Raw genomic sequence first — 144,179 nt, forward strand, 5'->3', positions numbered from 1 at the left:
CCCCTGTGGTACAGTGACCCTGGGGTTCAGGGATGGGTGGGATCTCGAACTAGATCCAGCCAGTGGAGAGTCTTAGAAAATATTGCTGGTGATATAGCCAGTGACTTGTGCTGGAGCTGTTACTATCTTTCTTCTGTGGTTGCTGACCAGGTGAGAGCAAGCCTTATGCTGCCGACACTATCCTGTTGCTGAAGGCGGGCGGGGGGAGTCTGTCTGAGAATCAAACCCATGCAGAGGAAAGCAGGGCCAAAGGACGAGGAAGACACCTGATGACATCATCTCAGCACCTGGATCCAGCTGAGCCTGAAGTGGGACCTGTTTCTGAGCTCTCCGGTTACATTCAGCCAGTTTCATTTAGGTTCCTGCCACTTGGAACCAAAGGAGTCCTGATTAATGGGATGGCTCAGAGTGGGAGGAGATGAGTCAGCGTGGCCACCCCAGCAAGTGTGGCAGGAATTCAAATGTGAGGTGCTGAGGGTCTGAACCTCTGGGGGCTGAGAGGAAAGGATGTGAGTCCAAGCACTGAGAAGGAAGCATCTAGACTTTCCCCTCTCTTCAAAAGTTGTGCGATCAGTGTCTAATGACTCTTTATCACCTCTTCCTTCAGGAAACCTCTGTACTTCTCTCTTTCATTTGGTTTTGACAACTTAGTGAAGCAGATATTCTCATCCTCACTTTATAGCATGGAGAAGTTAAAGAACTTGCCTAACGTCCTATGGGAACTCTGGGGCCTAGTTCTGCTCCTCTAGCTCATGCTAGATGGGCTCTGTGGATACAGTACGAAGTCACCAGGCACCGTCTTTGTGTCACCTTAGCATGGAGATACACCCCCACCCCAGGGCAGGGAGAAACAGTAGGAGTTCTTACTGAGGAAAGGCCTGGGAGCCCATGACCCTTTTCATTAAAAATAAATTCTGCCTGAGTCTCCTGGTTCTAAATAGAAGAAAATGTAGATTTGGGGCAGAACCGAAGGGAAAGGGATTTCCCTTGGCAAATTATTTGCAATTTGTGGATTGGAGCTGACCCAGCTCCGATTCCCACGTGATTGTGAGTGCTGCCTACAATGTGACCAGCTTATTAAAGAGCCAGAGCTGAAGGCAATCCTCTCACGGGGGCTCAACAAAACAGGAACAGAGTTAAAACCCACCAGCTTCCTCCCCACGGTGTCTCATGCCTAGGATCTGCCTAGATTCTCACCCACAGGTTATATGTCGACTCCTGGACAGCCACGTCCTTTGGCTGTAGGAGTAAGAGTGAGCATAGATTTGGTTGGTTTACGCCTTTCCTTAGGCATTATGCAAAGCTCGTTGTCGGTAAGTCCTGAAGTCATGGTCCTCGGACTATGCCATGTAGGTGAGTACGTGTACTTAAGTACCACTGCCAGAAATTCTTAGTTGGGGCCTACTGTCTGCCTTCTTATCATCCCAGGTGATTCTGAAGCAGGTGGTCCAGGGACCACTGTCTGAGAAACAGTGATGTAGGTGGACAAGTACGTTCACTCCAAGCGGCCCCTTTATCAGTTTTAAAGATGCTACTGTCGCTGGCACAAGTCCTGAGACATATAGCACCTCCTTCGTTACTGACAGGGCCTACTACTCACTGGCATAATTTGAGGGACATACAGAAGGTTTTGTTGACTAAGAATATCTCTGAGGAGCTACTGAATCTAGAGAGTGAGAGCGTGAGCCACTGAGAGAGGCACAGTGCAGTGTGTTCAGTGCAGAGCCCAACGTGGGGCTCCATCCCATGACCTTGGGATCATGACCTGAGGTGAAATTCAGAGTCGGACACTTAACCGGCTGAGCCACCCAGGCGGCCTCCAGTACCCCATTTAAGTAGTGAACAACTTATGGAGACCAGACTCTATGTGTTCATTTGTGCGTGTGTGTGCACATGCGTGCGTGTGCACGTATGAAGGAAAAATCCCAGTGCGGCACACTCACAGCACAGTAGAGCGTAATCGCAGTTTGTTTGTCCTCATGGTCCAGCCTGCCGGAGCCCTGGGCTCTCCTCTGTCACCTTTCTCTGTCCCCACGCATTGTACCAAAGATGTAGAGACCCAGGGAGAAAGGCTTTTAAAGAGTCTCATGTGAGTCTTTCTTTCCTTAGGGCACCTCTGTTAACAAAATCCTAAAGAAAGCTAATGGATTTCTGTTTCCCCATCCATCCTGTTACATGTCACCATCCTTCTCAAATTAACCATGAAATCGATGGGCCAGGTGGCCCACGGGCCCTCAAATAAAATTGACTGCATGTGAAATGAATTTGAAAATTCCATTTATTAAAACAAATACATTGTCCATGTGGGATGAAAATGTGCACATCACATTCAGGTTTTCCTTCTTTAACATTTCTGTATTTTCCTCTCTTTGAAAGACACACTCCATAGATCTTATATAGGAAAAATGTGAACCATTCTTGGGTTGGGAATATATTAATGTATATGTAACAATTCACCTTTGCCAGGAGCAGCTTAAAGCAAATATTAAAAAAAAAATACAAAACTCTAAGACAGCATGCTTGATTTCCTCAATTCCCATTTGTGAATAGGAGTATATGGATAAATTGATTTAATTTCTCCTTGGTAAGCAATCTCTTTCAAATATTATTATTAAAATTACCCTCAGATCAAAGTACTTTTTTGCAACCTCTAATTAAAATTAAATAGTACTTGGTTTAAAACCAAAAAAAAAAAAAAAAAAAGAAATTGGAATATTGAGGATGATACAAGATATTTTTTCCCCTAAATATGAGGGTTCTTGTTACTGTTTAACTGCATGGCAGATTCTCATTACTATCCAATACATTATATGCAGATATTAGGGCCTTGAATAATTAAGTGTTCCTATTGGTTATTCCTTAAGATAAAGTCATGCTGGTGGAAATGATCGGTGAACTTCTAACAGAATTAAAGCTCTTTAGAGGTATAAGTCATCAAAAGATTTCTTTTCCCCTTAACAAGTAAAAATACCAATAAGCAAAAACGCATATAAAGACTCTGGTAGTATAATTCCATACGATAGGACATGAAGGTACGACAAAGCCAAAACATTTTCCTTAAACGTAATTTCAGATGGGCTGTGTGTTCTCTGCCTTCTCTCTTCTTTTGTAAACAAGGTCGCACGCACTTTGGAACTGCCTTAACTTTTCTAATTACCAGAGCCGTATTATGGTGCATCCTTCAAGTTTTAGTTCCATCTTAACTGCTCCAAAGATCTAGATTCACATAAAAACATAAAGAGCCCCTCTAAGAAACATAAATGATGTGGATTATGAAAGTTCTTGGGGTCTCACAATGACACCTTAATCACCACCAAAAGGTGCTTCATTTACAGTTGTTTTTGTGTGACTACATGGCCAATGCATGTTTTGACTAATTTTAAAAATGTGATACGGTTTTAGTTGATTCCACAGTAATACTAAGCTAATGGTACAATATGGTATGTGGTTTAAAAACTACTCTGCCAAGGTCTTCCCACTGTATCTGCATTAGTGTCTCACTGATTGTAACAACACCCCAAGGTTTGAACAGCAGTATCTGGTTACAGAAGTACATTTATACCTTTTGCAAATGTTTCAGCAGTCCCTTTTCCTGGCCCCAGGCGTGAGCTTTAATTGGATGTACTTATTCCTTTACCATCATGCCCATAAAAGGAGCTAAGGAAAATATTTACTCTTTCAAAACCTGTCCTTGGCATATTAAGCTTTTACATCTTTTTTCCTTCCTTTCCTTTTTTTTTTTTTTTAACAGAAGGAAGAGAATGGAAAGAGAATAGAATGAATTTGGAAATGGTTTTCGTGACATCAAAGTAAACAGTGAGATGTAAGAGAGGTCCTCTTTTGCCTGGGAATGGCACAGAAAAAAAGTGATGCAGGCTTCCAGGACCTTCCATTACTGATGAAGGCTAGAGCTGTAAGGAAAAATCACTTTCAAGATCATCTCTTGGGAAAAGAGGGCTCTAGCTGCCAGGAAGTTGTAAATAAAGACTGAGAGACTCTAACAAACAAGATGGAAAACAAAACCAGAAAAGTTTCTCCTGAAAAATCTGCTGAGTGAAAAGCAAAGACCATCTCAGTGGCAAAAAAGAGCCAGAACTTTTCTGATGTTGCTGGCTGAGGGGGCTGCACCTGCCCCCTTCTCCCTGGCAGTGAACAGCCAGGATGCTGAGAATGGGTCTTCTCTGGAGCCATCCAGGTTTATTTCTCCTGGTACTTGAACAAACAGAAAGTGTTCTTGAATCTAGAATTTCCACAATTCAGGGAAAGATGAAATTTGCCCTTACTCTAACAAAAGCACCTCCCAACTGATGCTGAATCCTTCCCTGTCCTGTTCAGTGGTTCCTGTGCTGTCCTGGATCCTGGACACAACCAAACTGCTTTGGATTCTGGAAAATACGTCGAAGAGGCGTATACGCCACTGTGAACTCAGAGGTATTTTAGGCATGGCTAAGGCGCTGAAGTGATCTCAGTTTTCAAGAGACTGAGATTTTTCTTCTCCAGCTTTTCTCCTCTCGCGTTCCTGTTCCAAACTTCAGAGTGAAACAACAAACCTTCTGAATGGATGTAACATAGGGACATTTTCATGCAGTATCACTCAAAAATTGTCACAAATATATGAAAGCACCAGTCACAACACATGATTTACTTTTACTTGCAGAATCAAAGCTATCATGTACAAATGTTAGGAATTGTGATAAGTGAACACAGACAACCGGCGTTTTTTTGTTGTTATTACCATGAGGATAAACCACGGGGAACATCTCCTTACATGTTTGGGTTCTCATCCTTGGAGTTCAGTCTTACGGACAAGTCCAGTCTTATCTTTGTACTACTCTAATGGGAAGGGGTGGAAGGAGAGGTACGGGGGAAGGAGAAAAGAAAAAGGCACAAAGACTAAACATCAATGCCATAAAACCAAACTGCGGCTACACTGGACAATTCAGCTTATCAAAGGGTATGCTAAAGGCAATATTCATTCCAAGAAGGTCATACACATCTTAGCTCAGTACGGCTGTCTGTTTTGATTTTTTTTTTTTTTAAATATGAAGCAGAAACATAAGGTGTGGGGAGGGATAGCAGAAAAGAAATGACGCGGATTTTATCTTTACAGATTCCCCTCCTCCAGGCAGTTCTGCAGATATCAGATCTCTTAACTTGGGATGTGGTTTGGCGATCATTCTCATAAAGGGGACCAGTTCTTTAAACATGCATAGCCTGGAGTTTCCAGGATGGTTCTCCTCCCTCTCTTTAAATGCTGTGGACTAGAAAGGCGCCCACTTTGCTAAGAACTCTACATCAGTGTCCCAGGAGCCCGGCGGCTCTTCAGGCTCCTCACGAAGGCTTAAAGGATGGCGCAGAAAAACTTCTTCTCCCTAAATGGGTTTTCTGAAGCCGGGACGGGGGTCAGCAGGGGGTCTTCCTTGGCATGGGCCTCACAGTAGGCCATCAAGTCTGCAGCCGCCTTGGATACCTGGAAAGGAGGACAAAAAACAACCGGATGTTTAGACGCGGCATCGGCAGAAGCATTCATGGCTTCCATCAGTCAAGGCCCAGACTTCAGAGTCCAGCTGCCCGGAAGGATTTGGGCTCAACTCCACGCTGCACTGCTCACCAGCTCGTGTGAAAGACAGGCAGGCGCTCAACCTCCATAGGCTCCGTTTCCCGGTCTGCAAAGAAGGGAGTTGGTGATCATGACCTCTCAGGACTGTCTCCAGCAGTCCCGGGAGTAGGCCCAGGCGAGTGAGGCCCTTAGGGCACAAACGGAATGGGGTGCTCACTGCTCAGGTCACGTGAGGATCAACCCTGCATGCGCACAGCCCTGACAGTGGAGGTCTCCTGAGATTTGTGCCTCAGGTACCTTACTAGGTGCCTCATCATAGTCCCAGCCCTGGCTGCAAGGATTAAGTGAGTTAATCCACACAATTTACGTAGTGCCTGGCACATGTAGGCTTTCCATCCAGGCTAGCCATTATTACCATTTCATAGTTGTGCCTTCTTGCTTTGGGAACTGTGTTAGGATGCAGAAAGGCTTGTTCATTTCCTTTTTAAACAAACACAGCAGGATGGGCACAAACACAAAAAATGCACATAACTTTATGTATTCTTATATTTTTACATATTCTATATTATATGTTCTTATACATATATAATTATGTATATATCTGATAAATATATATTATTCCTTCAATCGAGCACTGTATCCTTGAGGGAGTCCCATTACAAGGCTGGTCATTGATTTCAGCGATACTGTTATTTCTCACATTTCTGTAGCTTCTTCTTGGGAATTGTCTGGACTACCTTCCTTCGACCAGTCTCGACAATGGCAAATTTTCACTACTTGAGGGTGGACTTAATTTGGTAAAATAAACTAAAGGTCATTTATAACCACATCTGGGGACTAGGTGGATGATCCACCTGAGGAATGGTATTTGGGCTCAAAAACCATAAAGTTAAGAATTGGTTTCTTACAGGACATAATATACTTGCTCTAGAGATCACTCCAAAAGATTTTTCGATACCGCTGCACTACTAGAATAGCCTTTCAAAGTGACTACTGAAAGGATAATCCTCTGTAAGAGTGGGATGGAGTCTATTATTGCTAAACAAATTCACTGGCCCACCTTACAGGTAGATTACACACACCCACCCAATGACAGCAGACTTGCTCTAGCCAATGAGATGTGAGAGAAGTGATGTGGGTCACTTTAGGGCCGAAGCATCAAGAACCAGTGCGTAGTCTGCCATATGCTTTCTCTCTGCCAGTTTGTCCAAATGAAGCAATTTACTGCGAACCACCTGAATTGATTCAGAGGTTTTAACGAAAGGCATAGTGGCCATACCCTGGATTTGTTCCTTGCCTTATGGCCAAGTTGATTACAGCTTTGCCACTTAAAGGCCTTTCAATTTTATGGTTTGCTGGTTTCGTCATCTAACTCCACAAAGCTTTGAATTTTTGGACTCTCTGTTCCTTTCATCACACACCAGACAGAGGCAATATTCTGGATAGAGGATGCTGTGACTGCCAGGATCCCTGATGAAAGTGACATGGTGTGGAGTGGCAGCTGATCCGTAAAGGATATGTGGTGGGAATATCCACCAACATAACCCCCAAGAATGTTTGTTGTAACCCCCTTTGTTGTTGTAACCCCCAAGAATGGGAGGAGAGGACCTTTTGCTATTGCAACAAAATCTGGTCTATACGGACTGATATAAAGAGGTATAGGAATTGGTATGTGCGTTAGTTTCTTCAGTCTGCCTTAATAAATTGCCACAAACTAGGTGACTTAAAACAATGGAAATTTATTCTCTGGCACTTAGTGTTAGAGACTGGAAGTTCAAAATCAAGGTGCCAGCAGGGTTGGTGGTTCCCAATGGAGGCCCAAGGAGAATCTGTTCCATGCTTCTTAGCTAGTGCTGGTGGTTTCTGTCCTCAGTGTCTCTTGACTTGTAAATGCATCGCTCCAAACTCTATCTGCATCTCTCTGTGGCCTTCTCTCTTGTGTGTCTCTGTCTTCCCACGGTATTCTCCTCTTCGTCTATGCCCTAATTTCCTACTTACCAATCACTGGATTAGGGTCGACCCTAATGTAGCTTGAACTCATCTTTCCTTGATTACGTCTTCAAATATCCTACTTCCCAATAAGACCACATTCTAAGGTTCCAGATAGGTTTAGGGGACAATATTCAATGCAGTAGAGTTTATTTGTGTCAGAGTCAGTCTCACCTTTTTTAAAAATTTTAAATAATCTCTTATTTACCCTTTTCCCAGCTTTATCGAGATATAATTTATATACAATGTATAACTTTAAAGTGTACATTGTAATTGTTTGATACACTACTATACTGTGAAATTATAACTACAGAAGGATAATTACTACCTCTGTCACCTCACGTAATTACCTTTTTTTTGTATGTGTGTGGTGAGAGCATTTAAGATCTACTCTTTTAGCAACTTTCAAGTATCCAATATACTATTGTTAACTGTGTCACCCTGCTGTACATTCAATCACCAGAACTTATTCATCTTATAACTGGAAGTTTATAGCCTTTGACCAACATCTTCCCATTTCCCTCACCATCCAGCCCCTGGCAACCACCATTCCATTCTGTTTCTGTGACTTAGATTTTTTTAGTTTTCACATGTAAGTGATATACAGTGTTTGTCTTTCTCTGACTTATCTCACTTAACGTAGTTCCCTTAAGGTCCATCATATTATCACAAATGGCCAGATTTCCTTTTTTCTCATAGCTGAATAATTCTCCATTGTATGTACATAACACATCTTCTTGATCCATTTATCCACAGATGAACACTTAGGTTGTTTCCATCACTTGACTATTGTAATGAAGTGCAGATCACTCTTTGAAATCCTGATTTCATTTCCTGTGGATATATATACTTTTAATTTTTTGAGGGCCCTCCATACTGTTTTCTGTAATGGCTGCACCATTATACATTCCCACCAAAAGCAAATAAGGGTTCCCCTTTCTCCACTTCTTAACCAACACATATTATCACTTGTCTTTTTGATAATAGCCGCTCTAACAGGTGTGAAGTGATATCTCATTGTGCTTTTGATTCCCATTCCCCTGATTAGTGATGTTGAACATCTTTTCACATACCTGTTGGCCATTCATATGTCTTCTCTGGAAAAATGTCTACTCAGTTCCTCTGCCCATTTTTTAATCAGATTTTCCCCCTTCTTTGAGTTCTTTATATACTTTGGATATCAACCCCTTCCCATGTGTATGGTTTGCAAATATTTTCTCCTATTCCATAGGTTGCCTTTTCATTTTGTTGATGGTTTCTTTTGCTGGGCAGAACCTTTTTAGTTTCATGTAGACCTTCTTATTTATTTTTGCTTTTGTGGCATGTATTTTTGGTGTTGTATTTAAGAAATCATTGTCAAGACCAATGTCAACGAGCTTAGTCCCTATGAAATATTGTTTTCAGGAGTAGAATTTAGTGATTCATTACTTGCATATAACACTCAGTGCTCAACACAATAGTTTCATTCTTTTGCATGCGATTATTCAATCTTCCCAACACCATTTATTGAAAAGATGATCTTTTCCCTATTAAGTATTCTTAGCTCCCTTGTCAAATGTTAGTTGATGGTATATAGTAGGGTTTATTTCTTGGCTCTTTATTTGGTTCCATTGGTCTATGTGTCTATTTTTATGCCATACTGTTTTGATTACTATAGCTTTGTAACAGAGTTTGAAATCAGGAAGCATGATGCCTCCAGCTTTATTCTTCTTAGGATTGCTTTGGCTGTTCAGGGTCTTTTGTGCTTCATTATGAATTTTATGATTTTTTTATATTTCTATGAAAAATGACATTGGAATTTTGATAGGGATTGCACTGAATCTTCAGATGGTTTGGGGTAGTATGGACATTTCAACAATATTAATTCTTCTGATCTATGCACATAGACTATCTTTCCATTTATTTGTGTCTTCAGTTTCTTTCATTGAAGTCTTAGTTTTCAGTGTACAGCTCCTTCACATTCTTGGGTAAATTTATTCCTAAATATCTTACTGTTTTTGATGCTCTTGTGAATAATTTTCTTTATTTTTTTTCTGCTATTTCAATGTTTTGTATAAAAACACAATGGATATCTGTATGCTGATTTTGTATCTTGCTACTTTACTGCTTAGCAAGTTGATTAGTTCTAACAGTTTTCTGTGTGTGAGATCTTTAGAAATTTTCTTTATCTGAGATCATATCATCTTCCAATGGAGACAATTTTACTTCTTCCTTTCTGATTTGGATACCTTTCATTTCTATTTCCTGCCTGACTGCTCTGGCTAGGACTTCAGTACCATGTTGAATAGGAGTGGTGAGAGTGAACACCCTTGTTTTGTTCCTGACCTTAGAAGAAAAGCTGTCAGCCTTTCATCACTGACGATGATGTTAGCCTTGGTCTTGTCATATATGACCTTTATCATGTTGAGGTACATTCCTTCTATACCCAATCTGTTGAGTTTTAATCCTGAAAGGATGTTGTATTTTGTTAAATGCTTTTTCTGCCTCTATTGAGATGATCATATGATTTTCATCTCTCATTCTACTAATGTGATGTGTCACATATATTGATTTGTTGCACCATCCTTGCATTCCGGGATAAATCTTTTTTTTTTTTAATTTTTTTTTAACGCTTATTTATTTTTGAGACAGAGAGAGACAGAGCATGAACGGGGGAGGGTCAGAGAGAGGGAGACACAGAATCTGAAACAGGCTCCAGGCTCTGAGCTGTCAGCACAGAGCCTGATGTGGGGCTTGAACCCACGGACCATGAAATCATGACCTGAGCCAAAGTTGGCTACTTAACCGACTGAGCCACCCAGGCACCCCATTGTGTGTGATCCTTTTAATATGCTGTTGAATTTGGTTTGCTAATATTTGGTACAGAAGTTTTGCATCTATTCACCAGGGATACTGGCCTGTAATTTTCTTATCTTGTAGTATTTTATCTAGCTTTGGTAGCAGGGTAATGGTGGCCTTTTCAAATGAGTTTGGGAGTATTCCCTCCCAATTTTCAATTTTGGAAGAGTTTGGGAAGGATCAGCATAAATTCTTTAAATGTCTGGTAGGATTCATCAGGGAAAGCATCTGGTCTTGGGCTTTTCCTTGTTGGGAGGTTTTTGGTTACTGATTCAATCTCCTTACTTTTTATTGGTCTGTTCAGATTTTCTATTTCTTTATGATTTAGTCTTGGAAGGTGGTATGTTTCCAGTAATTTATCCAGTTCTTCTAGGTTATCCAATTTGTTGGCATATAATTTTTTCATAGTAGTCTCTTATGATCCTTTGTGTTTCTGTGGTATGAGTTGCAATGTCTTCTTTCATTTCTAATTTTATTTGAGCCTTCTCTTTCTTTTCTTAATCTAGTGAAGGGTTTGTCAGCTTTAGTCATATTTTAAAAACCAGCTGTTAGTTTCACTGATCTTTCCTATTGTTTCTCTGGTCTCTATTTCATTTATTTCTTGCTCTTATCTTTGTTATTTCCTTCCTTCTGCTAACTTTAGGCTTAATTTGTTCTTTTTAAAAAATTCCTTGAAGTTTAAGGTTAGGTTATTTAGGATCTTTTTTTTGTTGTTGTTGTTTTGTTTGTTTTACATGTTGCTATAAACTTCCCTCTTGGAACTGCTTTTGCTGTATCTCGTAAGTTTAGGGATATTGTATTTCCTTTTTTTTTTCATTTCAAGATGTTTTTTATTAACCTTCTGATTTCTTCTTTGATACATCGGTTTGCTGTTCGGGAGTGTGTTAATTTCCACATATGTGCGAATTACCCAGTTTTCCTCCTGTTATTGATTTGTAGTTTCATACCATTGTGGTTGGAAAAGATTCTTTTTATAATTCCAGTCTTCTTAAATTGGCTAAGACTTATTTTGTGACCTATTATTTGTCCTGTCTTAGAGATTGTAACATGTACACTTAAGAAGAACATGTATCCTGCTGCTGTTGGATGGAATGTTCTGTATATGTCTATTAGATCCATTTAGTCTAAAGTATAGTTCAAGTCCAACATTTCCTTATGAATTTTTTGTCTGGGTGAGTTATGCATTTTTGAAAGTGGGCTGCTAAAGCCTGCTACTATTATTTTATTGTTGTTTATTTCTCTCATCAGGTCTGGTAATATTTGCTCAATATATTTAGGTGCTCTAATGTTGTATAGGTTTATGATGGTTATATCCTCTTAATGATTGACCCCCTTCATCATTATATAATGACCGTTGTCTCTTGTTACAGGTTTTGGCTTAAAGCGTTGCTCTTTAATTGATATTACATTGCTTATAAAAAGATTTTTATTATGCTCCTACTATGTTTTAGACATTGCGTTTTCCCTGTTGATCTATGCAATTATCCCGAGGTAAGAAGTGTTATTGTCCTTTCATAAGTGAAAAATTAAGGCTCAGCAGATTGCTTGAGTTTTCCAATGTCATATAGCAAAGCACATGGCAGAAAAAGAACTGAACCTGATGCTTTGCCATTAAGCCACAGCTATCCACATAGAAGCTACTCAAATGCAAGGCTAGTTCCAAAGGTTGAAATTGAAATTCTTTGTGCATCTTCATGAAATGCTATTATGATAGAATGAAAGGAAACAACTTGTTCTTCTCTTAGCTCCTCTAAATGAAAGCAAAGGACAGACTTTCAGACTGAATCTCAATCACTGTGTGTGTGTGCCTTTTACTTGTTTGAGCCATGGTCATTATTACCCCAAACAGGAGCTCAGCTGTAGGCAGCAATGACTAGGCAACAGGCATATCTAAAACTCACTTGTTAAGAAGAGATCCGGCACCATCCCTATTCTGCAATGTTCACATACAAACACAGGCATACCTCAGAGATATTGCAGGTTTCATACCAGACCACTGCAATAAAGTGGATACCACAATAAAGCGAGTCAAATGAATATTCTGGTTTCCCAGGGCGTATAAAAGTTATGTTTACACTATCCTGTAGTCTATAAGTGTGTAGTGGCTTTATGCCTAAGAAAACAGCGAACATACTTTAAGTAAAAAATACTTCATGCTAAAAAATGCTAACCGTCATCTGAGCTTGTAGCAAGTCATAGTCACTGATCACAGATCACCACAGCAAATACAATAATGATGGAAAAGCTTGGAATATTGCAAGAATTACCCAAATGTGACACAGAGACGTGAAGTGAGCAAACGCTGTTGGAAAAATGACACAAATAGACTTGCTCAAGGCAGGGTTGCCAGAAACCTTCAGTTTGTAAAAAAACACAAAAAAATAACAAAAAACGGCAGTATCTGAGAAATGCAATAAAAATGCACGATCAAACAAGGTATGCCTGTGTGAAGCAGAGGTTTTCAAAATCTTTTTATTAAACAAAAAGTGCTACATTGAGAAAAATTAATAGCTTACGCGTTGCATATATCTTATATTTGACCACTTGATTCTGAATGGTTTCTTTTTAAAAATATTTTATGGGTTTTATCTGGTTTCCTTAACCAGATTGCAATTTCCTGTGGGTGATAGTCCCACACATTGTCAGAATCCTAGCAGGAATGAGAATAATTGCTATTATTTATCTGCTCTTGCTATGTGTTAGAAATGTGCTAACCGCTTTACATACAGTATCTTATTTAATACTTACAACAATATTATGAGTCACAAGCTATTATTATCCCCATCTTAAATATGTGAATTTGAGGCTTCATTAGGTAGTTGTTTGTCTTAGGTCTCACAGCTCATGGGTGACTGAGTAGTGAGTCTCAGTGCTCCTGACTTAATCCTATGAATACTCTTCTTTTAGAATGCATAGTGTCATCCTTATCCCTTACTTAAAATGAGTCACAGCAAAAATAGTCTGCCTGGAAAGTCTTCTTGCTTTCTGACTATCCCTGCCAAGATTTTGCCTACCCTGTCTTTTCCATTAAATACCTTTAGGCCTACTTCCATGAAAACTTTCCCAGTAACCACAGGCAATCTCTCTCTTTTCTGTCTTGTTGATTATTCCTCTGAAAATATCTCAGATTTGTTTCCTTATTGCTATTGTGACTGCCCTAATTCAAGCCTCCATCTTCTTTCTCCATGTTTCCAGAAATAACCTCTTAAACAAAAAGTGATTAATTTGGGTTTCCCAAAGGGTCTACTATAAACTGAATGTTTGTGTCCTCCAAGATGTATATGTTGAAACTTAATTCCCAATGTCACGGAATCTGGAGTTCTCATGCATGGAGTTAGTGCGCACATGAGAGAGATTCCAGAGTTCCCTCACCCCTTCTGCCATGTGAGAACCTAGTGCAAAGTCTGCCATCTATGAATCAGGAAGCAGGCTCTCATCAGACATGGAATCTGCCAGTGCTTTGATGTTGGACTTCCCAGTCTCCAGAACCATGAGAAAAAGATTCTGTTGTTTATAAGCCACCCAGTCTATGGTATTCCATTACAGCAGCTCAAACAGACGAATACAGGCTCAACAGATAGAATTCAGGGGGTGGTCTGTGAACTTTAATAATAAAAATTACATCTTTATCTTCACCAACCTCAAATGGAAATTTGGCATTTCTTTCCATTTCATTTAGCATTTCTTTTCATTACATTTCCAGAGGTAAACACAAAACAGTAGCATTAACCCTCTGACTTGGTTCCCTATAGAAATCAGATATTTTCCATCACATTACAAGCTATTGCAAACATCTGAACATTTCATTTATGTTCATCTACTTTATAATTATAGACCCACTATGAGATCTTATATAATCCGTTAATAAAGGAGTACATATATAACTTTATCACAAATGTTTTTTTCTAAAAAATATTCTGATAAACTGTATTTCAATAGGATTACTTTCCTTTGTAATTTGAACACATTCTGAAGAGGAGACCATATGCTTCAGGAAGCTACCTAACAGGTCTAAGGCAGAAAAGTTGAAGAATCTCAGTTCTAAATGAATTCCCTGCTTTGACTACTGTGCCAAGAGTAGCATTTTCCATACTACGGCTAGGAAGTTAATTTAAAAATATAAATGGGCTCATATCACGCTCTTAGTCAAAACCTCTCATAGTCTGTCATTCTACTTTGTAGAGAACAAAAACATCTTAAAACAGCCTGTGAAGCTTGCGTGCTTTGGGCCTGCCCATCTTTCCAATTTTGTGTGTGGCCTTCTTCCCTTCCCCACACAAGCCTTCCCTAATTTTGTGGAAGCTCCAAGTTCTCTTATGCCTTAGAGCTTCATTTATACAACTCCCTGGAGTATTTTTTCCCCCATTTTCTCCATAGGCTGGTTTCTTCTCTTCCTTTAGGAGTCAGCTGAAATATTGCCTCTTTGAAGAGTCTTTACTGACCGCTTCATCCAATAATGACTTCCCTCATCATGTTCTTTCAGAGCACCCTGTTCTTTCCATTTGCAGAAAAACGCTTCTCACAATTTATAATGACAAGCGTCGTTTATTTATTTGCTGTTTGATATATGTCTTTCCTTTTAGGCACTATGCTCTATGAAGGCAGAAACTGTATCCGCTTTATCCACTGTATGATCAGTGGCAGACACAAAGTAGACACTCAGATAACTGCTGAAGGAGTTCTCAAACAATCTTACTCAATAAATATTCTATTCAGCTAATATTTATTTACTGAGTACCTAATTTGCCGGGCATAGGTCTGGATATTTGGGATAATAAGGGAACAAAATATACAAAGATTCCTGTCCCTGTGGAATTATGTAATATTCTAGGCTTCTAATTCAGACTCAGATGAAAAAACACACACCAATTAAACTGGAAAAAATACATGAACAAGTAGTTTTTAAATGTCAGACAACAGGACAGTGACCTGTGAGAAAAGGGAGATAAGATAAGCCCCGTGATTGTCCCAGTTGACTGTTTAAAACAGGGGTCCCTGGGTGGTTCAGTTGGTTAAGCATCTGACTTTGGCTCAGGTCATGATCTCACAAGTCATGAGTTTGAACCCCACATCAGGCTCTCTGCTGTTAGCACAGAGTCTGCTTCAGAGCCTCTGTCCACTCCCCCTCTTCCCCCTTCCCCACTTGCTCTCTTTCTCTCTCTCAAAAGTCAATGTTTAAAAAAAAAAAAAGGGAAAAATGTTTTTAGGCCATGGCACAGGGAGGGGCTACCCAAACAGAGTTCAGGGATCTCCCTGAGTTGAAGAGAGAGTAACAGAGAATAAAGTGCTACACAGACACAGAATGAGAGGGAGACAGAAAGTGTGAGCTCTGGAGGTTTCCAGAGGATTCCTTTTGAGTCATTAGCTGAATACTGATCAGCACATATGTGGGAGAAAACTGCTTGAAGCTGTACAAAAAAATTCAGAAAGGATCAACTGAAATAATCCCTGGTGATCACGCAGGGCCAGAAAAGTTTGTGCTTCCATGATCTCATAACAGATGGGGGACTGACCAGAGTCCTAAAAAGGGTATTGCTTCAGAAGGGGTACCAAATCGGCCTAGGTTAAAGGCTGTTGTGGACCCACCTGCCAGTGTTCAAAAGTAAGGCTTGAATAGATCAAATGCTTCTAAGTAACTTAATTGCACTACAGAACAAAACCCCCAAATATTAAAGGGAATACAAAAAAATTCCAGTATGCCACAATGTTTAGAATCCAATAAAAAAAAAATCAGGCATGTAATTAAGTGTGAAAAAAAAATCTCTCCCTTATAAGGAGAAAAATTAATCCAAAGAAAAAGACCCAGAATTGACACAGATGATAAAATTAATAGATAAGGAGGTTTGTTGTTAAAATAGCTATTTTAAATATTGTCCATACAATCAAGAAGATAGAAGAAAGCAAAACATAATAGAAAGAGACATGGAAGATGTTTAAAAGACCCAAATCACATCTCTGGAGATAAAAAAAAAAAATACATTGGATGGAATTAACAGTAGATTTAGACGCCGCAGAAGAAAAGATGAGTGAATTTGAAAACGACAATAGGAACTCCTCAAAATTAAGTACACAGAGAAAATAGGCTGATAAAATACGAACACAGAATATTAAGCTAGAAGACAACTTGAAGGGCCTGAATACACATGTAATGGGGGTCTCGAAAGGAGAGGAGATAAGTTGTGGGTGGAGAAGAAGGAAGAAACAATATCTGAAGCCATAGTGGCTGAAAGAGACATAATGACTGATGAAAACAACAAGTCCACAGGTTCAAGTAACCCAGCAAACCTCAAATGAAGCAACATGAATCAAGCTATACCAAAATACAGCATAAAGAAATTGCTTATATAGTATTTGAGTGGGAGAATTCTATATATAATTGCGTATATAGAATTTGAGTGAGAGAACAGAAAAGAAAGCATTGTAGTTATAGAGAATGTTAGAAGGTAGTAAATTTTATAAGGAAATGGAAAGTAAAGCAGGGTAAAAGAGATTATGAATGTGTGTGTGTGCAGTGGGGGTGGGGAACAGATTACAATAATTGGGCTTAATTGAGAAGGTAATTAATCTTTGGGTAAAAACTTACAGAAAGAAAGGGAGGCACTGACTTGCACTGGAAAGGAGCACTCAGAATGCTGGTGTGGAGAACACGGAGTACTTTTGGGGAGTCAAGGGAGGAAGCAGAGATTGCCCTGGAGTCTACCGCTGTAATCTAAGAGAGAGGTGGCAGTGGTTCAGAAGTGGTGTGAAGTAATATAATTCTAGATAAACGGTATTTGAATGTAGACTCACCAGGAATTTATGACAGACTGGAGATAGGGTATGAATGCAAAAGAACTTGTAAGGATAATTCTTAAAGTTATGGGACTGAACAAGTAGAAAGACGAAGCTGTTCTCATTTCAGCTGGTGAAAGCTGCAAGGAGAGAAGTTTTGGGGGTGAGATCAAGAATACAGGTTCGGTTTGAAATTAAAATGCTACCAGTGGGATATACAGTGCTGGAGTTTGAGAGAGATGTAGATGAGAGCTATAAATTTGGGAGTCAGGGCCCTACAGATGGTGGATAAAGCCTTGGGAAGGAATAAGATCATCAAGAGAGCATGTTTAGGTAGAAAAGAGAGGGACAAGGACTGAACCCCAGGACACTTCAATGTAAGAAGCTGGGGAGCTCAAGCAGAGCCAGAAAAGGGAATTTAGATGGAGTAGCCTGTGAAAGTGGGGGCTGCTGAGAGCCAAATGCCGAAGAAAATGCTTCAAGGCATGAGGAATCATTAACCATGTCAAATGCTACCAGTAGGCCACATCCGATGAAACTGAGAATTGACTTAGTTAGATTTACCCAACTGCAGCCCTCAGCAACCTTGGTGAGAGAAGGTTTGAGAGAATGGTGGGAGTGAAAGTCTCACTGGAACAGGTTGAAGAGCAAATTGGGGGGCACGTGGGTGGCTCAGTCAGTTGAGCACCTGACTCTTGATTTTGGCTCAGGTCATGATCCCAGGGTTGTGGGATCGAGCCCCATGTTATGTTGGGCTCTGCACTGAGTGTGGAGCCTGCTTAAGATTCTCTTCTCTCCTTCCATCCCTCCCACCACTCGTGCTCTTTCTCTCTAAAACAATAATGAAAAAAAAAAGAGCAAATGGGGACTCCTCCTCCTTCATGAACAGTTCAGTCTTAAAGAGATTGGTGGGACTAAGCACGGGGGGCCCCACACTAGGTCAGAGGCCCACGGTGGGATGTCAGAGCTTAAGCACGGTGAGGAGAGCATCTGTACAGGGGACAGGAGCGTAGGAGCCCAAGTGGGAGGCGAATGCATGCATGTTGGGAGGAGAGGCCATGGAATATGGGACCTTGGTTCCCTACAGGAGAGTTGACCAAATAAGGACAAGGGGAGCCAGGACCCTCTCTGTCAGTGCAGGAAGTTACAAATACAGGAAGTGGAAAAGCTAGAATGTACTGTGGTGTAGGACAGGACCTGGTGGTGTCGGTGTGAACTCATGCTTACATATACATGGATACACAAAGAAAGAAAGAAATGCAGATGTAAAAGTGTGTGTGTGTGTGTGTGTGTGTGTGTGTGTGTGTAGTATTCTCTAACTCCGTCCACTGAGAGGAACTAAGAGTAGCAACACCTCAAACGCTTCAGCAATGACAACACCTGGCATCCAGAGTTTCATTTCTAAACACCATTCTCATAGGAATGAGTGCTCTTGGAGAAAGGATGATTCTAGGGCTGGGGCAGGAAAATAACAAGAGGCCCCTACACCATCATCTTTTTGTACCAAACACTAAGGAGGCACTCAAACAATGATGGAGTCATGTCACAAGGACACGGTAGCTAGCTTCTCAGTCTGTGCCAATTAAAACATCAAAATAATTGATGGCAGTAGCAGATTATAAACCACCGAATAAAAGAGGAAACCATGAGTCCATACTAATATAATTAAATACGTTTTTAAAAATAGAATGTTTGTGGGGCGCCTGGGTGGCTCAGTCGGTTAAGCATCCGACCTCGGCTCTGGTCACGATTTTGTGGTTTATGGGTTCGAGCCCCACACTGGGCTCTGTGCTGACAGGTCAGAGCCTGGAACCTGCTTCAGATTCTATGTATCGCTCTCTGTGCCCCTCCCCTGCTCACACTTTGTCTCTTTCTCCCTTAAAAATAAATGAACATTGAAAAATTTTTTTAATAAAAGAATAAAATGTTTGTTGAGGGGTAGGATAGTTATAGATCTCAAGGTCCCTCCCCCCAAATACAAATGTTTCTGAACTACAAAAGACAAAAGAACTTTACGTGAAGAAACTTGAAAATAACACCTTAATTAAGTAATCAAAGTTAACATCACAGTGACAATTTGAAATCACATGTCACTGATAGGATGCAATGAGACAAATATCCCCATCAATTCTATATTAATGCCCCAGTTTTGTTAACTGAATTTAATCATGAAGAAATACTAGACACCCAAATTGAGTGGTATTCCACAAAACAGACGGCCCATAATCTTCAAAAGTGCCAAGGTCATGAAAGTCAAGGAAGTCTATGGACAGGACAACTAGATGCAACACATGATTCTGAACTAGGTTCTTTTGCTAAAAGGGATATTATTATTATTAGGGTGATTTGCAATACTTAAGTGAGGTCTGAGGATTAGAAAGTAGCAACACATCAATGTTAACTTTCTAATTCTGATGACTGTACTTTATGATTATGTAGAAGAAATGTTTTTACTTACAGAAAGTACACACTAAAGTATTTGGAAGTGATGGGGCAGCTGTTGACAACTTATTTTCAAATGGTTCAGGGGAAAACAAAATTCTTTGTACTATATTCGCAACCCTGTTGTACCTTTGAGATTACTTCCAGAGGAAAAATAATGTTTCAAAAGAAAGGGAAAATCAGAGGTAGTGAATACAGACAACTTTTTCAAGAAGCTCTGCAAAGCAGAATAAACAAATGAGGCAGCTGCTGGGAGAGGAAGTGGGCAAATCGAGAGAAAAAAATTAAAAATTTTATTTAAGGGGGCGCCTGGGTGGCTCAGTCAGTTAAGCATCTGATTTTGGCTCAGGTCATGATCTCACGGTTCGTGAGTTCAAGCCCTGTGCTGGGCTCTGTGCTGACAGCTCATAACCTGGAGCCTGCTTCAGATTCTGTGTCTCCCTCCCTCTCTCTCTCTGCCCCTCCCATGCCCATGCTCTCTCTCTCAAAAATAAACATTAAAAAATTTTTTCTTCAAGATGGAGAAATAACACTGTGTCTGTACATTGTTGGAGCTGACGAAACAGAGAACCAAGACTGATGATTTAGGATGGGCAGATGGTGGAGCGTGTCCTCAGGCAGGGAGATGACATCTGTTGCACAGGTAAAGGAATTACATTTGATAAGCGTGTGCATGTCCCCAGACTGACCACTGCTGACGCCCAGCTATCCAGCAATCTCTCCAAATGAGACAGGGGCTGAGAACATCAGAGGAAAGAGAGGGTCACTCCACACAGTCCCAACAAAGGCTGCCACACTATGATTTTAGCCTCTGAAAACATAGGGAGCCACCCTAGGCAGATACCATGACAGCTCTTGAGAAGCAGGTGTTAGGGTAAAAGTCAGACCCAAGAATTTAAACAGTATGTAAGGATATACATCTGTCTTCATTACATTCTGAAATCGAGACGCATTTTATTTTTTTTTTAAATTTTTTTTTTTCAACGTTTATTTATTTTTGGGACAGAGAGAGACAGAGCATGAACGGGGGAGGGGCAGAGAGAGAGGGAGACACAGAATCGGAAACAGGCTCCAGGCTCTGAGCCATCAGCCCAGAGCCCGACGCGGGGCTCGAACTCACGGACCGCGAGATCGTGACCTGGCTGAAGTCGGACGCTTAACCGACTGCGCCACCCAGGCGCCCCTCGAGACGCATTTTAAAATTGATGTCGCAAAATGCTTGCAAGCCATCGGGCAAAGAAGTAAAGCACTGACAGGTGGTTACTGCCTATGTATGCGGGAAGTCTCATGTGTGAGATGGCAATCAACTCTCTCAGTTGAGTTGCCTGCACTAAAGGCACCACCCAAAGTTGACTTAACTTTAACTTGTTGCTTTAAAGGACCTCAAAGATTGTGCTGGGATGGAGGCTTGAAATAGGAAGTTATTATGAACATTGAACATCGCCCGTCATATGCCTGGTGATGTGCCTGAAGGCAAAGAAACTGCCAACCTCTGGAAGAGACAGAATTTCCAAAGTAGGAGAGATTGGTGTGACATTTGTCTAGAAAGGTCTTTTGCTCAGGTCAAAAGCAACTGGCTACTTTTAAGCCTTCATTTTTCTTTGAACCTTTAATATGTAATTCATGTAAGAAAAAATGCAAATGTTCAGTTTAATACTAGTGAATGTAGAAGAAACCTCAGTATTCTTTGACATGCTTCTCAACATCATGGTGTCTGCATCACTGTGGGTGGCCATAATTGAGTAGAAAGGATCTTTCCTGGGTGTGAGGAGTACCCAGGGTCAAACTTTGATTGCAATACTACAGAAAGTAAAATTGTATGGATAAATATCTACTATTTTTTATTTATAAAATAATGAGAGAATATTCTAAGTCCTCTTCCCCTCTCCTCTCCTCCAAGGGTGGTATTAAACTAATGTTGTATCTACAGGATTTTTTTAAAAAGGAAATAGAATGATATTTTTGAAATTAATAACTTCAAAATAGTCACCAAAAAAGTACATTTATTTAATAAAAAAGAAAGACACTGAAAAGCGTCACCCAAAATAGTTACATTTTTAAAAAGGGAGACTTCATCTGGCCTGAAAACTGGGCTATCCAGAGAAATTCATTTTCTAGGGATTTCAAATCATCAAGGTTTAACAGTACTTCTGTAGCCCCTAGGTACAATGAGTAAGGCTAAGCATGTGTGTGGTGCTTAACAAATACCTACTGAATTTTTAAAAGTTATATCAACTGTCATAAAAATGAAGTGCCAAGCTCCATTATTAACGTATGTGTGAATTCAATTTAAAATTTTTGCTTCATTATCCGCAAATTGAAAGAATTAGGACTGGCCAATGCTGAGCACAACCCTTTTCTCTTTAAGTCCTTTGACACACTGTACTGATTTTATAGTCCCTGAAAATTCTCTCAATTGGCCTATGAGGAGGACAGTATCTTATTCTCCCTAATAAATCAAATGCAAGCATTTTGGGGAAGAGATGTTAAAACTTTCATTTCAAATGCTGGAGAAAAACTTCAAAAGCCCCAAACTTAGGATGTATGTCCCCTCTCTAGTACCAAGTGTGATGTCTAACTGGTCTTTTTTCAGTACCTTTTTTTTTTCATGATTGGTACAATTCTAATCTTTTATGAATCAATCATCAGAAAGATGATTTCTTCCTCTCTCTCTCTCTCTCTCTCCCTTTGCCCCTCCCCCAGCCTCTAAGAAAAAGGAACCTTTGTCTTTAATTCAATAATTTACACATATTTGTCAGTTATGAAAATCGGGTCTATTTTTATGTTGAACTGTTTTAAAAAGAAGGTGTACTATAAACGCTGGCTACTTATAATCATACGTATGACATGAAACTATTCGTCCGTCCTCTCTTCATTTTTGCATTTCAGTGAAACTTCTCCTGTGATCACAGTTTTATTTAGCCAGTTATATTCAGGCTTGCAATTTCCCAAACCATAAATGTCACTGGAAATGTCACATGGAGTATAGCTCCTGATGTCCTGTTATATGACATTCTTAGCACATGAACTTAAAGTTATCCACTCAAAAAGAGTTTCTGGAATGCCTGAGTACTCCACTGCCCTGACGGATGCAGACAGGTGAATGACATGGTCTTTGACTTTGAGGACTGTAGTCTAGTTGGAAAAATTTGTTTGATGAAAATGGTCAGAATGGCAAGAGATTCACAGACAAATGGGGATTGGAGCTGACCCTTAAAAGGGGAGTAAGATTTGGACAGGGTCTTAGTCAATTCAGGTTCTGTAACAAAATATCGTAGAATGGGTGGATTATAAACAACAGAAATTTATTCCTCACAGTTCTGGAGAGTGGAAAGTCTAAGAACAGAGTGCTGGCAGATTCGGCACCTGGCAGGAGTCCACTTCCTGGTTCAAAGATGTTTTCTTACTATTACCTCCCACGATGGAAGGGATGAGGGACCTCCCTGGGGTCTCTCTCTCTTTTTTTTTTTTTTATTTTTTAAAATATTTATTTATTTATTTATTTATTTATTTATTTATTTATTTATTTATGAATGAGGCAGAGAGAGACAGAGCACGAGCAGGGGAGGGGCAGAGAGAGAGGGAGACACAGAATCTGAAGCAGGCTCCAGGCTCTGAGCTGTCAGCACAGAGCCCGACGCAGGACTCGAGCCCACGGACTGCAAGATCATGACCTGAGCTGAAGTTGGACGCTCAATCGACTGAGCCACCCAGGCACCCCGTGGGGTCTCTTTTTAAAAGGGCGCTAATCCTATTCATGAAGGCTCACCCCTCCTGACCTAATCATCCTCCAAAGGCCCACCTCCAAATACCATCATATTGGGGGTTAGGATTTCAACATATGAACTTTTTTTTTGAGGAGTCGGGGATACAAACATTGAGTCTGTAGTAGATATGAAAAGAATAAGGAGAAAGGCATTCTCAGTGAGGGGCCCAGAATAACCAGAGAGGTGGGAATTGACAGAGCATATTCTTGGGGGAGCAAGGGGGAGTAAGGGGAGCAAGTTGGAAAGGTCTATTTGGGATAAATGAGAAATAAATTTGACGTTTTTATGTGGGGTCAATTTATGGAGCATCCAATTAGTTAAGAAGCACTCATTTCACCCACGCCCCTGGCCTTGGCTTTTTTTCTTACATCTACATTATTCTTCATTATGCTAACCATGCCCTCCGTCAGAAAGCATCTTTCCAGCCTACAATGATTCTCACTCCTCCTTAAGTATCCATTCCTTTCCCATTCATGTGGGTGTGTTAATTCCTAGGAGCAATGTTTGTGCAATGTGGTTCTATTCTAATGTCCATTGATTAGAGCTGTAGATGGCTCACTCTTGCTAGAACAGAAATGCCACTCTAGGAATATGCACTTGAAAAGGAATTAAGTCAATCTATCACCTCTTCATGGAGGTGGAAGTGACATGGGATCCTGGGAGCTGTGGGCAGCCATCATATCTGCCACACGGAACAGGCAGCTGAGAAATCTATTCTTGGGAAAAGAAAGAGACACACAAAGGGAGGCAGAGACATGTAACAGAGCTCTCCTGGTTTCCAATGGGCTTCCAGCTCTTATTTCTATTGCTTACCCAGCTACATTTCTGCTCTTGGAATCTGAGACACACTGTATCTTTTATAATCAATCCCCTCTTCCTGCTTAAGTGAGCTTGGGTTAGGCTCCTATTATTAGAAAACCAAGGAGCCCTAATATAGTGGTGAATAAATAGATTTACTGAAGTCCTGCTGTCCTTTACTTTTGGACATGCTCTCTCAACTTGTGCTCGAAGGACAAGCTTCCTTTTATTTGTCTCTGCTCAACATCAGTGTGAGTATATTGCTGTTTCATACATCTGAGTGTCACAGTTCTACGCCCCTCTCCGTTCCTGTCGCCAGATCCCTTCCCAGCTTCCTTAAGTTTTGTCTTTACTTTCTGTCCTTGAATTAAATGCTAACAAAGAAACACAGAAAGGCTGGGAGTATAATTTATATATGCCTGAGGCTTATGAACAGATAATGGATTCATTAGCCCAATTCTCCCAGGATCTGTGATGCAAAGGGATAGGACACAAGAAGGTTTAAAAATGAATATGCTATTCAGATCCTCTTACTGTACAGCTTCTCTCTGCAGCCCAAGTTATTCTGGAGGCCACAGGAGGGATATGGCCGTGCCTGCTGATGGGACTCTGGAAGCTTCAGGGCCACTGTGTTCCCTGTTGCCTGTTTCTTGTGGCTTCAGCCACAGTGGGTTCTGTCACATGTACATACCACCACCACTGCCCTTTATAGCTTAAAGAGGTCGCTACTCTGACTGCAAAATCACAAACATGGGATCTTCAGAGAGAAGCCCTCTCTTGCTGATGGGATCATGCATGCACAGCAGGTGGAGAAGCCTGAGTGCCCAGAAGCCTTTGAAGGGACTCCTGAAGGCACATACTCCAGCCCTAAACCATCTAGCTGTCAACTCTGTCAACACAGTCGCAGTTTAGCCAACAGCTGAACTAAAAATAATCTGACACTTCACCACAGCGTGCCTGCCTGGCTCTGATGTGCAGAACAAATACAGAAATACAAGCTGCTGCTGTATTTCCAACAATGTGAGGTCTAATGACATAGTGAGGGTCCAGAGATTTGGATATGAAGATTGCCTAGGAAGATCACCACCCAGGGCCCGCTTTATTAGATGAACGCTTCGTCTCTCTTGCCGTGGTGATTCCTTTGGTGTCTTCGGAAGAAGTATACAAAGGGAACTGGGGTGTGGTGCTGGCTTCTTTCTGATGATATTTGGAGATTATGCTTCTTGGCTATCTTATTTATGTCAGTGATAGGTCGTGTTCATATTTTCTGTAACCGCTTCCTAGACTAGGAAGGGGGATCAAGGAGATCCTTGAGGGCAAGAGCCATGTTTTCATCTTTATCTGTCTCTGTCTCTCTAGGACCTAGCAAAGGTCTGGCAATTCAAAAAGCTGTCAGTAAAATATTTGTTAGATAAAAGAAAAGATGAACAACTGACAATCGGTAAAAATCCAACCGTATGATGAGGGTCTGGGAAAGCTTCTCAAAGGATGTAATGATTGGTCTGATCCTTCAAGGAGTCGCCAGAGTTAGTAAAGCAGAGAGACAGAAAGAAGGTGAGTGAATGTTCCAGGCATTTGAAATTTCCATCAAGAGCATCAGAAGTGGCTCAGTATGGCAGGTTGGCAAAAAGAAGGGGATGAAGCTGAAAAGAGGGGCAGAGGCCAGAAGCACCTTGCATACTCTGCTAACGGTTTGGATTTTATTTTATAGGTGATGGGAAGCATGAAAAGATTTTCTGTAGGAAAGGAACATAATGAGATTTTCTTATAGAAAATTTTCATTGGCAGCAATGTGGAGGATAGTTGATGGCACGGATGGAGACAGGGTTGAGATGGGATTTCAGGGATCAACTAAGAGCCCCTTGTAGTCAGTCACTCAGGTGAGGGAGGATGGAGATCTGACTTATGGCTGAACAGGCCTATTTCTGTCTTCTCTCTCCCACTGCCAGTTTTTCATCACCTCCAGTACCATCACATCCTCCTTCGGGAGCAGATCTGAGAATGCTGAAGAGTAACAGAAAATGCCAACCACAACAGTGCCTCACAAACACTTTTATCTTAGTTGGGGTGCCCTGAAAGGCAAAGTGACATTTTCCAGAAGGTCCATGGGCAGAACCTTCCTCTGTCCCCGTCCCTCCCAAAGAAGAACTAAATGTCTCATTTTGATGTGACAATCCTTGAATAACCTCACTTCTCTCAGCAGTCACTGTGCTACTTTTTCAGCAAGGGGGTAAGAAAGAAGAGGCAAAAGGAAAAGACGAGATGAAGAAGGTGGTAAAGGAGCAAGGCAGATGGTGAGGACCCTTTATTTATCTCATTCATGAATAAAGAAGAAGAGTTAAAGCTGTTGAAAGAAGAGAAGCTGTTTACATCTTATAGCCCCATTATCAGAACTCAAAAAAGAAGATTAATATAGATAGATGTCCATGGATATTTGCTTAGCTTACTTATGAGGGAATACCATCTCCCCCTTCACTCTCTAGCATGTATCTGATAGGAGTTAGAAGGAACAAACCCTGAGTACCAGGCTGCCTCAGTCGGGTGAGCATTCAACTCTTGATCTCAGGGTCATGAGTTCAAGCCCCATGGTGGGTGTAAATTTTTACTTAAATAAAAAAAAAAAAGGAGCAAATCCCTTTCCCTAGGTTCTTAACCTTGGCTTTACATTGAAACTAAGTGATAATTAAAAACAAAACACACACACACACACATACACACACACAAACCTGATGCCTGAATCATAACTCAAGAGATTCTGACTTAGTTGGTCTAGAGTGTCATCTTGGAATTGATCTTTTCACAGAGTTCCCTGAGTAATCTGAGTATACAGGTGGGTGGAGAACTATTGTTCTAGACCAGGGGGTCAGTCAAGTTTTCAGTAAAAGGCCAGAGAGTAAACATTTTATGTTTTGAGGGCCACGTGGTCTCTGTTGTAACTACTCTGCTCTGCTGTTGTAGTGGGAAAGTAGCTACAGACAATATGTAAATTAATGGCTGTGTTATAATAAACCCTTATTTATAAAAATAAATGTTCTGGCTCATGAGCTTTAATTTACTGACCCTTGATCTACAAGCATACTCCAAAGGTTGGGTAGATAGTTTAGGCTGCTAACTCAGGTATGGAGAAAATAGTAAAAATATTCTAGTTTTAAAAAGAATTTGGCACTTGGAAGAATGTTCTAGTGTTATTTTAATAAAATGAGATACATTTCTGAGTTTCACTTGATAAAATATTTTCATTTACCCACTATGCTGTTTGACTTCTCCTTAGGGAGACCATGTGTGATTTCAGTGTTTTGAAGAAAAGAAATCCAATGAGGTATAAAAGAGTGAAGAATTATAACCTGCAGTGGTGAATAGAAGGATTAATCATGACAGGATTAATCAAGAGAGACACTTAAACTTAGAGCCTAAACCAAGACAGAAAAGTTAAAACCCAAATAAGAAGACAGTCTCTACAAAGTTGGGGAGGTCAACTGGTGACCTGATACGTTTTGTGTGTTCTCCAATCTCCTTGGCTAGATCTCAGCCATGAGCCAAAGTTTTTCATTTGTTTGTTTTGCTGTTACTGTTTTGTTTTTAAGTCTACATGGAGAACCAGTTTTAATCTATGCTGTCATTTCATTTGAGAGAAATCTGGAGAAAGCAAAGACACATTAGAAAAATGAACGTTTGCCCAATCATTAAGTTTCTCTCTTGCCCTCACTGCTTTCATCACTCTCTGTAGAAGGGAAGTCAAGTGACAGGTGCTGCAAGCCACGCTCCTCATAATCGAGGCTGGAGGAGTGGTGTGGGTTACGTGGTCCTCACCTTTATCCTATCGATGTTGGCCTCCATCTTCAGCTGTTCTACCAGCTTCCTGGCTTGTGCTATGCTGGCGGTGTTGTTGCTGGCCATTGGAATGCTGGGTAGGCTTTTCAGATACACTGAAAGAAAACAGGAAGGAAGAATGCATCAGGGAATTCATGGGCTGCCAAATGCACAGGCTCATCATATCCGGGGGTGTCGAAAGAGTGGCTGTGGTCAGGTCTGGCTCTCCCAGCCCTCTACATCCCCAGTCCAGCACTGAGTCTGACTGCAGGCAGACCAGAAGATGAGGTGTGTTTTTCCAAATACCTGCCCCCCCCACCTCACTGCTCTGCCCCTGCCCCCCCCCCACATCCATCTGCACTTCTTCCCCTTCTTCAGAGAAGCACAATGAAGCACAATGAAACACAATGTTTACGAAATCACTTAGAATAAGATGTACTGCTGAATCAAGAAAGCAAGTCATTAAAGTTATCTTATGAAATGAGTTCAAAATAGTAAGGGCGACAATATACATTATTACTGCTGTTATTTTTCAGGTGCTATTGTCAGATACTCTGTTAAGTGCCCTCAGAGGGTAAACAATGGAAGGCAAGCAGAGAGAGGAATGGTACATTATATAATCCTTTAGGACTAAAGACACCAGGTTTGCAATGTTCTCCTGATGGGCTCAAACACCAGCTTTATAGTTAACTGTAATCACCTCAGCCTATTATACTGCAAGGACTCTATACAGGATGTGTGGCTTTTCAGTGTTGTTTATCCAGCATTTTAAAAAATAGTCATTTCTCTCTACTCTATTTGAAATATGGCTAGATTCACAACCATGCACTTGATTCACAACTTTTCATTTATAACAACAAGGGGGAAGGATTGCCATGTCTGAATTGTTAATTACATCAATGAGTTCACAGAATTCTGGTGAATTCTTTATTAAGTATAATGGGCTTATTACTTTTCTAAATATGGAAATGGAACACAAATGTTCAGAGAGTGGAATTCTGCACGTATGTAAATTGTGAGATGGTTTCTTTGCCTCTGGCTTTGCCAGATTTCCTCCCCATCTTTGCTCCCATCCCCTTCAGGTCCTATCCCAATTTCATTTTCTCTTCTAATTCTTTCTTGACCCACCATCTCATTTGATTTTTGTCATTCATCTCGGAAAGTACCCTATTTTATTTTTGGTACCCATTTCCCCCACATTCTGATCACGTCTCACTCTATGTTAAGGTGCCATATGCTATTTCAGGACTGTCTGTATAGATGTGCCCCTCATGGTCACTGACACCCAATAGTGAAGCAATGTCTGAGAGCAGCAATTTAACTAGAGTGCATGACACAAGAAATGAGAGGCATTAAAGCCTTGCTTCAGTCAACAGTTGAATCTTGCTCTGAAGACATTGTATTAAAAACTGTGACTTCTGCTAGCTTTGGGCAGTATTTTAATTCAGGGATAAAGTATAATCAGGCTACCATCACCATCACAAAAAGGAAAGAGAACACATAGAAAACCGGGGAAGGAAGAATGACCCATAGTAAGTTCAATGTAAGACTGTCTCTTATTCAGTAAAAATCAAGAAACAATTTTTAATGACCAAAAAAGCATAAGTATGCAAATTATTTCCTTTGGTTCTTATATCTTGGCATCTTCTTCTTCAAGACAAAAGAAGAAATTATGTATAACTCTCTGTAAACAAAGAGGTCCCTTCATAGTGTTATTTTATAAAGAATACTGCAAAATCAGCCACCCCAACGGCATTTACAGTATAAACTGGAAGATAATTAACTGTTCTCTCAACTTATTTTCAAAGGCGTCAGAGACAATAAAGTGGGAAGGAAGACTGAAGGGATTTTGAAGCCACAAAGATCTCTGAGCACTACTTTCATATGCTTGAAGATCAAGGGAGGGATCTTTATGTAAAAACAAAAAAAAAATAAGAAGAGGCTTTGACAATTACGATTTCATCAGCATAAATAGGGGCCCAATCATCTCCCCCACAGGGAAATTACATATCCCCAAATGGAATAAAAATCTAACACCCTTGCAAAATGTCACAAGACCAAGATGGAATTTTGAATTACCGAGTTAGGGTAGTCTAACTCTTTCATTCATTCAAAGTCGGAAGTAGTTATGATCTACAAGACCCTGGACACTGTTCTGTGAAGTTAACATTTCTTCTGAATTAGAATTTATCACACTAGAATACAAATTATCACAGAATTATCAAATACTCATTGGCCCTGAGGGAGCTTTGGGAGTCTGGCCAGCTATTCTTCTGCCCTTGAATTTAAACCAGATTACGTAGCAACTTGTGTCAGAGACCACAGCTTGCCTCCAAATAGTCAAATACTGCTTCTCCTCTTCATTAGTAATGACATTTTTTTTTTCCTTTTTAACAGAGACCACAAGAACCCTGAATTTTAGCTGGGCAGACTTTACTGAAATATATATTCTCCGGTCTCCCTTGCAGGCCGTTATAGCTCTATGACCAAGTTTTGGCCAATAAGATATAGGCAGAAGTGCCCTTGAAGGGAGCGGGGTGTGTTCTTTGCCTCCCTTTCCTCCTGCTACTGGCCTAGAAGACAGTCTTGTTGGCTATAGTGCTCCATCTTGAACTGTTAGGTTTCACACCAGGGTGAGAAGGAAAGATCCGGGTGCTTACTGACACTGTAGAGCCACAATACCAGTTGTGACCTGGTTATGTAAAGAGAAATAAGTACTATTTTGTTTACACCACCATTATTAAGAGTTTTTCAGCTCTTGGACAACAGATCTGCCACTGAGTAAATGACCCATTATTTTCATGTGAATATCTAGGAAAGTCTGTGTCCTAATGCCTTTTCATGTTCCTTGGGAAAGCTATGGCTGTCCCAAGGAGACTGAGACAGAAAATGTCTGAGTTTTCTATTGCTCCTGTATCACATTACTACAAATATAGGAGCTTAAATCATAGGAATTTATTATCTTACAGCTCTAGAGGTCAGAAGTCTGAAATAGGTCTCACTGGACTAAAATCCAGGTGTCAGCAGGGCTGTATTCCTTCTGGAGGCCCTAGGGGAAAATTTGTTTTCTTGCCTCTTCCTAGCTTCTAGGGGCTACTACTGGTGTTCCTTGGCCCTATCCTTCATTTTCAAAGCTAGCAAAGGTGAGTTGAGTTGTTCTCATATCATATCACTCTGACCTCTTCCGTTGTCATATCTCCCTCTGACTCTCCTCTGCTCCCTTCTTCAAGAACTAATTTACGCCTGGCCCACCTAGATAATCCAGGACAATCTCCCCATCTTCAGGTCAGCTGACTAGCAACCTTAATTCCAGCTGCAACTTTAATTCCCCTTTGCCATATAACGTAGCATATTCACACATACCAGGAATGGAGACATGGGCATTTTGGGGGGCCTTCATTCTACTTACCATGGAAGAAGACCCCTGTACAAACAGAAAAGAGAAGTGGGGAGGTGAGGAATGAGATGGAAAAAGAAGAGGGATGGGGCAGGAGGCAAGTCTGAAAATGTTGGGAAGAAAACACATTTGAAACCTAAATGGACTTAAGAGTAAAAGTAAACACAGGTTTTCGTTTTCGTTTGAGGAAGATACAGCATCAATGTTCTTGGTTTACCATATGACCCAACAGAGTCTAGTATCACTTTTGGAATCGCTCTGTGCATTTTCTTCTTTTGTGTATCCAGTTGCTTTCCCATAACATCCCCCTCCTGGAGATAGAAAGCACTACACAGTCCTAGACCAGTGTTCCAAAGAAGGATGTTTTCCTAAAAAGTGGCTATGGTAAGAAAAGTTAGCCTGTCTTCCAAGCTTGATGTATTTGGACAATGCGTCACGTGTGCGTAGGTGCACATGCACACACACACTCAGAACCCTTCTCTTCTTATAAAACTGAAACTCTGTACCCAGTAAACAGTAACTCCCATTATTTCCTCCCCTTAGCCCTAGAAACCACTATTCTACCTTCTGTTTCTATGATTTTGGCTACTCTAGGTGCCTCGTAGAAGTGGGATCATAGAGTATCTTTTTATGACTGGCTTATATCACTTAGCATAATGTCCTCAAGTTTCATCTACATTATAGCATGAATCAGAATCACCTTCCTTTTTGAGGCTGAATAATATTCCACTACATGTACATACCACATTTTGTTTTCCCATTCATCTATTGATGGACACGTCCATTGCTTCCATGTTTTAGCTACCATGAATAATGCTGCTATAAACATAGGTGTACAACTATCTCAATTCTTTCGAGTATACACCTCAAAGTAGAGTTGCTGGATCATATGGCCAATCTATTTTTAGCTTTGTGAGGAAGAGCCATATTATTTCTCCTAGCAGCTATACCATTTTACATTCTCACCAAAAGTGCACAAGGGATCCAAATTGTCAACTTTCCCAATACTCATTATTTTCCATTGTTTTTGTTTTTGGCAGTAGTTATCTTAATGGGTGTGAGGTGGTATTTCAGTGTGTTTTTGATTGGCCTTCCCTAATGATTAGTGATGATGAGCATCTTTTCATGTACTTATTGACCATCTGTAGATCTCCTGTGTTGAAATGTCTATTCAAGTCCTGTGCCTCTTTTTGTTTTTAATGTTTTATTATTTTTAGGTAATCTCCATACCCAGCATGAGCCTCAAACCCATAAACCCGAGTTCAAGAGTCACATGCTCCACTGACTGTGCCAGCCTGGTGCCCCTCTTTGCACATCTTTTTTCAAGTTTATTTATTTTGAGAGAGAGAAAACAAGAGGGGGGAGAGTGGCAGAGAGAGAGGGAGAGAGAATCCCAAGCAGGCTCCACTCTGTCAGCGCAGAGCCTGATGCGGGGCTCAGTCCAACAAACTGTGAGATCACGACCCAAGCTGAAATCAGGAGTCAGATGCTTAACCAACTGCCAACTAGATGCCCCTGCCCATTTTTGAATCAGGTTTTTTGCTGTTGAGTTTTAGGAGTTCTATATATATTTTGGATATTAATCTTGTACCAGATAATACGGGGTTTGTAAACATTTTCTCTCATTTAACAGATTGTCTTTTTACTCTGTTAATAGTGTGCTTTGATGCACAAGAGTTTTTAATTTTCATAAAGTCCAATTTTCTTTTGTTGCCTGTCCCTCTGGCATCATATTCAAGATGTTGAATGTTGAAAATTCAATGTTGTTAAGTTTCTGCCCTATGTTTTCTTTTGAGAACTTTATAGTTTTAGCTCTTACGTTTATGTCTTTGATGCATTTTGAGTTAATTTTTGTATGGGGTGTTGGGTAAGGGTCCAACTTCATTCTTTTGCACGTGGATAGCCAGTTTTCTCAGCACCATTTGCTGAAAAGATTGTCTTTTTCAAGTTGAACGGTCTTGCACCCTTGTTGAAAATCATTTAACCATATATGTGAGGGTTATTTCTGGGCTCTCTATTCCTAAGTTAATTCTATTCTAAGTGAGTCCCTAAATATTTTATTATTTTAAAAAAATTTTTTGGAATGTTTATTTATTTTTGAGAGAGACAGAGCATGAGCGGGGGAGGGGGAGAGAGAGGGAGACACAGAATCCAAAGCAGGCTCCAGGCTCCGAGCTGTCAGCACAGAGCCTGACACGGGGCTTGAACTCACGAACTGTGAGATCATGACCTGAGCCGAAGTCGGACCCTCAACCGACTGAGCCACCCAGGCACCCCAATATTTTACTATTTTTTAATGTTTATTTATTTCTGAGGGAAAGAGAGACAGAGTGTGAGTGGGGGAGGGGCAGAGAGAGAGGGAGACACAGAATCCAAAGCAGGCTCCAGGCTGCAAGCTGTCAGCATAGAGCCCAATGTGGGGCTCGAGCCTGAGCCAAAGTCAGTTGCTTAGCTGACTGGGCCACCCAGGTGTTCCAATATTTTACTCCTTTTGACATTCTTGTCAAATGGAGTTTTTTACTTAATATCCTTTTAAGACTATTCATTGTTAGTGTATGTAAACGTTACACCACAGATTCCTAATGGGGAAGACAAAAGCTTTTGTCTTTCATCTCTACCTGAGCTGACAGGGACTGCATGCCATGAGAAGTGTTGTTGAGAAAAAGGTGTTGCACATTGTGAGCATATCGGGCCAAGAAAAGTGTTGACAAAGTGCTTAGGCAGAAGCATAGATGCATATCAGATATCCTTTGCTAATGTTCCTGTTTCATTTTACATCTTACTGAAGTTGGGCAGAAATTATTTTAAGAGGGAAGGAAATGGTTTGAGTATACCAACCACTAAAATAGCCAAAAGGAAAAGTAAAATTCTGCTGAAAAGATCATGTAGACAAAGCTTTAAGACACACACCTCTTAAAAACAAACAAAAAACTGTTAGTTAAAAAGAGAGGGTGATTAACTTCTATACACTGCTCCTCCCTCACCCCATCAGCTCAGTCTTTGGGCTGCCTTGTGATGTACCATAGTTTACCCTTGCAGGGGCGCAGCCTGTCCCTGGAACCATCAGAAGCCCACCTCCACGATGCAACCAGCTGTGGACTCTAACTCTTCTAGAAATCAGTGAGGCAGAGGGAAACAGAGCCAGAGTCTGGTTCTCAGGGGGAAACTCTGGATTCCTGGGGTCACTTCTGGAATCTCAAAAGATCTCTGGGAATCAGCTGGGGTGATGATCCAAGGTTGGGTAGTGCTGGAGTGACACTCTTTGGTCCAGCCAGCTGTCTTCAGCCCAGCAATTGGTAGCACCTGTAAAGTGCTGCATCATCTGGCAACCAAGTTATGGCCTAAAATATGGGTGGTTACACATCTCTGAATTTGAATCAGAGAACAATAATACTGCAGATTAATTCTTTCAGAATTCCACAGCCAAGATCTCTTTTCAAAATTCCAACAGTCTTCCCTCTGGAAATTCCGAATGGGATTCAATCTATTCTCCAAGTCTCGCTGGCAAAGGTTCTCAACCAGGGAAAGTGCCACCCCTTAGGAAGCATTTGGAAATGTGTGAGGGTGGCCTGAGTTATGACAGTAATTAGGGGTGCCAGTGGCATTTAGTGAGCAGAGGCAGAAACTCTAATGCCCTGCAGAGTGCCAGGCAACAATGAATTGTGCTGTTCCTCGTCTCTCAATGAGAAAGGACACACACACACACACACACACACACACACACACACACACACACAAGCCATAGATCCATGCATGAAAAATCTGCTCAAAGAAAGTAATCCACAAGGAAAGTTTCAACCAACTTGGCTTTTATATTATGTCTTAGGATCCTGATTACCTTCAAAGGGATGAATAAGTGTTAAGTGCTCATAATTCTTGTTAGCATTATTATGCTTTATGGATATTTGGTCCCTGCTGATTTGAAAGAGGGCACAATCTCTTGCAATGTGCGGGTGGAATGAGATTATGCTGGGTCATATTTGCCAGTGAGGAAAAAGAAAACAAACAACCAAAGCCCCTAGAACAATTCTAGAGTTTGTGTGAGAGACTGGTAGCACTCTGCAAGAATGTCCTAATTATCCCACCTGAATTCCAAGCCTGAGACTAATACAGAAGGCATTTTATGCTTTTTACTGATGAGAGGAGCGTCCCTGCCCCTGAACATGAGAGATAGGCTTGTTATAGAATAATAACCATTAGATGAGTTTTCTTTTTCTAAAAATACATCCAGCATTTTCATTTCTTTCAGGAGGAACTCTTCTGTTAAGAAACCATACATTTTCTTGTCATTTAGTCTTGGGAGTAGAAACACAACTCCTTATTTCTGTGGCACAAAGATAAATAAATGTTTGGATAATGAGATCTTTGCCTTAGAGAGTAGAGGTTAATTGTGGTGGATTCCATTTTTCTCATGCTCTACTTGGTGTTTTTTAAGCACGGCATGCAGGCGGCTTCCCTGCATGGTCTTTCATTTTCATTACAACTGTGTGTTTCTCAGAACTATGTTTTGATAGTTGCAATTGGTGATAAGGGGGCTTGATTTACTTGTTTTGTATATTCGAGGGTTAGGATTACACGGCAATAAAACAAACAATTCTAGGTCTAGAAAACAAATCAGAGGCTTGCAGTCTCCTGTCACTTGATGACATCTTTTATTATTCTCATTTGTCAGGTAGCTGGTATCATCGATGAGTGGTTGTTCGTTGCTTTTGAATTAGAGGCCCAATTTCTAACAATTTCAATTTGGAATTCTCCAGAGCTGCCACAGTTAGTCACCTCGATCAATGTCTACTTTGTTTGTTCCACAACACAAATTTAGCTTGGTCATTTTGCCAAACTTATTTTTTTGGGTTTTTTGCTTTTTTGGATCCCTACTCTAATTAATTCTGTAACGAGTCACAAAACGCATCACCAAATTGATTAGAGTAGGTATACAAAGAGTCCAGGGATGGGCCTTCACAGTCAGATCATGAGTGAATTTCTGAGTTGTGGCTGTAGTGAGAATCAAATAATAACGTAAAACAGCCCGCCAGGTTTCAGGAAACTTTTTGGTCACATATCTCTATTACCAGTTGGCCACTTTGACCTGAAAATACCAAAATAGCACATTACGATCTCCACTAATCAGCAAACACTAATTTCTTTTCAGTTCGCCCACCACTAGGGATAGTTTAAATCAATAGAGGATTTCTTTGTGAAGGTTGTTGCTTCTCCCTCCACAAGTTCAAGCCCTAGGGTCTCAGGATTGGAATCCACCTCACATGCTCACTCTTTCCCAATCATGTGTTTCAACAATTGGAGAGGGCACAAAGATATCTTTGGGATGTCACAACGTCCTGGTTTCCTCACTGGCCTTTCCTTTGTTCATTTTTAAGCAGCGGTGTGGAGGTGGGGGGTGGGTAGCAAATGAAAAGAAGGTGAGAATGGGGAGGGAGGTGTCAGGAAAGGGGGAGGGCAAGGTAGGTCCACACAGACCTCAGCATGGAAGCGCTTGGGGAGGGAAGATGTGAAGTGATATTGGACCCTGGGGCACTGGTTAGCATTTGAATAGGGGAAGGGAGAGAAGGAGAGCCAGTGAGGGGAGGGGGGCGAAGGGAGAGGAGGCACAAGAAGATAGCCTCCCCTGTGGAGACCCAGGGAGTTTATGGGAAGCCAGAATGCAGAGAGCTGGACCCCACAATGCTGGCTAAGTATGGATTTGTAAATAAAACAAAACAGGAGTCTCCCAAGCACCTTCCCCTTCCTCCTCTCTCTTTCAGTACTTCTCATTTCCAGGAATTTGATCTTCGAGGCCAAAAGCTCTGTTCTTTTATCAGAGGACCAGAAACGCATACTAAAAATGAGTATTAGCTTATAAACCAAGGGCTTGCCATGTGCCAGGCCCTGGGCCAGCTTCCTGTTTAATCCTCACAACTCCAGGGAAGTAAGCACTGCCTCCCTAGCTGAAGGAAATCAAGGCTGGGATTAAGTCAGAACATTGGAGAAAGGGGTATTTCTGAAGCAAGCCCCAACCCCCCACCCCGCCCCAGGGAAAGATGTTCTTCCAGCCCTTCTCAATTCACATTTTTAGATACAGCAGACTGATCCTAATCTGGGGACTGTGGTTTATGTTCGGCCATTTTCACAAACACAACAGCAATTTTTACAATCTGTGTAGCTACAGGGAGAGCTAATGCGAACGAGATCTGGTATGGAAGCTATGGGCCAATAGGGAAGAACATGAACCGAGGGAACAACACATCCACTTAAAATCCACCCTGGACTATTTCCATGTGGTTCTGCTGTGACGTTGCCACTTACCAAACGGGAGAAAGACAGGATTGCGTCTGATTTCCTTCAAATCTGCATGGGGGCCGTCTATGCCTTGTAGGTGGAGAGTTAAGACACAACACAGCTTCCCCGCCTTAGTCGGGTGCCAGAAACCATTATCTGAAATGACCGCCCTCTGCTTTCCAGTAAACTGCTGTTTTTGAAACATCTCTGTGAGATGCAGTCTTCTGCTTGGAAAGAGCATCATTGGTCAGCTGCTTTTAACGACGTTGACAAAAACATAGCCCTTTGAAAAATGTTGACTGAAAGTCATAGATTTCACAGGTTTTGTAAAATGCAACAGAAATGAATAGGCCATGTTGCAACTTAAAAACAACATGGAAGTTTTAGTTTTTCTCTGAGCCTTGGATGATGAAATGGCTGTATCCACAAATGGGAGCGGGCATTCTCAGATGTTAGATGGGCTTTGTTTGCTCCCAGGAAAAAAGATTTGTATTTCGTATGGTACATGTTGGGTTTTCTTAAAGAAAGAAAGAAAAGAAAAGAAAAGAAAAGAAAAGAAAAGAAAAGAAAAGAAAAGAAAAGAAAAAAAAAAAAAAAGAAAGAAAGAAGAAAGAAAGAAAGAAAGAAAGAAAGAAAGAAAGAAAGAAAGAAAGAAAGAAGAGAAAAAAAAAGGAAGCCTAGACCGTGAACCAGTAGGGTTCCAACAAAAGAGGAATAATGAGCTTGTTTCCATAGAAATGGCTCTGTTACCCTACTGATGTCTAATGCTCCAGAACAGCAGGCAAGGGGGATCTGACAGGCAGGCAGTGGCCTTCTGCCTCCTTGTAGGAAATTATTTATTGGTTAATTAATTTCTCTTTAAAAAAAACAACAACACTGCTTTAATTCTAAATCCTCAGTGGATCTCAAGCCTTAGGCAACCCCTGGAACCCAGGGAGACTTGCCTGCCTGCGCCTCCTTGCCTCTGCTCAAATGGACTCTTAGGCTTATAAAACGGTGATACCAGAGGTCCTTAGGCTGAGCTCCTCAATGCAGTTTCCCCAAGGAAGAACTGGACCCCCTCCACCGAAGTTTGTTATCACTGTATTGTCTAGGGATACCTCCTGAGATGTAATTGACAGGTGGTACAAGAGTAGAAAAACAGGTACTAGGAGACAGTAGGCCTGAATTCTAATCCATTATGGCACTCCTAGCTGTTTTTTGGTGGGAAAGTCACTTAGTCTTTCTGGGACTCAGTGGCTCAACTGGACTGCAGGATTGCACAAGTGTGCCTAATGTTTGTGACAGCATGTTATAAATTATGGAGGGCTATACAAGGAAAAGGCATGAATAAAGAATGATCACCACCATTTACTGAGCAACTACTAAGCTCTGTAACCTAGAAACATTACATGCAGAATCTGCAATCCTCACAAGGAACATGAAAAAGGAATCAGAGACTAAGAAAGGCAAAAGGAAAAATCTATGATTATGACCAACGGTGACTCTATTAATTAAGAACTCAATAATAAGCAAGAACTCAACAAACAGTCCAAAGCAGAGGGGATCTCTTTTGGGAGGGAAGGGTGGGTAAAACTACATCCAATTCTGAAATTTCTAATTTGCATTGCCAACTTATTAAAGAGATGACGATTCTTTGAAGATCAATTGTGATTTCAAATCAGTAAACGGGGGTTTATTGTCTCATGTGTGTGGCTCCAAAGTACATGCACATGTTATACATAGTAAGTTTCTATGGCAACCGGTCACTGAGTGCATGTGTGAGAACCCTGTGGGCTACCTCAATAATTCTAAGAAGGTGCTATCTTTCACCGGTATCTTCTGGAGGGAAAGGCTCACATCCACCTACAGCATTTGTAAAGGTTTTCTGTGGGCACAGAATAAACCTGCAAGCTAAGCACCCGAGGCTCATTGTCTTCTGCTTCCTCCTCAGGCCTATTTCCTGTATGTAAAGGCCAGCAGAGCATCTGTGCATACATAGCAGATTTTGCACTAAAACCTACAGTGCATGCTGCTACCCCACATCACCAGCCCTAAACTTCGGCTCTTTTCTCCCAACACAGCACATGCCCCTGGCAGCCATGATTTCGCCATGTCTCTCATTCCCTCACGCACACCTTATCTTTCAGACTCTAGCCCCTCTTCCTCTGAGAAACCTTTCTCAGCAACTACCTACTACGTCGACTACATCCTCAGTCCCTCAAACTCATACCAACCCAGAAGCCTGTGTTAATATAAACCAAGCCATTTCTTGGGCCTTTTAAATAAATGGCATGGTGACTGGCATTATTAATTACTAGCTTCATTAATTACTACCAGGCGTCCTCCCATAAACATTTATTAAACCCACTCTTCTATCTCCAAAGTTTGTCTGTCTTTACGGGCCGAACAGGCCAAGACAGGTTTCACCCCAGGGCCCTTGCACTTGCTGTTTCCCCTGTCTGCCAAGCTGCATTGCCCTGCGTGGTACTGCCCATGACTGCCGCTTTCTCCTTCGAGTTGACGTTCAACTGCCGAGTCTCCTGATGATCACATTATCTAAAGTGCTTCATTTAGCCCGTCGTTCTCGGAGCACATCACCCTGTTTATTTTCCTAAACGCATTATAACCATCTGAAGTTACTGAATTAATCAGTAGATCATCCATCTTTCTCTTCCCCTAAATGCAAACTAAGAGTAAAGACCTTATTGTGTTCACAGTAGGTGCTCAATAAATACTCATTAAATGAATGCAAGTCCCCCATATAGCATCCCCAGCACCCAGCTTGTAAATATTAGATGCTTCAGTAAATGTTGCTACTTATGAGGGTGAGTCCCTGGAGGAGAGTATCACCCATGCAGCCCCACCAAAGAGTTGCTCCTCAGTACAAATTGCTAACGGCGGCTTTTGTTTGGGAGCAGATGGGCTCCTGGAGCACAGTCCCTAAAAGGGCACCTCCCAGGCTCTTCATCTCATCTGATCTTTAAGCATCCCCACACAACTGGCGCAAAAGATAAGCTTGTGACTTGAACCTCCTTCTCACCGTTGCCTGGCTGCTGCCAAGAAAGAGACAGATCCTGAGGTAAACCACGCGCAATCTGGGTTGTTCTTGGCAACACGTAAATCACCAACAACTCTTCACAGTTGCAAAGTTACGCAAACACACCGTTTGAGAGCGTAAACATCGGTCTGATGCTGAAAAAGCTCCTTTGTCATAGTGGCCTCACATCCCCTCCCCCACCCGGCGGCCACCACTGGCTCAGGCAGAAACCCAGTGTGAGGCCACAGTCCTGAAAATGTGGCACAGAAGACCTTGGCTCCCTTTTGTTAGTTTATTTAAAAAAAAAATTTTTTTTTTACATTTATTTATTTTTGAGAGACAGGGTATGAGCGGGGGGTTGGGGGGCAGAGAGAGAGGGAGACACAGAATCCGAAGCAGGCTCCAGGCTCTGAGCCGTCAGCACAGAGCCCAACGCGGGGCTCAAACCCACAAACGGTGAGATCATGACCTGAGCTGAAGTCAGACACTTAACTGACTGAGCCACCCAGGAGCCCCTCCCTTTTGTTAGTTTAGAGTCAGAGACAGTAAGGAGCACAGGTTCTCAAACTTGCTTTTTAAACTATTTTTTAAATATTAAAAAAAGTAAAGACTAAAATTCTTTTACTTTAAAAATATTTCAATGTTGAAAAGAAATATACAGCCATCATTAGAAACTCGAAAAACACAGAGCTTCAGAAAGCACAGATCCCCTGTGATGTACCATCAAGAGACAACCAAATGAACCCTCACAGTCATTTTTCAAGTGCGTCTCTTCAACTTCTTTTAAATTTTTAAAAAATGTTTTATTTTATATTTGAGAGAGAAAGAGAGAGACAGAGTGCGAGTGGGGGAGGGGCAGAGGGAGAGGGAGACACAGAATCGGAAGCAGGCTCCAGGCTCTGAGCCATCAGCCCAGAGCCCGACGCGGGGCTCGAACTCACGGACCGCGAGATCGTGACCTGGCTGAAGTCGGACGCTTAACCGACTGCGCCACCCAGGCGCCCCCATAGATACTGTTTTTATGCAATGTTTTTTTAATTCAATTTTTTTTATTTTTAAATGTTTTTATTTATTTTTGAGAGAAAGAAAGGCAGAGCGTGAGCTGGGGAGGGGCAGAGAGAGAGGGAGACACAGAATCCGAAGCAGGCTCCGAGCTCTGAGCTGTCAGCACAGAGCCTGACGTGGGGCTCGAACCCACGAACCGTGAGATCATGATCCGAGCCGAAGTCGGACACTTAACCAACTGAACCCCTCAGGTGCCCCTCAGGTTTTTTTTTAAATTAAAGTCAAGTTTATTACGATATAATTCATACACATTAAAGTTCACTCTTTCTTAATGTGCCAATGAAAGAGTTTGACAATTGTGTATGTATAATCCCCAAACCACTTCAATTGCAGATACTATTTTTGGGAGCTTATTTAACCACAGTGTCTGCTCACTTTCTTCCTTTTCTAGCCTGGTCTCACAGAATAAACACCTCTGAGATCAGTCCCCAGGTACCGAGAACAGTTCTAGGAAAGCAAAGGCTGAGAACTTGACTCACCTTCCTTAATACGGAGTTCATGGAGTTATGAAATCTCAGAAGTTAGCAGGACCCAGAAGTTATCTTGCAGGACCATCTACCCAAAACAAATCTTTTTTATAATCACTGATTTAATACACTTTAATCACTTGTGACACAGGCTTTGGAAATACCGCTGAGTGTCCGGAGCCCCAGGTAGCACGGTGTTTTGCTTGACAAGTTTGGTTCAGTTTTGGCAGCCCCTGTGGGCTCATGACAGGAAGGCCTATCCAGGATGAGGGGTGAGGATTTTTCTAGGAATGAGCAAGTTAAAAAACATGGCTCCAATATGGCTCCTCTGCAAATGTATGCCACTAACCCTTAAAGAGGGGTTAAATATGAGGCATTTGAAACCCACTGAACAAGATCTTATTTCACAGATAAAAACAAAACAAAACTTGAGGGCCTGAGCAAAGAAATGTATTGCCTTAGAAAATACCACTAACATCTAGTGTCAGAACCAAGGACTTAAACCTGTTTCCTGAGTATTTCTAATATCAGAAGCATTATTAAGCTTCAAATTTCTTCAGAGGCACCTGGGTGGCTCAGTCGGTTAAACATCCAACTCTGGTTTGGGCTCAGGTCATGCTCTCACGGTTCATGAGTTCAAGCCCTGAACTGGGCTCTGTGCTGACAACACAGAGCCTGCTTGGGATTCTCTCTCTCCCTCTCTCTCTGCCCCTCCCCTGCTCCCTTGCTCTCTCTCTCTCTTTCTCTCAAAATAAATAAAGTTTAAAAAAATTTTTTAAGTGTTCAAATTTCTTCAGATTTCTCACTAAATTCCACATCTACCCCCATGCCTGGTCACTACTAGAAAAACCCTATCGGGGAATGGGGTGGGAGATGGGGTGTCGGTGACATAAAAACACTATCATGCTCCCTCTGCCGATCCCTCACCAGGCCATGGTGATCAGTACCCAACAGTGAAACAGTCTGATCTATTTAGGCTAGAGGAACTGGGCTTAATTTTCTCACTTTAGTATTTATTTATTTATTTATTTATTTATTTATTTATTTATTTATTTTTTTACTATTTTTGTAAAGAATGTAAATACCTGGCAAATTTGACTACAAGGTGCCCTGATTAGTGAGTGAATAGTATTTGCTGAGCACATCTCTGCACTGGAATAAAATAGGTTTAATGTTGTATGGTAGGAGAAACTTGAGTCGATCTCCAAGGAATTTTCTGGAGGCCATCTCTTTCTAGTACATGTGGCATCTGTGGATGGAAATGTGAAGGGAAAGGCAGAGGGCCATGGAAGCAGGGGAGCTGTGAGGATACTTTCTGAGCTGACATCCAGGGCACCCCAAGGTACTGAACCAAGTTTCACAAAGGAAATGTGGGAATCAGCATGGGGGAATAGAGTGCTGAATTCTGAGGCTGGAGGTCTGGATGTAGGGTTTCAACTTTACCAAGTGATCATAGATGAGTCATTTAAACCCCTCTGGGGCTCAGTTTCACCTTCTGTAAAGTAAGAATCTGGAGGTGAATGATTGGTTCCTGCTAGTGATTGTAGAGATACTAACAGTTTCATTCCTGTCAGTGTATCACTGAACCCCGCACCTCTGGGATTTTCTCAACACAGTTAAGTGTCAGTTCAGATTCCAAAATTCACTGGAAATTTGTCCAAGGAAAGTGGCCAAATATGTGGAAAAGCCTTAACACCAAGAGGTCCCCAGTTGGTTGAAAGGAAGATTTCAAGCCTTCTATTGTCTCATGTCCATTTCCTGTCTTCCCAGATCAGTCCAGCTGTACTCTGATGATAAAAATTCAGAACACCCATCTATTGAGCCTGCCTCCTTTTCCCTGTTCCTCAAAACCTTCATGTTCTCACGTGTCACCATACCGGGTTTATATCCCACGGTCTATTGTGTGGTCACTCCCTTCAAACTCACAGCAATCCTGCCACTTTCTCCCTCAGTCATACCAGCTGACAAAATCCCCACCCCTGATTGAATCCAACTCTCAATCTTAGCCTTGAGCAGCTAAAGAGTGTTGAGTAAACACACAACCACAAATTCACAGATATTAACTTTAAGGAGGTCCTTAGTGCTGTCTAGTTTTTCTTCCACATTTCCTTAGTCAACTTCCAATGACGTTTCCCATACCTTCTCCTCTCTCCTCAAACCTCTAATAACTCCTTCTGTCCCCATCCTCATCCCCAGCTGATGACCTTGCTTCTTATCTCAGTGAAAAACTAGCAGCACCCAGAAGAGAACAGCCATGTTCTCCCATGACCAACCCCACCCACTCACCTGCACATGCACTTCTCCACTCATAACTACTGCCTTCTCTTCTCGTGAGGATGAACAGCTCATGCCCTGGTTTGGTTTTGTTTAGTTTTAATATCTTGGTGAGCAGACCCTTCACTTCAGCACTGGCCCCTGTCTTATCTACTAAAGAACTTGACCCTTGTCCTTTTTCTCTCATTTTCTCCTGCATCATCAGTTTTCCTCTCCTCTGTACTGGCGCAATCCCATCAGCATACAAACATGCCAAAGCATCTCTCATATTTAGAAAAACAACAATAAAGCCTGTCCCTTGACCTTGCATGCCCTCCCAGCAAGAACCCCATTTTCCTGTTTCTTACAGATGACTTGGAAGACTTGTCTAGCCTCACTGTATCCATTTCCCTTCCTCCATGTTTTTCCTGTGGCCACTCCAAATGGCTTCTCTTCCACTTACTCTACAGAAACGACGTTTGTCTAGGTCGGCAGCAGGCCCAACTTCCAGTTTTCCAAATCCAGTGAACACTTCTTAGTCCTCATCTTACTTGACCTCTGTTTCAGTCTGCTGTGGCTGCTGTAACCAACAATCACAAACTCGACAGCTTAAGACAACAGAAATGTATTGTTTCACAGTTCTGGAGGATAGCAATTCAAAATCACTCCTCCACTGAAGGAGATCAAAGTGCCACCAGGACCATGATTCCCCCCAAGACTCTTGAGGGAGGAATCCATTTCTAGCCTTTTCCAGCTTCCGGTGGCTGCTGGCAAACCCTGACTTGTGGCCCTGTCACTCCAGCCTTTGCCTCTGTGGTCACATTGCCTCCCTCTCTTCTGTGTGGCACCTCCCTCTGGGTCTCTCTTGTAAGGATACTTATCATTGGATTTGGAGCTCACCAAGATAATTTAGGATAATGATTCCATGTCAAGAACTTAATCACATCTGCAAAGATTCTTTACGCTTACAAGGTAACATTTACAGATTCTAGGGATTAAGACCTGCTATCTTTGGGGGCCATTATTCAGCTACTACCACCTTCTGGCAGCATTTAACGCAGTGGATTGCTTCCTTCTCCTTATATACATTCTTCACTTGACTCCAGGGATGCTGCTTTTCCTTGACTAACTGACTGACTCATTCATTCATTCATTCATTCATTCATAATTGTGGTAAAAGGCAGGATTTATCATCGTAACCATCTTTTAAGTACATAGTACAGTAGTGTTAAGTATATTCACATTGCTGTGCCAATCTCCAGCAAGGTGAACTTTTCACCTTGCAAAACTGAAACTCTATGCCCATTAAACAACTCATGTCCCCATCTCCCCTGCCTCTGGCAACCCCAATTCTACTTTCTGTTTCCATGAGTTTGACTACTTCAGACACCTCATCTAAGTGTTTCTCAATAATTTCTCAATAAGAAATTGCACAGTATTTGACTTTTTGTGACTGGCTTATTTCACCCACAATGTAGCATGTGACAGGATTTCTGTCTTTTTTTTAGGGCTAATATTCCATCATATGCATATATCACATTTTATGTATCTCTTCATCCATCGATGGACACTTGGATTGTTTCCACCTCTTGTCTACTGTGAATAGTGCTACTATAAACACGGATACACAAGATCCTACTTTCAATTCTGTTGGATAGATACGTGGAAGTGGGATTGCTCGATCGTATGGTAGTTCTATTTTTAATTTTTTAAAGAACCCCCACACTGTTTTTCAAAGTGGTTGAATAATTTTACACTCCTACCAACAGCTTCGATTTCTCCACTTCTTTGCAACACTTGTTATTTTCTGTCTTTCTTGATTCTCGTCTTGCTTTACTGTCAGTTTCTTCTCAGTCTCGCTTCTTGGTTTTATTCACCTCTTTGGTCCCCAGGTCTCAGTGTGTTTGCATTTTTCTATGTTTACACTCAAGCCAGATGATCTCATTCAGACCCACGGCTGAATTACTATCCATTGGCTTACATCTCTCAAACTTATATTTTCATTACCAGTCTTGCCTTTGAACTCTAGACCCAACTACCTAGTCAACCTTTCCACAGGAATAGGCATTTCAGACTTGATATGTCCTAAACCAAATTTTCAGTTTTCTCCCCCAAGCCTGCTCTTCCTACAATCTTCCTCATGGCAGTCAATGGCAGCCCCATTCTTCTGGTTGCTCAGATTAAAAACGTTGAGGACATTCTTGCTTCTTTGTCTCACAGCTCACCTCCAATCGCCCAACAAATCCCTGACTACTTCCTTCCAGATATATCCAGAATCCAACCCCCTTCTTCTCCCTTCCACTGCTACCAGTCTGGCCTAACCACCTTTGTTTCTTGCTTGAACATTTCAATATCACCTATCTTCCCTGATTTTGCCCCTGCCCCTTTCAGTCTGTTCCTCATATAGCAACTGGAGTGTATGTTAATAAAATGTATGTCAGAATGATGCCAGATCTCTGCTTATAACTCTCCAATGGCTTCCCACCTCACTCAGAGTAAAAGCTCAGGCCTTTTCATGGTCTATAAGAGCTGAATGATAGAGTCCATTGGCAGCTTTCTAATTTCACCTTCCACTAATCTCCTCTTGTTCATTCCAATACAGCGATAGTGTCTCCTTGCTGCTGTTTGAACATAGGAAGCATATTCCTTCCCCAGAGCCCTTGCACCTCCCAAAGCCTCTGTGTGGAATATTCTTCTCATAATTCACCCCCTCATTTTATTTGGGTGTCTGTTCAAGCATCAACTTATCACAAGCCTTCCCTGGCCTCCTCTGACCTGAAAACAATACCTTGCTTCTAACACTTCTCATGCTCTTTACCCAGCTTTATGTTCTTCTTTGGTACTTATAACCACCTGACATATTTTATTTATTTTTATTTTTATGGCGTGCATTGCCTGCATTATTTAGTGTAGCTCACTAAAATACAAGCTCCATGAACGCAGGAAATTAGTCTGTTTTGATCACTGCTGAATCACTAGTGCCTGAATCACTAGTGGCTTCCAGTAACTATTTATAGAATAAGTGAATGAGGCACCTATAGTGCCTTTGCCAAAAGAGTCATTTCCCAGAAGGGGTTTTGCTTCTATTGATTATTTGTAGATGGGCCTTGAGAACTTGGGTAGTTTGGAACGTTAAAAAAAAAAAAAAAAAAAAAAAAAAAAAAAAAGGCCTTACAGGAAGTTAACTTTAAAACAGGTTTCCTGTTGGAACCTCTAAACATTGCCCTTACCTGGGGGGTAGGGGATTTGATGCTAACTTGTCAGAGATACTCCTGAGGCTCATTTGTTCCATTTAATTTTAGGCCATTAATATAGAATGATAAGTATAATAGTGGAAGGTTACCTTCAAGAACTCATATTGTATTTTCCACTGTTTGGGGGAAACGCCTCTGAGACAAACCAGAAACAGACTTGCAGATGAAGAAACAATAGAGAGATCAGGTGACCTTGCCAAGGTCATAGGTCGTGACTATAAGGCAATTCTTATGTCTCTGACAACTAGTACTTTCACTAGAAAACCCCCCAAAATAGAATCCCATTTCTTACTAGGTCTTTCCTGTGAAAATGAGTAACTTCTTCCATAAAGTAGGGCAAGGACAGAGCTGACATCCAGAATCACTTTGCTAATGGTAGTGATGGATTAGTCAGGTTCACGATTACTATGTCCCCTATCACCAAGGGACATGGAAGGGCAGGACTTAACATGCACGTCTGTGGTCTTGCAACAAAACAAAGCTGACCCTGCTGAAGAGAAATGAGAGTGGTCTAACCATATTTGTACAGTGTGCTAACCAAATATACCAAAGGAAGGACACACAAGGCAGAAGGGCAGGGGTGTCTGGGTGGCTCAGACTGTTAAGCACCTGATTCTTGGTTTCGTCTCAGGTCATGATCTCATGCTTTGAGAGATGGAGCCCCACATTGAGCCTGTGCTGACAGTGCAGAGCCTGCTTGGGGTTTTCTCTCTCCCTCTGTCTCTGCTCCTACCCTACTCATGCGCTCTCTCTCTCTCACAAAATAAACTTAAAAAATTAAAAAAAAAAGTCAGAAGGGCAACTCGTGCCTGGTTGTATCATTATGTGCTTGGCTGAGGGTTCTTCACAGTCTACAGGCTGAGGCTAGGATGAGTGGGACACTTCACAGACAGGGGTGGTGATTAGTCATCCATATAGAAACATATTCTGGAATTTCCAGAGATAGATGCTTTTTTACTGGTGAGTTTAAAATAGGATGCTACTTTTTCTTCTGCCTGATGAGAACAGAGAATACCATCCTAGCAAATAGTTTTCCAGAGGCATTAAATTGCCCATAAGAATGTTCATTTACCTGTCAAACTGGCATCAGAGCAACCTACGTCAATTACTACTGCCAGCCTCTTCTCTCAATGCCAGTCTCCCATCTTCCTTATGTTTTCTGCCCTACCAAGCACACAATTATCAAGGAAGTCCCTGTGGCCAGTGGATTCTGTCTTCTCTCATCCTAGGTAGTATCTCCATGAAAATCAAACCAATAATGAGTAGGAAAAAGATGTGGACATACTTTTAGTTTCAACACTTGGATATTCATTAACCCATCCCACACCCAATTACTTGTGGCTCTAGGACATAAAGCTTACATTCATGACTAATGCCTTGATTCTTTCTTTATGTTTTCCCTTGCTTGGAGAAGCAAATTTTGCTGGAGCTGCTAGAAAATTCGGTGAGTTATGGATACTCATTTGCAGAAACCCTGTGTGTTTTGAAAGGCCGCTTCACGAGTGACTGGATTCCCAGCATCCCTTCTTCAGCAAATGTTTGATGGGTCACACAGATACGAACTGCACCCTCCATTGGGGGTAGATAGGAATGGGATGAACGGAAACAGCCAGTGGCACCATTACAGCAGCTATTTAAAATAGCTGGAAGAGAAACAACACACAACCCTGTATCTAAGCCAGCTTACTTGCTGGGCATGTCATTCAGGCAACTTCTGATTAAGTAAGCGAGCCCGATTCATTTTACAGAAATCTAATTAATACTCTGACATTACTGAGTCATTTGAAATTCCTAGGATTTGGTCCTAAAAACTCTAATGTTAGTAACCCCACGTGTTTGTGAAATGTCTCTTATTCCTAAGAGTTCCACATATGCACAAATGACAGAACAGAATCTTTAATAGTAGTCTTTCAAGATTACTGAAGCTATGGTTTGATGAGAACAAAGAATACATGATTTATATGAGACAATCGTTCAGTTCACGCCACTTACTATGATGGTACAAAGACTGAAAAAAGGCAAACACCCAACAGGGACTCCAGAGAAGACTTGGTGTTACCATGAAGCGTTTTGGTGTCATGACAAACCCTTAGGATTCTAATGACACAAGGGGATCAGTTCATCTTTCTTACCATCAGTTGCAAAGAACGCCAGAATATTGGTTTCAAAAACGTTCACTCTTCCTTTACATAACAGATCATTTTTTCCTAACATCTGGGTGGCCTTATTTAATCTAACTGGACAATTAAACAGAAACCTTGCCAGCCCTCCGGCACTACTCTTCTATCAAATATCAGCACAATCTAGAGATTTATGTGCCAGGCAGTGCTGGGAGCCAGGGAATCAGATATAAGCTCAATTTTCAAGGAGCCTATACACTCTAAAGGTAAGACAGACCCATAAAAAAGCAATTTCAACGTGGTGCCCAGTGTGCTCAGGAAGGAGAAAGCCCAGTGTATGATGGAAGCACCTAGGAGGGGCATTGAAACCATTTTTTTTCCAGAAAAAGAAAGAAAAAACTAGTTTATACAACTAGTGTGAAATGTAGTGATCTGTTAGGTTAAATAAGAGTTTCTCTACAAGTAGAATGGTGGTTGTGGGGCTGGGGTCAGGGAAGGGGGGAAATGTTGGTCCAAGGGTACAAACATTCAGTTATAAGATGAATAAGTTCTGGGGAATATAATGTACAGCATGGTAACTATGGTTACCAATACCGTATTACACACTGGAAAATTGCTGAGAGAGTAGATCTTAAATGCTGTCACCACACACATGCACACACAGACACACACACAAGGGTAATTATGTAAGGTGATGGATGTGTTAACTAGCCTTCTTGTGGTAATTATTTTGCAATTTATACATGACTCAAACCTTCATATCGTACAACTTACACTTATGCAATGTCATGTGCTAATTATAGCTCAATAAAGCTCAAGGTAAAAAAGGAGACTCTGGTCAAGCACAACTATGAACTTGCCTTGCAATACCTGTGTAAGGGACACTGTGGAATCACAATTTGAGCCAATGACAGAAAGAATCACACGTGACTAACTTCGGAGGTCTGACTCTTCATGTAATGGCAGCTGGGTCTTAAAAGAACTGGAGATGCTAAATTATAAAAGAAAATCTTAGGGGTGCCTGGGTGGCTCAGTCAGTTGAGCATCTGACTTCGGCTCAGGTCACAATCTCACGGTTCATAGGTTCGAGCCCAATGTCGGGCTCTGTGCTGACAGCTCAGAGCCTGGAGCCTGCTTCAGATTCTGTGTCTCTTCTCTCTCTGCCCCTCTCCTGGTCACACTGTCTCTGTCTCTCTCTCAAAAATAAATAAACGTTGAAAAAAATTTACTTACAAAAGAAAATCTGATTTTTGAAGAATTTTAATGCCATTAAACTGGGAAAGGGGAACAGAGAAAAGAAGTGTAGGGATTGTAATTCAAAATGACATCAGTTCCAGAGAAACGGTAGACAGTCGATCCCAGACAAAATTGTTTACCATGTTGCTGGACTGCATATGCACTCAGATGGAATTATCTGACCAAGTAGAACTGCTAATGGTCAGGGGAGACAAACAATGAGAAGGCCAGCACAGCCCAGGAGTGGGGAAAGACCTTTCTAATTAATAGCCCAAGGAAAGGAACCAGTTGAGGTGGGTTTGGCAACTTGCTTCGATTTACGGTCCCATCTGCCTCCAAGAACCTTCTGTTTGATGAAGAGCTTATGAAAGGTATCCACACACACTCCAGTGATTATTGATCAGGCCTTTAGTAAAAAGATACTGAACACGAATGAGCCTGAAGACAAAGAAATGCAAATATCTGGCACCTATCTCTGAGTATCTTCTCAACAAGATTATTGCCTTTTGATGACTTTAATACCTAGACTCTAAATGTTAGTCTATTTTTATTGACTTAAAAAAAGTCGGTAAAGGATAACAAAAACAGTAATCACGTGCAGCATGGGGCATAGAGTCAATGATATTCTAAGGGCAGTGTGTGGTGACAGTTACAGGGCTGTGCTTGTGAGGTAGTACAGCATGACACATGGACTCGGTCAATCACTGAGTGGCACACCTGAACCTAATGTAACATCGTGCGTCAAGTCGACTCCAATAAAGAAAGAGAGAAATCTACGACAGGGACAGTGTTGGAAACACCATTCCATGTCAGTGGTCTTTTGGGGTCTGTCCTGGGGTGCCGAAACATCAAACTTTGGCCCACATTTCTGCCCGCCATACCCCTCTGTGCCTGAAAAGACGAGTCCAGAACTCATTCTAGAGTCAGACGTAAAACTTCTGCCATTTCCCTTACCTATGAATCTACTTTTGCCTGTAATTTCTGTGACTTGTTTCGAAGGGAAGAGAGGATATTTTTTAAAGTTAAGGCCAAAAGTCCACTACTTGGCTTTGTTCTTCGTGACTTGTCTCTAAGTAAATTGAGACGCACCTTGGTGAAGCCTGGAGGGAGAAGCAAACAGCACGTCAAACTGGTGATTTCGGAAGATTTGCAAGATGGAAAAACAACTCAGTGTGACTTATCACGGCTAACAGCAGCTTTGAGAGTTCACTTCTCAAAAAGAAATGGGCGCTTCTTTACAAAAATGGACACTTGACATTCTCAGTGTCCCTGGACCTCTGTTCTTCTCAAACCCTTATTTCGCTTAAAAAAAACAAAAAGACAACTGATCACTTCCTTGGAGCCCTTTCCTTTTTGGCCCTACTCCATCCTTACCGCTGCAAGTATATTTAAGGCTTCAATGTCAAGTCTCGTATAGGAGAATTTGAGCACCAGGTCCCAAAGAAGGGAGTGTCCTCTGATGATCACAGAAGCAGATTCTGTGCACTTCTTGTCTTCTGCACATTTTACTTCCTTCACCTCCAGTGGCTATGCCAACGGTCGGGAGGAAGGAGACACAGTATCTGTCTGGTTCTATGGTCACACTACCTGGTTTCAGTTGGATCTTCTACGCCAACTGCTCAAATTCCTAAATACTCAGCCTCGGTTCTGTCAACTGTGAAGTGGGAGTATTAGACTATGTAGTTCTTAGTGCTAGAATAGTGCCCCATTCATCGTATGTGCTTAGTGCTTAGTACATAGTACATGCATAGTACATGGTACGTGCATAGAATACAGGACATGGTTACTGCTCTTATTAGATGACATACACTGAAAAAGAGACAACAGGCAGGATCATCAGAAGTAGACAAGATCATTACATATTTTAAAAGTTAAGCAGAACCAGTATTTACTTTAAATTCTGTATGCTTTTGGAAGATCCTTGTTTTGAAAAATATTATACTCGGAACTCCATAGTCTGTGTCTTGGGCGTTGCCTAACAATTTCAGATGAACCTCTTCTATTGACTTTTTCCTTGATAGTAACTGGAGCCATCAGGGTGTTTCTACCTCGAGGTTCCCATGCCTAACTGCAGAACAGAACTGTGTTCCGACATTTCCTCACCTCTTTCCTCTCCCTTCCCTCCTCTGATTTGTAAAACTTTCAAATGCCGAAGTCCCTCACTGAGATAATGCTGTGGGCCTGATCTTCCCAAATGTCTTATCATTCGAAATTCCCTCTCCCCGTGACATCCCTGTTCATCTGTTAACTAATCTCAACTTAAAATGTATTAATAACCAGGATGATGTACCACTGATCTCAGTTAAAAGTATTCAGTGATGACTGATATTTAAATAGTACTTCATAATTTAATAGAGGTCTTCCATGTGAATTACATCATTTTGACTTCATAGCTGTCCTGTGATGGCAGAGCGGATGGTAGCCTTCCTATATTCAGGTTAGGAAACTGGGACTCAAATGAATGAACCGCCTTGCTCTAATCCACAAAACAGTTAAGTGACCCTAGGTTAGGAACTCATAGTTTCTGATTTGGTCTTCGAGCCACTCAAGACAGGAAGCTAGTTAGGTAATTAATTAGATAAAGCTAATAAGCTAATTCATATTAAGATATGAGTGACCAACACCTTAAACCTATCAAGAGGCATATGCTTTTAAAAAGAGAAACCTGAAAGGCTAATAAATTTATTATTATAGAATAAAAGTGAGAGTGGAGACTTTATGTATCTTTGGGCAGAGAATTTTTCTTTTCTTTTCTTTTCCCTTTTGTTTTTTTAGAGAGAGAAAAAGAGAGAGGAAGAGAGAGGGGCAAAGAGGATCCCAAGCAGGCTCTGCACTGCCAGTGATGTGGGGCTCGAATTCACAGGCCATGAGATCACGACCTGAGCTGAAGTCAGACATTCGACTGATTGAGCCACCCAGGTGACCCTCGGCAGAGAATCTTTCTGATTTTTGTTGCCCATTCCTGCTGACCTGCATGGCCATCTATAAGCTGAGATATCTCAGAGTATTCGGTAAGGCTGAGAGAGGAGAGTAAACCTACGCCCTTCGGGGATCTGTGGGCCTTTCTGGTCACAAGCAAGGGCTGCATCGCATTTTTATCTTACATTCTTATCCATTTTGCATTCTATGTTTACTTTAATGTAAAGTAATTTTTAAATAAAATAAAGTGGAACTTTTACCATATTAATCCCGGCACATGGTTGCATTCTTGCAGTTTAAGAAGGCAATATGAAATCCATTTCAAGTCCCACAAATAAATATCCTCTCACTTAAATCTAAACCACATACACGCACACACACACACACACACACACACACACACACACACATTTACCAGTACAGAATGCAAATGAGTTTACATATATAATCATGTACGTATGGAGAGAAGTGAAATTAACCATTCGATTTCACAGCTGTCAAAAATGTTGAGTCAGTAAACCGACCCTCTCTTTACTTCTACGGTTCAGTTTTTCTCCAGGTTTGATGACCTCTACACGAGTCTAACTTAAGACCTAAGACCAGGAGGCAACTCCTTCAGAAGAGCTCTGCCTGGCTCTGGGCACCATCGTGATGGCCTCCACAGGAAAGGCAACACACTGGCTTCCCCTGGCAGCACTTTGCTGGCCTGCCGCAGAAAAAAACCCCACAGGTTCCAACAGTTTCCTACTTCGTGCCTCACATTTTCTCTGCTCAGTTTTATTTTTTTTATTTTTTTTTATTTTGTGAAAAAGAAAACCACTCTGCACACGGGAAAGCATAAAGAAGGCTATTTGGCAGAGAGAGACGCTCTGCTAACAAAATGCATGTTGGCCCGTTTAAGGCCGAGCTCCTGGGGCCCCTCTGAGTAACTCTTGTGGGAAGTACCTACATGGCCACATGCACAGCACTTCCCCTTCTCCTCCACCCCAGTCGCAGCCCCCATCGCAGCCTTGGAAATTGGCAGTTGCAATCTTTGACTGGACTCCATTGAGCCGTCCCACCCGCGGCTGCTCAGGAAGCACATATCAGCAAACAGAATGAAAGGGGCCTTTATAAACAGGAGTCGGTTATTTCTTAAACAGACTCCCACATAAAGACTTTTTTGTTTCTTACTCTTTAGGAAAAACTGAGCTCCTTCTGAGAGGACTCTGGAGAGGGAGGAGAAAGTGAAGATGGGGAGGAGGCTCACTGGGGGGATGCTACTTGGCGGGGGACGAAGAGGGGCACTGCGAAGGGTCAGACTTCTGAGGTCAAACCTCCAGTGTCTCTGGCTGACAGAGAGCGGGGTCAGGGCTAAGCGGCGCTGGCTGGTCACAACCACTTGGGCTCTTCTTCCCCAGAAAGAGATCCATCCACACAAGGAACATTCAGGATAGATTCTAGGGCTCTGGCATTTTTCTGGCTCCAGAAAATGCCAGGGAGCTAGGCTTTTTTCTGAGAAGACTCAAATTCTTGTCGATTTCTTCTCCTTTTCTTTAGAAAAAAAAAAGCTGCATGTTATATTTCACGAGATTTGCAAGCAATTTCCTTCCTGTCATACTATCCTGGCTTATTTCTCTTTTGTTACAGAAGTATGATCTCCTAAACTATTTCAGACATCCCCAAATCTGAGGAGTATGTAGGAAAAGGACTGAGGCTTACCAGTTGACATTGTTTGTCACGTGATTATGCACACATGGACACACACATACACACAAAAAAGGAGGATATATAGTAAAGTCTCATTAATTTATTATTTGTTAATTAAACATTTCATAAAAATGCATCATAACGTAACTGAATCCAGGTGGTACTAATGAGGGAAATGCTAAGGAAAACAATACGAAGAAGAAAAGGATCGGGTTTTAGAGACTCGTATGCATTAAGCAAGGAAGAGAAACTGATGCTGTTTACTGCAATTCTGCATTAGCTTTGTTAAAAGAGAATATCTATGTAGAAGTCAGCTAAAGTGAATGCTTATATTTTTTAAATACATTTTTCATGATTTGCAAAATCCTTCCCAGGCTTAATTTCCAGGGTCTCATTATGTGGCTTAAAAAGAACAACTCACTGCCCTAAGAGATTCCGCATCTCAGCACTTCTGGTAAAACGGCATTTATCTCTGTGGCTCTGTCATCCTGGCGGCAGGTATGACAGCATTATGAAATTAGCACTAGTTTAATATCCTGTACACAACCTCATACCCAGGGGCTTGATTACCTGCCTGTGTCCTAAGGAAAGACAGCGCCTGTGGGTATCAAATAAAGCATTCTATGGTTATGGCCCCTTTTCCAAAAATTGCCCCTTTAAAACACGCCTGAAACAAGGCGAGGTGTGGTAGGAATTGTGGACATGTAAATCTTGGTTCCCACCCACTGTTCTGTTTGTATGTTCCCTCCAGTGTCTTGAGCGTTCTGCCTCTATTGGAGTCCCACCTCCAAGGAGGTGACCTCCTTTCAGTAACAGCAGTGACACTATTAGTAACACTAGTAATAATAGTAACACTTCTTAAAAGTCTGCCACGAGGTAGGAGGCACTAAACTGATTCATTGAATTCTCACAACATTATGTGGTAGGCACTAATATCATCCCCCCACCCCCCATTTTTGGAAATGGATGCACAGATGCACAGAGAGGTTAAGAACCTTCTTTCCTCTTCTCTTCCCTCCTCTCCATCCCCAGAAGAATTCAGGTCTTCCTAAGGAACCCAGCACCTCTTTCACTGCTTCACATTGCCTCCCATTTCCATGGCCTCAACGACTGCAACCATTAGGGCTATACAAGCTCATGATGCCTGGGTTTAGAAAGATACATATTGGCAGTAACACAGCTAAAATTCATGGTTGGGGCATTCCTGCCATCCTCCATTGTTTACAAAGGATGAAAGGGAAGGAGGGACTTAGAACCATTCAAAGGACACTTCTAAGCTCAAAATCTTGGATGCTCCCTGGGACGTTTCCATTTGTTAAGTTCTATCCAAAGTAAGTCTTCCCTACTATATCTCATGGCACCCTGTTCCCATCCTTCAGAGTACTTCTATAGCACAAGTTATAGGTTATGTGTATATATGGGTTATGTATATGTTTACTTCCTGTTTCCCCAGCTGGATTATAAACTCCATGAGGACAGGGCAGGGGCCATATCTCTTTTATTTGCCTAGAAATACCCAGAACCTGGTATACAGTAGTTACTCAATGAGTATGTGTTCAACAAACTTACTCCAAAGACTAAGCAACACAGTGATAAAAGATGAGCTCAGGCTGTGTCACATTTTGCCTAATAAAATGTCTACTCTTCAGTGCTCATGGCCTTTACCCAGTCACTGGAGCATATCCACTACTAGGGCAGAACACACTCAAACAGACAAAGTCACCAGCAGCAGCAGCTGACTACAAATCTACCTTTAAATTTTTTTTAAAAATATTTATTTATATTTGAGAGAGAGAGAGAGAGAGAGCATAAGTAGAGGAAGGGCAGAGAGAGAGGGGGACCAAGGATCCAAATCTGGCTCTGCACTGACAGCAGAGAGCCCGACGTAGTGCTCGAACCCATGAACCATGAGATCATGACCTGAGCCAAAGTCGGACGTTCAACCAACTGAGCCACCCAAGCGCCCCTACAAATCTACCTTTTATTTAGGGCCCGGGAACCCCCTTGGTGGGGCTGACTATATTGTTAAACCTCAGTCATCACACTAAATAGCAGGGAAGACCAGTCTAAAACGTCTAAATAATGGAATATATCGGGGTAAATGTATTACTTTTAAGTTCTGAGGGTAACTCCAAAGTATACGAGCAAAGCTGGCTACATATTTCATCAGTGACTTGCTTGAAAGACTAGAAAAAACAACTCGTGTTTGGCAGGTTCACTGTTTACATGCAAAGAGTTATTTCTAAAGACATCAAGGATGTTCAAAAACAAATCATTCCTTTAACATTTTAAATATTACTCTTACAATCTTGTTGACAAATTACTGCATTTTAATCACTTACATCATTATTCACAAAGAATAGGTTTTTTGAGTAAAAATTAAATGTCAACCCAGTTACTACCAGAAACAAAACACACTGTGAATTAATAGAATTTAAATTAACAAAGCTTTTACTTTGGCTGAATTAGAGTTTTCTACATTCTATTTCCTTGATGACAACGTACAAGAATGTCTCCAAAACAGTTAACGCTTTGCCTTTTAACTCTTTCACAATGAGGAAAATAGATTCAAGTTAGCAGTGTTAATTTTGTGTCTAAGTAACCAATATGCTTTAGTTTCTATTCCATAGCAAGCTCCAAGTAAAAGCTGTCTTATTTTTGTGCTATATATGCTAGTCTATTTATTTATTTACTTACTGATTTTGAGAAGAGCCTGCAAAACCCAAGGTAAACAAGCACTCTCCTGGGGGCCATGTCGGAGATGAACAACAGCTCTTTTATTTTCAGAAAATACTTTTGTGTCAGTTGGGATGGATAGATCTGTTTCAAATTTGAGTTCAACCTTGGCCTCCTCTTATAAGGATGACACCACAAAACCTGCTCTCCTTTTGAAATGAAGGAGATAAAAGTCAACTGCATGTTTTATAAAGTGCTCTCCGCAGGGGACTTACATCTATGGAAGAACAATCAAGAGAAGCAGAGTAAGAGGAAAGCTGGGTGGAGACAGGGCAGCTCTTCACCAACACGCATGATTCCATTTCGGTGATAGGGCCAAATCTTAGGAGGGCACAACCTCACAGCTGTCTTTGACACTATTAAATAAAAATGCTTCAGGATCACTTCTATGCCACCGTGTCCTCTCGCTTTTCCCCTGACACTCAGGCTCTTTACCCTGTAGCTCTGATCTCTCCCTTCTTCCGGAGAGGGTAGTGGGGCTTGTTAGTCAGTCTTAAAAATAATACAGGTATTTCTGATGATTGGTAAGAAAATGATAAAAAAAATTAGAATTGCTTTTATGATTGAAATAACCATGGCAAAATAACTCAATGGTATGGTTTAAAAAAAAAAAAAAAGCCTGATTTTTACTTTTAAGGAACAAAAAGCTCCCTTGATTAATCTTAAATACTTTTTTTTAAATGTGTGTGTTTTTTTTAATTTATTTTTGAGAGAGAGAGAGGGACAGAGTGCAAGTGGGGGAAGGGTAGGGAGAGAGGGAGACACAGAATCCGAAGCAGGCTCCAGGCTCTGAGCCATCAGCACAGAGCCCGATGTGGGTCTCAAACCCACGAAATGCAAGATCATGACCTGAGCCAAAGCTGGAGGCTTAACCGACTGAGCCACCCAGGCGCCCCAGTCTTAAATATCTTTAATCAGAGGAAATTCAGTGTGTGCACGACTTCTACCACTTTCTGGATGTTAAGTAACAAAAAACAAACAAACAAACAAAAAAACATGATGCTAATAAACTCAGCACTGGGCTAAGGTTCTGGCTCTAATCCCCTAGACGATGTTGCATCTCACAGAAGATTCCAAAGGAGATTGCAATATGAAGGAAACCAATCATGTCATTGCTGTCGGACAAATGGGATGCAATTTTCCTGTGTTTTCCTCTAAGGGCTGTGTGAGCGCATCTATGGAAAAATTGCTCCTTCTCCATCCCTTTTCCCAGCATCAGGTGGGTTTCACTAGGAAATGTGGTGACTGGGTATTTTTGACTGGAGAGCATTTGGGGACTGCTTCTGCTTTGATGAAAGTAATTTCAGAAAGGAGGTATCATTTTGAAGGGGCGAGGGATGAGCTGGAGATGTGCTTACATACCTAAGGGCTACCAGAAGTTTAGGTCAAGTCCATTAGGCAGGTCTTACCTAGCCACTTTCTCCTCCTTTCCAGTGACAGCGTTATTTTCAGCAGGCTCTGCTCACCAGGTACCAAAGCCAGCCCTGAACAAGATCGAATCTCCAGCAATGGGTGAGGTTTGAAATAGACTTTGCTTGTTAAGCCTCATAGCCAGAGAACTGAAGACACCCAGGCAATGTTTCCTGCATTCTGCCCTTTTGGCCAGGCCTTCTGCCAGGCATCAACCTCCAATGGCCAGGACTTCCTCTTTGAACTTTAATAAACACCATTTTTAAAAATTTAAAAAAAAATTTTTTTGTAATATTTTTTGAGAGAGAGAGAGACAGAGTGTGAGCAGGGGAGGGGCAGAGAGAGAGAGAGAGAGAGAGAGAGACAGACAGAGAGAGAGAGAGAGGGAGACACAGAATCCAAAGCAGGCTCCAGGCTCTGAGCTGCTAGTACAGAGCCTGGCGCAGGGCTCGAACCCATGAACGAACCGCAAGATCGTGACCTGAGCCGAAGTCGAACGTTTAACCGACTGAGCCACCCAGGTGCCCAATAAACACTATCAAATGGGAGGCAGCTTTGCAGCTGGCAGATGGCCCTGGAACCTTGACACTATTCTCTACCTGACATCCCCTGTCCATCACACCACACACCTGGGATACCTACACCAAACTGGATGTGGTCCAAGGTGACCCTGTGCTGTCCCCACCACACTGCACGTAGCTAGGACTTCTGCTCCTGGCTTCCTTCTCTCTCCTTGGCCATTGACAAAGATGCACTAGCTACAGATCCTGTTCTTGCAGGAGAGTGCGTTTAATTTGATTAATCTCCGTTTCTTTTCTTCAGAATTATTTCGGTGGTGAAACGCGAACACTTTAAGATGTTATAACACCGGCATCGTTGCGACCAAAATATGAAATAACAGCACAGAGCAGGTCCTTGTGGGACGCCCATGTGAAAAATTTCCCACCATGATCTGCCAACAGTACACTGTTCTCAACTACTCCATTTATCTCCAGGGGGCAAATAATGGATATGTGCCAGCACCCACTCAATTTCTGTGTTTTCCTCTGGAGAAAATAATAATAGATCTAAAATATGGCTTTCCATCTAAAATTAGCCTTTGGTTAGACACTATCAGCTACCACTCAACACAAGGAAATTTCATACAGAAATAAAATGATTATGTAGATAGAATGATGCATAATTTCATCCACTAAATCAACTGTTCTGTACTCATTTGATGTCTCCTCTATGTAGTATGTTGCACAATAGGCGATAAAGACATAAACGGATAGAGGTTCCTGTTCTCAAGGAATTTATCTTTGAGGTTGACATTTATATTCTTTTATAGTCCCACTGTATCCTTTGAATTTCTAATGCCTCCCTCTCTAAAAATGACAGTAATAATAGGTTTATCTTACAGCAAATATTGTCGTCACCTTTCACCTGCTGCCACAGGCAGGGGAACGCTCCCAGGAAAACAAAAAAAGCCTGAACATGGTGCTCTTTGGTGTGTTTCTGCCTGAGAAGAGAGTTAACAGCTATTTCCAAAGTTCTCAGCACATATCTTTAATTTACATCTGTAGGCAAAAAAAGGATTATTTCATGCTAAGTGCTTTCTTCAAAGAACTAATTTAAAGAAATGCCACTTTTTTCATTCATTAATTTTTTTAACATTTATTCATTTTTGAGAGAGAGAGAGGGAGACAAAGTGCGAGTGGGGGAGGGGCAGAGAGAGAGAAAGACACAGAATCCGAAGTAGGCTCCAGGCTCCCAGCTGTTAGCACAGAGCCCGAAGGGGGCGGGGGGGGGGGGGGTGGCGTCTCCAACTCACAAACCATGAGATCATGACCTGAGCCAAAGTTAGACGCTTCACCAAGTGAGGCATATAGGTGCCCCAATGCCACCTTCTTTCAAATAGGATCTTGTCACAAAACATTTTAGAAAAATATCGATTTTCTGTTGCAGAGAAAAAATTTTAAGGACGTAATATTTATAGAGGAAGATTCCTTTTTTTTTTTTTTAATGAAAAAGTCACTTTAGCTCTGACTAGAGCGGAAGGCATCAGTGAGCATTGGGGTTGGCTTGATAGGCTGGGTGAGCCAGATCCCATACTGACAAGTCTACTGCAAAAGAGAATGGTGGCTTCTAATGGATTATATTTACCCATTCCCCCCCGCCCCCCCTAATTTTCCCTTTATCCCAAGTTCAACTTGTTTTCCTGCTCCCTCTCTAAATCCACCCCCTATCCTGAGAGCAGCTTAGGTATCATTTGTGAATTCATTTATGTTCTTTGTTCTATTCATTTTATTTGAGGCAGTAACAATTTATAGACAAGACACATTGTATTATGAGTCAGTCATAATTATTATGCTCAAATGTGTCTTTTTCCATCATAACAGAGCAGAGGTACAATAACGATTAAATCTAAATTTTTCAACTCAAAACTGCATTCTTATCCATGAGCTAGTTAACTGCCTTTACAAGGCTCTTTTTCTTTAAGGACAATGCCCTTATTCTAAGAAAAGAACAAAGAAGATGAAAGGGAGCATAGGGAACAGATAATTGAACTGATTAATATACTTGAGATCTAAACATGGCTAACGTTTCTTAACAGCTGAGGCACAATGGTGAACACTTTGGGTCACATAGTTTTCTGCAGGGTAAAAGGCAAAGCAAACTTACGAGTGGAAAGAAATGCCCCTGAAGTTAAACCCAAGGAAGAAGTCATGAAGTGACAGGCTCTTTGGCCCTTCCTGACACCATGCACGCATGATACTAAGGCGTGACACTGGGTCATGCATATCTTTTGTCCATTTCCCTTGCTTTATCACGAGATCTCAACCACATGATTTTCAAGTTTCTTCCAAAGCTAGGAATTTGTGAGTGATGCTGGTCAATATTAAATACCAGTTCAAACCTATATTATACTTAAAACACAGACACACACACACACACACACACACACACACACAAAACACTCTTCAAATAAAATCTGATGAAGATAACTAGCCTGTGGGACCCTGTCCAACAAGTTTCACCAACTAAAATCTCTCTCTGTTACTGGACCCACCACATCAGGGCCGCAAAGGAGCTCCCTTAGACTGCTTTAATTAGGTATTTCACTTACAAATGAATTAATTAATTAGTGATAAGCACCTGAAACACATTACTCATGTGGTCTGTTTAAAGCTTTAAATAGATAAAGACTACTGACATTTCATTACTATCAGATAATGTCACATAGGGGCTTAGCATACAAGATAATTTACCAAACCTTTTCCTAAAACTGTTAGCATGTATTTTAACTCCTCCTCCACCCTGGGCACCCTGAGCAGGGAGAATCCTTCAGAAAGACTCAGGAAAAAAAGGACTAAAGCAGGAGCTACGGCTACTGTGGTCAGCTCTACTTCACCAGTAGTTCGTTAGACATAACAAAACAGCCCAAGATGATGGTCTTCCTCCGTTTCACCTTGGTCTGATGTCCATATCACGTTGCCTAACGAACCCTGCACAATGGCACTGCTGTGTATGGCAGCCCGTCACTGGAATAAAAGTGGTGACAGACCTACACAAGAGCCAAGATGGAACCACTACATTCTCCAGAAAATGGCTGCAAAGTGTTGAAGTACGTCCTGCAAAACTAAATAAAAAAGCAAGCAAGCAAACAAAACACCTTCAACTTTGTACAGTGACTCCCAGTATTAAGCACACATAGGGAAATTCTTACCCAAACCCAGCTCAAGTAGGCCTACGAAATATGGCAAATTGAGTAAAACTCTCAAATTAGGCCAGAAGGAACTTTGTGTATCCTTTATAAGACTCATTCACGCAAATTTAAAAAAAAAAATCACATGGTTATTTGTGGACATAATATGGGCCTAGGGATGAAAATACGTTTGTCAAGAAACTAAATGAATTATTGGCATTGATCTTTACTAAGGAAGCCCCGGGGGAGATTCCCATTGAAAATAATCTTGAGAAAGAGACACTGATTTTGCACAAACGTTCTTGACCAGACTAACTGACTGACTACATCTAGATAAATTACCAGACCAGGATGGTTATATTCGGGTGTTTCAAAAAAAGGGTGGGGTTCTGGAAGGACTGGCCAAAAGCACTATTAAAAATGGGTAAATGTGCAAAATTCCTCAAAAGGTGGTCAAAATTCATAAAATCAGAAGTATGAATAAAAGTCATCAAAGGTTTTGCAATTATCTCCTGTTGAGACACAGCACATAGTCTCTGAAAATCTCTAATTTTAATGTCTAGATTAAAGGAGTATATTTCCATTTGATGCTATGGTTAATAGTGCTAAATGTAGAAAACAAGTTACATAGAGATACAACATATATAACATTGAATTTTTGTATAATAATGACTTTTTCCACGGGGTGCCTGGGTGGCTCAGTCAGTTAGTTAAACGTCTGACTTCGGCTCAGGTCATGATCTTGCTGTTCCCAAGTTCGAGCCCCGCATCAGGCTCTGTGCTGACAGCTAGGAGCCTGGAGCCTGTTTCGGATTCTGTGTCACCCTCTCTCTCTCTGCCCCTACCCTGCTCATGTTCTCATTCTCTCTCTCTCTCTCTCTCAAAAACAAATAAATATCAAAAAAATTTTTTTAAGAATCATGACTTTTTCCTGATTATCAAATGATTTGTCACTTGAAAAAAAATCTATATGATTCAGACAGGTAATGTGGAAAATGTAAAAATCATTTGTAATCTTACTACCTAAAGATAAATTTTTAGTGGGGGCGCTTGAATGGCTCAGTCAGTCAAGCATCTGACTCTTGATGTCGGCTCAGGTCATGATCTCATGGTTGCTGAGTTCAAGCCCCATGTGGGGCTCCATGCTGACAGAGCAGAACCTGCTTGGGATTCACCCTCCCCAAGAGGAGCCCCTCCCCTGCTCACACTCTCTCTCTCCCAAAAATAAACATTTAAAAACATATTTTCAGTGATACTCTTTCCATTAGTTTTCATATATACGGAATGAAATACATACGTAAAAAAAATATTCATACGTTATGTGCAACGTTTCTGTTGTTATTATCGGATCAGTTTCAAGGGAATACATGGAATACCCTGAGCCTCGTTATTAGACTTGGGAATGTAATTTAAAGGTTGTAATCGTCACTCCCACAGTAACTTCGGGTTCTCTGACAGTACAAACAGCCATGACGTCTATTTATCTGGAGCATCCCTCTTCCATCCCCCTCTCTACAACCTCTCCATGTCTCTGCTGCTCTGCCTGGTGCTATGGATGACCATGTGCAGGAAAGCACCGCTAATCCTGTACCGCCCTCCCACAGTAGCAACTGTATTTTCTCAGTTCTTCCCCACAAAACTTATTTTTTAATGCTTTTATTCTGCCTAATTTATTTTTTAAAATTGTAAATGCACAGAAAAGTTAAAAGAATAAAACAATGAACACCCGATGCCATCGACCTAGATGTGACAATCATCACTTCCACCTTCTGTCTCCCCACCCACCCTTTGAAACGAGGTAGCAGACACGATTAGACTCTATCCCTGAACGTTTTAGCAACAGCATCCCTCTGAAAGCAAAATTAGAAGATAACAGGTTACAGTAACTCCCAGAGGTTAGTGAACTTCAGCAGTTTTACCTAAATACTTATTTTAGCTTTTTCTGGGTAATCGCCCACCTCAAGGAAACAAAACAAAACCAAGCCAGGCAACTGAAATGTGGACCGCCGTATTTGAGATATGGATTACATCCTGCCTGGTGTGAGGCGTTTGTGAAGGACTGCCCACATAATGTTGTTCCCCAGTATGGTGACTTTGGCCTCATATTAGAATCGTTGACATATTAGGAGAAATAATCTAGGCTGGTAACTCTGCTGGGAATAATTCTTCTCTAGAATGTCAGATCTGGTCAATCAGGCAATTCTGTTTTGAGAATTTCACCTAGACCATTCTGGTGTGTCTGAAGAAGCCCAGAAATAATGAAAGTAGACAGGACTCAATCCATAAGAGGGGATCTCCCCTGGCCATGGTGCCAGGTACCCCTAGACAAACCCCTGGCCAGTCTTCAGTAACCAGGACGGCTGTTGCAACAGCAGAAAGTGACAGTCTCTCCCTCACTTAAGTGGGATCAAGGGGTTTCAGTATGGGCGTAACACTCAGGACATACTCGGTATTTAGTCTGAGCCACTGGAATTTGGGATTTGCGAGGGGGTGGGTAAAGGGTGGAGGATAGAGGGCACAGAGGCTCCAGTCCTCTCCAAGGTCCAAAGGAATCTTAGTGCTCTCATCCCCCCCTTTCTGGCCCTTTTCTACTGTATTTCTTCCATTCTTTATTCCCTCCCAAGAATAACATAAGCTAACGTTTGTTTATGGCTGGGAGGCAGTGCAGCAACGCAGTTAAGAGCTTGGGACTCTGAGCCCAACTGTCCACGTTTGCGTCTCAGTTCTGCCATCTCCTAGCTAGGCGATCTCGGGCATCTGGAAAGTGGGGATGATGAGAATAATCGCACATACCTCCCGGGATCTTGGAAGATTAAGTACGTTAACATATTCAAGGCCCTTCGAACAGTGCCTGGCATTGTTAGCTGTATTTTCAGTCTACTAAATAATCATGTTAAACAGAGGCCTTTTCATGCCTCAACTCTTTTAATCCTCACAAAAAGCCCATGAGAGAAGGCTGTCGTTATTCCCATTTTACAGATGAGGAAAATGAAACTCAGTTATGTTCATTAAATCCCCAAGGTTTCCTAAATAGTAACTGTGGGGTGGGGCAGGATTTGAGTTCAGACGGTGGGTCTCTAAATCCACAGACCTGGCCACTTTTCTCTCTGGCTTTCCAAATCAGGACACAGGAACACCAAGCTATGCTCACTGACTGTGTCATTCTCACAGGCTGGGTGAGCATTCTTTTCACATGTGCACACACACACACACGCACACACACAGAGTTTTTATAAAGCTTGACATTAAAAGCATGACATCAAGCCACGTTATACTTTTCATTTCACAATTGCAAAAGCTGAAGCTAACCAGCTTGGTGAGCAGCACTGACAGATCCCCGGCCTGGTTCCCGAGGCCCTGACCACTTTCCCGCTCACCCCCAATGGCACTGCTGGACAAATGCTGATGTTGGAGGCACAGCTCTCCACTCTAGCCCTCGTTATTAAATAATGGCTCAACACTGACTTGAGCAGCAGTGACGCATTTCAGAAGTTCAAAAACTAAAGGCAAAAGGGAGGAAAAGTAGGTTGTTCTGGAAGCTCTGCCAGCTAATTCCGTGTAGACAGGTGACCCATATTATGTCAATTAAGTGCCGTTTTAGAGGCATGCTGCAGTGGGCTTTTTAAAACATTGAACATTGTAAGGCAATGGATTAAGGTTTGCTGAATGCACTAGGGCCTTTGCTCTGTAATTCAATTAATAGAATCAGGCATGGACTTTGGTTGCAATCCTCCCAGGCAGCTGAAAGGCAAAGTGGGGCACAGACTTTCAAGTCTATGAGGGGAGAAAGGCAGGTCCCGGCCAGGCCGCTCAGTCCCTGAGCGTGTGCCATGTGTGACGATGGGTCCGAGCCCAGCGGCACCGTGCCCAAGAAGACCAGGTGGACGCTGAGGTACAGGAGGTACATGGCTAATGGAGCGGATAAGCTTCTTATCCAGCTGGCACTTCTCCCTTCCAACCCAGTGTCCATCACTCTCCCTCCTCTCCTCCATATCTGCCTTTTTGAATATTTCCAGATCCCGAATTCCTTTTTCAAACTGCTTCTTCTAACAAAATGTGCAGGGCTGGCATGATCTGGCTCTGGGCCCTCGTCTCTTGCTATGACTCCCTCTGGCCACACTGGCCTTTTTCCTTTTCTCAAACAGCTCAGCTCCTTCCCGCCTCAAGGCCTTTGCAAGCATGTTGTTACTTTGTGTTCTGCCCAGTGTGATTCTCCCAGGGTCTCTCCTACTGAATATATTTGAATACTGTCCACTTTCTCCACTACCTGGCAGTTTCATGTTGGTACTTGTTTTGGCTCATGATTATATACCCAGTGTCGCATAGCTTCTGGCCTACAGTGGGTACTATAGTTATTATTTGATGAATGAACTCATGAATGAATGAATTCCATTCTTTCAGAGTCTCAGTCTCTTCAACTAATGTGAAATACTAACTTTGCTTGCGCATTAGTGGCTGATGTCAAGATTACTTTCCTCAGACGATGTGTGTGCTGTTTAAAGGATCTTGAGGGGCACCTGGGTGGCTCAGTGGGTTAAGCGTCCGACCCTTGATTTCGGCTCAGGTCATGATCTCACGGTTCATGGGATTGAGCCCCGCTGACAGCACGGAGTCTGCTTGGGATTCACTCTCTCCCTCTCTCTCTACTCCTCCCCATGCTCACGCATGCTCTCTCTCAAAGTAAATAAACATTTTTAAAAAAAGGATCTTGAGTCTAAGGTGTCAGGTAAAGCAATAGTGAGATTTTCAGGAAGGAATGTTGGGGGGCTCTTGGGAAGAAGCTGGATTTTTCTGATCCACTTATCTTCTGGTCTATTCCATCACTTTGTTCACTGATGCACAGACACCTGAAGGCATTAGTGTTATCTTATTAACAGATGAGGTGGGCAAACATCGCTAATGTTCACACTCAAGGCAGAGTAGCCTAACTGTGGGTCTAGTGCTGTGTGAGCTTGGGAGCGGCTACTGCTGCCAGGGAATCAACCACTCACAGGATCCCCTCCACTCTCTCTGACTGTCTCCTCACATCACAGTCCTCCCCACCACCCTTCTTTTTCTCTGCCAAGTACACGACAATCACCTTCCTCAAAATTACAGCAAGGTGTATCACAGCAAAGTTATGCTGACGTTAGAAGGCAGGTGTTTTGGGCACTTTTGTCACTAAAATATTGTAAGTACCTTATTTTTAATAATTTTTTAATGCTTAATTATATTAGAGAGAGAGAGAGAGAGAGAGAGAGAGAGAGTGGGGGGGGGAGGGGCAGAGAGAGAGAGAGGAAGACACAGAATCTGAAGCACAGAACCCGACGCAGGGCTCGAACTCATGGACTGTGAGATCATGACCTGAGCCGAAGTCTGATGCTTAACTGACTGAGCCACCCAGGTGCGCCGTAAGTACAATATTTTTAACAGACAATTCAGCAACAGCTGATAAGTTTTTGATGCACATACTTTTTCACTCAAGAATGTACTTTGAAAATTTGCTCTAAAGTATTGTCATACAGCATGCAAAGATATATGTACAAAAATGATTCTTATTTTGTCAAAAACCGGGAGGGGGCGAAATTCAACTGCCCAACAGCCGGGACTGGGTAGACAATTCTGGTGCATTTAGTCCACTTGCTACAGTTATTTAATAGAATACTATGCAGCTTATAAAGATGAATGAATGTATATTCTGACTTTGAAAGATATACGCAATACATTGTTTAATGAAAAATAAGATTCAGAATAGTGTATCACTTTTTTTAAGTTTATTTTTTTGAGAGTGAGAGAAAGTGTGTGTGTGTGTGTGTGTGTGTGTGTGTGCGTGCGTGCAGGGGAGGGGCAGAGAGAGAGGGAGAAAGAGAATCCTAAGCAGGCTCCTCACTGAGCCCGACGCAGGCCAGGTTCCCATGAACTGTGAGATCATGACCTGAGCTGAAATGAAGAGTTGGATGCTTAACTGACTCAGTCACCCCTGTGATTTTTAAAAATAAATATATTTTATAGTGATATATAAATATATGCCAAAAACTGTGTGTATAAGGAGTTCACGTAAAATTTTAAATTTCTATGTTGTACACGAGTCTCTGTTATTTAGTCTTTATAATTGCATTTTACTTAAAAATAATAATCAATTTTGTTTTTAAGCAAAGACATAAAAATGATTTTCAAAGTATGATAGATCATTATTATTCACTTGATCAAGAGGCTGTCCCTAGAAAGGGAGCTACCTAATCCATGGTTTCTAGAGAAGCGAGTCATGTGAACCTGTGGTAGGCAGCCTCCAGGAAGACCCGCGATCATTCCTGCCCCCTGGTACTCACATCCTGTGTGATCAGTAGAATGTGGCAGAACTGATGGTATGTTACTGCTAAAATTAGGATACAAAAGACTGTGGCTTTGCTCTTGGGTTCTCTCTCGCCTGGATCACGGGCTCTGGGGGAAACCATGCCACGAGCAGCTGCACAGAGAGGCCCCTGCGGTGATGAACTGAGGCTTCCTGCCAACAGCCATATGAATCAGCTTGGAACCAATTCTCCAGACCCAGTCAAGTCTCAGATGACTGCAGTGCGGGCTGTCACCTCAGCGGCAGCCTCACAAGAGCACCTGAGCCAGACTCCGCAGCTAAGTCAATCTAGGATTCCTGACCCACAGAAACCGTTAGATAATAAATGTTTGTTGTTTGAAGATACCATGTTTGCATTAATTTCTTAGGTAGTCATAGATCACTAATACAGGACTCGATCAACTATATAATTTTTAGTGCCTGTTTCCTCATCTACACAAATAGCCTTTTCAAGTTAACCATCTTTTTTTTTTTAATTTATTTATTTTTAATGTTTGTTAGTTTTGAACGAGAGAGATACACAGCGTGAGCAGGGAGGGGCAGAGAGAGACAGGGAGACACAGAATCTGAAGCAGGCTCCAGGCTCTGAGCTGTCAGCACAGAGCCCAACACGGGGCTCGAACCCACAAACCATGAGTTCATGACCTGAGCTGAAGTCAGACACTTAACCGACTGAGTCACCCAGGCGCCCCTAAAGTTAATCATCTGAAAAAATAAATAAATAAAAAATAAAGTTACTATCTGTGAGCTCTAAAGTTAGTTTCCCCTTGGTTCCTGCTTCGCACCAGCCTCAAACTGGAGAAGACCAGTAACTAAAGTTAGTATAGGGCATTTTGTCCTGTTCCTCAGGAGGGTACCACTGATCATGACGGGTGGGGACTGACTCCAAAAGAGGTCACCAGAGACACAGGAGCCTGGAACTGATTTGATCTCAAATCTTCAAATTAAAATCCTGTGCTTTAAAAAAAGACTTCTGCCATTTTAATCTGATCCAATCAATCCATTACTTTATTGACTCAGACAATGGTCCACATTAAATGTCACAAGAGAACACCCATAATTAAGAGAAAAGGACAGAGCAGCTGAAAAAGCTGCCCATTATTTCCTTGCAAAGTGGGTTTCTGACAAAAGAAATGGATTCCTTTCATATGTAGGTTTAATTCTGCTCAATGCCAAGTGCAGAGAAGGAAATGAACTTTCATTGTCATAGAAGACTTTTCTGCTACACTGTTGGTGAGTTTCCACCCAAGACCCCTGGTTTTTAATCCAGCCATAAGCATTGGTTCAAATAACTCTAGGAATGGCTTTTATTTTGTTTTAAAATGGCTTGCACATGTATTGTGTAACTGAAAAAAAAATATGTGTCTGAAAGACCACTTCAAAAACCAATGAGAGGTCAGGGAAGCATAGCTAGCATGTCCAAGGAGAACCAATCTCTCCCGAGGCACCACTGACTCCCCGCCCGCTTGGTCTAAGGAGACTTGGAGGTGGCCGCCAACCTGAATAAAATCTAGAGTCGGTGTGCCTGTTTCTCCAGAGTGGCTTAGTAATAAAGTCATGGAGTCCATACAGGGAGTCCTCAGACAGGCTGCATGTAAAATATATTCTACACATCTGTGTTCTTCTATTTTCACAGGTATAAGTAGATGCCAGTGTGATAAATCAAATGGAAATTCACTTAAAAGCATTCTTCAATGAACAGCTTTCTTAACCAACGGATATTAAAAGTACATCTGATATACTGAGATTTGTAAAATTTTACTTAAAAAAAAAAGACTTTTCCAATTGACATGTTGAGAATCATTGTTCTAGAGATGCTACAGGGAGATCGGGGACATAAAAAACATTTCTTATTCTCCACTGAAATGTACCTGCATTTGAATTTCATTTCACCCACTCCCTGAATGGGAAGATTCCATACACTGAGCAAAACAAATCACGTTTTATGTATAGATTTACAGTTACGGAATACACATTTTAAACAAGAAGGAAAGTGGTCTCCTTACACAGTTAGGTATGACATATAAAATATACTATAATATCATCATTTCCAGTAGGCCCAAAACTTTGATACGAAATAGTAAAATATGGAGGCGGAAAAAAGCAACTGAGCATGGCCCTTGAGGGCTAAGTGGTAGAATGGCAAGGACTGGAAACTTTTGCCTCATGTGGAAGATTCTAGAAACTTCAGTGAACCAGTGACAGCCATAGTCCCCTCTGAGTTTACTGCCTTGGAAGGGTGAAGGGGAATGCTGTCTGCCATAGGTCTTTGTCCTTTTTAATAGCACTGCCAAAGCATACCTTCTCTGCCAGTATGAGTGACCCTTTTCTATGGCATATTTGGCCTCTAACCTTCCTGACTTTATCTATAGTTCAAAGTGAAAAAGTAAAGGTAGTCAGAACAAATTCAATTTCCCTAAATTTATTTTTAGTTTTTCACTTATACTCTAGACGTGTGTTCAGAAAAACTCAGCTAAACCACGCAGGGGAGGTATGTAGGTGAAAATGTCATTGCAATTTTAACCTAAGTCACGATCATTTTTATTTTCAGGCTATCTATCCAATATCACTGTCGATTTTGTGGTAAATAGTCAAAAATGACAACCCCGCCCAAATACCAAAAACCCTAGCCGTCTCACAGAGCTGTCCCCAAATTTAAAATAGTTAAAAAATGTTTTACAAATACAACTTTTCAAAAGAAATATTATTGGATCCCAAATCTCTGGGGAAAACAACAGCAAAGTGTTCTGAAAATTGGGAGCACAGCAAAAGGTAACTAATTATTTTGGACTAACTACTTCCATGATGGATGATAGGAGTGACTGAGGAGCATGGCAATGAACCCTGCCAGAAACTGCAGAGAGAACCCTGTTCCCCGCTCTCCTTCCCACTCACATAACAAGGAATTTACAGTGAGAGTAAGAAGTAAGATAGTAAGAGAGAAGCATTTGCAACTGCAAATTCCTTCCCGGTCAAGTTCCCTCAAAACCCATCATGACCAAACCATTGTGCTGTGTGTGTCCCCAGTCAGCTGGGCATTTGGGCAGTTCTAGAAACTGTCTGAATATGTCTTATATTGTCAATGGGCATAAAGTGTTTTCTGAAGAATACGTTTTTTAAGACATGTAGCCGATCAAAAGTTTTCTAACACAAAAATATGGCTCTGAAAATCAGATTTGACTCTCACAATTGATGTGGAGGCAGAAGCCCCCGAGAGCCTAGGTCTGGGGCATGTTTGGGGAACATGCATAAGTCAAGAGGCTTTGAAGTCTGTTTGGCATTTCTTGAAAAGTGGTTTTGCATTACTGTATTACTATAGCTTGTCTCTCTCTCCTAACGGTAGAGTAAAAGGAGTTGCACACTGAGTAGCTATGGCAGTGGGGGCAGCCCAGGCTCCCATATGGATCATGCTCCAGCTGCCGGGACAGGACAGTCAGTCGTCCCAACAACATACTCCTGTAGCGGCCTGAGTCATAAGTGAACCCCCTTCACGTTGGCTGTGTAGGTAAGGCACTTTTATCTTTCTTTTTCCCTCCTTTTTCTACCTCTCTTCCTACGTTTGAAGGCAAGGCTAAAATTCATTTCCCTGGCTTTCTTGCAACAAAAGTACAGGCACATCACCCAAGTTGCTGCCCAGACTCCAAAATGGAAGCCTGAGATGTGGAGAACTGGGGATGGCGGACGTGGGGGTGGTGGCAGCTACTCCGAGCTTTCAGAGACAGCTGTGGTAGCAGCCCCAGCAGTGGCATCCCAGTGCCCAGGGTCTGGGGTCAGTTGCATGAGCTACAACAGCGTAGCACGCAGCCAAGTGACATCTTCTCTGGACCGGCTCTGTGGTAGGATCTGGGTGTTCTTTCTGACTAACCATCCTCCACCTTTATAAAGAGCCTCCATCTTTCCAAGAGATTCCATGAATGCTGTGTAGCCTTCAGATACATTCCTTCTATGGTAAAATTCTCCCAAGTTAGTTACGACTGCTTGTAATTAAGAATGCCCATGGAGGGAAGAGCTGGGAACAGAACACAGCTCTCTGAGGTTTAAGTCTTTTTATGTTCAGCATGGGCTATCTGGTTAGGATTTAGGCCACAGGCGCCGTCACCACCTGAGCTCTTCCCAAATCAAACTGGTAGTCAGTTTCTGATCTTGTGGAGACTAAGGAAATATAACTGGAAACATTTACTAAGGTTCCTGCCATTTTCTTAGGATTTATCACGCAGGCCTATGCTACTCGAATAACAATATTCTTGTTGATCTTCGAGGAAAAAAGGGACTGAAAGTCATGGAGGTCTAGAACTACATGTGTTTACTACCATATGAGAGTAAAAAAATTTACCACAACCTAACAACAGATGTCTTTTTCTGCCTCGCTCAAGACTTTGTCTGATGATATTGGACCTGATATTGAACACCTAAGTTTATGCCTCCACTAAAACCACAGTCGGTTCTCATTATTCATGGTAGCTATGTTCTAAAGAGTTACCACAAACACTGAATTAACAAATGCTAATTAGCACTGCATCTAAGGGAAATGTAGGGCTAGGCTCCTGGGACCCTTTTTCAGAATATTTGGTCAACGGAGCAATATATAATCTGGTTTTATGTGTATTTCTGTTTAAAGACACCTTACTTAAGACACTTTATGTATTACTGTTTTTTAAGACTATTTATTATTGATTGGGTAACACTGAACACTGGGCCAACAGCCCTATAGCTCATGGCTAAACAAAGCTTATCTAGCATACATGTTTTTCCCAAAAGGCAACTCACAGCCTTCTTGCAGTTGGGAATGCTACACAGCACTTTAACACTATGCTTTGGGGGCTATTTTAAATGGTAAAATCACCATCAACCACAAAAAGGCATGATAATATGAACAACATGGCACTAAACAGACCGTGAAAAGAACACTTATTTACAGGATGAGAGCTAAAACAAAAAGGCAGAATGCCGCTTTGGTTTGACTTCAGCTGCGTATATGTGTGTTGAGCAACTCGATATTCTCATTCTGTTTACGTCTGCAAATTATCATGAAAGCGTCACGAGTATTGTCTTGGGGGTTACAAATAAATTTCAGCGAGTAGGCAAATTCACAAATATGGAATCCGTGAATAATAAGGATCGACTTTTCTTGGTTCACAGAAATCTTTCTGGATACCATGAACTGCTTTTGAACATTGTTACTACATGCTATCACGTTTAATGTAGGGATAATAAATCTTGGAGGAGCAATGCAAATTGAAGGGAGACAATAATCTTCAGAAAATAAATTTGGGGTTAAATATAAATGTGCTAATGATCTTTAGTGACATCCTACATTGGCCATCTGTAAGGGAGGTAAATTTGTCTTTAACATTTCTTGCTCATCCATAAGCAAAAGCAGCTTAATAAAAATTACATCCTGGTGGCTTTTCACCTAGATACTCTCCATTGCCCCTTATGTTTCCATTCCACAGATGGATACTGTGTGGTTTTCAAACATGGCTGGAAGCCGAATGTGCATATCTGTTAATATTTCTTCTAAACTTCTCCATGTAATATTCACATGTATCATTTCAAATGAGTGCATACTATTTCACTGTGCTGTCGGGATATTTTGATTGCAAGGTTTGCTATTATAAACAACTCTGCTATAAACACTTATAAAGAGAAGTTTTCATTTCCTTTAACGTTGTTTCCTAAGGATAAATCCCCCAAATGCGTGAAGAAAGTAAGCAGCCATGATTGTTAGTAATAAATTAATTAGGTCCTTCCAGAAAGTGGTGACAAGCTTTCCTATTTCCCCAGTGGTTCTCTGGCATTGGTTTTATTTCTTTAATTTGCTAAATTAATAGGTGTGAAATTATATCTTTTGAATGTTTTAGTTGCATTTACTTAATTACTGGTGAGGATGAAGAGCTTTTTCATATATTGATTCAGTCATTTACTTAGTCAATTAACATTTATCAAATCCCTATGAGACCAGGCCTGTGTCAGACACTGTCCCTGCCCTTGGGGAACCTCCTTTCTGCCTGTTTTTACATGTATACAGACTACCTACCTAAAATTCAACTGTCTGCCTATTGGAGGTTTGTGTTATCCTTTTGGCTTTGAATAAGCACTTTATTTAAATTCAGACAATAAATCTTTACCTATTATATTGTCAGCTATGTTCCCAATTCATTTTTTCCTTAGTTTTGATGGTTTGACTGAAATAATTTTCATTTGTATAGTCAGAAGTAAAAGTCATATTCAAAATATTCAACTGGAAGATAAAATATTAATATGTAATATAATAAAACAAAATAGTTAACCAAAATATGTCCAACATTCCTTTATTTTCTAAATTACCCATATCCTAAACATCCATAAATAATATATTATGGAGAAAACAATCTACCAAAACAATCTAGAAACTTCCTAATTTGTTGATTTTTACAAATTGTTGCCACCTTAGTGGCATATATATATGCCCCTATAGCTGTCACCTAGCTAAGCAATACCCTTGTTCAGAACCACATCAATGACTTCACCATTATATTAATAGTCATGAAATTTCCAGTATCTTTGTTGCAGCTGGACATACTGAAGACACTTCACAACTGGTATATAGCTGGATGCCAGTGCCCCCCAAAGGGCCTGTGCCCACTTTGCCACCCCTACCAACTCAAGGTAGCCATGGATCAGAGGCAGGGCGCTGAACACCCCTCCACTGTTGCCTCTCAAACCACTCAGTGGCTGCTGGGGCCATCTGTGCTGGGGCTCCTCCCAGGTCCATTACCACCTCCACAGCCACTGATGGGAGACATCGTTAGATACTTCATAATCTCAATGGAGAGACCATTTCTCTTCACCAACCAGTATGAAAACATGTCAGTACTTGAACACCCAAAGCAGCTCTACGAGTATGTACCAGCTGGTTATTTGGCCTGGATAACCTCATATAAGGGTTTTATATGAAATGATTCTTCAGAAATGTAAGTCCTACAGATCTGACACCTGCTTAGATAACAGATTCTAAGCATTCCCAAACACTTTAGATGGTCAGTTTGCCGGGAACGTGGGAACACTTTGGAATCATCCTCCAATGCTCCACATTTGAAATTTGCATGCCCTGGCTGAATCTCTAACCCTAAATAAATAAAACCCAAAGTCCAAACCTGACGAGAGCATTTAAATGCCTCTGGGTAAATTTACACCATCATTTTTATCCAACTATGAATACTGAGCTACTCTTTCCGGCAATTAGACAACCAATAGACCCAAATCCCGTTAAGTCGCTCTGGCCAGAAAGAGCATAGGAAGGTGACAGTTAAGTGACAGAAAAGCTCCTCTGCTCTGCCCTCAGACCATCTTACCCTCTTCCACAGCACACAGGAACAAGGAAACAGACTGTTTCTGAGAGTAAAACTATTAAGTCTGCCACAAAAAATTGTCCAAAACTCAGAAATAAGGCAGGAAGACTCATGCACCCTTTTAATGTGATACAAGAGCATGGTCTAACAAGCTCATCTGGCTTCATCTGACACTGAGGAGAAGGACAGTTTTTTGATTTACTGTTGATTAGGACCCATACTCTATAAAGCTAGATGTTCACTGGTAGAAGACTGACAAATTACAGATTTTTTTTTTTTTTGGGTAGAAAAACAAATTATTTAATTGCAGAACTAACCCCTAAACTTATGCCTTTACTGCCCAGTAGAGTATGAGCTAGTTTGGTAAGTAAGTTAGTGATATTCAGTGTCCTTTCTTTCATGACTATATATATACTTCGTGTGTTCTTTAACTGAGGCTTTTCTTTTTTTTAATGTTTATTTATTTATTTTGAGAGAGAGAGAGAGCAGGGGAGGGGCAGAGAGAGAGGGAGACAGAGAATTCCAAGCAGGCTCCATGCTCTCAGCACAAAACCCAGCAAGGGGCCAGAACGCAACAAACCGTGAGATCATGACCTGAGCCGAACACTTAATCGACTGAGCCGCCCAGGCGTCCCTAAATCAGGTTTTTAACTCATTGTTTCCTTTCATGAGTTAATTAAATCCTTGACATGTACTCACTATGTATGTGTATGAGACTCATTTTCTTCACTTTTTCAAAATTGACTTTGACACTCATAACCTAATGGGTTGTGGCGAAGATGTGCAAAGACATCATCAAAGAGACAGAATTACTTCCAGACACGGCTGACTAGATTGATGACAGCCACTTGACTGAATTAATTTCATCACCTGTCAGTTAGGAAGGGAAAGTTGGTGGATCAGCAACGGAAGCTTCATAAGTGAATGTCCGTCCATGCAACCACTGACCCGGTGGATGCGGCATCCACTCGGCAGGTGTATCCCTGCATCTCCAGTAGGTACCCAGCCTGACGCTACTAATATACAAATCATTTATTTAACCCCTTTTTTTTCTGTGTTCATGCTCACTGAGTAACCTCTGGATTATAGGTTGGTGTCTCAGGCAGGGGAATGATTCACTGGTCAGGCCAACATGAGTAACCGGTCCGGTTGACAGTTGCATTTCTCACTGGAAATTAATAAACTGTCATTGGCATGTGGTTTCATATTCCAGTTCCTTGTGGAACTGACAGCATGTGCCTGTGTTATGACTTAAATCAACTCTTATATCAAGTTTCTGGCCTACAGGTTATGACCTGTCCCAGATCATTCACCAAGGGAAATGCCCCCTGGGCAGAACTCTGGTGACGGTGCTCCTCAAGTGGTCTGTGGCTGCAGACATGTTTTTTTTTGTTGTTGTTGTTTTTTTTCAACGTTTATTTATTTTTGGGACAGAGAGAGACAGAGCATGAACGGGGGAGGGGCAGAGAGAGAGGGAGACACAGAATCGGAAACAGGCTCCAGGCTCCGAGCCATCAGCCCAGAGCCCGACGCGGGGCTCGAACTCCCGGACCGCGAGATCGTGACCTGGCTGAAGTCGGACGCTTAACCGACTGCGCCACCCAGGCGCCCCTGCAGACATGTTGTTTATTCACCTGTTGGGTTTTAAATTTCCAATCCCTGTGAACCAGTGCTTTTATAAAATTCAATGAAAATATATTACTGGAAAAATGAAATTTTAAAAAGTCATAGAAAATATAGGCCCATTTTTTGTTACTAGATTCAACAGAATCCAAATTACTCCAAAATGTGGAAGTTCCTTTTAGAAGTATAAAATGTTGACTTCCAATTTATGCATTTATCTCAGGCCCAGAGACTACACTGCGTGAGGGAACTTGTTAGAAAAGCAAATTCTTGGGCCTCATCCCAGGCCCACTGAATCAGAAATGCTGGGGCTGTGGCTGAGCAATTTGTTTTAACAAGACGTCCGTGTGATTCTGATGTCCAACCAATTTTATGATTCTAGGCAAGAAATACTCACCTAGAATGAGTATTCATCAGAAATCATAAGCTTAAATGGCAAAGGGGCCAGGTAGGCACAGAAATACAATTGTGACATGATGAGAATTATGAGGAATGGGAGATTCCTTTGGCAAACTGTAGCCTAGATGTCCCACATGGTAGCATCCAAATCCAGACACACACACACACACACACACACACACACACACACGCACGGACTTACACACCTTAGGCCAAACAAAACTTCCACTGGCTGATGCAGGACCTCAGTCTATTACTTTTTCTAAATATGGGTTGAGAGTAATCTGAGTCTTAATAAAATAATGGGTTGCTTTTTCCCAACAACTGTTTAAGCTCAGAATATTCTATATTAAATCCTGAATGTATGAAGGCTTATTCTTGAGGTCTCTATACTGTCACAATAATGTATTTCCATTGTTAATTCTATACCACACTATTTTGAATTGTGAGACATTATAATACATATTTAATCACCCCTGATTATTTTTTTTAATTTTTTTTTTGTTTTTTTGAGAGAGAGAGAGAGAGAGAAAGAGAGAGAGAGAGTGAGAGCAGGGGAAGGGCAGAGAGAGAGGGAGACACAGAATCCGAAGCAGGCTCCAGGCTCTGAGCTGTCAGCGCAGACCCTGATGCAGGGCTCGGACCCACAAACTGTGAGATTACGACTTAAGCTGAAGTCGGACGCCCAGCCGACTGAGCCACCCAGGCTCCCCTTTCTTTGATGGTTTGAAAGTTAATTCTTACAATAGGTTTTAGAATAATTTTGTTATGTTCCATTACGTGTCCTACTAGCATTTCAGCTGAATTAACTATTAGTTAATTACTAGTTAACAAGCAGTTCACTTGGAGATGGGTTAGAAAAAAACAGGCTTTTGGTTCCCATCCCAGCTCTGCTACCCAGTAACTGTGGCTTTGGGCCTTATCCCTTGAACTGGCAATACCAACGCCTCTCCCACAGGCTTGCTGTAGGAAATTAATAAAACAACATATGCTTATCACCCATCCATTTACAGCTTCTCCAAAACATCACTGCCCTTTTGCCTCCTCCTATTCTAAAACACTGTACACCTCTTCTCTATCCAGTTAACAGTTTTCTCTGCTTCAGGGATGAAATAAATGAAGAACAAAACAATCCTGAAAGTGATACATTTCTTCCTCTGTACTGCTCATCTATGACTTAATTATTTTTAGAGTGCTTTTATTGTAACCATTTTGGGGTGAGATGTACTATGTTCATCAAATGAACACCTGATATGATTTCTGATTTCTGACTTCTTATTGAAACTTTCCACGTGTTCAAGTAGAAAATACATTTTTATAACTTCTTATGTGTCTGAAGAAAAAAGCATTTATTTTCCAGAGGCAACAGAAGAAAACAAACAGATAAATTAGATGACATCAAAGATAAAAATGTGCAAGCAAGAACACAATCAACAGAGTGAAAAGGCAACCCATGGAATGGGAGAAAATATTTGCAAATCATATAACAGGTTAATATCCAGAATATCCAGAATATCCTACAACTCAAGAATAAAACACCTGACTAAAAAACAGGGAAAGAACTTGAACACATTTTTCTCCAAAGGCAAATAGTCAATAAACATATGAAAAGATGCTCAATAATCAGAAAATGCAAATCCAAACCAGGAGATATCACCTCCTATCTGTCAGAATGGCTATCACCAAAAGGACAAGAGGTAAGTGTGGTCAAGAATGGGGGGGGGAGGGGGAAGGGAACCCTCGTGCACTGTTGGTGGGAGTGCAAAATTGGTTCAGCTACTGAGGAAAACAGTATGGTGGTTCCTCAAAAAAATTAAAAAATTGAACTACCATATGATTCCGCAATTCCACTTCTGGGTATATACCCAGAAGAACTGAAAGGCAGGGTCTTGAAGAGATATGTGCCAGGCTATGTTCATAGCAGCATTATTCCCAACAGCCAACAGGTGGAAGCAACCCAAGTGTCCATCAACAGATGAATGGATCGACAAAATGTGGCGTGTACATACAGTGGAATGTTATTCAGTCTTCAAAAGAAATGGAATTCTGACACATGCTACAACACAGATAAATCTTGAAGACATTAAGCTAAGGAAAATAAACCAATCACAAAAAGACAAATACTGCATATAAATATTTATATGAGGTACCTGGTCAGAATCCTAGAGACAGAAAGTGGAAGGGTGGTTGCCAGGGGCTGAGGGAAGGAGGGATGGGGCATTACTGTTTAATCGGTAGAGTTTCAGTTTTACAAGATGAAGAGAGTTCTGGAGATGGATCGTGGTGATGGCTACACAAAGAGAATGTTTTTATTTTTTTATTTTTTTTTTTTTAAATTTTTTTTTTCAACGTTTATTTATTTTTGGGACAGAGAGAGACAGAGCATGAACGGGGGAGGGACAGAGAGAGAGGGAGACACAGAATCGGAAACAGGCTCCAGGCTCTGAGCCATCAGCCCAGAGCCCGACGCGGGGCTCGAACTCACGGAGCGCGAGATCGTGACCTGGCTGAAGTCGGACGCTTAACCGACTGCGCCACCCAGGCGCCCCAAGAGAATGTTTTTAATACCACTGGGCTGTACACTTTAAAATGGCCAAGATGGTCAACTTTACGTTATGTGTATTTTACCACAATTGCAAAACACGAAACCTCAAAAAAACCCAAGATGTTGATTTTCCCTTTTCTACCCTTAATTTTGATATAAATCACAATTCTGCCTTATTGTTGGTACCATTCTTGTTTCAGTTCCAACTAAGTCGTGGGCTGGGGATGGCCTGAGCCCCAGGAAGGGGCTCATTCAGAGTCTGTGGGCTCAGCCGAAAATGGCTGGATCTTGGCAGAGGCAAGGCTGAGCAAGAGCTGATGGGCAGAAATGGGCTGAGGGAGGGAAAAACATGGAGTTCCCCCAAAGAGCCCAGAAGCAAACTGGTATTTGTCAGCAAGGTGTCAGAACCAGAAGAATACTGCAGAGAGACTCTCCTAAGAGTCTCAAACAAGCTGGGACACAAGTCCTTGAAGGTCAGTTCCAGAGTAGAGATAGGTTTCCAGGAAGCTAACACGGCACTATCAGAGATGAAGGTTTCACCACCCCTAGCCTTCCTTCCATTTCTTTCCTATCTTGCACTGCTGCCGAACAAAAAATACATCAGAACCTTAGGTCTTTATTAATTACTGATCTTGCCATTCCTACCTATTTAATTTCCACCGAATCCTCATGGTTTGGTGGCAGGAAACTTTAAGGCAGAGCTGACAATGTCCAGGTACTGTAGCAGACTGTTCAGGAAGACAGGGGACAGTGAGTGACTTGGTAGTATTTGTCTGGGAACTTGTTCCCTATCTCAGGCTGCAAAGTTACAGAGCTGAAGGGCTCTGCAATGAAACCCACATTTGTATTCAATGCATATCAGACCACTTTTCGTTATTTTTAATTCAGACAAAGAACTTTCCTTTGTCCTTTGTGGCAATTTTGTTTGTTCCATTGGGTTTTTGCTGGCACTATTATTTTGACAATTTTCTCTCTTTTTTTTTTAATGAGTGATCTTTTTAGCTTTGTTTCATGTTACTTTATTGCATTTTTTCACTTTTATTAAGTGGGGATAAGGGAGCAAAGGAAGAACTATGAGGGTACTTTTTCTTCTCCTGGCCAAGTCTGTGGTATTCCTTTCTATATCTACTCCAATGCACATCTATGTGAGACCCAGCAAAACATAAATGCGGGAGCTATTTCTACCCTTAAAATTCACTATGCAAATCACTCAAAAGAACCACTAAGAGAAAATAAATAAATTCTCTGTCCTTCCCTGTATAATTTAAATATTTCACAATCATTTGTAAGCAATAATATTAGTTTCAAAGGCAGCTTGGGGGAAATGGCTGGAATGATACCATTCCAAAATTTTCAGAATATGAGATCTGTAAACTAGAATCTGTGGTCTCTAACCTATGTAACCACAGGACAGAGACAATTTTCTTGAGAAGTCCAAGCCATAGATGGAAAATAAGATAAATGAAAAACAAAATCCAAAGAGCAAGAGCGTTAAATAAATCCAGAGTCAGAGGGTCTCTCTGTTGATAGAGCCCCTTTCATATTGGCCTGCCTCCCGACAGCCTCATTTCAAAGGAGAGCTTGAAAAGAATGTTGCTATTATGCAGATATTTCCCATTGCCTTCCTTTAAAACATTATTCCTTTAACACGTTGTGGGGCATGCAGCAGTTATAACGTTAGGGGACCGTGACCTCAAACATGGTGAGGCCAATAACATTCTGTCTATGCAGCCATGTTCAGTTCCAACTAGCTTTTCACCAAAGGAGTTCCCTGTCGTCTCAGAACCAGGTGAAAAGAGATCCCAAACTATTTGGTAATCTACTCAGGGAAAGGCAGGTAGCATTACAGATAGGCCTATGCCCCTAGGAAGCAAAGCTGATCACTAATTCCCCCACCTAATAACTTTTTCATCAAACTTCTCAATCCATCTCTCCTTGAAGTTACCATTAGCATATGGATTCGACTGGAAACTTGGTTCCATCTGTATAATCTGCTCACCTGATACCTCTTAATTCTAACATTACCCTTTTTTCACATCACAGACTTACTCTCACTGGAGTTGTGCAGTGGGGCAACCCTGACTTCTACACTGAGTTCCATTCTCATTAGCTATAGGAGCAATCACTTGCACAGTTGCTTAGGAAGTGTCTTTCTCTCCAAGATGAGCAATCCTGGGAACCTCATATAATTCCTATCTGTAAGTGAATGAAAGGTTTGACTCTATTATATCTGAGTCCAGATAAAGCCTGACTGCCTACTCCACTCCATGTTAGTAAACCAGGAGGTATGCAACATTTAAATTTTTTTATGTTTATTTATTTATTTTTTTTTTTGAGAGAGAGAGAGAGAGAGAGAGAGAGAGAGAGAGAGAGAGAGAGAAGCACAAGCAGGGGAGGGGCAGAGAGAGAGGGAGACACAGAATCCGAAGCAGGCTCCAGGCTCTGAGCTGGTAGCACACAGCCCGATGCTGGGCTCGAACCCACAAGCCGTGAGATCATGACCTGAGCCGAAGTCATATGCCCAACCAACTAAACCACCCAGGCACCCCAGAGGTATACAATATTTATACCTAAATTTCAAGAGGCTGAAGCTCTTCCCTGGCTCTGAGGGCTCTTGGAACATACCTCAGGATAAGCCAACCTTCACTCTTGGAATGATACCACCCAAAGCAGATCCCAACCTAATACCACTACTTGTGCACTGCAACATTATTTGCTTGTTCCTTTTGTTTCTAACACTTTTCCTTTTACGCATTTTGTTGTGATATTAGTTCTCAAATATTATTATTCCCAGTTTCTTTATTATTTTAATTAATGTATAATATTCCTACCTTATATTTAAAATTTTTTTAACGTTTATTTATTTTTGAGACAGAGAGAGACAGAGCATGAACAGGGGAGGGGCAGAGAGAGAGGGAGACACAGAATCTGAAACGGGCTCCAGGCTCTGAGCTGTCAGCACAGAGCCCGATGCAGGGCTCGAACTCACGGACCGTGAGATCATGACCTGAGCCGAAGTCGGATGCTTAACCGACTGAGCCACCCAGGCGCCCCGTCCTACTTTATATTTAAATGTATGAACTTTTGTTTTAAGTGCATCGGTTTCATGTGGAATAATTAAGTTATATCTCTTATGACTGTCATACATGGACCATCATCTATCATTATTTCCTCTTACTTTTGCTATTTCTTATATTTGCTTAATATATGGCACTGGTATTAACTAAACACTGTATATATACTCCCATCTCTTTTGAAATATGTTTGGAAGAAAGTACTGAATGAAACTATTTCTACCTAAACTAAATCTGTACACCAACACACATATACGCACGCTATCATGACAATAATCAAATTCATTTCTCTGTTGATTTCTAGTTATAGCCATTATAAAACTGAAAATTCTTGGGCTTCTTTCTATGAGTAAAAAAGAATATTTGAGCTATGGGCTGCAGCCTCTCTCCATCTTATTTCATTCTGTTTTCACACTGTTATTCTGAGACTTCTACTTTTCTTGGGGGGTCAGAAAGACATGTATCCAAATTCTGACTATTACTTAGCAAAGCAAGTTATTTAATCTGAGACTGTTTTCTTAGCTGAAGCAAGGGGGGTCATCCTCCCAGGGGTTTTGAAGATTAGGTGAAATGAGGTACTGTAAAGAACTTGATACACAGTAGATGCTCCCTAAATATTAGTTCCCTTCAAGTTTTAGATCACAATCTTATCCTGCAATGGGACTGTGGTCAGAAGCACTGATCCTTCCTACTTAGTGTTTCTAGTCTCTCCTATTGAGAGTTGATAAAGCAGCCACAATATGAATAAATTCCTGTTGGGGACCCAAAGAGTAAGGCCAGTGACTATTTAGGGTTGGTGGGATATGTGAAAATCTTTCTTTAGCTTTCCCAAATGAATGACATCTTGCCTGGATAATTTTTTCCATGAAGGGAATTGCAGATGTTTCATTTCCCTGGGGAGTTTATGGTCTCAGTTGCAGCTGTATCTGAAATCAGTATTTTGAATGTTATCTGGCCTTTCTTCCAGATGTTTTAAGATTTCTTCCTCACTGAAGTCTGAAAATGTTATAAGTAATGTCTTGATATTTTTCTCTAGATGTTACTATCCATTTATAGGCTAAGCCTTTCATCAATTCTGGACTTCATACCTTCGATTGCAGATTCTTTAAAATGTATTTCTTCTATTGGCTTAAGTACTTACTGTATTATTTTTAAGTTAAAACAGTGTGCTCCATTCTAGAAATGATTCATTGTGGTTGCCATTATTTATACATGTTTACTTAAGCCATCTAATGTTGGATTTGAAGCTATGGTTCATAAGCATACTTCCCTAATTAACCATTTGGAAGTTATCTATGTCAATTCTTTACTACTTCTAGAAATGTCCTTAATTGTGATATTGCAATTTTTACTACATGGCCTTTGTTTTATGGCTTTCTTTCTTCTTTATCATTTAGAATATATTTATGTCATTTTTAAAATTCCAATGGAGACTTTTTGGTTGTTCTATATCGGTCAATTTCAAAGTTTTGGGGTTTTTTTTTTTCCCCTATTCTCGTATAATTTTGTTCTCTGGTGTTCCAACATTTAAAAATTAGTTGGGTTATTTTGAAAATTCTTTTTCACTTAAAAATTTTTTTTGGATACTGAGGTTATTTTATTGAACATTTTTGAGACATTTTCATTGGCTATTTATTTATTTAGAGAGAGTGTGCATGCACACAAGTGAGCCTAAGTGGGGGAGGGGCAGAAGTAGGTAGACAGAGAATCTTAAGCAGGCTCCATGCACAGCACGGAGCAAGCACAGGGCTCAATCTCACAACTGTGAGATCATGTCCCGAGCCAAAATTAAGAGGCAGACGCTTAACCCACTGAGCCCCCCAGGTGCCCCTTCATTGCCATTTTAATAGGTTTACTATGAAGAAGAACATCTATACTGTTACTTAGGCCACTGGTTTCTAAGAGGTAAAAAAATTTCTACTTGTAAATTCTACAAGTAAATACAGGAGTATTGCAGATATTTTTTAAAAAACTGATGATAAAATTCTTACAATAAGTAATATTCCTCATCTACCATATATCTTAAGATTTTGTCTTCAAATGAGCCTCTGTTCAACAGATAGTTGTGTTTCAAAGAAAACTGAAATGTAAATAGTTTCCCCTCTGTTAACATCCTACTTTTAAGACTGTCTTGGCTAATCCAGAACCAAACAAAGAAATAACATGCTTAACCCCACAAAGCTCAGAGCACTGCCTTCATCTATAATAATGTTGCCCCACATTAGCAAAGTTGGAATGAGATCAAGTAGCAGAAAGCTCTTTAATATTTGTTTAATTTAATATTTTGTATTCTGTAAGTCGGCTTATCACAACTGTCCCTGGGGACTGGAACTAGGGACTGCTCTGTGTTTTAGTCTGAGAACAACTTGTAGCACAAAGAGAAGAAAAGCCATGTATTTTTATATTTATCTTACATCTAGCCATTTAACCAAATTACCAATTCCAAAAGAAACAAAAACTCTTATACATTGAGGAACACATAAAAAGAAAAAAAGCTCTGTATTTTTTTTTGAAAACCATTATGGGGTGCCTGGATGGTTTGGTCAGTTAAGCATCCGACTCTTGGTTTGGGCTCAAGTCATGATCTTGCAGTTCATGGGACTGAGCCTCCCATCGGGCTCTGCGCTGGCTGTGCAGAGTCTGCTTGGAATTCTCTCTCTCCCTGGGCTCCTCCCCTACTTGTATGGGTGGGGACTATCTCTTTTCTCTCTCAGAATAAGTAGACAAACTTACAAAGAAAACCATCATAAAATATTTTTGAAAGATGTAAAGCAAGACTGGAACAAAGAGACATGTTTCCTGGATAGGAAACAAAGACTATAAAAAAAAGTTGGTCCATTACAAGTCAAGATATGATTTTAATGCAGTTTTAATCAGAATCTTCAATGTCTTCAGTGGTTGTTATCCCCTTTTTAGACTGTAACAAAATGAACTCAAAGTTTCATTGGTATAATACCAAGAAATACTGAAAAAGAGGAATGAAATAGGACTTGGTTGCTTTTCTACATACTACAACCTAAAACAAAACTACCGTAATCCTGACAGATATTCCTAACTGACACCATATATTCCAGAGGGATTTAATATATGCATATAAAAATAAATCAATAAAAGTATTAGAAGAAGAGTTAGGAGAATATTTATATTACCTTTGATAAAGGAAAACTTCCTAAGCAAGGTAAGAAAGATACACATATGTGACTAAATATAAAAATTTTTTGTGTGTGGCAAAAGAGACTATAAACAAAATCAGAGGCAAATAACAGACTGGGAAATGAATAACCACAACATGCTGAGCAAAGCGATACTATCAACAATAAACTAAAAGCCCCCGACAAATTGAGGAGTCAGATAACTTTTTTTTTTTTTTTTTTTTGGGACAGAGAGAGACAGAGCATGAACGGGGGAGGGGCAGAGAGAGAGGGAGACACAGAATCGGAAACAGGCTCCAGGCTCTGAGCCATCAGCCCAGAGCCCGACGCGGGGCTCGAACTCACGGAGCGCGAGATCGTGACCTGGCTGAAGTCGGACGCTTAACCGACTGCGCCACCCAGGCGCCCCGAGGAGTCAGATAACTTTATAGAAACATGGGCAAAAGAAATGAAAATTCAGGAAAGAAGAAATGCAAAAAAGCAATGAAAATATATGAAAGTATGCTCAACGTCACAAAATTCACAGGATATCAATGAAAATAGAATAGCATTCTTTACCCAGTAGAATAATAATACCCAGTGGTCACCAGAATATAGAAAACAAGCAGTTCTATACTTGCTAATGGGAACCTGAACTGGTACAACTCTTTTGGAAAGAAATCTGACAACGTATTTTAAAATTTGAGATACATGTGCCCTCTGACTCAATAACACCACCCCCCCCCCCCACTCCATCCCTTTGAAATTCAACCAGAGTGAAGCTCTGGTATATAAAGATATATTGGTTAGGGGAAATACAACCACAACCAAAGGAGACAATGTTAATTTCACTCCATGGGGGACAGTACAGGGAACACTGTGCACTCATTAACATGAGCGACTTAGATCCATACCAATGAGCCAGGTGAAAGTCTGTGACATGTGTCATGTAAAACATAGTTGATGGTAATCCTTATATGTGAAAAATCCTCAAAAACAGAATATGCAGGCATGTGTTATTGAACTATAGGAAACTGTTGATATGTGTATGTGATTGAGTTCATATTCAACTGCTTTTGATCCATTAAAATGGCAATTTCATTAGTCACAACCTTGCATGTGTTCATTACATACGTATGAGCAGGAGAAAAAGAGTGAAATTGTACAGCCCAGGGCACTGACACTGGTTATCTGGGGAAGCAGAGAGATAAGGAAGGAAAGGGAAGATGAACAACTTTTCATATATCTTTGCACTGTTTTACCTGTTACACTTGCAAATTAAAAATATCTAATAAAGGGGCTCCTGGGTGGCTCAGTCAGTTAAGCGTCCGACTTCGGCTCAGGTCATGATCTTGCAGTTTGTGAGTTCGAGCCCTGCCTTGGGCTCTGTGCTGAGAGCTCAGAGCCTGGATCCTGCTTCAGATTCTGTGTCTCCTCCCCTCTCTGCCCCTCCCATGCTCATGCTCTGTCTCTTTGTCTCTCAATAATAAATAAACGTTAAAAAAATACATATATCCAATAAAGAAAAAATTTGAAGAAAAAAACAGAAAAGAAACAAGATGCTCAGGTTGGATATTACTTGAAGACCTATATCTAGGGGCAGAATCTATAGCAAGGATCCATTTAATTTTATAAAATGTAGCAAATGAAACCCAATTTATTCTCTTATCTCTTTCACTAAGATAGTTCCAAGTGAAAACCCCAACCAATTATTTGCTATTTAAAAAAAGAATTTCAGAACACATTTGCAACAAGACTAGTAAAAATGAAAATTCAGAGAACATTAAGTATTGACAAGGGAAGCAACAAAAACACTTTAGAGGCTAATGAAGAATAAATTGGTGTAACCACTTTAAAACAATTTGGCATTACCTAATACAGTTGGAACATTGCATATTCTATGACCCAGCAACTGAACCCCAAAGCACACGTCCTGGAAAACTCCTGGATGATGACTAGGACACATGTACAGAGTGTCCAGAACAGCATTTTCATGAGAGCAAGAAGCTGGAAGGAACTCAAATGGGTAGAATGGATAAATAAAGTGGGGTATATATCGTACGGCAGAACAACAATATTGAAATACTAATTAATACTAGTGGTGAAAATAACTACACACATTTACCTGTAGGAATCTCAAAACATACTGTTGAATAAATTCCAAACGAGAGAAAAAGCATGAAACAGGCAACACTAAACAATAAAAAAAGTAAAGATTTTAAAAAAGCAGGGGAATGGGGCGCCTGGGTGGCGCAGTCGGTTAAGCCTCCGACTTCAGCCAGGTCACGATCTCACGGTCCGTGAGTTCGAGCCCCGCGTCGGGCTCTGGGCTGATGGCTCAGAGCCTGGAGCCTGTTTCCGATTCTGTGTCTCCCTCTCTCTCTGCCCCTCCCCCGTTCATGCTCTGTCTCTCTCTGTCCCAAAAATAAATAAACGTTGAAAAAAAATTAAAAAAAAAAAAAAAAAAGCAGGGGAATGACAAATTAAAAGCCCAGATGATGGTTTCTAGGAATGGGGAGAAAGGAGGAAAAGGGCAGTGATAAGAAAACAGGAGTCTTTAAACGTGATACTTATCAATAAGGCTAGGGAGGAAAAAGACGGGGAACTATACGTGTGCTTATTTTATTAGTCTTTAGGATATGTGTATACAGGGGCGCCTGGGTGGCGCAGTCGGTTAAGCGTCCGACTTCAGCCAGGTCACGATCTCGCGGTCCGTGAGTTCGAGCCCCGCGTCAGGCTCCGGGCTGATGGCTCGGAGCCTGGAGCCTGTTTCCGATTCTGTGTCTCCCTCTCACTCTGCCCCTCCCCCGTTCATGCTCTGTCTCTCTCTGTCCCAAAAATAAATAAACATTGAAAAAAAAAATTAAAAAAAAAAAAAGGATATGTGTATACATGCACGTATTCTTCTGATGTATGGTATGTTTCACTCACACACATGTGCACACACAGAGAAAGAATCTAGGTCAATGTCTGCTTATGCCTTCAAGCCTGTCCTACTCCTGGAGCAGTCACTTAAACATCTTCTAGGCATATTTACATTCTAGATGCTTAATACATAAACGAATGGATATATTTCTAGATTCAATGGATACACTATACCCCTATATATATTTCTAGAATGAATGGATGTAATATATCCCTGCATATATTTCTAGAATGAAGGGATATAGTACCTAAAAGAACGGACATCCCTGGGAGCCGTCTTTTTCCAGGGCCAAGGTAAAACAGAAATTCTCTTATGCAATTTTTCGTAGCGTACCAGAAGCTGGACAGAATACAACAGAATGCCCAAGATAAATGCCAAGTCACCTTGGGAGAACTTCATTCACTAAGTTACAGCAAAAGACAAAGGCAACATTCCTTAGTAGAGTTACAATGGTTTTAATTTCACTGTTTCATTCACATCATGATTTAAAGTAAATGACATCAAAACTCACACCATGGCTATTAAGATTTCTAAGAGCAGGAAAAAAATGTCTTTCGTCCACGACAAATTCCAAGTACCCAGGAAACACTGATTTATTGGGACTAGACCCCATGGAACTCTATGTCCAGACGTTACAATGTCGGTCCTGATTCACAGCAGTGGAGCAGCTAAGAGCATTCTAAATAAGGCGGTGCTTCACCAGGTGAAGGAAGGCAATTAGAAAGGGAGGAAGTCTGTCTTGATTCCCATCCTCTACAGCTGCTTGAAATCAAAGTTACACCTCTGACTGAATCACCACTGACTCTGAGCTACTGGCTTCTTTTCCTTTCCAAGGATTATCTTGAATATTTGGACTTTGACTTTACTCACTCTGTTCTGCCTACTGCTGTTAGGGGTTTGGTAAATAATCTGATTTAGCTAAGATGCTTTACTGACAGGATATCCTGCGTCTAGTTAACCGAGGTCAGAGGAAAGGGTGATTAGGCAAACTGAATGCATGTTATTTTTAAAAGGAAAGGAAAAGACGAAACTGTCAATGTAGTTATAGGCTCTTTATCATCTCAAGTAAACTAAAACAGTATGATACTGAACTGACTCCAAAATATGACTTATATGCAGATGTGACATTTTTACTTCCTAATGCTTGAAAGTTCCACGTTGTACTCAAGACCTAGAATGCGGGCGCAGCATGGCCAACGAGGAAAACAGCTTTAAGTTTTCCTTCAGCAAATTAAAAACAAGCAAATTAAATTAACTGCTGAAGTTGAACGTTTTTCCCCAGTTTTACAGATTACTTTTTAAAATAACAGTTTTATTGAAATATAATACCCATACTATAAAATTCACTCTTTTAAAGTGTATACTGCAATAACTTTTAGAATATTCAAAGTTATGCATCTATCACCACTACTATTCCAGAACATTTTTATCACCCTCCAAAAAACCCCCATACCCATTTCCCCTCCACCACCCGAGTCCCTGCAACCACTGATCTACTTTGTCTCTATGGATTTGCCTATTCTGGACATTTCAATAAATGCAACCGTGTAACATGTGGCCTGTTTTGTTTAAGTTTATTGATTTATTTTGAAGGGGGGACGGGGAGAGAGAGAAAGAGAGAGAGGATCCCAAGCAGGCTCTGCACTGCCAGCATGGAGACTGACACGGGGCTTGAACCCACGAACCATGAGATCATGACCTGAGCCAAAACCAAGAGTTGGACGCTTAACTGAATGAGCCACCCAGGCACCCCTGTTGTGCCTGGTTTCTTTTACTTAGCACAGTGTTTACCAGGTTTATCCACAATGTAAGCATGAATCCTTATTTTGTTCTTTCTTATGCAAATAATATTCCATTATATGACTATATCACAATTTCATCCAGGTATCAGCTGATGGACACGTGGGCTGCATCCTCCAGGTTGCTTATTTCTTTTAAAGAGCAAACAAAAGCTGAGGAAGTGGAAAGAACTGAGCTTCAGCTCAGAATCAACCTAAGCCAGGGATTAATAAGCACCATTACTGTTATGTCTGAATTTATCCCCAGTTGTTATAAACCATGCTACCCCTGGGCGATCTTAATGGAAATGTCAACTGGGTAACATGGAATACGTGAGAATTTTTTCTTATAGTCTTAATGAGGAAAGAAGAAGGGAAAGAGAAACAAAACTGAATAGTATCCTCCAATGGGTGAGCAAACAGTGGCACACCAATCCAATAGAGCACTACTCTGTAATAATAGGAACAAATAGTGATCTTTACAACACGGATGTGTCTTGTAAAATCATGCTGAGCAAAAGAAGCCAGGAAAAAAATACATAATATGATTGCATTTATGGAAAATTCCAGAAAACGCAAATTCTTCTAGAATGACAGAAGGCAGATCAGTGACTGCCTCAAGACGGGGATGGGAAGGAAAGACAGTTACTGGGTGTGAGGAAACTTTGGGATAGAAATGTTCACGATCTTGATTGTGGTGATGGCTTCACAGGTGTATTCAGTCAAAACACATCAGCTTTATTTTAATTTTTTTAATATTTTAATGTTTATTTACTTATTTTTGAGAGAGAGAGAGAGACAGGGCACGAGCGGGAGAGGGGCAGAGAGAGAGGGAGACATAGAATCCTTAGCAGGCTCCAGGCTCGGAGCTGTCAGCACAGGGCTTGAGGCGGGGCTCAAACTCACGGACTGTGAGATCATGACCTGAGGCGAAGATGGATGCTCAACCAACTGAGCCACCCAGGCGCCCCTGTTTTAATTTTTTTTAAGTTTATTTTTTTATTATGAGAGAGACAGAGACATTGTGAGCAGGGGAGGGGCAGAGAGAGAGAGAGAGGGAGAGAGCCATGCAGGCCCTGCGGGCAGTAAGCCCAGAGCCCGATGCGGGGCTTGAACTCATGGATGGTGAGATCATGACCTGAGCTGAGTTCAAAAGTTGGACGCTTGACTGAGTGAGCCACCCAGGTGCCCCAAAACTCATCAACTTTAAATATGCATTATTTACTGTATGTCAATTATATCATATGTCCATTGTACCTCAATAAAGCAGTTAAGAAACTATTTTTTAGTAGGTGAGTATACCCCCTAGAAGTATTTGAATGTGTGAAAAACACTGCCTTTGTTTTGCACATATGGCTCTAATCAATCTTGTAATAAGTCAAATTATTCTCATTTTATACACAAAGAAACTTGAGATTGAGAGAGTTCAATAATTTGCCAAGGGGGCCACTGTCGGTATTAAACTGAGATCTCTTATTCTCAACCCCCAAATCCATGTTCTTTTCTCTATACCACAAGCTACTCACTGTTCCTACTACAGACCCAACTCTTTTTCTGGAATCTCTGGGTCCCAGAATTTCCCAAGTCAGGGAGTTTTCTGGCCCACAGAAGAGATTTATGCTTTACAGTAGTATTCCAAATGTGTTTTCTTTTGTGTAGCACAGTATGCTACCACAAATACCTCTCCAATTATGGGGATTTGTCCAAGTCAGTTGATTTATTCATTTTCAGTGGATCAGAGTAGTTAATCTGGATTAGATCAAGGCAAGTAATCCTGGTCTCTGGGTCAAAGAAGTGAAAATAATTCATCTGAGATTAAAAACAAGCTGGACAAAACAAAAAAACTAGCCATTCAACCCACTAGCTGAGCATTGTACTTCATGGGGAATGATAGGTCACTCTTTTGAATATGGGGGTCCAAGAATGTGGACTATTCAAAGTTGCTCTGAGGCATCTGTCCAGTTTTGGCCACCCTTAGCACAAAACTTAGGTGGAGGTTGCTGTCCCCTCTCTATATGGCTCATGGACAGGGTAGGCTTTCTCACCTGTGAACGGCCTCCAGATCATCTTTCACTGCATAAACAGCTGGATATCGTCCAAATGCCCCCAATGTACCTGGGCCCATTTGAAGATGGGCTATGACCACGATTATGTAAAATTAATGAAAAAATACAACTTGGTTAAAACGACTGTTTTTATAAGATAGCTAAATTGAGGGGAGGAAAGGGTGCCATTTCTTTCATGCACGAATGTCCTAATGAAGGTTCTCTGGGCTAGCTATCTTCCATTTGCCCCTCCAGACCCGTTCTCCAATCCTATTCCACTAAGCTCCATCCCCCAGGAAACTAAACCATACAAACTCAGCAGCAGCAGCCTTTCTTATTCTTTGTCTTCCAGCTGGGTTTTGTCAACGGGGAGCACAAGCAGATTCAGAGGGAGAAGGAATCATTTCCGTGTATAGTTTCCTGGGATCTCTGCCTCCCAGGTCATTATAATCTGGCTCCACCTCTTCCCTGGAGGCTACAGTTTCGCTCGGGAGGCCTCTCCTCCCAACCCTCATCCCTTCAGGCTTCTAGACAGTAAAGGAGCCTTGGAGAAGTGCACTTTCCCTACACTCTGCCCACATCCTTGTAAATATTCTCTTTATTAAGCTCTCCTAAAATTAACCGATTTGAGGATGCCAACTTTTCCCAGTACGGCCGAAATGTCCTGAGGGCTAAGAGTACGCCTTCTTCAGAAAATGAACTTTATTCCAAGCCCTCGATTTGTATGAAAACACAGACATTCATGGGGTGATACCAAGGCCAGGCAAAAATAAAGAAAGGCTAGATGAGGTGCATAACAGAGAGCTCAAACAGCTCTGATTCAAACTTACTGCACCACGAGCCTGTAAGGCAAAGACCTATTCACAAAATTTACAAGCATACAGTAAAGGGCGGTGGACGCATTTCTCAGATTTTAAAATGTGGGAGATGTAAAGCATTTTCAGGTTGCTATATCCTTCTTCGTGCTTATAAATCATTTTCCCGTGGTGCCTTCAACATTTCTGCATGTGCTACGTTACTTAGATTGAGGCTTTAAACCACTTTTGGGGAATTCTAACTATCAATATGAAGAAAGAGATGTTTGCTACAATAAAAACTGCCTAAATGGCAAATCTGAGAAAGAGAGCAGATTTCAGAGGTACCATCTGTTTTCCTTCATTGAGAGGTATTATCATATATAGTAAAAAATGCTATAAAAGTGAAGTGATGCTTCCTGTGTCATACATAAATTATAATCTCAAGCAGATTTTGATTACTGAGAGCTTATATCAAAGATATAAGACCATTAAAGAAAAAGATGGATCTTGATCCCATCTAAGTCCGAAACAACTAACCTTCTGTCACTAGAATTAACCCAACTATATTATTCCCAAATGAAGAGCATTCTATAACTAGAATAACTACTTTAAGGCTGGCTTAGGTTGAAGATTTTTCTCTAATGAAGACAAAATGTTATGTAGCACAAATCTGTAAAGCTTCTTTTAAGTGAAAAAGCTAAAATATTGAAATATCAATAGGGTGCTTTGTTTACTTTGGTTTGGGTGTGCGTGAGCACATGTGACTGCATGCTTGCTGTAGATTACAGCCACAGACAGAAAAGAGAAACTCATTGAATTAACTTGAGTCAGCAAGGTAAGATCTATCCTAGTATTCATTAGGAGTGTCTCTAAGAACTTAAGAGTATTTGAAAGAAAATATCAAAAAAATCTGGGGGACTCTGGCAGCCTCCATTGAATTCTGCATCACACCAGATGGCTCTTACAAAGTTCTCACTTCTTATTTTCCAAATGAGTGGTAAATTCATGCTTTTGATTTTTCCCAAGTCAATACAACATATCAATGAATAATACCACTTTGCATTTGTACAGCATTTTACAATTTACAGAGTGTTTTCCAATTCATTATCTCAACTAATCTTTAGAGCAGTTCAGATATGGTCAGGGCAAATATTAGTAACCTCCATTTTACAGATACGAAAACACCTAGAGATACCATCCAGAACTGTCTGTAGCGACTGGAATCAGCTTAGGTAAAAAATGGAAATGAATGTGTTGACTCCCATCAACTGAATTCATAGACTCCAATTGTTAGTGAGCTCTCTCCTTTCCCTTTATCTATCTGCCTCTTTCTTTTGCTTCCCTTCTGTGCATCAGACTTCATTCTCTCAGCTGACTGAAACATGGCCTTATATGACTCTTACTGCCTTGAGATGAGAAAGGATGGGACCTCATCCTCAACTTGGGCTGAAATATCCCACAGGAAGAACCTATTGGCCCCTGCTTGGCCACATGTCCACCCTTTGAACCGACTCCTGTGGTCTGGGGATGAAATACTGTGGCTTCCCCAGCGTGGGCCAAGTCCCCACCCTTGAGGCCAGTATTACCCAAACAAACAAACAAAACAGGAATAGACAGAGCCAGCGAGGAAATTGTGAGCAGAGAGCCAGCCACCCTAATTTGTATGTACTACATTAAATAAATTGGCCTGGGCAGAATCGGAATGACTTCATAACCATCTTCCAGTGCAAGCCCAGCACCCTTCCACTTGACCGCACAGCCCATCACTGCAGGAGTCACACAGGTATTATGTGCCTCTTTGTTCCTCACGGTTACCCGTGTAGTCTGGCTCCAGAGTAAAATCTGGACTAGACTCAGGTTCTAGTCCTCATCCTGTCAGTCATCGGCTATGTTTGTGGGCAACGCATTTAACCTCTGAGAATCACAGCTTCCTCCTTGGTAACATAAACAATTCCTACATCACGGGGTTATCAAAAGGATCAAGGGAGATAATGTACTTCAGATGACTTTGAAAATTACAAAGAGCTACCTTAAGGTTTATTACTAAAGCTCTGTATGTAAATTTCAGGGAGGCCAAAATGACACAGTAAGATTCTTCAGTGCAGGCCCTCCTACCACCATGCCCTATTGGCATCACTTTGGTGCTGACATTTTTACTTTTTCGGTGTTGGAAGGCACATTTCAAAAAGAAGTATCAAGTAGTGTCTCCAGATTAAAAGATTTGGTCCAGAAGAGAAGCAGACTAACAGATGGTTTAATGGCATTTACCATACTCACCTTTTCACTATAGATTAACCAAAAGATGAAAACTTCTGACAGACACACAAGAAACTATTAACAGCGGATACCTCCAGGGAGTGGGGCTAGAAATTAGCATTTGGAAAGAAACTTCTATTTTTTCATTTAACGCCTGTCTCTACTGCTTGAATTTTAAAAATCTTAACACATGTATTCCTTTCATAATAAAGAAAACTAAATTAAAAGCATGGTTATCACATCACAGAAAAGGAATACAGTATATACTTAGTATAGTGTCTGACACATAAAAAGCTTCCAGCAAGTGCTTATTTATTGATCAAAGTAGTTACCGCCTATCCAGCAAAGTAAAATCAACTTCACTAGAATAAAAGCCAGCTTTCATCTCTGTGACTATGCATGTTTTCCATTAATCATATTGTGAGGAATGTTCATTGCCACCTGCTGAGCATATGATTTTAAACTCTTACACCTCACACACCAAAAACTGAAAGCTCCTTTCTTAATTCCCAATCATAAAGCATAGTGCATGCAGCTACCTCTCAACTCTGTTACCGCTGTTCTTGTAGGCACACTTCCTTATTCACAGCAGACGATGCTGGGCTTCTAGGAACCACTCTATTTTACAGTTGGGGGTTTGCATGATATTTTCTAAGACATTAAAGGGTACATGGCAGCATATGCCAAAGCTAAAATACTGATTTAAGTGGTATTTTTTAAAAATGATGCAACGGTTATGAAGTTTGGGTGCTGTGCACTGGCTACGTGCTGTTACTTGTTGCCTAGTTACATCTCTGAGGAAAGGTCAAAATGGTTGCCTCTAAATCTAGAAGGAATTAAAAAACCTTAAAGCTTTATAATTAAACCAAGGATTGTGTGAACCCTTATGTAAGCATCCCTTAAAACAAGTCCCCATCAGACTTTGATCACATGACAGCCCTTGGGAATGTCTAAGGAGATGTTTTAATGAAAGACATTTCTGTATCTGAAATTTGTTACCTGCTCACATTTCATTAAAGTTATCACATCTGGACTCTTTCCATTTTATCATATCCACCTGCAGTCTGCGACCACAGGATATTAAAAAACTGTCCAACCTACTTAACACAAGTTCTATCCCGTGAAAGATAGAAGAAAGTCCAGTGTTTTAAACTGTTCCACTAAAAAACCAAATTGTTATTGTGGTCAACTTTGCAAAGTCTAGGCCAGTCTATAATCTAGTAACAAATACTATACATCTTAATAAACAACTTATGTCTAGACCAATTTTGGGTCTAGAAATTTAACATGAGTGTATTAAAATGGCTAAGATGGCTTCCAGAATCTACAGAGAGGGAGAAACCATCTTTTTTCACTTGAAAAAAGTATTTTTTAGGTAAAATTCACATAACACAAAGTTAGCCACTAACCATTTTAAAGTGTACAATCCCACAGCATTTAGTACATCCACAGTGTTGTGCGGCCATCACCTCCCTCTAGTTCTAAGACATTACTATTACCCCCAAAGGAACCCTGCACCCAGAGTAGTCATTTGGACCTCTTATTTACATTTACTCTCTAATTTCTCTCTGGCAAAGGATAAAAGAAATCTGGGTTTAAATGACAGCATAATGATTTGATATGCTTTCATTTCTTCTGTAACTTTTTTGATTCACAAAAAACCCAGCATGCACAGGTCTGAAGCTGAAATGATGCTAGTCTTAACAAAATGAAACCGGGATTGGTTGTCCTAGAAGGAACCCCAAAAAGGGGGCTGAGGTAGATCTCAAAATAATTTACAGTTCTATCCAAGACAAATCCTTGTCAGAAACCCAGATTGTATCTCCATGACTGATAGTGCTCAATCTATTGGGATTAAAAAAAAAGATATTGAAAGAGAATTCCTTATACTATCAACAAGGAAAGTTCAGAAGATAGGGAACAATTAAGCACATTTAATAAAAAGGGGAGGGGGGAAAGTGCCAGCTCCTGAAAGTCAAGTACCTGTTCTGGGGAAGCTAAGTTATTATTCTTTCAAGAACACTTATAGCCTTCTTTGTCCCAGTGGTTTAGAGAAACATAAAATAAGAGACCCCAGGACCTTCAGTATTCCCGTTTTCTCACTCTGTCTTGTTATGGTTAACACAGTGCAGTGTCTTATGGAAGCAGGGAGCAAGGACTGAGCAAGAGTCTTTACCCAGATGCAGCTACTTGGATCAGGGCAAGTAGCTCACACTCTACAGCTGGCAAGTCAGGAAACATCAAGAGCTGGGTGAGACTCCAGCACATCGTCCACTCCAATCCCTTCCCCTCAGGCACTCAAGAGAGTCTTCCTAATACTTCTCTATTTCTGAACAGTCTATGCTATCTGTCAGGTGGGAAAGTCCAACTTTGTCATACAATAGACAGGATTCAAACTAAGAGAGCACTGGGTTGTTTAGGGAAACTTGGGTTTTATCATTTCCATACATGCTGACGTGCTGAAAAAGAAGCAGTGAGGCACTGTGGTCACTTCAGTAACAAAGTTTTTAAAGATGGGCTCATCAGAGGCATCTTGTAAGAGGGTGCTGGTAACACTAGGGAACTGAAAGGGAATGCCATGAAATGTAACACCTCTTAAATGTCACAGGTTCTTCTTAGTTCTGAATCTGAGAGTTGTTGTTGTTGCTGTTTTTAAGTTGGTTTGAGCAAACATGCTAATGTGGATACAGATTTTCCAAGAGTTAGACTTGCTCCTCTCTTCACCCCAAACGCTGGGGGTTGTTGTCATTATTTAAGGTAATCAAAATTTCTATTCGGGGGCACCTTTATTTGGGGGCATCAGTCAGTGGAGCGTGCAACTCTTGATCTCAGGGTTATGAGTCTGAGCCCCACGTTGGGTAGAGAAATTACTTAAAAATAAAATCTTTAAAAAATTTTTCTATTTTAGTAATTCATTGACATGACAGCTACTTTCCACTAGAGCCATTTGTTAGACAGATGGTGGGGGGACCAACTGTCCCGATTTTCCCAAGACTGGTCCAGTTTTAGCATCAAAAGTTCTATGTCCCAGGAAACCCCCAGTCTTAGACAAATCAGGGTGGTTTGTTACCCGATTGCTAGCCCTAGGTTTGGTCTTCAGATCTGCATTGCTGAAGCGTCTAGAAGTAAATAGAGAGGGGGCCTGCTACAAAAAGTAGCTGAAAAAATTTAAAATCTCCAACAAAAATTTCCAGCTACATTGTTCTCCAGAGAGAATTTTCAAAAAATAAGCCAGTGGTTCATTTACTCAGTAGGCAAAAAATGGTTTCTTACTGTGTGGGGATGACCTACCTGATGGATGATGGAAATTAAACCATACTTAGAAATTAGCTATAAGAAATACCTCTACAGTGAGGTTTTAAAATATTGTTATTTTTCCTCCAATTTCCACATTTTAGAGCCTAATAAATATAGCATAATATGACACACAGACATAACAGCATAAAATAAAAATCTCACATGTTTTTGGTACTATTCAAAGACCTTGGAACTTACACACTGTGGGCAAACTCCCCAAAGCTGGAGGAACTCCAAAAATAACACACCCTCCAGGGGCCACACCCATAGTACCAAAAGGTCTGGCCAAGAAAGGAGCTGTGGGACGTCAACCTGTCTACTGGAGCCAATGACAAATACTCCAAGAAAACCCAAAGCCTTTAGGGCTTGTATCTATAACACAGGATTTCCAGAATCAAGACAAGAACTTGCTTCAGCAATTCAGGAACCCTAACTCCTGCTCAACCCTACACAGTGGAATGTTAGATAATCCTACCTCTGCTACCTGACGCCTTTCCACTTTTCTGAACAACTAATCTCTTTTACTTTGCAGTAGGCAGAATAATAGCCTCCAAAGAGGTCCACGTCCTAACCTCTGGAACCTGTGAACATGTAACCTTACAAGGGAAAAAGGGACTTTAAATTAAGGACTTTCAGAGGGAGAGAGTATCCTGGGTTAGCCAGTGGGCCAAATCTTATCACAGGGGTCCTTAAATCAAAGAAGCTTTTCTATCTGAGTTCAGAGTTAAGAGATACAGAAGGCATACAGAGATGCAATGTTACAGGCTTTGAAGATAGAGAATTCTCTAGAATTCTCTCCTAGAGCCTCCAGAAAGGAAGGTGCCTCTGTCAGTACTTTGCTTTTGGCCCAGTGAGATCCCTACAGAACTTAACCTGCAAAACTGTAATAAATTTGTATTGTTTTAAGCCACTGAGTTTGTGATAATTTGTTACAATAGCAAACAGGAAACGAAATATATCCTTCATCATTGCTGCGCTTTCAATTTGCATGCTGCCTTGGTAGTATTTTGCTTTAAACCCCAATATTTGACCATTTCTTACCCAATGTTTAATTTGCTTCTCTGTATAGACTAAAAAAAAAAACCAGATTTGGTCCTAGAGCACATATGCTCAAAATCCCTCCAACAGTGCAAAACACTATTTTGCTTTACATATCTACTTGGTTTAGTTTCTTTCTTTAGTTTGTTAGCACAGGGACCACTTACATAAGGAACCACTGAGCATACGTGAAATCAATCATTTTGCATGAGGCAAAAATGCTTGCGAGAATGATAAGTGACAAATAATCGCTCTACCATTGTGTGCAAAGACACAGTAGTTCCCAGTGTCTTCCTAGGGTGCTCTGGATATCACAGTGACTGGAAGATGCCACCGGCCTTTTGTGAGCCAAGGACAGGAACACCAAAAAGGACAATGAAGAATTGTCCCATTCAACATGCCAGCAACTCCCATTGAGAAACTCTGCCTGGATTGACTTGAAGCATTTAAGTACATGCATTAACACGAAAGAAATCAACACAAACATCAGATAGAGAACATCAAATACTTATAAGAGAGTCTTCATTATCAACAATACAGTAGTCCCTGCCTTATCCATGATTTTGCTTTCCACAGTCCCAGTGGTACTTGGTCAACCACAAATATCCCCCACAAATAAGGGGGGGGCTACTGTATTTGGTACAATGTAGGGATGGCTCAGTACTCTTGCAAGATATTAAGTACTTAAATCCAAAAGAACCTCACTATGAGGTAGCAAAAGCTATATATGGTCTTAAAAGCATACCTACACAGGCCTTTCTTCTAATAAGCTCTTGGTTAGAGATTCTTATCCTAAGTTTCTAATACTAGAAAATACTAAATATTTGCTGAATAAATAAATGGATGAAAAACCAGCTCCAGGAAACTGTCAGTATTTTTTATTAGCACTTTTCTGTAACCACTAAATAGTTATGTAAATAAATAATTAAAAATCCAACAACCGAATTCAAACCACTGACATAAAATCCAAAGGGCAACGAAGAGAATAGGAGGTAGGATAAAGGAAACAATATCGGCCATGAATTGAGAGTTATGGAAACTGAGTGGTGGGGATATGGAAGTTCATTATATTATTCTATACTGGAATACGCCTGAAATTTTTCCTAATGAGGTTAAATTTTAAAATAGGGGAAAGGGGCACTTGGTTGGCTCAGTTGGTTAAGTGTCAGACTCTTGGTTTCAGCTAAGGTCATCATCTCTCGGTTTGTGGGTTTGAGCCCTGCATCAGGCTCTGTGCTGACAGTGCAAAGCCTGCTTGGGATTCTCTCACCCTCTCTCTGTCACTACTCTGCTCTCTCTCTTTCTCTCTCTCTCTCTCAAAATAAATAAATAAACTTAAAATAGGGGGAAAAATCCAAGTTGCTGACTGTTGGTTGGGGCCGACAAACACATTATCACCTGTCTCAGCAGTATGGTGACCTTTCAAGTCTACAACCAGAATCAAATGGCTTTAGCTACTTTCAAAAGCCAAGTTAGCTTCTTTAAGAAGAAACCCCTACAGCATTAGATTGACCTTTCGTTATTATTGTTTGTTGCTGCTGGAAAAAAGCCCTTACAATGTCTACAACCAATCTGTTAAGAACAGGGCTTACCCTTCTCTGATCTAATCTACTGTGACGTCTGTCTTGCACAGGGTATGTCTTCAATAGCTGCAACCGATTAATCATGTATAGTGCCATAGGAATACATTTTAAGGCTATGACCTCAAGGCTCTCCAACTCAGGTTTTTAGAAGAGAATAAGAAAATCTGGGTGAGAAATCTGATTTTAACTATCATCAAGGATAACCAGGCTTGCCTTAAATCCTGAAATCATGTTAATTTTACTAAAGCCTCTATGGATATTTCTTTTTGATAAACATCACCCGTCAAATGCAATCATCTACAGGATCAGTTAAGATACTCTTTTCGGCTTAAAGTTCTGGTTAGATTCAAGAAAATCCTAGGAGAAAGTATTTTATAATTCTTACCTCTTGAGTTCCCAAAGCCTGAGGCTCACTGGCAGATCTGGGCTGTTGAGAAAGCAGAGAGGAAAATGTATTTTTTTTTTTGTATAAAATGGAAAAATAACATGATACGTAAGAGCTGAACAGGCGAATGGGTGTTTCTGTAACTAGGGTTTGGTGGTAATGGCTGGATAGCTCTAAGGGCAGAGGGTCTCACAGGTTTACATTTCTGAACCAAGAAACAAATATTTTGTTAACTCTTTTTCTTTTAAGAAGCAGATGTGAAATAAGAGTCTCTTTCTTTGTGAACTTCCCTGGCCTGCAAGAAAACATGAAAATACAAAGTCAGCTTGGGAACTTGAGGAAAGCAGAGTTCGTGGTGACAGAGATGACTAAGAACAAGTCTTTCTCTTGACCTCACCCAATCTGCTCCCAACGGACCAAAGCGGCAGAGGCAGGAAAGGTTCTTGCTTTAGGTGTCCTGGACAGAGCTGAAGTTCCATTTGTGTGTATCTAGCCCTTTAAGAGGGTAGATTTCGACAATTTAGCAATTATAAAAGCATCTTTAGTATCTACAGTTTCTGTGGGCTGTTTAGAAGTAGAGACACGCATATCCCTGGCCACCGTGGCTTCTGAGGATGTTGAACGAAAATCACATTGGGTCCTAGGACCCATGAACATCAGTGTCTGTAAAGATCTCACAGTGCTTAAGATTGGCACGTGTGCTACAGTCACAACCCAACCAGCTCCCAGATGGTTAGAAGGGATCATACATTTTATTTTATTTTATTTTATTTTATTTTATTTTATTTTATTTATTTACTTATTTACTTATTTATTTATATTAACATATGAAATTTATTGTCAAATTGGTTTCCATACAACACCCAGTGCTCATCCCAAAAGATGCCCTCCTCAATGCCCATCACCTACCCTCCCCTCCCTCCCATCCCCCATCAACCCTCAGTTTGTTCTCAATTTTTAAGAGCCTCTTACGCTTTGGCTCTCTCCCACTCTAACCTCTGTTTTTTTTTTTTTTCCTTCCCCTCCCCCATGGGTTTCTGTTAAGTTTCTCAAGTGGATCATACATTTTAAAATGAGCCAAAGTTGTTAGGAAAGCATTATCTCATGATTAACGACAGCAAAGAAATAAAAAAAGCCAAGGGCCAAAAACAACCTATTTTCAGAGAATGAAACCTATGGATAACGATGATTAGTGGGGCTTGTAAAATAAGCCTATCCAAGGATGCTCGGAGCTGGCACTCTCATGCATTACTGGTGCTAGCAGCCTCTTGGGAAAACAGTTTGGCACTATTTATCAAGGCCCTCAAATATGTTCTCAATCATTGTCTTAGTGATATCACTCCTTGACTTTATTAAAAAAAATACAAAATGCAGACAATTTTTACCAAGGTGTTAGAAACAAACGAAATACCAGTAATTCAGCCTACTGAGTAAAATAAAAACTCTGCATGATGGAACTTTGAAACAATACATACAAAAAATTGGGGAGCCTTGGGTGGCTCAGTCCATTAAGGATCCACCTCTTGATTTCAGTTCAGGTCATAATCTCATGGTTTGGGAGTTCAAGCCCCACAGTACAGAGCCTACTTGGGATTCTCTCTATCTCTCTCTGCCCTTTCTATGCTCATGCTCTCTCAAAGTAAGTAAATAAAACTTTTTAAAAAACAGATACAAAAATTTTAAATAAGGAAAAATATACATGATATAAAGTAATGTGAAAAAATACAAAACTACATATAGTATGACCTCAGTTAATTTTGTAACATATGTTTCAAATACATTTTTTCTAATCCTTTTTTATATTTTCACATGTATATTCTTCTAGTATATTATTTCACAAATATTATTTTCTGATAAATATTATAATCTCTCTGATATAGGTTATTCTAGAAAATGACTGGAAGAAGATACATCAAAATGTAAACAGCATATTACCTCTTCTATCCTATCATCTATAGGATAATGAAAGTAGCAGAAATTGCTAGATATGTCCAGTATCTGCTCTTCTCTTTTATGCTTATAATAGAATTTTCAGCTAGGAACATAGATGTCAAGGATAACTACTTTTCCCAGCCTCCATTGCTGCGAGGTGTGTGGCTATGAGACAAAGTTCAATGCGAAGACTGCAACAGTGATAAATGTCAACTTGTGGGCCATGCCCTCCCCTTTCCAACTACGTCCCTTCCTGCTGGTGATAAGTGAGATCCTTAGGGCAAGCTACTACTTTAGATCATAAACCAAGAAAAACATGCTTGAGTGATGGACTAACATGATAGAAAAAGCATGGGTCCCTGGATGTTCTTGGGGGGCAGAGCTACCTTTCCAGCCCTGGACTACCCATACCTCTGAATTATTATGTGAAAGAGAAATAACTTCTGTCACCCACGGTGAAGTCAAGTCTCTGTTATGTGCAGTTCAACTAACAATTCAAGTATTTTGGCAATTTAAGTATTTTCCAAATTTTCAATAATCACCGTGAATTACTTTGATTATCCGAAAAAAAAGTTTAAGCATCGTTTCATAATGTTAAGAAAATTAAGATAGCACCGAATGGAGTTCAAGCAATGTGTGACTTCTCTCCATATAGGAGAGGAAAAAATGAAATCCACAGTTTCAAGAAGTAGTTAATATATCCTTTCAAGGGCATAAACTACACACAAACTCCCTGAGTTGCCATGACCCTTTCATCATGCACCAGGACACTTTATTTCAAGCCTTTTGAAAAACAGTTTTAACAAGGAAAAGTTGTTTAGCTCTAAATAAAATCTGCTTTAAAATCTGCTTGAGGAATACTCTAAAAAAATAAAACTCTAGTCAACATATTATAATTATCCACTTGAGAAGATATCTAGACTTCTTAAAGTAAACTTAGAAACATTCTTAAAAACAGCTTTATATGCACTCACTCATACCTTTAATTTAATAAGGGTGTTGTTTTCTCCCCATATAGAATCATAATGACTCACCCTTACCGTACGTAATTCCACTGGCCCAATAACTGTGTTGACTGTCCATCAAACAAGTGTTATGTTTTGATTTTACTTTCCTCTGGAGTGGAGCTCACATAACCTCTCTGATCTCTGTGACCCATGGGCCCGTATTATAAGATGACTGACCAAGATAAAGGAGTCAAATCTACTCCATATAATAGAGAAAAGATACCTCATCCACTTGGGGATCAGCTCTGAAACAATGGCCTCACTAAAACCAGTCTCTACCCATATTACAATAATGCATTAAGGATCCTTTAAATCTGCAATAACATTATGCCCATGGTATGTGATGTCTTTTGGAAGATCATTAAAGCCTTGTGCACTGGCGTGCAAGACATTTCCCCAGGCAGACCTCAAAGACTTATATGTAATTACGTATCAGATAAAGGATCTATTTTTCCCCCCTTCTACCCCCAAGAGAATGTCAAATGGTCCTTTTCTCCCCTGTGAATCACAACCCCCCCGACACTAATATGGCTAACTTATATTCAATAACAAAGGAGGTATGCCAGAGTTTCTTCACTCCCCTCTAAGGATAACTACGCCAGCATGTTTTCAAGATCCCCCTAAACTCTCTCTTGCAATAGGCAAATAGAAGCTGATAGTCCAAGCTCTGAATTCTCAGTTTCTCTCCCCCTCTTCCCTTGACAGGAACATAAGCAAGCCAACTCGACAGGCCTAATTACCATGGTAACAACATGCACTGTGATTATAGATGTGTTTGTTTTTTAAAATGACTCACAGATTGTTCTCCCAGAAGCCCCAGACACACAGGTTTCTGGGTGGTTTACAAAAGCTATTCAAAGTTTTCTTGCAAATTTCTTGCTCCTATTAGCATAACTGGTGTGATGGAGAGAGATTCATCAAATCAAATATGCCCTTCTCCTTAAGGGAAAAAAAAAAAAAACAAAAAAAAAAACGCCGCTTGGTTCCTTAAACGCTCCAACATTAATCAATTTAAAACTTGGGTTAATAATGAAATTAATTTGAGTTTGTACACTGGAGATAATTAATCTGTTCCTAATTTAAATAATTAAGGTATTTCATAATGTAGTTTTAGAGACCCAAATGAAATAATCAAGTGAAATAAAATCAGCACTAAAAAAACAGCAAATAAAATAGCCTAAATCTGTGGGTACATGATCGGTCCCATGTAAAGTGTTACAAAAGAATAAATGTTAAGTCTTAATACCAAGATGTTTTTAAACCGATGTCCAAAATAAAGACATTGACTTTTTAAATGCAAACATGAAAGCATCCAGACATTTGGAAAAACTGGACTGTTCTGTTCATTTATTCAATCGTATTATTTAAGACATGCTATGTAATAAGTATCATTGTTTATAACCAGAACATCGCAATAGGGCTTAGGGAAGACCATTTTTTTTATTGGAGACAAAGACCATGGGTGTGGCTTAGTCTATGAGAAAGATTCTTTGCCTCACAAGGCACCATTCGGGGTAAGCTCTCAGTGAGAAGGACAATTTTCCAATGATAGTATTGGGCTTAGAATTCAGAGTCCTGACTTTGGCATCATGGTTGACTCTCTCCAAAAAAAAAAAGCACAGTTGGTAATTTTGGTATGTTGGCTTTCCTCAGTATGAATTGGAAACAAACCTTATTTTAAAAGAAAATTTAAATGGAAACTTATAAATCTAACCTAAAACTCTATCTCCTGATGCTTTCATATAATACAACATATAAAACACACACACGCGCGCACACACACACAAAATAGTCACTAAAAATCACCGTCTCCAAATAGCTACACATTTTATGCACTGTTACCAATAATATACTCTTCCTCTAGAGTTTGAAGGGATAAATAGGCTAGGTTATACTGTGGTGATGAACATTTCCCAAATCTTAGTGGTGTAAGACAGCAAAGCTTATTTCCCACTCCCACTACATGTCCATTGCGGGTCAGTGGAGAGACCATTCCCGGGTTGTCTTTACTCTAAGACCCAGGCTTAAGAATGCAGCCCCCATTTCTGTGTTCCTACCACCGCCAATTGCCAAGGAATGCACTCACACCCTGATTCTTAGAAGCTTCTTCCTGGAAGTGATAAATAGCACTTACGCTCACATTTCACTGGCTAATACAAGATATGTGGCTACATCTAACTAAATGGACAGAGAAGTGTAAGCCTTTCGTGAGCTGGGAAGGAAAACTGGAAATATGTATGACTAAGTGCATGGATTACTGGACAAATAGTGCAAGCCTGAGATTGGCGCTTAAGTCACAACATCGACATCTGGCTATCCCAGGGAAACAGGCTTCCTCAAGTGATTCCTTACTCCAAGTTCTTTGTGTCTGTGACTGCTGTTGGTCCATAACAGTGATTTCTGCTAGAATTTGGTAAGAATCCCACGGACAGAATAAAAGATACTTTAATTCCAGCTTTGTAGTAACAGTAGCAATTACAGTAATTAATAGTTATACTTCTAAATAGTTACTATGTCATGCATTCTGCTAAATGAACATTTTAATACATTATATAATTTTCTCCTGACAATTTTGTGAAGTAGGTATTGTCATTATTATTTCCCATTTTGTAGATGAGGAAACTGGGGCATAGAAAGTAACTTGCTCTAGAGATTCCGATTCCAAACTGGTGTCCTTTAATTAACTATGCTCACCTGTGTATTAAGCTTTAGAAAATTATTTTTTTAACATTTATTTATTATTTTCTTTAGAGGGAGCGTGAGTGGGGGAAGAGCAGAGAGAGAGGGAGACTTGAGGATTCAAAGCAGGCTCTGCGTGCTGAGAGCAGCAAGCCCGACGCAGGGCTTGAACTCACAAACCACGAGATCATGACCTAAGATGAAGTCAGACACTCAACTGTCTGAGCCACCCAGACACCACAGAAAATTATTTTTTACACTACAGTATTTTAGGATTATTTTAAGACTTATAATAAAAAACACATCATTTGTCTTTTACCTAGAAGCTTTCACCTTTTCTTACTTAACTTTTGTGTTATTTTCATTAAAAGAAAATCTAGGGGCTGTTCAATATCAAGGGTTGTTTTTTTTTTTCTTAGTGAAATTATTTGAATGCCTATACACCATGATGTTCCCTAAACACAGTCATCATTTATGAGATTTTTTTTTTAATAGCAAAGGATCAGCTCAGTTCTCTAAAAAGACTCAAAAAGGATGGGTTTTTTTTCCTGTTTAAGTTTTTTCACAATTTTTCTAATATGGTTCTGTACAGATCAGATAAATACCCTTCTTAAATAGAGCTCTGTTGGCAAAGCCTAGAAATTAACTTTACTTTCCTGTTTAAAAATGCAACTATGAGTAGGAAGCATTCAATCATTTATTATAGAAAAGGTACTCCTACTATTAATACTTAGTCTGCTATGATGAGAACGCAAAGAAACCACACCTCAAGGCAAGCAGTCAAAACACTGTAATGACAGCAATTCTGCTGAAATCTCCCTTTTTTCACTATGGCTGCCTCACACACGTGGCCTCTGAAATACAATGCCAAAGTGGAAAGTAGGAACCACGAAGAAAAGGCAACGATAATAGAACTGCATGTTGCCTCCAGAGTTGGAAAGTGAAAACCAATTTGCGAAACAACTCATAATCTGAAATTCCAGAGATTAGTCATTCTTCTCTTACAGGTGCTGTAATCAACAAAATACACACCTCTCTAGAGAAAACAAGGTTTTCATTGAAGTCCGACAGGTGCCACACATAGAGAACCCTTGGCCTCTCTGGGGCCTGTCTTGGCCCAGGGTGGATTTTATTTACATCAAATTGACTTAACTGACCAGGCAGGAAATCTCATTTTATATATATGTGTGTGTATATATATGTGTGTGTGTAACATATATTTATATGTGTGTAACATATATATAACATATAATTTATATATATGTTACATATATATATATTTACACAATTTTTTACAATGCAGATAATGCAAGAGTGGTTGTCTAAATTAAACGACATTTTTTTTTGAAGTTTTCATTTAATTTATTTTTTTTAATTTACATCCAAGTTAATTAGCATATAGTGCAACAATGATTTCAGGGGTAGATTCCTGAATGCCCCTGACCCATTTAGCCCATCTCCCCTCCCACAACCCCTCCAGGAACCCTCTGTTTGTTCTCCACATTTAGGAGACTCTTATGTTTTGTCCCCCTCCCTGTTTTTATAAGTTAAATGACATTCTTATGGCTTTATAGGACCTGATGTATTTTCCTCTGGAATAATTTGGTTAGAAGGTTATTTACTAAGTCTTGTATTAGCCATTTGGTATTTTCTTTCAGGATTCTTTCTCCCATCTACCTATATCACCACCATTTAACAAAAACAGGCTTTTTGTCTATGTGTGTATGTGTGTTTTTCAAAAGGAAATGCATGGAAACACTGGTCAACTCCAAGTTGTGGGCTCTTGAAATACCAATTACCTTTTTTGAGGCTTGATAGCTTCACTTATAAAATGGGAATAATAATAGTGTTAGACTCCATTGACTGCCTACTTGTTAATCATCAACTCCTTGTTCTTTGCTAACACAACCAGACCTTTTCTCCGGGGTCTGGTGACCACGTGCTTCAGAGACGCTGTTCCATGGCCCCAGGAGGAAACTCTCATATCAGCCAATCACAGGGGTTCCGTCTGCCTCACCTCCGTAGATAAAGCATGTGAGCTCTGAGGGGGATTCAGCTGGAGACAGCTGTTCTGTAACACTAATAAGAGGTACATGAAAAGGAATCGGTCACCTCACTGTGCCTCTAGATATTGAAATCTGCCTGTTATTCTGAAATTGTAGTAGCCATGTCAGCACCGGCAGGGGAGCAGTCTAAGAGAGAAACCAACTGTGGAGGATGTCAGAACAGGAGGAAGGAAAGAATGCAGGTTGCTAAGAACAGTGTTCTGGAGTTACCCTTCTTTTAGGAGGTCTTGAGGCAAATTTCCTGTTGGTTAAGCCATTTTGGTAGGGTGTTCCTTTACCAGCAACCAAAAGTACCCTGATAGAAAAATTCTGTTCACTTCTCATAGGGTTATTTTTTAAAACTAATGGCAAACAGTAATGTATGCAAAGTACGGGGCACAAACAGCATGCCCAGCAAATGCTAGTTTTCAACTTGATTGCTGAAATGTGTTGATTTTCACTCATTCAACCACGAGTGAGCGCTTGACTCTACGTGGTCCGAATGGCTCCTCTGTGAGTTTTCCTTGGTTCCTCCCAATAGAATTAAGGGCAAAAATCACTGCTTTCTCTACTTTGTTCATCTAAAAGATAATACCAAGTACCTAAGGTTTATTTTAAACAATAACATTGGCATTTAGTCCAGACAACAAGCCCTGTAGTGCTGATTGCAGTGTAGAAAAATATAACGAAACAAAGTAGTCTTGCTGACTGTGTAAATCAATTTGATCCGAATAAAATTTAACCCAGACCAGGTACTCAATGGAGCAGCCAAGTGTGCTACATTTGGAGACTGCCTAGTTTAATGGAAAAGTGGCTTTCTGTAGAGGAAAGACATATTTCATAGATTATTTTTTTAAGTTTATTTATTTATTTTGAGAGAGAGTGCATGCACGTGAGTGGGGAAGGGACAGAGAGAGGGAGAGAGAAAATCCCAAGCAGGCTCCACAGTGTCAGCACAGAGTCTGACACAGGGTTCAGTCTCACAGAACATGAGATCATGACCTGAGCTGACATCAACAGTCAGATGGTTGACCAACTGAGCCACCTAGGCACCCCGAGATTATTATACATGTATGTGAAAAGGACATACTGGCTCTGAATTTCATCTCATCCTTAGGACCTGACTGGGAACTCTCACCCGCCCCCATCCCCCACATCCTCACATGGTGTTCTCCTCACCAAAGGCTCAATTTAAATGTCACCTCCTCAGAGAGGTCTTCAGGGACTACCCAACAAAAGTACATTTCCATTACCACCACCATCGTATGTATAATCTCCATCATTCAACTTGTTTCTATTTTCATCCATCTCAGCACTTCTCACTACCTGATATTTTCTAGTATTATAATTTATTTCTTGTCAATGGGGTCCAAACTTGGCTGGCTGTGATCTAATTAGCCTGGGCTGAGGCCAGGACCTGGGTATTTTTTTCAAAGTACCACTCAGTGATATTGAACATGCAGCCAGATCTAAAAGCCACTTGTTTATGTGTTTACTGGATCTCTCCCAACACTAGACTGTGAGTTCCAAGAAAACAAAGAACTGGCCTGTTTCGTTCATCCAAGTCTCCCTGGCCCCTCCAAGAACACGTGGCACATTGCAGACATTCAGTTAAGGCTTGTGGACCGAATGACCAACTGGGTTATAATTACATCAGCATTTGTCTGTTTCCCCTGTAGTTTATGAGCTCCTAGAGAGCTCCTAAAGTATCTAGCCCAGTCTGCATCAAAAAATAAGTGATGAAGGAGAGTTCAGTAAATAAGTGAATTATAAACAAACTGCATTTGTGAGCTTAAATATTCTCTCACATGCACACACATACACACACAATAATATGTGAAGTAAAGGATGTGTTAATTATCTCGATGGAGGGGATCCTTTCACAATGTATACATGTATCAAATGAGCCCACTGTACACTTTAAATGGCTTATTTTATTTGTTAATTATACTTCAGTAAAGCTGAAATTAAAAGCAAATAAACAAAAAACCCCACATAACTGTATTTGTGTGCTATATATAAGGAAGACAAAGATGAAACTGGGCGTGGCCACTGTCCTCAAAGAGCTGGCTGAGGGGAAGAAAGGCAGATTGCCATTATACACACTAGAATGTGCTAACTGCTATGATGAAAGAACAAAAGATTTCAGGGGAGGTAAAAAATTGTTTCTTACTGGGGAGGGGGGGAAAGAAACCAAGGAAAGCTTCATGGAAGAGGGAGCATTGGAACTGAGTCTTACAGAACAGACGGAATTTGGCTATTCAGAGAAGTAACACTGGGGTGAAGTGTGGAAGGGGAAGTAGGAAGGTTATTCTAGGGAGAGGAAAGAACACACACAAACCAGTCCAGCTGGAAGTTAGGAGGGCCTAGACTAAGACACCAGCTATCAATGTGGAAAAGAGTAGATAGTGTCAAGATATGTTCCCAATCACAGTGCAAAAAGCTATGGGACCAGCTACAACTTGGGCTGTTTGTTGAGGAAAACTGAAATTGAGTTTTTATAACTGAGGGACTGAGAGAATGGGGTGTCATTAATAGTCAGGGATCCGGTAGGAGCTAGTTTTGGGTGGGGAAAGGCAATAGTAGCACTGATTTGGACATGTGAGTTTCATTTTCAGTGGGTCGAATGTTTGCAGGGTGCTTGATGTACAAGTTTGGCAGCGGATGAGTGATGAGGACGAAGGATCACATTTGAACTTACCTGCACGGTGACAATGACTAAAGTCATAGAAAAGGATTTGATAAAGGGAGAGGGAGAAATTAAGAGGCAGAAAAACCAAATCTTGAGAACAAACATATTTAGGGATCATAACTTGGGGGTTAGTGGGGAAGTTGGGAGCCTTGAGAGAGCTATGAAGGGTGGAAGAATGTGCCACCCCAAAATATACCTCTTTGATATACAGATTATTTTGAACAGGATACTTTGGGAAACAGCAGACACAGGAGAAATTCTGAAAACAGACTAGACATTACCGCTTATGTAAGGGAAATTTACATTTATAAAGGAAATCTCCATTTATAAGGGTGCCTCCTCCCTCTCCTACCTGAGAGGGAAGGATGACTAAATCCCTAGAGACTCCAGTCAGTGGACAGGTATCCACTTAAATCTGCTTTATCTTAATCTTACTCTTATTTACCACACTTTTCCTGGTCACCTCCCCCATAACTGGCTTCCTCCAACCCTTCTTCTCTGCCTTTAGCTGAAGATGGTATTTCAGCTGGAATTCTAAGCCACCTCTGAGAGTTACTCATTTTTCCTGGGTATCCTGCATGTATACATGAGGTATACATGTTAATAAGTATGTTTGCTTTTCTCTCACTAATTAATCGGCCTTTTGTTCCAGGGTTCCCAGATGAGAACTTAGAAGGATAGTGGGAAAACTATTTTTCTTCCCCAACAGGTAGAAGAGAACAGGTTCGTTGAGGTTATAAAAGTCAAGGGGAAGCTCTGTTGGCAGCAGATCTAATTTTAAATTAATTTATGTGCATGAACTAATCACATTTGCAGGCAAAGAGAAGAGGGCCAATAAAGATAAGAAACCAAATACGTGTGAAAGAGATAGACTTATTGTCAGAACATAGTCCCCTACAAAGTAAAAAGAAATGGAATGGAGAGTCCAAGTAAAGAGTTTACTCTCAGCTTGAATGAAAGGCTGTGTTAATTTGACCTAAGAAGACAGGGGAAGAGAATGAGTGGAGACACAGAGGTATTTTGAGATGGTAAGTAATGAGGTTGAGGAAGCCTGTAATATATACCTTTTCAGATAAACAGAAGGTGAGGTCACCTGAAATAAATAAAAGTAGTGGGACTTAGGTTTAAGGGTTTTACTGAAAATGCACAGGGAATAGTAAAAGAGGAAATTAAAAAAAAAAAAAGAAGAAAAGGGTTTTCAGAGAACAGCAATGGCCCTACAGATGTTGCAGTGAATGTGGAGTAGAACCCAGCTTCTAGACCCTCTTCACTAGCTCTGAGTGCCAGGTACTGGAGGAGAGGATTGTGGAAAGGTCTGACCCTGACAACCAGGCTGGCAGGAGGGCAAGGAAAGTCCAAAGCAACAGGGAGGAAGGGGTCAAGGGCCTAGTTTTCCCAGGCCTCTCCTTTAAAGAGCTTGACTGTTTACACATATTTGCCAAGAGATAAAAGAGTTGATCTTGTCTTATCTCAAACCTTGGTATAAAGTGGTACCATTTCTAAGAAACATGTTATCACTCGAGTTTAAGATTGAACTCCCTCTTTTTAAATGTTTAATGAAGTCCCTTAGAGATTGTTTGAACATCGATTCCCATTAAATATAACTCGTTTTCTGTAACATAAGAGTCTGGGGGAACATATATATCTCTAATGCTCTTACCTGAAAATCTGAATTGCAATTCCAACATGACATCTTTACATTTGAACAAATCTGAACACAGAAACTGCATACTTACACATTACACAGGGTGTTAAATTTAAACACTTATGGTCTTCTTTTTAAACAAAATAATTTGGTCATACAAATAATTTTAAAAGTGACAAACTGTAGAGACTTTCTCTGTCCGTTTGCCCTAAGACGGAGGGAGGTGAAATGGAGATTGAATTGGGAGACAAGGTATTAATCATCTGGGCAAATCTAGAAAGGTAACTTAAATTCTAGGCCTTTTCTATTATCCATCATGGATGGTTTGATGCAGGTTAGGCTCATCCCCAGGTCATTTTCAGTTGTACAAGTTTTACGATGTCAAAGGCCAGGAACTAAGTCTTAATGCAGCTCTGTAATTCCCCTCTCCACCCGGATCCAGTAAAGCCAGTGATGGATCCTCCAAGTAAATGCAGAATAAATAGATTTGCAAATTAAACAAACTGGGGTTCATTATGCAACCAACCAACACAAAGAGTGCATTATAAGAAATACACATGTGATCATTCAGGAGTTCTTCAAACCATTCAAGGTCAACCTCTGTTCCCACACCATAAATCTCAGATACTGTTGCTCTTAACAGAATCCCCCTTCACCCAGAATCACCCAGCTCCTCGCAAGCCTTGTCCACTCCCTGCCTCACCAGTTTCAGAATCAGGGGTGAAATCTGCAGTGGGAAATGAAACACAGAAGGATTCCCTGTTTTCAAAAGTGAAATTTAGATCAGCATCACATTTCATTAGTAGAAACCTTTTTCAGAAATCTGTTGTCGTTTAACTACCAAAGCCCCTTCTTCACAGGTTAATCCTCTCCATTATGCAGAGCTGGAGAGGGGCACCTGGGTGGCTCAGCTGGTTAAGGGTTGGACTCTTAGTTTCGGTTCAGGCCACGATCTCACAGCTCTTGGGTTCCAGCTCCAGGTCGGGCCCCGCACTGGCAGCTCAGAGCCTACTTAGGATTCTCTCTCCCTCTCTCTCTGCACCTTTCCTGCTGTCTCATGCATGCGTGCAACAGGCACACACACTCTCTCTCTCTCAAAATAAATAAAGAAACTTAAAAAAAATAAAATAAAGAGCTGAAGAACAATTTAGTACTTTAGATGCTCTTCCTTATTTCTGACCCTGCTAACTGTTGGGCATTTTTTTTCTCATCCAGCTAATGAGAAGAGACTAGAAGAACATGGGAACAACAGTCCCCCAGGGCCTCCTCTGTAGTAGCCTGGTCCACATTTGACCAGCCAGCTCACTGGTGTGACTGTCTACAATACGGGTTTGGATTTCACTATCAGGTCCTTGATATCACCAATTACCAGGAGCTATACAGATTTTCTTACTTTCTCCTTTTGATGTTTTTTTTTTTTAAATGTAATGTTTTTTATTTTGTGTTTTAGAGAGAGAAGGAGATAGAGTACTAACAAGGGAGGGGAAGAGAGAGAGACACACACACACACAGAATCTGAAGCAGGCTCCAGGCTCTGAGCTGTCAGCACAGAGCCCAATGTAGGGCTCAAACCCACAAGACTTATTCATGACCTGAGCTGAAGTCAGAGGCTTAACTGACTGGGCCACCCAGGCACCGCCCCTCCTTTTGATTTTAAAAGTTACTTCTGAGAGATATATTTTACTTGGGCAGAGATAATACTGGTATATGCAAGAGATTAAGTACAAATATTACAATCATGATCTTTATGATGCACTATGTTAAGAGATCCCACCATTTAAAAATGTCTCCTTGAAAACAATCCAATTAAAAAATGAGCAAAAGACTTGAGTAAACGTTTCTCTAAAGAAGATACACAAATGGCCAAGAGGTCCATGAAAAGATGCTCAACTTCATTAATCCTTAAGGAAATGCAAATTGAAAACATAAAGAAATACCAATTCATATCCATTCGTATGGCTACTATCAAAAACAGACAAACAAAAACCCCCAAGAAATAACAAGTGTCGGTGAGGATGAGGAGAATTTGGAACTCTTACGTAGTGCTGTAGGACTGTAAAATGGTACCATCGCTGTGGAAAACAGTATGGCCATTCCTCAAAACAATTAAACACAGAATTACAATTTGATCCAGCAAATCCATTTCTGGGTACCCCAAAAAAGTGAAGGCGGGGACTCAAACAGATAATTGTACACTCATGTGCACAGCAGCATTATTCACACTAGGTTAAACATGTAAGCAACCCCGGTGTCCAACAGATGAATGAATAAACAAAGTGTGGGGTAGACACACAAAGGAATCTTATCCAGCTTAAAAAAAGAAAGAAATTCTGACACCTGCTACAACACGGATGAACTTTGAAGACATTATGGCGAGTGAATTAAGCCAGTTACAAAAAGACATACCACTTACGTGAGGTACCCAGAGTAGTCAAAGTCAGAGACAGAAAGTAGAATGGCAGTTGCCAGGGGCTGTGGGGAGGAAGAAATGGGAACTTATCGTTTGATGGGAGCAGAGTTTCAGTTTGAGAAAAATGGAAAAGCCCTGCCGATGGACAGTGGTAACGGTTACACAACAATGTCAATATACTTAATGCCACAGAATGGTACACTTAAAAATGGTTAAAAGGGGAAATTTTATGTTATATATATTTTACTCCAATTAAAAAATATATATATATCTCCTGGAACCTTGGAGGTAGCTAGCGGCAAAGGTCGAGAATATGCTAGTTTTCCCTTATGTCACCCATGAAGAAAAAATGACATCTGAGTACCTACCACATAGCAGGCACTCACCTATTCACACACAAAAGCAAAAACAAAACGCAACAAAATGAAAAACAAAAACAAAAACAAAAAGAAACCCTTGATTACGTACTATTAACTTCTCTTTACCACGAAGAAACTAAGGTTTATACATTAACGTACCAGGTCAAGTAGTAAGAACCAGGGATAGGATTCAAAGGCAGATCTGCCGGACTCTCGAAGCCTGTGTTCTTTTCACTCCACGATGTTCTTTTATTCTACCCACAGTTGTCTTTTTGAACTGGCTTTCTGCTTTGACGATAGAGCTTTTATACTTAAAAGTTGGGCCTGCCTTCTGAAGTAGGCTAAAAAAGTCAGTCAACCAAATACATTCACTATGTGCCCACCATATGAGGCCCAGGGCTGGCCACGAAATAATGGAGTCATGTTTCCACTCAGCCATTGGCCATATGGCAGGAAAAAAAAAACCCATACAATTAAAATTTCAGTGTCCATCGACTCCCTCAAAAGCCACTGAATACTCTGGGCAAAAGCACTATGTCTTTCAATATTCCATATGGCCGGAACAAGTGGAAATAGTCCAGTTTTACAGCATAGAAGCATTTTTATCTTTTTCCTAAACCTTCTACCATCACAGTGGCTGATCTGCTGTTACTCACTGATGTTGTGCTTCAAGCTGGAATTTAACAATTAAGGAAATGTTTTGTGCTGTGCAGAAAATAGGCAGCTCTTAATTGTTTTCTAAAAGAGAACAGGGGGCCCTCTTGACTCTCCTGTGCCTAAGGGCCAAGGTTTCATTTTCTTACTCTTTTGTGAAACGCAGCGAAGAATAACGCAGATTATCTACACATCCCCAAATAAAGCAGGGTGTTGGCAGGATCCAGTGAATACAGCCTGAAGATGAGTAAGTACCAAAGGGTGAGCCCCATCCTTGTTCATACAGCCCAGATTCCCAACTTTCTATTTCATTTAGTGACAGGCAGCTTGATCACAAAACTGGATCCAAGTTAGGGGCATTCTGGATCCAAGATCCACCCTACATCTCCCCCTGGAAGGTGATCTTTACATATTTTATTCTTTAGGAGGCAAATGGGGAGTGTAATTGTGAAGTACATGGAATGACCTGTCTTGCCTACAGGTTTGATTAAATTCATTGACTCCACAGGGAAACTCTACGGTTTCAACACTAGCAATATTTTGCCCCTTAGACATAGCACAAGTTTAATTTAATAAGTAACCTCAGAGAAGTAGACATTTTTTTTTCCTTTAGTACCTAAAGATTCTCATCTCTGAACATGTGCTGCTACCCACAAATTTTGGGAAGCCAAATCAATTTCAGAAAGATGGCATTAAAAAGCAGACCTTACAGCTTCTCATAACCGAGAATGGTGAGAAATGAGGAGCCATATACACTCTCAACGGCATATTTAGTGTTTAAAAGCCTATATGTTAGGAATTTGAATATCTAAATACGACCTTTTTACTATTTTTTTTACCTTACTATAAGCAGTTCTTTCTTTCCTTTGAAAACTTATCTCTCTTCATTCTAAACATTCAAGAAGAAACCTTTCATCAATGACCATTTATTGCTTATCCACACTTTCCACTGGAAACAAAGCTTAATTTTTAAAACCATGCTTCAGTAGGGTCTTATGCTCTTTCTCCTACATATCCTGCCAAAGACATCTCACAATTTCATTTCCAATCCATTAGACCTATTTACTGTACTTTTACAGGTCGTTCATAAATATGAACAAGTCATAGTCATGGGCACTCTCATTAAGAGGATCCATTGCTCAAGATAACCAAAGAACAAAAATCGCATTCTGATTTTACCATTTGGGTGTATACAGGTAAGGAAATAACCGAGCTCCACTTTCACGTTTTGTCCCTCACTAAGGTTTACATGCATCCTGACCTACAGATGAATAAAATCCACATAAACATCAAATCCATATATATCTGATTCTGGACAAGTTAAACCCGCCACACTCCCTTGAGAAAGGATGCAACTTTAGGATGAGACCTACTGGCAAATGGTAGCTGTTTCTGAGGTTATCCAGAAAGCAGCTGCACAGAGAGCAGAGGGAGGAAGACACCGTTTTTTTTAAACAAATACTGCCCCTCACATACGCAATTCCAGCCCTTGTTGGCAAATTCTGAGTACAAAAGGATTTAACCAAAAATAAATAAATAAATAATAATAATTTAAAAAACAGCTAAATCACAGTCGTTATAGTGCAAAACAGCAGACACCTCAGTGCAGTATGTAAGAAAGATAATGCAACGAACATTTTCCACCACTTAACACCCTTAAGACGAGGGGACTGCAACGCTCAGATGATGAGCCCACAGCTTCACAGCCCCAGTTGATTTCAACTGAGCCCCGCTTTTCTTCCAAGAGAACTCTGCAAACGGCTTCTTAACACTTAGGGTGTTTTTCTGACGAATCGCCAAAGCGAAGCGCCAACGATGATTTCAACAACAAAAACCAAACAAACGCAAAAGCAAATGTGCCACGAATTTGGCCATTCTCAACAGCCCTTCTCAAAGAACCCATCCTCTCATCCTTTTCCCCCCACCGATCCCGAAGCAACGTCCCCATCCTCCCTGAGAAATCCGCCCTTACAACCGCAGGCGGTGGTCATTCTCTCGCTTAGAAAGGAGCGAGCCCCAAAGCGGCCCCTTTACCTGGGCGCCCGCGGCTCGTCGGAGAGCGGCTGGTCTCCTGCGGGGGAGCCGATGTGTGCAGGGGAGCCCGGCGCAGCCCGCGCAGCCCGCCCAGCCCGGCCCGGCCCAGCCCAGCAGTAGTAGGAGCTGCCACGGAGCGGCCGCCGCTGCGCGCTGTGCGCTGTGCGTGTGTAGCAGCGGCGCCTGCAGCCCAGGGACTAGTCCCCACCCAGCTTTGTCTTCAATCATCGCGCTTTCCACAGGAAGCAGCGCATCTCCCACTTCCTCCTCTTCTTGGTGGCTCTAGGCTGCTTTCTTCTTTCCCTCTCTTTCGAGCTAGCGCTTTCACCTCCTCCTGCGCTGCCCACACTAGTGTGACCAGAACCCCTCTCCCCCTTTGTTCCAAGTCCCCCTGGTGCCTCTGTTCCTTCCTTCCCCTTCTCATTCCCTCACCTCTAACAGCAGCTTCCAGCAACCGCCTCTTCGGGGCCCCCTTCCCCGCGCGCGTAGTCGGCTTCCCGGCAACCGGCCTGCACCGGCCAGTTGTCGTTGATGGTGCTGCTGCTGTTGGTTTTGGGGGGTCCGCAGCCCCTGGCGGGGGGCTGGCCCTGAAATCCAGCACCAGCCTCAATGGCTGCTCCTGATTTACTGTGGTCCCTTTCAAGGCAGCTAGCTGGGAGCCTGCAGCTTGCAGCTTCTCGCTGCAGCATTTTGCTCTGTGGCCAACATGCCAGCAGCTTAATTTCTCCAAGGTCCCACTACCACGGAGATCTTATTAACCCACATGCTCAGAAAGGAATGGCCCTGATAAGTATCCTTGTGGGGTACAAGTGCTAAACCAAGTCCTGCACTGCTACCTGTAGCCTGACAGTGAAGACATATTCCCAAAAGATTCTCAGAGGTGCCAAGGAATGGGGGGGGGGGGGGGAGCTGAATGCCTTCCCAGCCTAGAAAGAGAACTCTGCCCCTGCCCCCACCCACTCCCACTGGTAGGGCTGAAAGGACCCTCATGACCCTCTAATCCTTTCCCCCTTGCTTTAGGGCTTTAGGACAGGTATCATGTTACGGGTAAGGGTAGAGACTGCAGGCAGTCTGTCCACTTGAATCCAAGCTGTCATGACTGACTATATGAACTTGGGTGAATTATTTAACTTCTGTGTCCCTCGATTCCCTCATCTGCAAAATGGAAAGGATTACAGTCACATCCCACAGCAGAAATGTGAGGGTTACAGGAGATGGCCACAAAATGCTAATGGTTCCCGAGACTTAGGAAGTGTTAAATACACATTAGCTCTTTTTAGAGAACGTGGATGCTCTGAGACGAGATGACTTTTGAGAGTCAGCAGCCTCATCAGGACCAGTCTTTGGTTTCTGAGTTCCCCACCATCAGTATATTCATCACGAAACTCTGATGCTCTTGGCGACAATCTCTTCAGTTTGTGAATCACCCTCCCCTCAATTCCAATACAAGGTGCTTTGGGGAAGCTACAGATTAAACATGGCCTAGGGGCAGGAGAAAATCTTCCCAGTGTCCAAGCATTGTTGTTAAGAAACCTCTCTCCAGGCTTCAGTGCCCAGAAAGCTAATCCTCCCCAGGCAAAAGAGTTAATTCCCCAATTCCACCTGTTTAAATCCGGTCCTGCTTTAACCCGCCGGCAGTTTGAGGCCACATGCACCTGAAGGTACAGAATTTAGTAAATAGGAAATGTTCTGACACGGTCCCAGCATACTCTTTGTTTTGACGTTCCAAGAACAGACTTGACTTTTCTTTCTGGAAATCTTTTATCAAAAAGGACCCTAATGTCAACTCACTAACATCAGAAAATTACAAAATGGGTTGTTTTAAGATTAAAATCAAGGAACTGCTTTTGAGCCACCAAGAAACAGAATTGTGGTAGGGAGAAAGATTGGGCATAGATTCCCACTGCCTCCTGCAACCCAATGGAAATCAGACACGAATTATCTCCAAATCAGGAATCTTCATGGCAGAGGTTCCCAGGAGCTTTTAAGTAAAAATTTAAATACAGTATCTGTGATACAAAGTCTAAGAAAAAAATGAGAAGCGCAATTATTAATGTTGGAAGATTACAGAAACAAATCTCTGGTTAGTTTTAGACTAGTGGATTTTGGTGTTAACTCTGGATTCAAACAGGTCTCTTAATTTATTTATTTTTCTAATCCTCTGTTTGTCTCTCTCCTTCTCACACGTTCTCTGGACCAGCAGAGAGTGGTTGGTATTTGCCTTTACATCTTTATAGGAAAATCTCAGACAAGGAAATCTGCCAGGAATTTGACCTGTTGTTTTCTGATTGGCTCTTCCCCCTCTGGAGCTTAATAAACTCTCAGTAGGTTCACCTGACCACTGCTGTGAGCGCTCAACCAACCTCTCTTCACAGCCGAAAACTAGATTTTAAGCTCTTTCTCTTTCTGTCATTAACCTCATTGCTTTCAACTGGTCCTAACAGACTCTTTCTGGAGAAGAAAAAGATGGGGGGAGTAGATTGGCCAAGAGAGAAGATCAATCCAGTTCAGATCTCTTAACACAAGCATAGTGTAAGTGCACACTAAGTCTGCAACGTGTTCATTTCTTGGGAGATATAATTACATCTCACCATTAACAGTTCATGCCATCAGTAACTAAACATGAGCCTAGCCTAGATGTGTTGTATCAATGCACAGAACAGAAACCCGTAAAACACTCCAACTCATCAATAGTCTTATTTATAGGCATTGATACCTTCTATTTCTTAGGTCCACCGTGTAGAAGTGGTTGATGGTCATAAAGAAGCCATCGTTTCAGCCTGATATCTCTCCTGCATTACTGAACATTCTAGCTGAATGTCCCTCGAAATTAACATTTTCCAAATTTTATATATTGCCTCACCCAAAGCATGTTCCCCTTTCTGTATTCTCCACTTTATTTAATGAGGACTATAAACCTGTTTCCCATAGGGGGAATATAAGAATGCTATCAAAACCATTTGTCTTTGTCACCCCATGTCTGATTGAAAGTTCCTTATATGTTTGTTCCCATACAATTTGATAGCACCGAACTATCCCTTTGACTAAATCCCTGTTTTCCTTGCCCCTGTCTTAACATAAATGCTTTGGTTTCCTCTATATGACTGCAATACTCCCTCCTGTGTCCTTCTACTTCCAGTCTCTCTTCTAAACCATGCCCGCTAGAAGTACACTTCTAAAATGAACAGTTCAGAGCGCCTGGGTGGCTCAGTCGGTTAAGCATCCGACTTCAGCTCAGGTCATGATCTCACGGTCTGTGAGTTCGAGCCCCGCGTTGGGCTCTGTGCTGACAGCTCAGAGCCTGGAGCCCGTTTCAGATTCTGTGTCTCCCTCTCTCTCTGACCCTCCCCTGTTCATGCTCTCTGTCTCAAAAATAAATAAACGTTAAAAAAAATTAAAATGAACAGTTCAGGGGGCACCTTAGTGGCTCATTCAGTTAAGCCTCCGACTCCTGATTTAGGCACAGGTCATGATCTCACGGTTCCTGAGTTCCCCTGCTTTTGGGCTCTGCACTGACAGCACGGAGCCTGGAGCCTGCTGGGTATTCTGTCTCCCCCTCTGCCTGCCCCCTCCCCCCGCCTGCTCTCTTTCTCTCTAAATAAATAAAAATAAACTCTAAGATAAGCCGTTGATAGCTAATACCATCACTGGCCTGCTATACCTCGTCAGCATCTCCCCTCCCCATTGCCTACAGGACACAAATCTTCATTCCTCTGCCTGGCACACAGGACCTTACAGAATGTCACCCAGCTACACTCTCACCTTATTGGCTAACCTACAACCCCACCTCCACCTCCACGGGGATTCTCATGGGACTGTGCCCTTTATCTCCTTTGCACCTTGGCATATGCCCTTCATTTGGGTAGCAACACCCTCATTCCTTCCTCCATTTTGTCTGCTGGCAACCCCTTCCTATCTCTTCAGACTCAGCTTCTCTCTGAAGCCTGCCCTGACTGCACAAGCAGGGCCAGGTGTTTTTGTTTTTGTGTTTAATATTTACTTATTTATTTTTGAGAGAGAGACAGACAGACAGAACATGAGTGGGGGAGGGGCGGAGAGATAGGGAGACACGGAATCCGAAGTAGGCTCCAGGCCCTGTCTGGGCTGTCAGCACAGAGCCCGACGCGGGGCTCGAACTCACGAGCTGAGAGATCATGACCTGAGCTGAAGTCGGATGCCCGACTGCCTGAACCACTCAGGTGCCCCAGGGCCGGGTGTTTTTTGCTGGGAGAACACACGGTGCCTGGCCTCGACCTCTGAGTCAGCATTAACTGCATTGTTTTCATGAGCTGTTATATGTCTGCCTCACCTGTTACTGTTTGAGCCCCTTAAGGTTAGGGCCACGTTCTGTTCATCTTCGCGTGTCACAAAGCAGGCAGTTACTGTTTGTATAATAGTCATCATTGGCAGAACTTCCAAACCTGCCACTGTATTCCTTTGGGTGCCTGGGGAGGGGAAGAAAAGGGAAGTCTCTGATATGAGAAGTTGGTCATGGGATAAGAGACAATAATCCCTCTAGGTTTGTTTGTTTGTTTGCTTGTTTGCAGAAAACCACGGTTTTCTGCAACTTGCATGCCAAATTCTGAATTTTGGTTATGTAGGTAAATCCTGGTTCTACGTCTGCACTGGATTGCTTATAAAGAAGCACAATCTGGCAACAAAAAGTAATTTTAAAAAATAAACTCTAAAAAGAAATAGAAAAAAAGGAAAAAAGCTATTCTTTACTTGCATTTCTGGGTGAACTTTAAAGAGACTGATTTATAAGCCAGAAACACTTTTCGCATTCCCTCCTGCACGCTCCAGTTTTTGCTGCCTCGCAGCTGTCCCGGAGGCTCTCCTATGCCAGATCCCCAAACCCTTCTCCAATCTCTTGACGATATTGTTCCTGTCCCTCTGCCGCCCTCGCCATGCCTGCTAGTTCTTCACTATTTTGATTGACTTGCTTTCTCTGGTTAAGCCCTCCCTACTTTCCTGTCCATGTCCCAGCTTTGATGTCTCTCTATCCTTTCTTATTCTGTTGTAGCAGCCAGGAGCCATAAAGCGAACCAGCAAAGCCGCTGCTGGACTGCATCTGTGTGTGGCTGCAATGAAGAGGGGAGGGTGAAATGGAAAGAAAGTTCATACATTAATAAATCTTGTGCCAGTCAGATCTATGTGTTACAGGGTCATTGCCAACCCCCCTCCCCCCAAGACATCTGAGCCTACCCCAGCTGTTAGGAGTCAACAAGACTAAGTCATGTTTGGAGTAAAGAGAGTCGGGGCGGTGGCGGGGGGGGGGGGGTGGGGGGAGGTGGACAGAATAGATTTTTCTTGAGAGAGAGCGGCTGCCCCTCACTAAAGAAAAGTGGCCGTCTCTGTGTCATGGCCCAGGACAAAAGCTAGTAGGACAAGCGGTCTGCAGAGTAATGACCAAGGCTTCCTCTAGAGGGCAAAATGTTAGAGGCATGAATTCCCCCTCTCCCTTTCCCCTGGGCAGGGCTAAGGAGGGGATTCAGTGCAAGAGTGTGACGCCCTCCAGATACTTCCCTGATATTGCCTGAAACGTCACCATTAAACCAATTTGGGTTGTTAACCCAAATGTACATGTGTGTGTGTTACAGGCATAAGGCCCTGGGGAGGTTGTCACTGATGAATGAGTTCAAGAAATTTGCTTTCCTAATATCCCATGAGAGAAGAAACACAAGTGTTGATGGGAAGGAAGGGGGTGGGTTCGGAGGCCAAGGGTGGCCAGGAGCTGGGAGCTGAGGAGGCTAACCATGAAGCATGAGGTCTTGCTAGAAGATACTAGGTATAGAGGGATGCAGGAAGGAAGAAGGCAGGAGATGGGGAGGGAGGCAGAACCAGAGCTGGAAGTCAGTCAGCAAGCGGCCTGGATGTGGATGGAAACAGCGGGCGCTTGGCCAGGCTGAAGAAGGCTGGACGCTCCCCGAGTGCACACTGCCTGCACTGTGTCTGCAGTCCTGGTCTTCCCAGAAGGAGGAAACGTTCCAGACCCTCCACCAGCAGGAGTGGGAGCTGGACCATTGACTGGGTTGATGAGACAGTCTAAACCAAATGCATTATTACCATAAGAACAGAAACAGCAATTGCCGCAAAATACAACTTGTTTCCTCTAAAAAGTCTCTGAAGCACCACACAGAAAATCAGGGACAACAGGAAGTGAGCAACACGATCAAGAAGAGGGAGTCAGCAACAAAGTACGACAGAGGTTAGAGACCATGGAGTGCGGCAAAGCCTTGCGAAAACAACCCTTGAAAGGAATGTCAGTATTAAAGGACAGGAATCGGTGAGATTAACGTCACACAAGGAAACCATTTTGAAGTGTCTTGAAAGAAAAGCTGTACGCTGAGAACTCCAATCATTTGCAGGCAGGGCAGAAAGGCGAGACTTGATTTTTCTGCACCAAATATGTCAACCAGATAAGGTGATCTCTTTCTATAGCAAACAGGGTTGCAAAAGGCTGGAGAACAAAAGATGTTTGAAAGCCTCTTTGTGTCTTTGTTGATTTCCCCATTGTAAAGATACTTCACAGGTTTACTTACGACCTTGGTCTCCCCACCAGCTCTGTTTTTCTCCTAAGTTCTCACTTTGAATTTTCCTATGATAGAATTTCAGAGACAGAACCCCAGGCACTGAGGAAGGAACTATGGTGTTAAGGGCTAGGTGGTGACCCAGTGTCTCCCACCAGAGTCCACTTGAGTCTAATAAGTAGACTGAGTGCTGAGGACAAGGGCTGTGCTGTCTGCACCATTCAGCACCTTGCACAGGACTCGGCATGTCACGTTATGCTCAGTACACGTTTGTTGACTTTAACTGAATCTAAACAATGAGGCCCCATGGGAGAAAGTTATGAGTACTGCTGACCACTTTGAAAACACAAGCACATATTTTTTACAAAATTCTAGGACTGCTCAATATATTACCCAGAATGTCCTTGAGAATCAGAAAATCAGAAAAAAAGGAAAAGGTGATACTGAAGTTAAAAAAGGACAGACCCTGCGCTCTGTCAGTTAAGCCTCTGACTTCGGCTCAGGTCATGATCTCACAGTTCCTGAATTTGAGCCCCATTCATGAAGCCTGCTTCAGATCCTGTTTCCATCTCTCTCTGCCCCTCCCTCACTCTTTCTCTCTCTCTCTCAAAAAGAAGTATTTTTTTAAAAGGACAGACCCTGAAGTTACCAGCTGACTAATGTTAATATTAAACTAGTATGAAAATCCATTATTTGCTCAGATGACAGTGGAGTCCCACTCTATGTAGAAAGCTCCTAAAAGTTTTATCATTGATTACTCTTCTTGCAAATCTGCACACTTGGATGGTGCATCTTCAGTAACGCAAAACATTTTCTATAACTTCCTGTGAAATGTTACAAAAATGGTATCAGTTCCGTTAGTAAGAAGGTATTCAACGTTCTTTCGTTTGTATTATTATGCCCAGAATTCGTGATCCCCAAAGACCACCAGGGAGCCAAGTCCGATGCAAAAGCAAAGAGCCTTTATTCGAGCTAGCTCGAGCTCAATCCCCTACCTGCACCGACACAGCAGTGAGACACCGGAAAGAGAGAGAGAGAGCGAGGGTTTCAAAAGCACAAAGGTTTTATAGGGATCATGGCCTTAGCCGACTGGCTGGGGAAGGGTCGTGGCCTCAGCCTATTGGCTGGGGAAGGATAGAACAACAGCTGCCAAGGTGTGGTCCCAGATCAGCAATTATCAGGGTCACCTGGAACTTGTTAAAAATGCAAATGTTGGGACTAGGGGGGTCACAGACCCACTGAATCAGAAACTCTGGGGGTGGGGCTCAGCAATCTGTGTTTGAACAAGTCTTCCAGGAGATTCTGATGCACCTGAAGTTTAAGAACCACTGTGTCTGAGGATCTCTAACATGTTTGGCCTCAGTGTATACAGAACGTTTCTCACTGGTCACCTATTAACCATTGGCTGTCAGCCTTGCTGTGCTATATAAATACCTAGCACCAAACACCATCCCCAGAGACTCTGATTTAATTGGTTTGGGGAGGGGAAAAATGCTCCCAGGTCATTCTAAGCCTGGACAGGGTTGAGGGCTCCTGCCTCTGGCCCCTACCTGAGAGAAGCCCTCCCTCTTCTACTCACACTTTCCACGCCTCTCACACTCCCCTTCCTCCCACCTTAGACTTCGGAAGAATGCATCAATCCGTAGCCTGCTTTCTTAGAAAACATAAGTTACTCAAGGGGAGGAGGTGTGGTCTGAGGTTTGAGCGGGAACTTCTTTCTGCGGCCATGTCAGGGACATAGTCACTAGTTGGCTGGCCTAGGTCTGCTCTTTCAGTATGATTACACAGGGAAATTTCAACAGAGAAGAATTGTGTGGTATATAGTAAATTTGGATATCTCAAATTATTGACTTAGCAAAAATAAACAATATGATTCCTCAGGAAATTACTATTTTTACTTGTGAAGTTTTCTCAAAGAAAATGACTGGGTTAGGTGGATCCTTCCTCCTTCACAAATCACCTCTTGCTTATCCTGGCTATTGCTCTTATCACACTTTATTGTCATTGTGTGTTTCTCCTTCTCTATCATCTACCGTATGTGGAATTCTAGAATACCCAGGTAATGTCTTACTCGGTGCTATATCTCTAGTACCTTCTGCAATGCTTAGTGCACAGGACGTTGTAGGTGTGCAATAAATATTTGTCGCATGTATGAATAAAGGCAAAAAAGCATGCCAAGTAAAGGACACAGGTTAATTTTAGGAGGAAGATTATGAGCCAAACATTTGTGGATTTATTTGCAATTTTTAAAAAAATTAATAAAGTCCTATAGTATCTTGTTGGTAGGCAAGTTTGTCACTATTTATACCTTGTCCTTTATGGCTTTGTTTTCACACGAAAAGAATGGGTTACTCGCTCAAAATCAGTTATTGTCATTGCATCCTTCCCAGCTCAAAATACCAGAATTCACCCAGCCCACAGTCAAGTCATTTGTTTGCTACTAAAATATCTGTGTACATTCCTAACTCCCCAACCTCACATTTTCACATTTAGAAAGTAGGTAGATTTATACTAAAAATTAATGGCATAAATATGACTAAGAAAACTCCACCAATACCCAATAAATACACTTGGCACTCTAACATAAGACTGCATTCCCCATGTTCTAAGGATTATATATGTATATCCGTGGTTTGATATCTGCAGAAAGTGAAAGAAATAATCTCAAACAATATACACAAGAGGGAAAAAAAAACATTGTATGTGCCAATAGCTAAGGGGACCCCACTAGAGAAAAATAAGATTCCAAGAAAGAAGTGAAAGTGTACAGTAATGAATATATTTGCTTAATTTTTTAGTGAGACAGACTCCCACTTTATTCTGGAACAATAGCCTAAGGAGAATCTTCAAAGCCCCACCATTTATGACAATCATCAGATGAGAAAAATCAAAACACCTCTCTACCCCTACATTTCTAGCAAGATAACTAGGTGCTTATTTTGATTAGCCAGGGTCTTGATGGTGCCTGGAACCCAGTATCTACTCACTAAATCTTTGTTAAGTGAACTTTACAAGAATGACAGAAACTCACTATTCATATTTCTAATATATACAAATGATGAGGTTTAGTATTGATGAGAGCTAAAGCTGTTGGTTCTGGTACAGATTCTGAATGGGTGTAGCTCATTACCGAAAGGAATTACAACGAAGACTTCTGTGTGTAGATTTCGTGTGTAAGTATGGCACTAAGTGTGGCACTAAGTCATGTCTTCTTACCGGCTGTAACAACCAGCTTGTCTCCTCCACTCCAAGGGCCATTGCTTCAGAGCATAACAGACTAGTTTTCTCCCAATTCATATCTGGGAAGGTGTTAATTTATCACGCACCTTCTAGGGCTGGTAGAAGATAGATTTGGGTTTACCCACTCTAGATTTGGGTTTAGATGTTCCTGAGGCTGCCTTCTTCTTATGATCAGTCAGTTGGGATAAGGCATGAACATGGGCTCCCCGGTTGGTGCCGGGGGGGGGGGGGCGTGGGGGGTGGTCCAGGACAAGTGTTTTGTTTCCTGCTTGCTCTGTTCTCTTCTGCCTATGAGTAACCAGAGGTCAACAATCTCTTTAGCCTCTTAAGTGCCACGGAGGACAAGAAATTGCCACATGTGCCCTTGCCAGATTTCAGGAAGAAACAGAGGAGGGGGAAATAAAGGGGAAGCTAGGAGGGAACTGTTTATTTTTCTCGCAAAAACCATTTTTAAACAAGACCTCAAAACAGAACTCAACGGAGAGCCAGATAAACAGAAAACAATTTAATTTACTTTTAAGAAGGAGCGATGTGAAACCTTGGTTTTAAAATTTCAGGACAGCACTACCAACAACTCAAAGGAATAGCAAACCAAAGGAGGAGACAGGACTAAGAGGCAACTGTGTTTCTTGCAAAGCTCCCAGAGGCAAATTCTAATTCACTGAGTAGCAGTGCTCTTTCTTTTTTTTTGGGGGGGGGCAGAGGGGATAAGGTTTTAGTTTTAAAAAGGTGGAGATGTTACTGGAATTGGGCATTTAAAAACATTTATTTTTTATCTAAAATTGGGTATCATTTATACATTCAATTACAAAAGTATTTCTTGAAACGTTGCTAAGTGCCAGCAGGAAACAAAATAGACTAAGTCTCTTATCTCATGAAGTTTATACGATAGTGGGAGAATCAAAAATAAAACATAGTTGACCCTTGAACAACACGGGTTTAAACTTCACGTGCCCACTTACACGTGGGTTTTTTTTTCCCCATACAGTACAGTACTACAAGTATAGTTCTTCTTCCTTACAATTTTCTTGGCATTTTTTTTAGTTCATTTTATTGCAAAAAATATAGTATATAATACATATAACATACAAAATGTGTGTTAATCAACCGTTTATGTTATGGTAAGCCTTCCAGTCCATAGTAGACTATTAGTAAAGTTTGGGGGGAGTCAAGAGTTATGTGTGGATTTTTTATTGTGTGGGGTATCAGTGCTCCTAACTCCTGTGTTGTTCAGGGTCAATGTGGTTAATACATAAATATATGTCAGGTAGCATTAAATCCTATGAAGAAACATAAAACAGAGTAAAGGGGAATGGAGTGGCAGGATTGCATACAATACTTTAAGTAAGAAGGTTGCTATCCCCTGATTTCTACATTCCCCACCCCCCCCCCCCCCCCCGCCGGCCATTTCAATTCATCCTCCACCCTTCTTTGCTTTGTGCTGCACTCAGTGGTATCTCTACTACATCTGAGATGTCCCCCAGTTATTACTGGCTCCTGGTATGCACACCCTTGTGTGGTCTCCTCTCACATTGACTCAGAACTGGTCTACTCAGCTGAAGTGACCCAAGGAATTTTCAAGGCTAGGTCACAAAAGGGCATTGTAGCTTCCACCCTGGTCTCTTGGATCACTCCCTTGGGGGAAGCCAGATGCCATGTTGTGAAGATGCTCAAGCGGCCCTGTGGAGAGGCCCACATGGGGAGGATCTTAGGTCTCCTGCTGACAACCAACAACAATTCACCAGCCGTGTAAGTGAGCCACCTTGGATATGGATCCTTCATCCCACATGAGCCTTCGGATAATTGATGTCTTAACTGCAATGTCACATGAGGGTTGGGACTGGAAACACGAAGATAAGCTGCTTCCAAGTTCCCCACCCAAAGAAAGAGATAACAAATGTTTATTGTTTCAAGCCAGTGTATTTTGGGGCTATTTGTTGTGCAACCATTGATAACTTCTATAGTACCCAATTCTACATTACCTGGACTCTCTTGGACTCTGGTTTCCAGCTCTGTTTGGCCAATCCACAGAAAGTGAGGTCAGTGGCTTAGGCCTCAGCATTCTGTTCTGGGCAGCCCCACGGGACTCCAGGATGCAGCTCCCTTTGTGCGCCTACAATATTATTTTTTCCCTTTGCCCCCTTAAGACTAGCTATGGCATTCAATCTCACTGTTGGCTTCCTTATTCCTGCACACAGCAAACAAGTCCTTTCATCTCCTAAAACTTGTGTGACTTTCGTTTCCAATGAAAGACCCAGGCTGATCAAAAGGCTTCCGTGAACCACGGGAATCTACCCACCAAAACCAAGAGCACACTTTACACACTGTATGTTAGCCAATTTGACAATAAATTATATTAAAAAATAAACAAACAAACAAAAAAGGCTTCCTGTAGGAGAGCCTATTTAGAGACTTGAAGAAAGCGAGGAAAGGAGCCCTCCTAACATGGGGGGCAGGGGGAAAGAATATCAAGGCAGGTGCAAAGACCCAAAGAAGAATCCTGGATGTGTTCAAAGAATGACAAGGTCAGCATAAGAGAATAGAGTGCACACACAGGGAAGTGTTAGGGTATGAGGATGGAGGGGTAGGCTGGGGCCACAACAGGCCACGGCTGCATTTTGAGTGTTGTGCACAGCCATGGGGTGGGTGGGGAGCGGTCTCAATGCGGGCATGGCATGACCTAACTTGCCTTGTGTGACCAGGATGGGAACCAGAAGACCAGTCAAGAGGCTCTTTTAGAATTTAGAAAGATGATGACAGCTTGGGTATGATGGATAAAAAGGTGGAGAGAAGAGACTGCATTCAGGACTTGTTTTGAAACCAGACCTGTAAGAATTAGCTGCTAAACTGAATGTGAGAGAAGTATGGATAAGGAAGACTCTCAGTTGAATGATGAATGTTGGAGCCATTTACTGAGATGAACACAGGGAGCAGAGGAGGGCAGTTTGCAGGAAGGAGGGGTAGAAATCAAGAGTTGGATCATTTCATCTTCAGAAGAGGAAAAGAGTAACAAACACTCTGCTGTTAGAAAGGAAGATGAGAGGTTTTGGGTTTTTTTCCTCATTTTACAAACCAGAGGATCTACCTTTGCAGAGGTACTTTCCTATCTCCCTATTAGGATACTGCCATTAAGAAACTTTTAAAAATCAAGTAGGGCATTCTCAAGTTTAGCTATAAACATGATCAAATCATGGGTAGTTCTGGCTCCCCACAGGTCAGACTAAATAAATCCAGGAGCCAAGTCTGTTCCCGGGGACCAGAGCCCCTGTAGTTTGTTATAAAACATGATCTGCCTATCAGCTGGGGATTCTAATTATCAAGCCTGTAAAAGATAATCTCACTGGTTAACCTCACATGACTTTCTTTTTAAAAAAAAAAAAATTTGAAATATGACTACCCTCAGCTCCAGAAGCAGATGTGGCAGGAAACAAGACTTAACAGACACTTCCGTTTTTCTTGGGACAGCACCCTTTGCTCCACTTCTGCAGTTCAGGCTTCTTCTTACCATAAAAGTAGAACTGTGCCCCAACACAAACAAGACACTCCCTCTGCTTACACCTCAGTTACCTGCCTTTCCTTTGCAGACCTGAAACTTGAGAGAGAATCGGGCAATTCAGTGTGGAGCTTGTGCTTAGGGACTTCCCTGAACAGACCTGCTAGACCAAGTCAACACCCTGCGCTCTGAGGGGAGAAGGCAACGCCCTTTATCTCCTTGTAATGTTTGCCACCTGCTCACTGGCACCCTCCTCTACTACAAAGAGCTTTGTGATGCCGGAGCATGGTTGTCCTAACGCCAACTGGCATTTTGTTGTTGTTGTCGTTGTTGTTGTTGTTGTTCTTGTGTTCATAATGACCTCTTTCTAAAAATTCTGTAGGCTTCCTGGAAGGGACACCAGCCTACTGTGATAAAATGGACTTCTCCCTGCCCCCCTCCCCACCTCTGGTTACCATGGCAACTCTGAATGACTGATTTCCTGGTTGCCATGTAAATGCAGTGGGATCCCAGCCACTGCACCACACAAAGACGTCAGTAAGACTAGTGAGAACACAAAAATCATATTTAAAAAGACAAAGCGTTTCATTTCAAGGCTTTTTCTCACACAAAGGCGGAGGAAAAGAACCAACTATGATTAGAAATTGTGCTCTTCCCCCTCCCCCCACCCCCGAGGCAGGAGTGTGTCCCTCCTTCACTGGAGGGAAGACTGGGAAAAAAGGGGAAATCCCTCCTTTGTAGTGAAGTTGGCATGGTGACAGGAAGACAGATGCCATTCTCAGGTGCCAGGAACCCTTCAGTAATCAGCCTGAGTCCCACAGAGAGGAAATCTGAAATATTTAACTGGAGTGGAAGAATTAAGTTGAATTGAAAACAAAACAAAACAAAACAAAAAAATAAGTCTCATGGACTTTGTTTAGAATTACTTCTATAATTTTAGAATTAAGATTCCAAGTGTTCCAATTTAATACTTAGTCAACAATGAATTTTTATTTCTTTCCAATAACTTTGGAGAATTAAATGCAGCTATTTATCTATTTTTTTTAAAAATTGATTTGTAACATCCTGATGAAACCATATGCTGAATATTGATTAATCCAGATTTCTATGATTTTCATAGACTGTGTGTTAACTGTGTTTAGTAATGTCTATAAAGAGGATTGGCATGTAAAAAGATGTATATTTTGTATTACTCTATGTATGCAAAAACTAAAATTGTTGATAACTTACCTCTTTGACATTCCATCATACCTTAGAACCAAATGGCTTAAAATTAATCTGTTGTTCCTTTTCCAGAAAAATCTTTCTGCCTTTTGACTAATGTTTCACATAAAGGTTTCAAAAACCTAATCAGGCAGAATTTCCATAGGTTGGTTGAAAAACACATATATAGGCAGCTACTGGTGCTTTACTATTAATTTTTGGCTGTTGAATCACAAGGTAATTTTTTTGAATGTCTATCTTGGGGAAGGTTAGATCTGCATTGAACGAAAGCCTCCCACGTATTATAGATGCTAGAGAAGTGACACCAAGAGATAAATTTCTGTGCCTGGGGGTACTCCAGGGTACAAAGCAGACAAAGCCAGGCCCTGTAACTGCCATTTCTTAATATTCTTTCTGGCATCCAACACTGCCTCATTGCAAGAGCCAGCAAGTTCCAAACTGGGTCAATAAGTGTTACACAAGGTAAAAAGTTGGGGCAGGAAATTCAGAGCTCAAATGATTTTGTAAAATCTTAGGTTCAAGAATGTTAAGCAGGTTTATTTACTGCATAACTTCTCAGCGATTTTGATATTCCAATACCTGTGGTGACTCTCCAGGAGGGGGCTCTAGACAATATGCTGTTTCCCAGATGAATCTGATCACCGAGTGATATCTTCACAGAACATCCCCAGTACTTCAGAGCATACTTTGAGAAATGCTGGGGCAGATTTCTTTCAAATCTAATTATAATTTAAAGATAAATTTTTATTTATGATTTAAAATTACAAAATTTACACAAGTGATTGCCTCCACATGATACCTTAAAATTTAGCTCATAGATAAATTCTTAAGAAAGCCAAGAGAAAATTTTAAAAATTTTAAAAAGAATCCTCAATAAATTGGGTGTCTTTCAGAATATTTATTTTGAACCTGAGCAGATTAGCACATATTTTCCTTGTCGAGGTTTTATTGTTGCTTTTATAGGTCTAGATGAAATTCTCTAACAATAAACCCCACAAGACCTCTCAATTTTTTCAACAAAAGTTGTGGCAAGGAGCAAAGAGGGATGTGAGCCATGCCTCCATTGGGATTGGGGGGGGGGGAAGGGGCGGTTGGGGGTAAAGGTCAGCTGGAGTTGCTGTGGATTCTCCTGGGAAGTAACCACCAATGCTTAGGCGACTTTTTGGGACTGAGTTCCCATCAATGCAGATTTGGGGGCTTCCATTCTGACCACAGTGACTCTTTATAAGACTACTCCTAGCCCCTGTCCCCCACCAACCAATGAGCTGGGAGAAACAAAAGAGTTGCCAACAGCCTCATTACCACTGAAGATAAAGAAAAAAGTGACAAAGGGAAACCTCTTCTCCCTCTGAGGTTCCCTGAGTAGGGAACCTCCTACTCACTCTGATCTTTTAAGAAGGGGACCATGTCAGAAAGCAGATGTGCCCCCAGTCCAGCCTTGTCCTGTCTGCCCTGGGGAGATGGAGAGAGGTTTGTACCAAATATGAGATGGTTAACAGGACCAGATTGTCTTAATAAACAGAAATGACTGAAGAGTTCTGGGATAGAATGAACTATTGTTAAGGGAGCCTGCTGCCCAGAGGGAAAGGAGAGTCAAACAAAGGAACCAAGTGGGTTAGCAGCCATGGGAAAGATAAAATGGGTCCATGTTTTTATCTCAACAAGTTGAACTTCTTCGATCAAACTGGCTAAGTAGCCGGGACAGCCATGTACACCCCTTAGGAGCACAGATGGGGGAAACTGAGGAGAGGAAGCATAGGGACGGGATAGATTTATTTTGTCTGGGTTGCCAGGACAGCCTTCAGAACAGTCAGCAATTGAGATGGTGCCTGAGTGCTCAGTGATAGGAAGGGAGGTTTGCAAGCTAGGTAACTGTTCAGAAAGAGGGTGGGACAGAACATGGCTTATTCTGTGAACCATGAATAGTTTGGCATAGTGGGAACAAATGGCTGGGCTGTATCGAAGGGGTGCTCCATGGATTGTAAAGGTGGACTGGGATCCACCTTTTGGGAAGTACCTTCCATGACGTTTCAGCCAGTGTGGATAAATGAGAACCACAGAAGATTTTAGGTACATAACTTAGATACATAACTAGGCTTGCATTTTGGAAAAACCATTGCATGACAATGTGGGGTAGGCTTTGAAATGGGGTAGGGTGGAAGACGAGAGCAGAGCAGACCCACAAAATAGTTGAGTGGTTTTCACAGCACTAACTGGTAATGTCTGGGAAGAGATGACAGAGAAGAATGGGAAAGAGGAGGCAAGGAGTAGCCTCGGGAGCAAAACAACCACAGTGAATGCTTGTGCCTTCATCTATCCATTCAACAATTATTGATTTGCATTCATATAAAAACATCTCTTCGCTCTCTTTGTCCTGAAGACCTTCCCTATGATTTCCGGTAAGAATAGTGTGGATTGGAAGCACCTGAAGGAGTTCAGGTACTTATAACTTGATCGTGTTGTTGGTCTCCTGCTTTCTAACACGGGTGGGTCTTTTGCCACAGCATCTAAGTCCATTACTTTAGCGATACCAATGGTAACAGGGTTCTCCAGAGGAAAAGAACCTTTTTGTCGGTCTTTGGTTCTGACAATAACGGTGTTCTGTGAAAAAGGGTCACACGTGGGCCCTCTGTCTGGCAAAACAGGTCAAACTGCCATCTTAATAAATTAATTTTGGACCCTGAACGGATCCATGACCACTCTGGTGGGACCTCAGGAAACACCACTCATGTGCTGGGAAAGTAAGTGGCTTTTCACCACTTTTGTTTAGGCGTGCAGTGTCCTGTGCCTGACGCGAGAGAAACCCTGCCTGCCAGTCACAGGTTCACTTACCAACTTTGGCAGCTCGAGACGATGTAGAAAGAAGAAACACAATTAACTGCCCTGGCGAAGACCTGGGAAAGATGTTTGCTCTCTCACTTTCTTTTTTTTTTTTTTTTAATTTTTTTTTTCAACGTTTATTTATTTTTGGGACAGAGAGAGACAGAGCATGAACGGGGGAGGGGCAGAGAGAGAGGGAGACACAGAATCGGAAACAGGCTCCAGGCTCTGAGCCATCAGCCCAGAGCCCGACGCGGGGCTCGAACTCACGGACCGCGAGATCGTGACCTGGCTGAAGTCGGACGCTTAACCGACTGTGCCACCCAGGCGCCCCTCTTTATAAAAAATAACACATATTAAGATTAGATTTTCGGAAAATTTATTTGAAGACATCAACTCCAGACTGAAAGATTCTAATTGTACCTTCTTTCATGAGTCCCTATGTCTAGACCAGATAATATCAGGACACTTGTCTCGTATCTGAATAAGCTTTTAGTGTCCTGGCTCTGAATAGGAGGGTTTTTCAAGGACGTAAATTTCATTACTGTTTAGGTCAGGAAAGGGCAAATAAGCATGACATCATGGTGTCCATCTAGGTTAGACAAAAAAAAAGGAGGTCTTTTGCACAATGGGAAAATAACACACAGTGGAGTAAAAACGTCCTTAGGCAGAATGTTCAGAGATTAGTATGTTTCCCTCGATGGGACTTTCTGGGTGTAATGGGGGAAGAGTGGACTCATGTTAAACATCTTTCTTAAATATGTTAGCATATATTTCATATTTTGCTTGTTTTATGTCCTCTTAATAATTCTGTTGAAATATTATCATGGGGTCTGAGGTCAGATTACCTGGGTTCAAAAGCAAGCTCCACTGCCTACTAGCTGTGTGACCTCTCTGTGCCTCAGTGTTCTCATCTGCAAAAGGGGGATATTAGTACCTTCCTTACAGAGTCATTGTGAGCACTTTATAGATAGAGAACAGAGGGGCTCTTTTCCTGGTGGAGCCTCTAAACATGGGGTTCCCAGACTTGGGCAAATGTCAGAACCGCCTGGGGAGATATTCTCAAGTGCAGATTCCTGGGGCCACTGCCACAGATTGTGATTCAGTCAGTCTGGAGAGAGGCCTGTTGCAGCTGATTCACGCAGTGGCAGTTAAGAACCACAACTTAAAATTTTGCCTCCTGTGGCACAGTCCTTGCTCTTCCCTCCTATTCTCTTGAGCTTCCCCCAAGTCATATTGAGCTTGAGCTTCCCCCAAGTCAAATCTCAGGTGTTTTTTTTTTTTAATTTTTGTTTAATGTTTTTATTTATTTTTGAGACAGAGCATGAGCAGGGGAGGGGCAGAGAGAGAGAGGGAGACACAGAATCGGAAGCAGACTCCAGGCTCTGAGCTGTCAGCACAGAGCCTGATGAGGGGCTTGAACTCACAGACTGTGAGATCATGACCTGAGCTGAAGTCGGATGTTTAACAGACTGAGCCACCCAGGCGCCCCTATTTTTTTTTTCATTTTTAATGCTTATTTATTTTTCAGAAAGAGAGAGACAGAGTGTGAGTGGGGGAGGGGTAGAGAGAGAGGGAGACACAGAATCAGAAGCAGGCTCCAGGCTCTGAGCTGTCAGCACAGAGCCCGACACGGTGCTCGAACTCACCAACTGCGAGATCGTGACCTGAGCCAAAGTCGGACGCTTGACTGACTGAGCCACCCCGGTGCCCCACAAATCTCAGTTGTTATAGTGTTTGGCTGATTTGCCTACCAGTGGAGGACCTCTATAGAACTACCTATCTTCTTACTAAACTGGTCTCCTATTAGACATTTCTGGCCACTTCTCAGCGTCAGTCCGCGACCTCTACTTTTAGAAAAAATGATCAGACATGCGAGGGCTCCAATTAATCTGTGTTTGCTATGGTGGGAGGTAATACGTGTTTGGCATCACACGTGCATGTGACTGAACCCAGTATCAGGGCTCCGAATACTACAAGGTAGGAGAGGCTTCAGGGACTTGTTTATGAAACTTACATAGAAGGAAGGGGGTCTGTCTTCTAGCTACATGCGTTGGCGTCATGCCAAAAGGCAGTCCCTTGGAGTGGTGTGAAAAGTCAGACTCTTCTCCTGGATGCTAGACCTGGGGGCTGAAGGGCAAACGTACCTTTCTTCTCTCATCATTGTTCACTGGACCCAGAGCCTGTCTTCAGCTGTCTCCGGGAAAGATGCTGCAGCAGTGGAGTAAGTGACCACCTAGGCTGAGGAGCAAAGCTGAAGATGCAGAGGGTTTTAGGAGAGTTGGAGACGAATGAAAGGGGGAGGGCCAGAGAGGGGCATCACAGAGGGGAGAAGTCCCTGGGGATCTGGGGTACAGGGTAGCTCGGGCCGCATCCAGAGTGGAGAGTGGAGACTCTGCCCGGGGAGGGGGGTGGGGCCGGGCAGCCTCACAGGTTCTAGAAGCTACTTCTGATTTTCTGTGGAAGTTAGCTCTCGTGTGGAACATTTCATAGGTGTCACAAGGGATGCAATCGATGGAAAGATGCCAGCGGAAACAGTATAGGAACAAGAAGTTTCGTAATGCTAAAATGACAAGGGATAACGTTCTAGAGTCAGGCAAAGCAGGAGACAAGGTGAGAGGCTCTCAGACCCGGGTACAGGCTTCCGTTCCCAGGCTCTGATAATGACAGAGAGCTACTGGTGAAGCCAACCAGGTGGAGTAAGCCTTTCGCCAGACATGAGAAACTCACCTTGCCCATTCTTACAGCTACGTTTACATCTCGTTGAGTCCTTAACAGATCCCTAGTTGCCAGATGTCAGTAATTGTTGCAAAACAACTACCACACATTTCAAGTGCTTCCTGCAAGACAATTAAGCAAAGAAAGACCAATTCACTGAGATCATCCTGCAACTGGCCAAAGGTTCAGGACTATTGGAGATCTGTTCCTAGAACTTCTGGAACTGGCCGTGTCTGCAGATAGACATGGTGCTGCACATATTCTAGGACTGCTTACGTGTAATTGAATGACTTCTTTTTTGGTAAAAGACTTTGTGGTACCTCTTATTCTTTTTTCTATTAATAAATTCAGGTGTAATTTGCACATAGCACAATTTTCCCTCTTAAAAGTATAGTTGTGTATCTTTTAAGATATGCATATAGTTGATTAATCACCACCATAGTCGAGATATAGGACGACTGCATCACATGACACTCCTACCCCTGAATTCCCTCGTGCCCCTTTGCAGTTAACTCCTCCCCTGACTCTGGTCCCTGACAACCACTGATCTGCTTTGATCCCAATGGTTTTGCCTTTTCCAGAATGTCAAGTAAATGGAATCCTACAATATGTAGCCTCTTCTATCAGGCTCCTTTTACTCACCTTACTGCATAGGAGATCCGTGCACATTGTTGTGTGTTTGGGGGGTCACTATCACTGAGTATCTTGTTCTTCTTTGAGAGGATTGTGCATAAGCTGGCATGGGGGGACGTATGGCTCCAGAGGGGGTATTTGAAGAGAGCATACAGGAATCCAAAGAGAAGTTTTTTCAGTGATTGAGTAGAAGACACTTTGAGGTAAGATTTCAAATTTATTTTACTAAACAAATGCCTGTATATTGTTGCTGTGTATCAGATAGTGTTCTACATGCTGTACAAATAATAGCTCATTTAATTCTCAACCCTCCTAGGTTGGAGTGATTATTCTCATTTTACAGATGAGGGAACTGAAGTGTACAGAGGTTAAATTACTTACCACAGGTCACATGGTTAAGTAATAGAAATAGGATTTAAAGCCAGGCAGCTTGTTTTTTTGTTTGTTTGTTTGTTTGTTTGTTTGTTTTTCCTGCCCCGAATCACAGCAGTCTATCAAAGATTCACCCATTGTCGTAGAAAGAAAAGATAGTGAATTCAAAGTCTGGCCATTGAAGGAAAGCAGTCTTCCCTAGGGTCCTAAATTATATTAATTTGTGGAGTAGGAATAAAAATAACTACAGATTTAGAAATAGTTGTAGACTGTTTAAGATGTACATCCAAGTTATCTGTGGAGACTGCAAATTTTCTGTAAATTAGTGAGTCTGCCTCAATTTAGGTAATGATCTAATGTGGACCAGCACACAAAACACAACAACAACAACAACAAAAAAGGTAAAGCCCCACTCAGAACTGGTAAAGAAAGAAGAGGTGTGCAATCAATATCATTCATAAACATATACAGAGCACCATGTGTTTACTATCTCCTTGGTACAGGGACCCATTCTGAAGTTAGATCTCTGTATATTAATTGTAGCTTGTTTATATTTATGGTTAGATTTATTCAAATGTGCATGGTCCTTTACATAGTAGTAATTAGGTTCCTAACTTAGTCTTTTTATACAGTGCTAAATTTAAAGAAGCTTTCTAATATTACTAAGCATTTTTAAAAAAATATTTTTGAGAGAGAGGGAGTGCACAAATGGGGGAGGGACAGAGAGAGGGAGACAGAGGATCTGACAAAGGCTGTGCACTGACAATAGAGAGCGGTGGGGCTCAAACTCACGAGCTGCAAGATCAAGACCTGAGCTGAAGTCGGACATGTAATCGACTAAGCCACCCAGGTGCCCCTGAGCATTTTTATCAAATAGATTTGATCGGTAAATGCCATCAAAATCATGGCACCCTAAATGAACAGAGGGAATGTATCAAGAAGACATAGTTTTATTTTGGTATGTTACACTCACCTATTAAAGTAGCCCCCAAATTGGAAGCACTGGGATCCATCCATGCACTCCAGACAGAGCTGATATTATTTGATATCACTTTCTCAGACCTAATGCTTTATAGAACTGTCATATTATTTCTTTCTTTTATAACAGGGACCAAATTTAAATGCAGAGGAATACTTATTCATATCACAAAATAGTTAAAAATAAAGAGTAACGATTTAAATGTTGTTAAGGATGTGAACTTACTGGAATCTTCATACACTGCTATGCTAGTAGGAACGCAAACTGGTGCAACCACTTTGGAAAAATATTTGGCAGTACTTACTAAAACCAAAAATATATAAACGTACCACCCAACAACTCCCCTCCGGAGTATACAGCCAACAAAAATATATGCTCATGCTCACAGAAAGGATATACAAAAATATTCTTAATAGCTTTGTGTCTTAGAGCCAAAAACTGGAAACAACTCAAGTGTCCCTCAACAAGAGAATAGATAAGTTTGGGTATATTCATGCAATGAACTTTGTAAACAGTTTTTTAGAAAGAATACTACTGTATGCAACAACATGGGTATATGCCACAGGCATAATTATGAGCAAAAGATACCAGACACAAAACAGCAGCTACTGTATGTATGACCCATTTTATGAAAATCAGGCCAAACTAATTTATGGTGATTGATGTAGAAAAA

The 144,179-nt window shown here is 41.3% G+C and overlaps 1 protein-coding gene across 2 annotated transcripts; it reads right to left on the reverse strand.

The window, feature by feature from the left end:
* Nucleotides 1–2,260: 2,260 nt before the first annotated feature.
* GNG2 (G protein subunit gamma 2) lies at nucleotides 2,261–121,667 on the reverse strand. Of its 2 annotated transcripts, XM_047079659.1 has the most exons (4): nucleotides 121,498–121,664; nucleotides 104,041–104,082; nucleotides 27,976–28,091; nucleotides 2,261–5,470 (listed from the first exon to the last, which is right to left on the reverse strand). In XM_047079659.1, the coding sequence occupies exons 3-4, from the start codon at nucleotides 28,060–28,062 to the stop codon at nucleotides 5,342–5,344; spliced, it is 216 nt and encodes a 71-aa protein (XP_046935615.1). In that variant the 5' UTR covers nucleotides 28,063–28,091; nucleotides 104,041–104,082; nucleotides 121,498–121,664; the 3' UTR covers nucleotides 2,261–5,341. The 2 variants fall into 2 exon arrangements, with proteins under 2 accessions (XP_046935615.1, XP_046935616.1); XM_047079660.1 differs by lacking the exon at nucleotides 104,041–104,082 and having other exon boundaries at nucleotides 121,498–121,667.
* Nucleotides 121,668–144,179: the final 22,512 nt, after the last annotated feature.

Source organism: Lynx rufus, unplaced genomic scaffold (genome assembly GCF_022079265.1).
Source record: "Lynx rufus isolate CCGP_SWC_20201006 ecotype Redwood Valley unplaced genomic scaffold, mLynRuf1.p SCAF_17, whole genome shotgun sequence".
Taxonomy (NCBI): Eukaryota; Metazoa; Chordata; class Mammalia; order Carnivora; family Felidae; genus Lynx; species Lynx rufus.

Excerpts from the sequence above, each read along its gene's own strand:
- GNG2 (XM_047079660.1), bottom strand. The coding sequence starts at position 28,062 with ATGGCCAGCAACAACACCGCCAGCATAGCACAAGCCAGGAAGCTGGTA. Across the intron at positions 5,471-27,975 it reads CCAACATCGATAGGATAAAG|GTATCCAAGGCGGCTGCAGA; the intron begins GTGAGGACCACG and ends CCTCCTTTCCAG.